The sequence below is a fragment of the Coffea arabica genome, chromosome 3e (genome assembly GCF_036785885.1).
Source record: "Coffea arabica cultivar ET-39 chromosome 3e, Coffea Arabica ET-39 HiFi, whole genome shotgun sequence".
NCBI classification, from domain to species: domain Eukaryota; kingdom Viridiplantae; phylum Streptophyta; class Magnoliopsida; order Gentianales; family Rubiaceae; genus Coffea; species Coffea arabica.
Genome location: NC_092315.1, coordinates 45,228,592 through 45,371,327, shown reverse-complemented (window position 1 = coordinate 45,371,327; position 142,736 = coordinate 45,228,592). Strand labels below are relative to the sequence as shown.

The window sequence follows — 142,736 nt, the reverse complement described above, 5'->3', positions numbered from 1 at the left end:
AAGTCAAGACCCCTTTACTTTGTAGTGATGATTAATAACAGCAAAATGAAAGGTGTTAAGAAGGCTTCTGATTGTTATTTGTGCTTTGAGGCAGCATGCTTTCTGTTTGGATACTTAAGGTTATAGGAACATCTGGTACTTCAGAGGGAAAAAAGAGTTTCTCATTCTCTGAGTTATGGTCATGCTGGTATAAGAAATTGTGCGAAAAGCGAGTAAGAGCATGTATTTGAAGTAGTTAATGTTAAAGTCCTTAGATACTAAATTAGTTTTATTTTGCAAAAATAGTTGATCTAGTGGTAAGGAAGTCAATAGACTTGACATGACGGCTGCTACACCTGGCGGAAGATTTTGTTTTGATTCATGTCTATAACAGTATGAAGCATCAACACTGAAGCTTATGTTTCTCTAACATGAGCACTGAAGCTTACCTTATGAATTTGAAGTTACAGATACCATTAAGTTGGTGAATCACAATACTAGTGGCTGTTTCTTAAACTGCTGGGAAATTCAAGTGCTGAATGCATTATATTTTTTTGACAACCATACAACTAATTCTTGAAAAATGTTACTTTACAAGTTTGTGCTTTTGTTGGAATTAATAATAGGTATTCTTAAACATTTAAAGTTGATTTAATCGTAGAGACAGTTGTATATAATATCCAAAAAAATTATAAACCATGTTAACCTGCAAATTGGAAAAGAAAATCTTATAGTAAAACTTCTTGTCAAGTTATTCAATTGCAGGACATTTAACTTTCTTAATATTTGACATCTTCATTCCTAGGATGCTTCGAATTTTAAAGAAAAATCGACAATGTTGGAGCAGTTATACGAACAAGGTCTTTAAAATTCTGAATTCCTGTTAACGCCACCTTTTTAAATCATCAACTTGACACTCATAACTTGTTCCCAGAAAATCATTAGTTGAATAACTATGCCAAATTTATTATTTGCTTGTTTCCTGTCCAATCTTCTGAAAATCATTCTGGCACCATTGGAAAAGCTGTTTATGAACTTGGGTTGGGATGGGCATTCATTTGCAGTAGATAAGGGGTCTCTAGATTGTCATCTTTGAACTCATCCTCAATCAAGATTAACCATAGCCCAAAGAGCAAATAAAGTGATGATATAAGCTTATAAAGCTGTGGATTCCATAACTTGTGCAATTTTAGGTTGAACATTGGCTTTTCATTGCTGAAACCACTTTCAGGCAAATTCATCATTTTAAATGGGTATACTTTTTGGCATGTTAAATTGATTAATGTCTGACATATTTCACTTAAAGGGCTTATTTGCATTATCGGAACTTGAGTGATAAGGATCATCAATAGACATTAATCTAAGATGTTGATGACTGATGGTATTTTAAGGCCTAAATTGGTAAAGTGAGCTTCAAGTTGATACATGTGAGGATGTTTGTTTTGACATCGTACATTTGCTTGTTTGGAATGCTGAGTAGATCTAAACTGTCAAACTTTGGCCTTAAGATGATTATTTTTGTATGTTGTATAACTTCATGAAGTAAACATACTAACCATCTCTTATAGACTTCGGTCTTCTAATCATAGGGTGTTTGGTAAATTTTTTATTTTAGTTCAAGAAAAAAGGAAAATGGAAGATTAGAATCTTCAGATTAAGACATCATACTGGCAAGCCATTTCAGTCATTGAAATATTTTCCTTTTCTCCTAATGTTACAGGAAAGACAATTAGATTTTATGGAAGCTATGAAACTTGAAATTGAGCGGCTCCGTTTAAATCTTTCTGCAGCTCAGAGGGATAGAGCCTTATTAGCAGTTGGAGTGGATCCTGCAAGCATAAATCCTAATCTATTGCTTGAGGATTCTTATACTGGAAGATTATGCAGGGTGGTGCATACACTTGCGTTACTTGGGCATACGTCTCTTGAAGACAGAATTACTGCTGCCATTGGTCTTGAGATGATGGATAATGGTGTTGTAGACTTCTGGAACATAACGGGGATTGGTGAGAGCTGTTTGGGTGGCATGTGTCAGGTTCGGGCAGAAAGTGAATCATCTGCACAAGCATCCACCACCTCAACTTCTTCTAAAGGTTCTCAATCTTTCTTTGTGTGTTCTGAATGTGAAAGAAAGGTTTGTAAAGTTTGTTGTGCTGGGAAAGGCGCTCTCCTGCTTTCAAGCTATAACTCGCGGGATGCCTCAAATCCTGGTAGTGCAAGTACACAGGGGGGATCAAGTCATGGAAGCATAAGTGATTCATCTTCAAACCGTTCAGTGTCACTAGATGGGATTATTTGTAAACTCTGCTGCCATGATATAGTGCTCGATGCATTGATTGTGGACTATGTTAGGGTCTTGATTAGCCAGCGAAGAGGATCACGTGCTGATGATGCAGCACATAAAGCCCTGGACCATATTGTGGGATTTTCTGCTGTGGATTGTGTTCCTCAAAGTAGTCAACATACAACAAAGGTTTTGAGACAGTTGACAAATGCAGAAGAATCACTTTCTGAGTTTCCTTATGCCAGCTTTCTCCACCCGGTAGGATTTTGGACCTTCTCCAGTTTTATTTACTCATATATGGATATACGCTTAATAGATGTATGCTTTTTCTGTATGCTCATGCTGATTCAGTTTTTGTGTCCTTTGCCTTTCCATCTCACTTCACTTTGGGATTACAAGACTACTTGGCAATTATGGTGACAGAAAGTGAATTTGTTTGTTTTTGTTTGTCTGATTGTAATATGTCCTATGTCCATCCTGCTGTTCAACCTTTTAAAATGATTTCCCAATCTACAGATCTGTGGATCCCATACTGAATGTTGTAAAACATGGTTGTTGGGAGGTAACTCGTATGGGCAGTTAAACGCAAGGAAAACGGAAACTTGCTTGGAAGAACTGCAGGATGCATCCCAAAAATGATCCTTGTAAAGATTTGGGACGTTAGAAATTCTGGGTAACCTTGGGATCAGTGTATATTGAAAAGCTTAAGTTCTAGAATATAGCTGGAAAATCTAGTTGACCAAGACAATAAACCTATAGTAAAGACAGTTTTCTGGACGACTGTTTCAATAACTGCTCCTGCATTACTAAATTTATCCCCTAAGACTGTTTGACTTCTGCTGAGAAAAGCAGTAGAAACTATAAACTACAACCGAGCAGCAGATATCATGCTGGAGCTCAGATGTTGTGACGTTTATGATACTTCAGATTAGGAAATTAGCCTGCTGTTCTAGTAATTTCAACATTATGCAATTTCAACACATGTATGACACTTGAGATGTTCCTGATCATTTTCATCAATAGGTTGAGCTCAGAGTGTAGTTAGAGATGGTCAAAACCAACTTTTTCTTTAGGAAAATAACCTCTTCCACCTAAAAAACCAAATTCTGCTTTTAAAATAATCTTACTTCATATTTGCATTCTCAGATAGACATACAAAAAACTGTTTTTCTTTCTACTCTGTAGGATATGAATATTTTGCCCTCGTAAAAGAGCAATGCTTCATAGTGATTTTTTTCCACAACTTTATCTGCACACAAATAGATATCATTTTTTTTTTTTGGGAGGGTACAAGTGGGAGGTCTTGAACCCAGGATATCCTATTTACAATCCCTTCTCCCTTGCCACTCAACCCAGCCCTCCCCCCCACTCAAATATATATCTAATATATGTTTATATTATATAGATGCTCTACCCTTTCTTTCATTCCTTGAATTCTCTAATGCCCACCGGTTTCACTCTCATTTGCAGTCCCCGTTTCTTTTCTGTCACTTGAGAAATTGATTAATTTGGCAATATGAAACTCCATTAACAGTTATGTTTGTTGCAAATGTTTTTACTTTTTTGTTCTCTACTGAGATTTTATGTCTCACATCTTGCTTGGTGGGGTTTACCTGGATCTGTTAAAATGTTTTGAGTAGCTGTAAGGACATGACCACTAGAAAGGATGTGCTATACCATATAAACCAGACAGTGGCATCTGGCTGGCAATATCAAGCGCCAGGTGATGCAGGACTGCTTTTGGGGTACCTCAAATTGAAAATTTCTTGCTAGTGAATTTTGGGAAATATGGTGTTATTTAACTGAAAAGGTTGGGTACAGGTTGCCCTTTGGTTACGCATTACTAGCTTAAGGGGCATGGAATGTCCAAAAATTGGTCTCGTTTCTAACTACAGAATTAACATGGAAGACAGATAAGATCCACAGATAATGCTTGAGATTTGAGCAGAGATTTAAAACCGATACTAGTTATTTTAAGGTGCTTAGCAAATTGGTTCCGCTCCTATGCTAATCTATTAGTGACCATGATATGACCAGCCAAAGAAATAATTAATATGCAGAAATGCTGCAAATAACCAAAACATTGATTCCTCCCGAAATGTGTTTTCCAAGTGACAAAATTTGTATTTTTTGAAGTGCACCTGACAGTAATTGTTTGCGACTTTTGATATTATGCATGTTATACTATTGAACCTTTTTGCTTGGCTGCATCTCAATTCAAACCGATTGACTTCTTTACGAAATTGTCTGTTGGTTATTATGTATTGAAGGTGGAAACAGCAGTAGGTTCGGCGCCTTTCTTGTCATTACTGGCACCACTGGATGCTGGTTCGCCTCATTCATACTGGAGAGCTCCGCCAAGTGCTTCATCTGTTGACTTTGTCATTGTCCTTAGCAATCTTTCTGATGTTTCGGCTGTGATCCTTCTAGTTAGTCCATGTGGCTATTCAATGTCTGATGCTCCTATTGTAAGTCTTCTCTGTGCAGCTTATTGTTCTATAATTGATGCAACTGCAGGCTATCCAATTATCTGCACAGATGATAATGTACGAAAAGGATGCTTAGTAGTGATGCCATACAGCTGGAGCTGGCTTATGTGCAATTCTGTAGAGGATTTGCGATTAGGTATAGTTAGGGACATATAATCAACTGGATTCTGGGAAAGGGATGGGGGATAACTTGCTTATAGGTTCTTTGTTAGAACAAAAATCGAAACGCGTGTATAGCTCAATTACTTGTGCTGATTTCTTTCAGTAGATACTAATAAAACCAAAAAAAAAATTGTCCTTAAGACTTGATGTAGTGTTCTATAATTTTATACTTCTGTCTAACACTGTACACTTGTGGATGAGAGAAGCTCCAAGGATTTGGAGACATAACTTAGTCGTCAATTTACAAGTGCAAATCTTTCAGAAAGGGCCAAATGTTATTCATTTCTTTTTCTTTTCTTGACTGATTTTGTGATTGTGATCTAGTTGCACAACACACTAATTGATATTCAGTAGTGATTCAAGTGCATCATGTGCAAAACCCCCCTGGTCTGAGGAGCCATTTGCCTGTTTAACAGAAAGGGGAAAAGAGATTTTGGGGACTGATTGATTTTGTATGGAAAAAAAACTGCTCATAAAAGAGGAACAGTAAAGTGTAGGACAGGGAAAAGACAAAGGTCTTAAATGACAGTGAGTTTGTTTGGATAAGAATTTATTTGGATGATTTATTTGATCCAGTTACTGTAGTACTTTTTGTGATGTGATGTATGTGAGATAAAAAGGTGATTGGGAATTGTGTGTATGATGCAAGCAAAACAAAATCTGAAATAAATCTTGCAAATTTTCTTTGTCCAAACAAACCCAGTATCTCCATTAAACTTTTAGTGGTGGTAGGAAGTCGAACATTTTCAGTTAATATTATATGCTTAATTTAGATCTTCCTTTATTTTGTTAAAGATGTTGAAGCCAAATTATGTGGAAGAAAATTCTTCAAAAGTTCTGAAGTTTGTTGGGTCTCTTTAATAATCTTCACTGTTCCAAAATTTTTGTAACATTGAAATGGTTCTCTTCATTAAGATTAGTTCATGGATTGAGGACTTTGTCATATGATGGTTATTTAAGAAAAGTTCTGATCGACTTTGATCCAATGTCGTACGCGTTTACTTGACTTTTATCTGCTGTGAACCTTTTACACGCATGTAAAGAACAGTCAGTTATATTGATGAACTCCTCCATATGAAATTCCTTTGATTTTATGTTACTCTTCAGTCTTTGGTAATATCTCACTACCAATTCCACGTGATTCACAACTCAGTCAATCAGCTTCTTTTACTGCTTATACAGGTCCAAATATGGGCAAGCAATAAGATCAACAAGGAAGAAAGATCATGTGTGGGTAAATGGGATGTGCACACTCTGATTAAGTCTTCTTCTGAACTTTGTGGACCAGAAAAATCTCAAGAGGAGAAAGTGCCCAGACATGTAAAATTTGTCTTCAGGAACCCTGTTCGATGCCGCATCATTTGGATAACTCTACGCCTTCAGAGAATGGGTTCAAGTTCTGTTAGTTTGGAGAAAGATTTTAATCTGTTATCTTTCGATGAAAACCCCTTTTCTGAACCTAGCAGACGTGCCTCTTTTGGTGGACTGGCTGAAAGTGATCCATGCCTTCACGCTAAAAGAGTTCTAGTAGTTGGAATCCCTACAAAAAAAGAAACTGAGGTATCATCTGGAGGTTTGGACCAAACAAGTGTACGAAATTGGTTGGACAAACCCCCAGCATTGAATAGATTCAAGGTGCATACACTGCCTGATTTTTAAAAAGAAAATATGAAATTTTACATGCAAGCGTAATCTTAAATTCCTATTTCGATTTCAGGTTCCTGTTGAGGCTGAGAGGTTAACTGATAATGATCTTGTTTTAGAGCAATATTTATCCCCAGCTTCACTTACATTGGCTGGTTTTCGATTGGATGGTTTTAGTGCAATAAAACCTTGGGTCACACATTCACCCTCATCGGATGTAAATATGTTGGATATGTCGTCGAACATTTTGGACGATAGATTGATATCCGCTGCTGTATTGTACATTCAAGTATCTGCTCTCCAGGTATGACCAAGAAATAAGTTATTGAGCTGCTATTTTTGGTGCTTTATTTGCACTGGATAGTTTTTTTTTTTTTTGGGGGGGGGGGGGGGGGGGCAGGGATTGTGGTTTTCCTGGTATTCCTCCTATTCTGGTATTAGTTTTGAATCATTCCTTCAAAGCATTGGAACTACATTACTGTATTTTTGGCTTACATAGGATCAGACATCAGCAGGGGTGCAGAACCACAAGTTTTGTAAGCTAAATTTGATAGCAAAAAATTTGCTGGTATTTTAAATCAATAAAGTTGTAACACTTGTTGGGGAATCAAGCTATACTAGCTATCTCTACAGGGTTGATTATGATATCAACTTCTTAGGCAGTTGCCAGTTTTAGTTTCATTCTGTCCTCCAAGAATATGGCATATCCAAGGCTTGTAGAACGTTATCAAGATATGAAATCCATCTCCAGGCAAAAGAAACTCAAATTTAACTACTTATTCAATCTGATGCAAAGCGAATTTGCTCAATCAACATACCAGGAGTCTTTCAGCCTTCTCTGTACAATTAGCCAGTCTGTTGCTTTCAAAGGTTTATATGTTTCCCATGCTGTTATCCAAACCTCTTACCAGTTTTATATTGGAAATTCAGGTTACTAACCATGTTAAGCACCTGTACTCCTTGATGAAGTTACTGTTTTATTTTATTAGTAAAATCTAAAGGCCATGCCATTTCCTTAATCATTAAAATAGTGATGAGTGGTTCATACGTTTAGAGGCTATTTATTGATCTAATGCTGTAATTAAGTGCAATCAGAAAGGTTTAATGGGAGATTTAGTTGCTTTGATTTTAATTATTTGGTAACAAATCTCTATGTATCTCCATGCATCTTTTTGTTTCCTTCTTAAAGAGTTTGAGTTTTACAAGTGAACCTAGCTCGTGGTATGGTGGAGAGTCAAGCACGCTAGAAAAGAAAATATAGAGATGCTTGGAGGCGTTGTGTTTCCTCCTGTTGCTGACATAAATGATATGTATTATGCATGAGCAACCTTTATAGTGCATACGAGTTGTAGCTAAGTTTTCTCTACCAGTCTACCTTCAAATGATAAGATGTCGATGAGGAATGGGTCTTCATATATATCTTATTATGGACTCAAGGATTCCAAATTGGACACTTGATTTCGTGAAGCTGCATTGACAGTGGTTTGTTTAGGTCTAGTATTGTCTAGTATTCTGTTGAGTCAGCTGCTACAAGCACCTCTTTGCCGAGAGACAATGCCTCTGTAATTTTTTGCATTTTTTCTTTATTAAATGACTTGTTTTTCCCTGTATTTTGTTTTCTTGGTCAAGCTAATAATGGCTGTTCTTGTAATCTTGTCACTGACTGTTCAACTGAGAGTTTTTTGTCACTTCTGCAGGAACCCCATAATATGGTGACAATTGCAGAGTATCGGCTACCAGAAGTGAAGGCATGGACGCCCATGTACTTTGATTTCCCTAGACAGATAAATACTCGCCGTATTTCATTTCGACTTCTTGGAGATATTGCTGCATATGCTGATGACCCAGCAGAACAGGATGACTCGGAGTATAGAGCTCGGCAACTTGCATCTGGGCTGTCTTTGTCAGGTAGGGTTAAACTTTATTATTATGGTGATCCATATGAACTTGGTAAATGGGCGAGCCTTTCAGCTGTCTAGTTAGGAGAGGACATCAATTCAAATACTCAGAGTTGGTTTTTTGTAGGGTAACAAATTACATAATTCTTTCTTGTATTTTTGGGATCTGTTGTAGCAGTTATTAATTGATTGATGTTTACAGTGTATAAAAGGAGTAACTATATGCCCCTCTTGAAACATCAAGAAAAGCTAGAGGAGGAAAACAGGTTTCCCACAATATATGAAGATGATATTGTTTGTGTACTGTTTTAAGTTTAATGTGGAACCAAGTTGTGAATCTCTCCGTGAGTAAATGTTAAAATTGCATGCTAGTCTCATGTTTCGATTAACACAAGATAAACAGATATTTGTTGTATGGCAACATTACCAACAGACAGCCCAACTCGAGTCTGTTGCAAGGAGAAAAAGAAGAATCATGAAATGTTTTAGAGGAATTCATGGCTCCACGAACTCTCAAGGGCAAGTAACAAACAAACAAACAAACAAAACAGACAGGCTTTTGTTTGGAAATCAGAAATTCAATTGAGCAAAAGAACGTTAATCCACAGAAATAATAGAGACTGAACTAATTGTTATGAAACAATTAAAAGTATGGATGTCCCTTTGTATTCCCAAGAGGATTAATTCTTGATTTATGGATACATTATGTATAGAAGTTACAATTCATAAATCTATTCATGTAGTGGAAGAACCGTTTCATAGGTTTCTTCATATTCTTGTAATAGTGGATGTTTAAGAGGATTGATGTTCCTTTAATCTTGTAGTACCTATATAAAGAGGTACATTGACACCCTTTTAAAGGACTTTTGTATTGGTTGGAATATAAGAAAATCACTCTCCATTCTTCTACTTCTTTCTCCAATATTTCACTTAATATTATAGTAGTTTATTTTATTAGTTTTATAACACGTTATCAGCACGAGTCTCTACTTCTGAGCAAAGGTGAAACACGAGACTCTGTCAAGATTCTGCTAGTGTCAAATCAACTGTTGGTTTTTTTTCGAGCAACTCTTGACTACCTATTGAGGTAAATCTCTAACCCATAAACTTATTTCAATTTCTTATGGTTAACACTTGAATGATCGCAAAATACAAGTGCTTATTGCTGAACAATCACTAAACACAAACATATATTGTTTGACATCTTTGAGGTAATATTTCTCCGTTTAATTCTACTTATTTATCTTTATAATTATTTATTATAAATACTTATATTCTGATGCATTGAGTTTTAGAGATGTTATTATAGAAAATCAATTATGTTTGAGGATTCACTTGTTCTTTGAAATACTTAAAGAAAAAGATTCGACCACCTGAAGATGGTCGTTCTTTAACAAAAATATTTGACCACTAGAAGATGGTCATTATTTCAAAAGCCTGGTATGATAAATTTACCTGTGGCTACAAGAGCATAATTATGCAATTTTCAGAATTACTTCTCAGTTGAAATTGTGTCGAGAAAATTTTACTCATAAGATATATTTAAAATGATATTCTCCACAATTGATTTCTCGAATATGCTCCTGTAGTGGCAATATTGAGAGAAATTTTGAGAATTATTCTGTACTTATTGTATGCTAGTTCTAGTCCATTCCCAGAAGTGAATGTGACTAAATTTCAATTTACTAGTTATGGTTGATGCCATGACTATGATTTTGGTAAATATGTATTTTACCATGACAAGAGAAAAAATTACCACTTGAAGTGGGATAATAATGATGAGGACAAGAAAATAAGAATCCTGAAGATAAATGTCCCGAAGTACATTTGACGAATCAAAATTATAATCGCATCTTCACATGGTCAATTTCTTTAAACACCCTGAAGGTATATGATGCTTGATTTAATTTATGATAGTAATTAATTTTTTTTCCTGAAGAAGAAATGGATGTTAAATATTTGGGATCAAAGGATTATGGTGATGATATTTGTCCCATAAGAATTATGGTGACAATGATATGTGTCTCATTAATAAGTGCTACTACATACACTATATTCCAATGAGAGAGACAAACACAATCAGTGGTAGTGTTTAACTGATTGAAAACTCCAGAAGATCCACTACTATATTTCTCCATGTAGGAGAAAAGTTTATTATAAATAAAGCACTACTTTTTACCATGTCTCGGAAAATTTATTGAATTTATATATCCGTTGAAATGGATATCAAATTGAGACATTAAATGAGACAATAATAGAAATCATGTTTAGAAATCAAGTGAGATAAAGGTTAATTATATCATAATAACCATTCGAGAGAGAAATGGTTATCGATATAGTTGTTTTTATTCTCATTTGATTTATTATTTTCACCTGCAGTAAACCAGAAGTTTACTGATCCCAATGGATATATGATTTGACAAAAGTGAGAATATTTGAGAGCCGACAAATATTTATACATACCCCCTTTATATTATATATGGCTCCAAAAAGAAATTTAGAATTTATGTCGGGTATGAATCACTTTACGATTAAATATCGTAAAATATTTGATGGGTGATCTATTAAATGATTTATTTATTCTGATGAACTACGATTCCCGACATTAAGGGGAGGAAGAAATCAACCGAAAGGAAATCATTTGAAAAATTGAATTTCCTCAATCCTCATACAAAATAATGTGAACTAGAAGTTCAAGAAATTCTTCATTTATAGAAAGTTATATTTATCGACTCCAGAAGAGTCATTAAATCAGTTATTCCTGCAGGAAATACTCTGGTTAAAATTGATGTCCCTGAAGGATATGCACAAGTGCTACAAATAAATTTAAGGCCGGCCTACCTAAACAAAGTATAAATTGATTTCAAATATCTCCGGAGATTAAATAAATGTCATGACAAAATTCAATCTCTTGAAGAGGTTGCTCCTGAAGAGCCAACTCCTGAAGAGAATGAAATCATAAAAAAAAAATTTAATTGGAGCCTAATAAAATGTAGCACTTGATATTATAGAAGTTGATGAGGATTATGAATCTAAATCGATTGATGAATGTCGGTATAGAAATGATTGGCCAAAATGAAAAGATGTGATCCAATCTGAATTAGACTCACTGGTTAAAAGAAAAGTTTTTGGACTTGTAGTCCAAACACCTAAAGATGTAAAGCTAATAGCTTAAGGATTTTCACAAAGGCCTAAATTTAATTATGATGAAACGTATTCACCTGTAGTGGATGCTATCATATTTAGATATCTTGTGAGTTTTGCAGTACATGAAAAACTAGATATGCGTCTAATGGACGTCGTTACTGCATATTTATATGAAAATCTTGAAAATGATATTTATATGAGAATTTCCGAAGAATTCAACATGCCTGAAGCATGCAAATCAAATTCTAAAGATATTTATTCTATTAAATTACAAAGGTCTTTGTATGACCTAAAACAATCTGAACGTATGTGGTATAACCGCCTCAATGAATGTCTGACTAAAGAAGGTTATACCAATGATCCAATATGTCCATATGTTTTTACCAAGAAAAATGGATCAAATTTTGTGATCATTGTTATATATATTGATGATCTAAATTTGATTGGAACTCCTGAAGAGATTCAAAATAATGTTGAATATTTGAAGAAAGATTTTGAGATCAAGAATTTTGGAAAAACAAAATTCTACCTTGATTTACAAATTGAGCATTTAAAAAGTGAAATTTTTGTCCACCAAACTGCATATACCCGAAAGGTATTAAAGCGGTTTTATATGAATAAGACACATATATTAAGTACTCCAATGATCGTCAGATCATTAGATCCTAATAAAGATTCTTTTAGACCGCAAGAGGAAGATGGAGAGATACTTGGTCCTGAAGTACCATATCTCAGTGCAATTGGTGAAGCATATTGAAATGCGACGATTAAAAGATCTCAAATGATGTTTGCTTCAGGGGGAGAAATTAATACACAAGAATAGTGTACTCTTTTTCCTTCACTAGGGTTTTTGTCCCGATGGATTTTTCCCTGGTAAGGTTTTAACGAGGCATATTCTTTATGTAATGGACATCCAAGGGGGAGTGTTATGAAACAATTAAAAGTATGGATGTCCCTTTGTATTCCCAAGAGGATTAATTCTTGATTTATGGATACATTATGTATAGAAGTTACAATCCATAAATCTATTCATTTAGTGGAAGAACCGTTTCATAGGCTTCTTCATATTCTTGTAATAGTGGGTGTTTAATAGGATTGATGTTCCTTTAATCTTGTAGTACCTATATAAAAAGGTACATTGACACCCTTTTAAAGGACTTTTGTATTGGTTGGAATATAAGAAAATCACTCTCCATTCCTCTACTTCTTTCTTAAATATTTCACTTAATATTATAGTAGTTTATTTTATTAGTTTTATAACATTAATAGGTTTTTTTTTTTTTTTTTTTGGGAATGAGACTGAACTAATAGTTGAGTCAAGAATTTCACCGAAAAAGGAAAGCAAGAAAAAAAAAGGGTTTAATCCTGATAGTACTCAAGATAAGTTCAATCAAAGGTAAAAATACACTTATTCTTGAGTCTTATTTTGATATGGGAAAAAATGCAAGGCAAGATATGTCAAATTCCTTCCCACAGTCCAGGATCCAAACAAGGCATTAAAGTCAAACCTCCGAAGGAAAAGGTGAACTCAAGCTCCGTTTAATAATCCAATTCAACACTTGAACTCAATAAATTCAGATTCAACACTTAAACTCAATAAATTCAGATCTTAACATATCCAGACTGTTTGATAATCAAAGATTGAACATCTGAATTAATTAGATGACATTGAATTTCTTAGACAAAACTTACTTCCAAAATTAAGTGATAAATTATTTATTTATTACTTAATGTGATATGCAATCAAATATATTAAATTTAATATTTCGCAATTCAATAACTAAATGAATTCAAACTTCAGATTTCAGACTTCAGTTTTATCAAACGCGCCCTAAATTAGCAAACGAGCCCCAAGAATTAGAGATTTTAAGTTCTAATCCTCCTGTCCCCTCTCTGGAAATTTTTTTTTTTTTTTTTAAAAAGAAGCTATCAAGCCTTTTTTGAATAGATATCTGCAATTCTAAGCCAAACTTCTATCATATTCTTGAAAAAAAAAATTACAAAGATGCCAAAAAAAAAAGTGTTACTTCAATCAACTATTGGTACTACCAAACTTTTGAATAGCCAAAATCATTTTGCCGGACGGGGCACAAGAATCATAAAGAGTCAAGGCTAACTAGGAAGCAGAACACAAAGGCAAATAACTGATTTTGCTGCTTGGGCATCATAACATCTAGCTATCTTGTAATCAGATGCAAAAGCGGACAAAATTTTGCTGTAAACTTCTATGATGTGCAAAGAATATCGAAACTAAGAAGCTCTGCTAAGTACAACACAGCCAACAACGTTCCAATGATGGTATACTTCTAATTCATATACGGGAAAGAAATTTCTAATTCATATACATCCACCAAAAGTTTCCAATTTATTCCAACAGTGGTAACCTCCCTCATGCAATAGACTAAATGCCAAAATCTTTCAAGACTAAGTGAAAAAGACCAGCACAAACAGAATGATAAACAAAACGAGAAGGAACAAAATCATCATAAATTGACCCTTGGCTCCAGCCTTCTTCATTACCATGCCAACCTTTTTCTGCAGAGAAGTGTAACTTCAATTAAACAAGATTCAGACCAAAAGAGAGAGAAAGAGGGGGGAGGAGCAAGGGATATACTTGAGGCCAATAAGTGGAATATCAGCTCTTACATTCAAAGATAGGAATGGTACAAACCAAAGTAAGATGCAGAAGTCATATGATGGCAATACTAACCTGAACAAAATCAAGGCGATTTGATGTTCCCTCCATCTCTGTACCCAAGTCATCTATAATCTTTTCCTGCACACCAACAAAACTGGATTTTAGGAGTGCTGTTTGATTTTCGTAGAAATATTTGACTAAAGAAAATCTTTGGACACAAGATAGGTAACTACACAACAGAGATGCAGCAAATTTCACTCTAATACCAATTCTCCAGAATGGAAATGACAGTTCAAAAAGTGTCAAAAGAAGTACATGTGCAAGAAGTTCTTCATGTATCGTAAGGCCAACACCACCAATTCTTTCTACACTAGCACTGAGCTCATCCAACTCTTCATCTTGTTGCCTGCATAAGCCACACTATTACACAATAGAAATGAATAAAACTCCAAAAATACGACTATAGATTGAATGATCTAGTAGTTGATCAAGTAATCAGGCCATAATTTTGAAATCTTCAACAGTCTAAAAAATTTTATTATTCTTGCAGTTTCACACTTAACAAGAATCATGCTTACTTTCAATTTTTTTTAAAAACTGTTTTCACTAATTATGTAAATCTTCCTTCAATTCTATAATTTAGAAAAAAACATCAAAAAATATGAAATAAATTCAATTAATGGACAAAATAAGTTTCCTTGAAATGCTGACAAGCAATTACTAAGGGTGCATTTGATCAGTCTTAAAACTGAAATCTGAATCCATTAAGTTACTGAATTGTTAAGTACTAAATTTGATACATTTAAGTGTATATTACATTAAGTGATAAATGAATAGCTTATTACTTATTCTTAGAGCTCAGCCTATTGTTTTACCAAAAAATCAAAGTAATAGATGCTTAATGGGGAATAACCTTCTAACGAAGTTGCCAAGTTATTTTTCATATTCTTGTTGAGAGAGAAAGAATTAAAGATGTTAACCAAAATCACATTCAAATGTTGTGAAACCAAAACTTTAAATCCTGGGAAAACTAACCAGAAAAATTCTATATATTCACAAACAATCATTTGTATTGTAATTGTTGTTTGGTCAGGCATATTCATCACTTGAGGAAAGAAACAGGAACACAAACAGATCATGTTCAAGACAAGGAAAAAAAAAAGAATATAGCAAAAGAAAATAAATCAAACAGAATAAGCTGGGAAGAGGTTGATAATGAAACAAAAGACCATACTTTATGAGAAGTAGCTGTCTGTCTGATTCTGAGGATATGAGATCATCATTAGCTTGTGTAACATACTGGTTGGATCTGTCCGTCTGTTGCGAATTTGGCATTCTCATGAGTTCCCTACGCATTCCATTTACATTTGAAGAGCTTAAGCCATTAGACTCCTTCCCAGCTACTATTGCCTTCTTCATATTGCCAACCTAATTACCCAACACATAAGTCTGTTAACCTCAAGTGTCTGATAAATCCAAAGCAAATCCATCCAGTATATAAGTTATTCATTGGGTAGTATGTATTATGCCTAAACAGAAGAAGAAGATTCCTGTACAGTAACACAAGGAATAACAAGTTGCAATTATAGCAGCTATGGAACAACTTATAAACAAATACCTGACTTCGAGCATTGCTTGTCCATCTTCTTCTTTTCTCAAGCTCTGGTTCATTGATACCATACCATGAAGGATCTCTTGCTGCTACGGAAATTGTTTTATCCAATTCATCCACCTTCCTATCACAAAAACAGATCTTCAGTATTTATGAAAGATACATGTGTACCTTTATGCAACCCAAAACCTTCAGAGAAAATCTGGGGAAATAAACTGGCATTTAAAAAAAAATCACACCATGACAAGAGGAAGTTACAAAATTTAACATTTATATAAGTTGTTGAATTCACAAAAAACCATGTAGTATAAGATGAAAGGAGTCATTAAGCATTACGAAATGCATCTTTCTGAGTTTCAAAGCAAAATCGTAACCATGCTACTTTCATGGACAATTACGAAGATATGTGATTGATTGTCATTTTAGGCACATCAAAAAAAAGAAAAGGAGAAATCCTAATTCAATGATTACAAACTGCAATGCATACCTGCCACTGAATGCTCTCACAACCAGCAAGAAGTTCCTTGGTCAGATTTAGTTGCTCTCCACTATCTGGAGCAAGACGCTCCCATTTGTGAAAGCTAGATAGCAACTTGTCAATCTGGCCAAGAAAGTAATTCACAAGTTAAATATCACATACAAGAAAATTTCAATGCATGACCACACAAACAGAACGCTCAACAAAAATTTTTTTCCAAGGGAGGTGGCTGAGATCCAAGAGCATTTGAAGATAAGACATCATCAACAATTAGTAGGACATGAAGTGATAGCTCTAATTGCAGCAAGTGAAGAATTAACTATCTTTGTGCTTCTTCAGACGTATACAAAAACCAAGTACATGTCTGTCCGCGTCTGCATGTATCCACCCAAGCAAATGTACTTATGTCAGCACAAATGACATCAAGGCATGGACAAGTGGGAAAGAGTAAGGTTTAGAAGTGTGGGTTAAAAGCAAATCAATTTTTGGTCTTGGTTCTTGAAATCCTTAAAACATCCTGTATGGGAGTATCAAAATCTCTGTGGCAACTCTGCATCTTATTTACCTAACATACTTCAGATCATACAAAAGGTAAAAAGTGGAAAATGCTAAAAGAGGTAGAAGTTACAGTTCGAATTCAGGAGAGAAATATCTAAAAGTTAAGAGACCCCTTGAACAAAAGGTCATGTTATTCTTCTATCCTGATTTTCAATGCCATGGAATACCTACATATACAAATGACCTCCAAAAGGATTAAAAACAAGTACATTTTCTAACACTTTTATTGAATAAGTAGGAATTTTTCACTTTTAACTCAAGAAGCCACTTTCTCTGTCTTTTACTTCCCAGGCACTTTTAATTTTGGATATTACGACCAACACAAGTAGCCCATCATGCATACCCAGTCAAACATGCCCACGAAGCACAAACATGATCTCACAAATATGCTACTATTGTTAGATCTTTAGCAGCCACGGAAAACCCTAAACAAATCCAAACCCAATTTGAGCAGATTCAACAAGAAAGTTTCAAAGATGACGTTCTACATTGGGGCCTCCCAAATTATCCTAGCAATAAAGCCAAATTACCATATCCAGCATCTTGGCCTGCAGTCTTCTAAAACATAATCATTCCAGATTTCAGGCAATCCCCATAGAACTTAATTAAGCAATAACCATGTCACTGTAATTAATCGTAATCATCCAAATATCTACAAAAAGAGAAGCATAAATGCCTCATTCTGCTTGATCTACATTGATAAGAGAAATATTAGAACAAAGTAATGGTAATTATCAGAATCATAAAGCAAAAACAATCATGGACTTTATATTAAAAAAAAAAAACAATTTTGACAGCATAATTAACTAAACACTGATCTGAAAACGAAATATTAATTTTTGCAAGAAGAAATAAACTTACAGAATCTTGGATCTCTTCCATAACAATGTAGAAAGGGTCCTGAGCTGAAGATGACATTCCTTTTTCTTTTACTATTTCTACCCAAAAATTCAATCTTTACTCCGTATAAACTGTATTCAAGAAATCAACAAAAACCCATTTCAGATTTCAACTTTGAAGACCTGAATTCCTCAAAATCACACAGTAGACACCTCCCATCACACACAGTCACATACCTGGAAGTTCTATCTAATATTACTATCATTAGAAAAGTAATATTATAAACATTAAAGAGCTAACCTGAAAATTAAGGAAGAATTCTTCTTAGAAGAAATTGACAACAGACGGAAGACCAAAACTTACAGATTTGTTCCTTCACCAACAACTTGATGGGGGCCGTATTCGTTATACAAACGTTTTTTAATGTGGATTATTTTATTTCCCTTCCCTTTAATCATATTTGTATCATTTTCTGATAACAGTTAAAGACTGGGCTTTTTCATACGTTCAATCAAACTCAAATGAGTTGGGCTTTTATATCTATCTGGGCCCTTGTGGTGAAAGCATAAATAGGGCTCTAACTCTTCTGCTTTTGTCCAGTTTTAGAGAGAATAGAAATTTTCTTGATTAGCAAATTGGAATAGTTTGAAAAATGGGCAATTCCATGCATAAAACTTTTTTGTCGGTGCTGATCTGGCCAATTTGATTATTGAACTCATTTGGTAATTCCAATTAAGAACCTTTGCGGTGATAACATTAATTCTAACAATTGATTTAACTCCTCATTGACTAATAAAACAGGAGTATTATAGAAATATCATATACGAGATTGTAATAAAACAAGTGAATCGTATAAAAAATCACCATATAAAAATTTAAAATCCTGTAAAAAAAAAAGATGAAATTTAAGAAAGTTTAATCATGTGATTTTTTACACGATTTACTTGATTTATTACAATCTTGTGAATGATATTCCTAAAATAACCCTATTTAGTTGGACAATTAGAAGTCATATTGATTCAAGTCATCATGCCACCACAAGATCCTTAATTAGACCACACAATAAGTTTAGGCATGAAATTAGCTACAAATAGAAGTTTAGAACTAAATTGACCAGTGAAAAAGTTTAGAAAGCGAAATTGGTCATTTGCCCTTTAAAGGTTCGCCATATTTTCATTTTCCCGCTTAAAACGTCGACGTTTTGCTGAAGCAACTAAGTTGCTTGCGTGGCATCATCTCCACCGTCCACTGAACACTGCTTCATCCTAGCCGTGAAATGGCTGGAAATGGAACTTGCGAGTCCCCGTTCCCTTACCTCCAAACTAATAATCCTTCCCTTCTTCTTCTTCTTCCGATCTTCGTCGTACGTACTCCTCCGGGCCAGACTATACCCCCGTTCCCTGGCATTTTCCTCTAACATCTCAAGAAGCTCAAGTCGTCGGAAAATCTTCCTGATCCGTTTGTGTATTCCGATTGAGAGTTGATTAAACGAGATGGAAAGCCGAGCTGAGTAGAGAGAATCATGTTGTCCAGACTCTCACTGAAGAAGTGTGCCACTAGTGGCTCCGGCAGCGGCGGCTTTTCCAAATATATTTTTCAGAACAACTCCACTCTAACGTCTCCCCGAAGGTAACTCATTTTTCGTATTTCAATCTGCTTTCATTGGTTTTTTTTTTTTGGCTGCAATTTTCTTGCTGAGGGTTGAAGTTAATTTTTTTCTCTTGGTTTTCGTTTAGTTTGACATATGCTTATTTATTTTTATTTTTTTGGTGAATTTTATTTGATCTTTTTTGTGTGTGTTTTTTATGTGTTTATTTATGATGTAGTAGTATTGCAGTGGCTGCTTAAGATACAATATGATGAAGAATCTAATATTGTAGAAAGTAGTTCTTTTTGCCTTTTTTTGTTCTTTTTTTTTGAACAAATTTACAAAATTCAGTTAAGCTCCCTCATTAACCATACATAATAGGTTGCAAAACTTCTCTTCCTGTATAAAAGAAGAAGCTATATAGTGATAATCCAGTGCTCCACCATCGTGGCTGTTGAATTCTGTTTAACTTTCATTAAGCAAGTGCATTCATTGACATGAAATTCGAACTCCAATTTAACTTCAAGTAGTTTTAGCCAGGCACTACTGTGCGAGGTTTTGTGTGACGAGAAGTAGTCAAGTGAGGAGAACACAAATTGGATTGTTTGGGGAAGAAATTATGCAACATAAACAGCAAAAATAAATCTCTTTAGAAAAAACTGTATTGTATTTATTATTGCTGAATTAGGAATTACATTTGTTGATATGTTCTCTATGTCTTTCAAGTTAAGTTTCGATTAAAATTTTAACATGTTCTCCAGGTTTATAGCTGCACAAATAGTTTTACTCTTAGCTTTGTTGCTCTGAGACATATATGCATGCTAGTGCATATAAACAAACCTTAAATCTATGCAATGCATATGACCCAAAGTTAAAGAAGCTTGTAGCTTTGAGGTAGTATAGCATTTGCTCATAAAGAAATGAGGATGGACAAATTTCTGTACATAGCCATGTGGCCAGGTACATATAGGCACGATAGCAACAGTATGTATACTTTGTCGGAATGTAATCAAAATGTCCCATCATCTTCCTTTGCAGGAAATGTCGGAACTCTATTCTTTGCTTTGTCTGTGTTAGCTGAATCTTCTTATTTCCTTCTACTCCAATTGTTGTCAACTCCTTGCCTTGTTTCTCTTTTCCTGAATTGGTTGAACCTGATGTTGATGTTTGTTTTTGTGCAGGGGATTGTTTCTTTATGACTTCCTAGTCCAAAATATTTCTAGTTCTCCATGTTTTCCTGAAGCTACTTCATTTTCTCACTTTCACCATCATTACACAAGCGCACACCGAGGAGATTCCTGGCTAGAAAAACCTTTTCCTGAATCTAAACCTTCTATGAAGAAAAGCTCATTATTAAGTAATAGATTGCTGGCTTTGCAGTCACATGATATCTCTTCAAAATCCATACAAGTTAGACACATCAGTAATCCTTCGATTGAGCTGAAGACAGATAAAGATGGTGTCAGGTTTAATTTTGGTAGTCCGGCAGTCAATGGTGGGTCACAAAGAAAAGCAAAGAAGGCAGGCAAGAAGGTTAAAATGTCCAAAAAAGCAAAACTTAATGAGCTTAAGTTCTACAGGTTGAAGGCAAAAAAGAAAATGAATTCTCCAAACCCAGAAGTTAGGATAAGATATAAACTTGAAAAGGTTGGTGAGATTTTGATTTATACTTCTCTATGCCGTGCCTGTCTTTGCAATTGTTTTACCATTCTTTTAGGGCTATTTCAGTCAAACCTGTTCTTTTCTTTTCACAATTGTTGCCTTTCCATTTTAATCTTTATTGCGTTCAAAGGAGTGGGGATACATACAGAGATGTTGCCAATTATATGTATCAATGGTACCAGGAAAAAGATCTTACATTATTTATTTTCTCAAATTGTTCACCAAGTTTTTGTGGTTTTCTTCTTCTTCTTTTTTCCCCCCTTAAACTTCTCATTGATAGAATTTTAACATTTTAAACATGATAAAGACTTAAGTCCTTGGTGCACAAAGTTAGCTAACAAAGTCTCACTTAGTATTGTGTTTTTTGAAAATGAAAAGGAAAAGAAAATCTCCATGATAAATGGATTGTAGGCATTGATTGTGCCATTGAAGCTTCTTGATCAACTAAATGAGCAGAATTATGGACTCAAATGGTTAAATAGCCAATTCCATCTTTTGGTTTGTAATGTCTTAGTTCTTTTTTTCCCCTTTTTTATTAAGTAAACCTACGCTAAACCCTCACCTCTACCCTGACACATGCACATGAAAAATATCCTTTGGGAGTGCACTTGGTGGAGGATTTTATTTATTTGGTGGGGGGATTTTTATCTGGTTTGGTACTTATGGTAAGTTTCATTGAAAAACTCCAGGCGAAAAGAAAGGAAGCTTGGCTGATTGAGAAATTGAGGAAATATGAGGTATCTAAAGTTCCTGTGGAAGCATATGATCCTGAAATTTTAACTGAAGAAGAGAGGTTTTACCTGAAGCGTACTGGTGAGAAAAAGAAAAACTATGTTCCAGTTGGGAGACGAGGTGTATTTGGAGGTGTTGTTCTTAATATGCATCTCCATTGGAAGAAGCACGAGACGGTTAAGGTCATTTGCAAACCTTGCAAGCCTGGACAGGTTCACGAATATGCTGCAGAGCTAGCTCGATTAAGTAAGGGAACTGTTATTGACATTAAACCTAACAACATTATAATCTTCTATCGTGGGAAGAATTATGTTCAACCAGTTGTTATGTCACCTCCAGATACACTCTCTAAAGCTAAGGTAATCCCTACTTCTTTAATCTACATCTGATAATTTTTTTTTTAAAAATGTTGGAAATCAAGGGAACACAGAGGGTTACTCTTCCCCTTTTCTTTTTCTTCTTACATGTTCCTTCCTTTTTCTTCAACCTCTAAATTATCTTCTTCCATTTCCTATCTACTTCTCCAAAGTTTTTTTTCTGCCTTGCCCAAATTTTTTTGCCTTGTTATTCATCCGTTCCTTGCTCTCCTTTCTTCTCTCTTCTTTCCCCATTCCAATTGCTTTCTACCATTTTCTTTTGGGGGACTGGGTCTGAGGATAGAAGAATGCAAGGAAATTGTATATGTTACTTATACCATTTTCTTAGGACTGGGTTCAGGAGAGTGTAATTATGAAAATAGGGGCCTAACTTGAAGTCTTGAATGCTGAATTGAAGAATCAAGCTAATTGGTTCCTCTATTTGTGTCCTCATGCGGCCTACTTTTAGGTTGAAGGATTTATTGGAGCATCAATCTAATTGGGTTCCGCTGATTGTGTTTCTCATAGTGCTTACCTGTCCTTCAGTTGGTGATCATTTGGTTTTTGCTCAAACCCTAGCACATCAGTTGCCACCTCCTACTCCCTTAGGAACTTAAGTTTAGGATGTTTCTTGACATGTATTGATTTTAACATGGTGACTCGTGGTAGATTAGACAGAACGGGATCCACATTGGTACCCCATTGGAGCTTTTTGCAAATTAAATTTGGGGTTTACCTAAGAACAGGCATGGAAATATTCTTTGCAACTTGCTTCTGTTTTGATATATTGTGTTGCATGAGTTGAGTGGACTAGTAGAATGTTTAACATGTTACTTGGCACTTACAACAGTGCCTATAATTATAATCTTGTTTTTTGCTTTGCTTTGAGGTGTGGCAATAGATGTTTGTTTATACATTTTATTATCTGGTGTTGCAGGACTATTAAAAGGTGATCCTATTGTAACTTGCTGGGCATTTCCTTTGGCAGTTTTTCTTTTTCTGATTCATAGCTGCTTCTTAAACATTCTTTCCTTGAAAGGAGATGATATTTGTTGATTTCCTTCAAATCAGCTATGTATAACTTTATGTTAGATGAAAATTTTGGGTTTTACAATGAGCTTAATTTTTCAAATCAGCCTCTTGATTTCTTTGCTGCAGGCCTTAGAAAAGTATAGATATGAGCAATCCCTGGAGCACACAAGTCAGTTTATCGAGAAATTGGAAAAAGAGCTTGAAGATTATCTTGAACACCTTGTTCATTACAAAAAAGAAAAGGAGAATATGCCTCCGAGTACAACTATTGATACTTGATTGTTTGCTGCAATATTTTCCTGTAAGAAAACAAATATTGCTTGGCCCCCTAAATTACTTATCCACGTGATCCACATTTATCTCAATTTTCTCTTTCTCTGGGATTATGTTTTGGATTTGCTGATTGGAAATGATGACTCATGTATTTTTTGTGGTAGAGGTGTCAATCTTTTTAACTCTTCTTTGCTGCTACAAGTGATTCTACTTCTACCCGAAACATCCACTCCCCTATAAAGTCCCCATGTCCAAAAAGATCCCCTGCCTGTCTAGCATTTCCTTGACTCTTATAATGACAGATTTCCCTAAACAATTTCCAATGTTGGGTGAAAAGATAGCCCAAAGAAGCCAAATGGTACCAATTGCTCTAATAATTGCAGCATAAAAAACAAAAAGAAGAAAAGGAAGAGAGATGATAGCAAGAGAAGATTGAGTAGTGTACAAACTGTAGCATATAAATCCCAGTGAATGGGTCTTCTTGGACCATTCTGCTGGTTCTTCATCTACCGCTGAAATTATGATGACTTTGGGGTGCACTGGAATGATCTGAAGAAGTTGGTCTTTTACCTTCATTTTCATTCGATTCACAGTGATGGGATATTATCACCTACCAAGCTTGTTGAGAGAGCCCACCAAAATGGCGTAAGATTTCTCCAAATTCAATTTTTGTCTATCCTAGTAATTCTTGTATGTTAAATTTGGGAATTTGTGAAAAGCCATTTTGTAATGAAAATTGTTCTGTTTGTGTTTTGAAGAATCTGATATTGGAATTGTTTTTAATTTATGATTGTGCTCAGAGGATCGTGTTTTGCTCTATAAAAAGTTGAAGTCTTTACATATTTAACAAGAAAAAAGACTACTGCCTTTCTTTTGTTTGGTCTTTTTTAGTGTATGCAGGTGGTTCATAAGGATATTTTAATCTGAGAGAAAACAGGGAGAGTTTACTTTGATAACCAGTTTCTGATTCTGGAATCCATCAACGGGGGAAAACTGTTTGGAAAGTTGTCATAACACTCTTGAGAAGCATACTGCACAGCTTAGATTTTGTGAAATTTCAGTGGTTTACATCTGGACCATTAGCACTGTCCACTAGAGATGTCTGTTTGGAAACCGTCCCCTGTGCTCGTTTCTTCTAGAATCATGTTTTTCAATGTTTGCAATTCATCATCACCGATAATATGTGTTATTTACCTTGATGGACTTATATGCCATGAATACTTTTTCCCCCCTCTTATGGAATTTATAGTTCAATTCTTTATAAGATCTTCGCTCCATTGTTGTTCTTCTAATATTATTAGCATGACATGTGCTACTAATCTATGCTTTTTTAAAGTGTATTATGTGGTTAGACTACTACAACTTATTAGTATGTATATCCTGAACAGTTGAAAGTAATTGTGTTGACAAATCATGATACAATGTCTGGTATACCTGAAGCCCAGGAAGCAGCTTTCAGATATGGGATCAAGATTGTTCCAGGAGTTGAAGTTAGCGCAGTTTTCTGTCCAAGGTAAAGTTGTCTCTTTGGCTTAACCATATCTAGCATTAACAAAACAGTAGCTAAAACACATGTTTTAGGGGTCTGGTAGTTCTTCTATTAACTTTACTGGCTGTCTTGTGCCACAGTTTCATTGATTGTTAATGGATTGCTGATATATTTATTTCCTGCTTGCACGTTTTATTTTCTTTCTGATATTCAACATAAATAAACAGTGGAGAGATGGGATCAGAAGAACCAGTTCGTATTCTTGCACACTATAGTGTGTGGGGACCAATAAGGATAGACGAATTAGTGAAGCTGATACTTGCATAAGGAATGGACGTTTCCTAAGTGCAAAGTAAGTTGGTCAATATGACTTCTGTATAGATTGATTGAGAGTTCTTGTTGCAGTTCTGGCACATCCCTGGGCGCTAAAATCCCCGGTTGCCGTGATCAGAAGGCTAACAAAAGCAGGCTTGCATGGAATAGACTCTTGCAGAAGTGATGGAAAACTGGCAGGTACTTCATTCATACTCTGTTGCCTTCATTTACTTTCTTTTTCATCTATTGGATTTCCAAACTTATTGCTCACATCTGCAACTTCTTCAAAGAAAATTTTCATTTTCGAGTACAAGAATACAATGTATTCACTTCCATCATCTTTTGGGGCATGTGGGCTTTGTAATGATATCTTGTATCACCTTTTCTTGATAAAATAGTGCAGCGATTGTGCTGATGCATATGGTCTTGTGAAGCTTGGAGGATCAGATTACCGTGGGAGAGGTGGACAGCATGAATCTGATGTGGGGAGTGTGAGGCTTCCCATGTCATCGGTGCATGAGTTTCTTAAGGTCGCCATACCAATTTGGTTCAAAGGCTACTGTAGATAATCTTGGAAAAATGTCAAAGATCCCAATGATGCAAATTTACATTTTATAATCATGTTTAGCTGCAATCACGCAATGTATTGACAATCTGCACGTAATGTATTGACAAGTTTAGCCACAATCACGCAATGTATTGACAAATCTGCACGGAAATGCGCCCTCTCTCTCTCTCTCAAAAATCTGGGAGGGAGAATGTTGAGCTCAAATTTGGAATACTAAAACTAATGTGCTAATTGCCTTTATAATTTGTTTGGATAGTTTATGGGTTTTTCTAATTGTTCCTTGTAAGTTGTAACACACCTGGAATTTACCTAAGTTATTATGTGTGTGTGTGTGTGTATATATATTTTAATTATTATCTTTTCTTGCATTTATATATTTTTTCTATTTAATCTTATTTATCTTTTTTTTTTGTATTTATATACTTTCTCTAATAAATCTTTCATTTCAAATCTGATGCTTGAAATATATATTAACATGTATCTAATGGGCACTTAGAAGACAGTTTCATAGTTTATTATTGAGTAAATTTTTTATACACTGACAGTGTATACATTAGCGGGTCTAGATGAACGCAACATATACAAAATTTGGTGTTTAAATTCAAATTCAAATGATATAGCATTCATTAAATCCCGTTAGTTTATACTCTGATAATGTAGAAGAAAGATTAATCATTTATTATTTGCATAATTTTATTTGTTTATATCATAAATATATTTTTTAATCATATTTTTATTTCATATATATCACATAAAAAAGTGTTATAGTATTTTTTTTAAAAAAACTTATCCTAAATAATCCCTTTTTCCAAACACAAATGAATCAGAACAACATGCAACGTTAGCCATCAATCTAGGATTGTCTATGTTGAAGTACATATATTCAGTCTAAAACAATCCCCAACTCTCAAATGAGTGGGCGTGCCATCCAGATCCAGCAACCTTGTAACACATGAAAACTTTGAAGCTGACTGCGCTAAACATCCCGAATCAATCCAAGAATCAATCAGAACTCACTTCCAAAGAATACTCCGCTGATCTCTCTATCTTTCTTCTTCCCCTTTTCCTGCAAATCCTCATGCGCATTTGACCAAGTGGTGTATTACAATTTTTTAAAGATAAATCTCTGATCCACATCGTCCAAATAGATGCCTTCAGTGTAATAGTTTTCTAGACAGTTTTTTGTTATTAAAAGAAACTGTAGACGTTTGGATTAATTGCATAAGACTTCCTGCACCAGAGTAATGGAGAAACCGATCCAACCTTAGTAGGAGAAAGGTCATAAAATGTAGGAGAAAACCCCAGCAAGTGTACGAGAATGAGCCACTTCTGTTCTGAGCCCTCCAAACGCTCCATCACAGAGAACTGCACTAACAGAAGGACCTTAATTTGATATGTACATATGAAAAAAAAAAAAAAAATTGTGCACTGAAACAAGATATCATGAAAAAAACAACGTTGGGAAAGCCATATCTTAAAAGGGTCCGACAGTGCTCAATGCCGGATTAGTCAGGATAAGTCAGGGCCAATACGGTCACCGGACACCAAGAGGTTTATATGGAACTCTTGATGCTCCTGACAATTATTATGTCGTTGTGGTTTAAAAGGTCAGTAGGCTCACAATCTACAGGGGAAACCATTGATGCCAGTTGATATGGATTTTGGTCTTGCAAGAAAAAAGGCCATAATTGCCCTGCTGGAGCAAGGGTAAGTCTCATCCAAGAATGATGTTTGTGTTGACACATGTATTATCAAAGAACTTTAGTCGATTTTATAAGGTCAGTAGGCTCACAATTATTAAGAAACATGGTGCTTTGGCATCTAGTTCTATCTACAGTAGATGAATTCTGGAAGCAAAACGAATCCTGCAAGAAATTAAACAAAGCTTATAGGTAAACAAAATCCATAAATTATGCTTTTAATATTATGACCGTGTGGTTGTTTGAATTATTTGACATGCTTATTCACTTATATATATATATTTGTAGGGAAATGGCGGAATTGAAGAAATAAGGAGAGGGAATAGGAGGTTTAAATCCAAAACTTTTAAATTCTGGAGTCTCAGAATCAACCTTTAGACCAAGACTTTCTTGCCATTATTTGACATTCTCTTAATCTTTGTTAACGGGAAACTTAGGCAAGGGTTAATTGATTTGTGGAAGGCAACAATGGGAGTAGAGCTCAAGATGGTGGGGAAAATAGGGGCAAGTGGGCTTCTCCATTTCAGCCATTCCAAGTCTAGAGATGATCATCAGAGTCCATGGTCCAATTATCAGAAGCACTACATATTTAAGTGTTTTCCTTTTTGTTGATCAATTAATTGTTGTTGTAATATTGCTATTGCAATTAATTTAATTTATTTTTTTTAATTAAACCATTTCTTTATGTATCTGTTATAGTCTGGGGTCACCTAAATGCCCTGTGCAATTATATATTGAAATTTATTTATTTATCTCTTTATTTATTTCTAAGCTGTTGATTTTGATTTTATAGAATTTAACTATGCACCTTTGTTTTAGGTTAATTTGAACAAAACCATGCCATAGTGTCTATATATATATATATATATATATATTAAAAAAAAGCCATGGTAAAAAGGTAATGTTAAATTTGAATTTTCTTCCAAAAAGGTATGGGTAAAAATATAATTCAGAAATGCTGCTTAAATGATAAATTTGATTTTTTGGTTTATGTGTTTCTTGATGAGAATATTCTTTTCTCTCCATTAAGTTGGATTTACAAATTTTTGGTCAAGCAAAAATGTATCTGGACACCTTTTTGTATGAGATGCAAGAAAACAATTTCGATTTTAGAGTCTTCTCATATTCATGCAGAAAGGGACTCTATATAAATGTGTGGATGTGGTCGTTTGACTTTAATCGAATAACATGCTTTCCTTGGTGTGGAAAAATGAGAATTAAATTAAATATTAAGGACTAAAGTGCAACCCAAAAATTTAATTTAAGTTTTTGGTTCATGTGCAAAAGCTTTTGCTCATCACGTCTAGGAACTGGCCATTAATTTCTTTTTCATCCTCAACAATTTTATTTTAGCAATTCGGCCTCTTTAATTTAACATTATTGTGACATTGTGAATGTAAATAATATGCTACGGTAGGATGATAGTACTTGATTGTCTTGGGATAATCAAATAATTTTTGACTATGAAATCTTCTTGTGGAAAAAAGTTTATTCTTTGCGATTAGAGTAAGATAAAAGGTCAACATTTTTGAAAAGTGAAAGGCATAATGGTAGGAGGATATGACAAGAACATTCTAACTAATTTGCTTGGATTTCCCACAAGGGAAAATCGTCAATTTAGTCCTTAAACTTTTTTTTTCCGTCAATTTAGTCCCTATACATTATTTATAGCCAATTTAATCCCTAAACTTATATTTCGATTCCAATCAAGGAGCTTAGCGGCGGCGCCACCGCATAATTTCCATCGGCTTCCAAATCTAGGAACCCAAAAGGGGTATTTTAGGGACTTCCATATTTTTCATATTTCTCTTTGACTTTCATCTTATGATACTACTACTGCTGTGGAAGAAGTGGTGCTACCGGAGGAGGAGGAGGAGCCAAGAGGAACACTACTACTGCTGCTGCTGCTACTACCAGTACTACTAGGAGTAGTGGAGGTATTGGAGGAAGTGGAAAGGAGACCGGTGCTGTTGAAGCCAATGTAGTAGGCCGAGGAGTCATCCGGCTTGAAGAGGCCGTAGTTCCTCTCGGAGGTTGGGCTGGACTTCATGTTCTCGTTGAAAAGGGCGAAGACATAGATGTTCAAGTCGGCGTTGGGCCTCATGGGCGTCCCCTTCTTCCCGCACACCAGCTTGTTGATGAGGTTGCCGTTGTACTTCTTGGCATTCTCCGGAGTGGCTCCGGCCTCGTCGGTGTCCCCCTTGGAGGGCCAGCCGGTCTCGAAAATACCCTTTTGAAGAACGCAGCTTGCATGTAAATTTTTTTTTTTTTTTAAGTAATTTGTTAAATAGCCTGCCTGAAACCCGCTTGCGGGTTTCCTGAGTGAATAGACGAAAATACCCTTTTGAAGAACGCAGCTTGCATGTAAATTTTTTTTTTTTAAGTAATTTGTTAAATAGCCTGCCTGAAACCCGCTTGCGGGTTTCCCCCTTATGTAAAATGACTAAAAGCTGCGTTTCTGTTCTATTTATATCAAACACATACTCTCAAACCCTCACCTGAAGGGTGAGGATGAGAGGGGAGGTTTGCTGGGCATCCTAGGGCCCTCCGATGGGCATGTGCAACTCAACGCAGCTTGCATGTAAAAAAAAATTTTTTTTTTTAAGTAATTTGTTAAATAGCCTGAAACCCGCTTGCGGGTTTCCAATAGCGGAATCCTGAAGGAATTCAACTTTGCAAAGCATTCGTAGTTGGTGCGCCCATAATCTAAGCCGGCCCTTCTTCGCTGAGCACCAGACAAATTGTATGTGGTGCGTAATGATGAGTAAGGCTTTGGATATACTATATATTAGAACTATACATTATACAATGCCAAAGCAGCTATGGCACGCACCCCATTGATCTTCTTCCCAGCACTTTAACAAGCTTTTGAAGGAGATAACTCTGCATAATTCATCCCGATGATGAGGAGGCAAAGATGGAAATTCTTTAATTTTTTTACAAAGTTTCGAGGAAACTGGGGTTTATTATAATTGTTTACACTGGAATAAATACAGTAGGGGTGGCGGGATCGACGATCCCGGAGTTGGGCTGGAAAAGGACGAACTCCAGAGGGACCTGCTTGGGGTTGGCCTTGTAGGCGAAGTAGGGGTAGGCATTGATGAGGAAAGGGGAGCCGGTCTTGAGATGGAAGTTGAGGATGGCAGTCAAGCAGGGGGTGAGGTCCGGGTGGAACCTGCAGGCGAAGGGGAGGTAGGAGGTCTGGAGGACGGCGAGGGAGTGGGCAGTGGTGATGGAGACCTTGTCCTGGAGGTTGAGGGAGCAGAGGACGGAGTAGACGCTCTGCATAGCCCGGAGTAGACGCTCTGATGTGATAGAGGAGAGGGAGGTGTTGTTGAAGGTGAAGACCATATAGAAATAAGATGAAAGTCAAAGGGAAATATGAAAAATATGGAAGTCCCTAAAATACCCCTTCTGGGTTCCTAGATCTGGAAGCCGATGGAAATTATGAGGTGGCGCCGCCGCTAAGTTCCTTGATTGGAATCGAAATATAAGTTTAGGGATTAAATTGGCTATAAATAATGTATAGGGACTAAATTGACGGAAAAAAAAAGTTTAGGGACTAAATTGGCGATTTTCCCTTCCCACAATGACAAAAGATCTTTCTTTTTCACTAACATACCCTTTTAAATCAATAAATATGCCTTAAGCACTACTAATTTATCAAATTTGTCCTCTATTTAGTATTATAATGACTGAATAATGACCATGGTTAATTTTCACCACATCCCCAACTTGGTAGTCTACTGCCTATGCTGCTTGGGAAAAAAAAATTCAAGTACAAGTTTGAGTGAGTAACTTTTCTTAGTATCATTTATGTTCTTATCTAAGAAGAGAAGCATGGTAATTACTACGGAAATCTTGATGTTGAGGTGATGGCTCCGTTTGGATGATGTCGGAAATAAATAAAATCTTGAAGTCGGGAATAAATAATTTGGCATAAGCGACAGTTATTCCGTGATATTTCAAGTGTACCTCGAGAAAATTTTTTTAAATGAATAATATATTTGCTTAAAATTTTCCTTTTCTATCGAAAATAAAAAAAAAAGAAAATCCTATATTATGTGTGATACGGTTTAATCGACAGAAACAAATTAATGAATAACCTACTTTCTTGATTTTAGAGATTCTCATATTCTGTTTGAGTTTATGGCTTAAAAATATCGTAATTTTTAGAATCGCTTTTTATAGGTGGACTCAAATAATTAACGTCTTAAAATGATTCTACAATTATTTTCAGGTCGAAAAGATTATATAACATTTCTAGCTCCCAATTTGCAATTTTAAGATCTTTACCACTTTGGTAACGAACCACAATCCTTAATTGAGAGGATCTTTTCAACCGGCCCCACATGTTGAACTAGGCCCCTTACAACGTTGTCGTTTCACGTCACTCAATAGCCGATATTTCCCGAAAAGTCAAAAACAACGTGGAAAAAGAACAAAAATCCCAAAGAAACCTCAGAAAAGAAAAAGATAAGCAGAACAAGAAAGGAAGAAAAAGGAAGAAAGAAGAGGAGAGGCAGAATTCACAGCAATGGCTTCCTTTTTAATCAACAAGCCCTTGACTTCTCTCTGCAATTCCAAGTCTGAATTTTGCCCAGAAAATCCTTTGCCCCAACGGGGTCGTTTTGGGGTCAATTCTGTGAGCTTCAAGAACGTTAATTCCAGTAGTATTTCCAGCAAAAAGTTCTACAAAGAGAAGGCTTCTTTTTCTTCTGTAACCTGCCAAGCAGTTTCCATTGAACAGCAGCCTGTAACAGAGGTTGAAGGGCTTAACATAGCTGAAGATGTCACCCAGGTTGGTTTCCATCATTTCCCCTGGATTTTATCTGTTGAATTTTCATCTGGGCTCCTTTTTTTTTTTATAAATTTATTTATTTTTATTTGTTCAAAAAAATGAAAAGAAAAGCATTTTTATGTGTTATAACGGTATGTATACTTTTCCCTGGATTCTTTTGAGTTGAATTTCCATCTGGGCTGTGATGGAAAGATGCAGAAATCATCATTGGTGATCGGATTTTTTGTTCTATTTAGAAAGCTTTATTTTTTGTTTAGTATTATTTGAAAATTGGATGTTTTATCTTATACGCGTCTCTATCATATGCCCCTGGATTGTTCTAGTTGAATGCTCATCTGTAATGTTGTTTTATTCTTCTTACCTTTTACCATTCCATTTAGTTGTCATCTTATCCGTGTCATTCTCCTGTTGTTACAACTGCTAACGAGTTGAAGAATTTTGATAAAATTGGATTTTATTCAGTTTTTAAGACGTAGTAATGTGCTTTCAAGTTCACTTCAAATTGGGTCCAATCTTAGGTTTGCCCTATATTTACACCAATATTGAAAAATTGGATGCCTTGTTGCGTATCTCTCCAAACTTGGTTTCTCATTGGAAAGTTGTTGCGCATTAATTTTCTTTGCTTCCATCTTCAATCGAATGGTAGTTGTTTATTTTTTGTGAAATATGTCTTTAGCAATATCATTTTATGACATTGTTATGATTAGAAGGGTTTGTCTCTCTGTACCTGATATTTTGCTTCACAATCTTACCTCAAGTTTTGGTGGATTGCAGTCTTGGGTGGTTTTTTTTGTCAAAAGCATGCTGCAAGTTGTAGTCTTTATTTGAAATTCATTCAAATTTCAGTTGATTATAATCTGGCTTTCTTTATATTCTCTTACATTTTGTTTAGCAAAATGTCTGATTTTGGAAGTCTTCGGAAGGCACCAAATTGTGAATCTTGGTGGCATTTAGTGATATGAACTTGGCAGGAGTAAATCATTATTTATGTTCTAACTGTTTGTCAATATTAACTAGAAGAACCGTTAATACTGTGGTTACAGTCTTGGTGTTTGGGGTGGGTTGATTATGGCATATAATGATAAATTCGTAGTTGATATCTATTTATACCAAGTGAAAGAAAAATTATCCTCCTTTCCCCTCTTCTGTAGTTTCCTGTTCCTGCTCTTTCTTGCAGGAATCTATGTGATCTTATGGTCAGAATTTGGATAATGTGAAAAATTTGGTGATTTCATCTTTCTTTGAGAACAATGTCATCCCTATTTCCTGCTTTAGTGTCCTTTCCATTGCTTCTAACTCCTGCGTTGCATATCTTACTACAGCAGTTGTCAGCTTTTTCTAGTAACTTTAGTATAATTTATTTATGTATCTCTTATCATTAGGAAAAGAAAAAAGAATATTATGAGCAGCCTTAAAGTGTCATCTGATGCCCTATTACTTCTTTTCTTTTGTCTTGCAGCTAATTGGGAAGACACCCATGGTGTACTTGAATAATATTGTAAAGGGCTCTGTAGCACACATAGCCGCAAAGCTTGAAATTATGGAGCCATGTTGTAGTGTCAAGGATAGGTAAGTGGACTTGTGGTCAAACAATCAGAAATAATGTGTTTCAGGAGTTTGCCTTGTTTTTCCAAATTAGGCCTCCCTATATTGCAGGTTCCTCGCCAGTATTAATAGCTTCTGTCTTGCAATCCTTGACCACAATTTAATCTGTAATTACAAATTATTACACCTTGGCATTAGAATCATTCCATGATGGGCCTGTTATCAGAGTCATTTAAAAAATGTTTTAGCAACATTATTTACCGTCAAGGTAAGTTTCCATTTATATGGCTATGCAAATATGTAATATTAGAAGATTTCAGCAATCACTCCTTGCATCCAACTGCCAAGTAGTAAGCTAACTAATAAATCTAATTATGTACTAGTTTCTTTCTGGAAACTGAGGAAAATGTAGTGGATAATTCTGAACTAATAACCCAGTTAACCTGAAATGCTGTTATACAGGACAAAGTGTTATACATCTTCTTTCAACCTAAGTGGAACATGTAGTGGATAAATCTGAACTTGGTAACCCAGTTATCCTGAAATACTGTTATACAAGACAAAGCGTTGTTCATCTTCTTTTGACCTAAAGTAACTCTGATATTGATATTGAACTATGATTCATGGTGGTCATTCTAAAACAGCAGCAATTTGGTTCTTACAGGAAGATGCCCTCTAATAGGACTTCTCTGATTAGTAGGAAATTCCAGAGATTATCTGTTCCAATGATCTACATTCTGTCTAAATTCCATTAGATAACTTATATATTCTCTTAGCTACTGTCAGTTAAAATAGCAGGGAACAGGATGGAGATTCCAGATAAGTCCTATGTAATTTCTGGTAATACTTGCGGGTTCATAAGGAAACTAATGATACCTTGAGGATTTAGGCAACTCTAGTGGATAGAAGAAATGCTGGACCACTAAGCATGCTGACCTATTTGACTTTTAAGACTAGCATAGAAAATTTTAAGTTGTTCTTAATTAGCTGGATGAACAACGTCTTGGTGCTCCTAGAAACATTTGCTGAGATTAAAATTTCATTGTTTGCAATTTTATCTTAGTTTACAAACTGAATGAATGATAAAGTATGTGGAAAATGTTGCTTTAAACATTATTGAGGATATCCCATTTAGCTGGAAAAAAGATGTGTAAGATGATTTTGTTTTTCCTGATAGACTTCTCTTGTTTTCAGGATAGGGTACAGCATGATAGCTGATGCAGAGCAGAAGGGTGTTATTACGCCGGGGAAGGTGAGATAACATTAAAATCCATCTTTCTGATGGACTACGTGTTAGATGTGTATTTTGACTCTTTTGAAACAAGAATGAATATAGTTGACTTTTTGTAGCTCGGGCTAGGACTGGTATAGTCTTTTTTTTCTTTTTAATGGTGATGGATTTGAAAATTATGGAATTTTTGAAGCACGTTAGTCACTCACAGCAGTTGTAGGATCTCTACATCTTGTTGTTTGCTAGATTCTACACCTTTTAGTACAAGGAGAAAATACTGAACCAGCTATAAAAATTTAGATGCCACTGAATCTTTTGTTACATGAAAAGTTGGTATGTGTTTTTCTCTTTTTTTTCTTTGGGAGGTGAAACATTTGAAGAAATTAAGTATTTTTATACCATCATTGAACATTTTTGGCATTTGAAGTTCTTGTTTTACCAATGGCATTTGGTGGTAATATCACACCTTTGTTATAGGGGATGTTTATCATTCTTGTCCTTTCTTATTGCAGAGTATTTTGGTTGAGGCTACAAGTGGAAATACAGGCATTGGCTTGGCATTTATAGCTGCTTCTAGGGGATATAAGCTTATACTGACAATGCCTTCATCTATGAGTCTTGAAAGGAGGGTTCTACTGAGAGCATTTGGAGCTGAGCTTATCTTAACTGATCCTGCTAAAGGCATGAAAGGAGCTGTTGAAAAAGCTGAAGAAATTCGGAATAAAACTCCTAATTCCTATATACTTCAACAATTTGATAACCCTGCAAATCCAAAGGTAATTGTCCACAATTCGCTCAGTTGTAGTTCGTTCTATCAGACATGCTTTATCTATTGCTCTCTACGAAGTACGTTATCTCAGTCGGCTATAGCCCTAGTCTTTGGACTTATAATTGAAATTAAAATCCATTTTGTTATGAGGCACCTTGAAACAGCCACCTTCCCATTCTTAAAGAAAACAAAAGATATAATGTGTTGCAGACACGTGCAGCTGGATAGTATCAGAGGGGTCTTCTTTTGTGTGTTTTGAGGCATCATATTTCTGATAAAAGTTTGATTATGCGTCTTATCTTCTGCAGATACACTATGATACAACTGGCCCAGAAATTTGGGAAGATACAAGAGGCAAGGTAGATATACTTGTTGCAGGGATTGGTACTGGTGGAACGATCTCCGGTGCTGGTCGGTATCTGAAAGAAAGAAATCCTGGCATTAAGGTAGGCATCTATTCATTTATTCTTTAGTTCTGGGTAAGTGGGTATATTTTAGAAAGTTTGCCTTTTCATCATACACATCCACCTCAGTTAAATCCCCTTTCTTTTTATCATTTAAGTCACCTATTTAATTTATAAAAGCTGTAGCAATTCTCCAAAAATTTTCAAAGTACGCATCTCAGTTTCACGGAATGTTGACCAATATTTTCCTCACAATAGATTTTCTCTCTCTCATTCTCTGTTCTTTTTTTTATTTATTTTTATGTGGAAGTCAGGTTATTGGAGTAGAACCCTTAGAAAGCAACATACTCTCTGGTGGCAAACCTGGTAAGCTAGATGCTAACATCGTATGCTCCTTTTTATTTGAGATTTAATTCTTGTATTTGTTCTAGTGGCTGCAATTTGAAAGTGCAGGCCCTCACAAAATTCAAGGCATTGGAGCAGGTTTTATCCCAAGAAATTTAGATGAAGAAGTGATGGATGAAGTTATTGCGGTATAACCCCAGATTTCTCATAATGCTTTACTCATCTTCTAGATTTCTCATAATGGCTTACCAGAATGTTACTTTTATTTTGTTTAATCTGTATTAGACCTTTTGTTGATTAGTTAATGTTGAAATCTATCTCAAAGGAGGATTGATCTCCATTGCAAAATATCGACTATCAGAGTATCCGAGTGTGAGTGATTTAGATTCTATTAGAAAAGTTTGGAAAGGTCTGCTAATGAGTTTAGCTTCATGGAGGATGAAACCCAACAATTAGGGCAACAGGATGATAGCACATGATTTTCAAACTTTTCCATGTACCTGTGTAACATGGCTCTTACTAGCTAAATTTCTGCCATGTAGAAAAAAGTGAAAATACTGCTTTTGTCCTTTTCTTTTTTGGTTACAATGGAAGCATTTATCTGGTGAAAAGGAAATTTGAGACGGGCAAGTCTATGTGGTTTTTTCAGCTAAGAACTAATTGCTTTCAGATTTATGTGTGAGCACTTAAACAATGGGATAATGCAAAACTGATTTATAGAGCTTTGCAAGTTGAAACTCTTGATGTTTGATACCATGTTCTATTCAATACAAGACGGCCTACCAGTCTTTAACTGTTTAGTCTAGTTGATATTTGGATTTCTTCCTGAAACTTATTTTCATTTTCAATTCGTAATTTTCCAATCTTTATTGGAGTTTCAGAAGGTAATAGCTGAAAAAGAGGATAACAAAATTATTTGCGCTCCCAGATTTGGATGCAATACTTTTTATTATGCATAAGTTGCCCTTGGATGGGCTTTCTTCTGAAAGCTTTTATTGGGGAATTGATGCTGGCTCTTTCCGATTTTAATCTCATAGTTTCCTTTTTGTGATGTCCAAACTTGAGGCACATTTGAAAAAAGTCAGAAGATATTGTTTTAGAAAATTGAAAATGTTATAGAAAAGCTAGAGTAGACCCTGCAAGTGATATCATTTGACAAAAGTGTAGTGCGTGCATAACCAATTTGGTACCAGCTCTGGTGTTTGTGTTTAACTGCACTTAGTCTGGAGTGTTTCTTCCATTACCTGGAAAGTAGGGGCACATTCTGTTATTTGCACAAAAAGACTGGAGACATTTAAGATGCACATTTGCAAAATTTAACCACATCATCAACACAAGGGTGAATGTGAAACAAAATGAACTTCCAAAACCCTCCCTTCAAAGCTCGTTTAAAGTTTTAAAACAGTGTTGTATGTCTAATTGTGGAATTGATGGAGGATATTTCTTTGGAGATTATGTTATGCACTTGGCTTTGCAGTTAACTGTGGCAACTGTATTCATGAAATTATGGTGTGACCATTTTGCTTATTCCCTTGTTCTATTGGTGGTGTTTCCTGTTTAAGGGCTTGAGTTCATCTCCCATCAAACGATAATATGTGCTGGACTCTTATTTTTAGGTTCATTGTTTGTGAAATATCTTGTTTTCCATTTATGTGGTCTCCTAAGTCTCTTTATACTGATGAGTGTAGCTTTTTCTGCCATCCATGACTTTTTTATGCTAGTGAACCACCATTCTCTTTTATCACGTACTTTTTCTCTTGCACTTTGATACGTAGTTCATCTGGTTTGACCATCTTCTTCATGGTTCCATATTTTTATTTGGTTCCTTATTGCTATTCACTTTATTGTTTCCACCAGATAGATAGTGCTGAAGCCATTGAAACAGCAAAGCAAGTAGCTCTTCAAGAAGGCTTGTTGGTAAGTGAATTTGAACTAGATTTATGAACATTTCTCATAAATTTTAGATGCAGAAAAATGTTTAATTTTACTTGTGACTTCATGATGAAGTTAAAGATGAATAATGAAATTAAAAAAAAGCTAGCCAACCTGCTCAACTGCCCAATGATGTGCCTTGTGTCCTAGAACTAGGTTTGCTACTAGCTGGTTCAATTCCTTTTGGCTAGCCTTTTCCTTCCCCTCGATCAATGTCTAAAAGAAATTAAATTAACAAAGCTAGGCAACCTGCTTTAACTGCCCATGCAATGAACTTGTGCAGCATCTCGGCTATCCAAATTTGATGCAGAACCATTGATATTCAGATGATGTTAGGAGTGAACTTCAGATGAATATTTAGCCAAAGAAGAAACTTATCTTTTTGCTTTTACTTTACTCAAAGTACTTGATGCCTATCTATGTTGTATTTTCTACATTACTTTTTAGTGATTTGTTCTCCCTTTTTGACATAGCTAACTGATCATTTTTCCTGTAACATGCCTGTATCCTGGTCTCTCACTTGTTCAAGTATTTGCATCATTGTTATTCTGAATATTCTCCTTCCACCAGGTTGGTATTTCTTCTGGGGCAGCAACTGCTGCTGCCCTCCAAGTTGGGAAGAGACCTGAGAATGAGGGAAAGCTTATTGCGGTATGTTTTACTGTAGCTGGCGTTTTGTTGATATCTGATTGGAATCTTGATAAATGCAGAGTCTGAAACATTCTATTAGACATTCAAGTAGCCTGTCTGGTGAAGCTTGTCTTTATTGGTAATTATCAAAAATAAATTCTCAATCACAGTGTGGGACATTGGTTATATGGGTTCATCCAATAGTTATAGCTAAAGTGAACTCGTTCAGATTTATAAAAGAAAAAGATAACAACTTTAGATTTGAATCCATCACTAGGTGAACAATGGATCTATTTTAGAGTCATCATGCTAAATCTGTAGATGGCTAATGGCTAAGTTACATTGGTGACAGAACTAAGTCTTCACTTCTGATCTCAACAAGCATTCTCTACTATTACTACTTCGTTAATATAATTATATGTTCTGGTATTGGCATCCAATTGGCTTTGTAGATTGATAGAAACTATATGTGTTCCATGGTTGACATTAGATGAACCATGGCTCGGGTAACCTCTGCTGCAGCCTCCAGTCTTAAATTGGCTGATTCACCCTCCTCATAAATGCCTGTGGAGTCGATAGATTATGTGATTAACATGGGAAACCGGTTGAATAATATCTTCACTTCAGCAGTTTGATTTAATTATGTGATGGTTGTATACCTGTAGGTTGTGTTCCCAAGCTTTGGAGAGCGATACTTGTCGACTGCCCTTTTCCAGTCAATTCGGGAAGAGTGTGAGAAGATGCAACCTGAGACGTGAAAGGTCACCCTCTCTCAAGCTGCTTAACTTTTGGTAATAAACAGTGGGTGGAGTTTCCTTTGTCCATCTTTGTTTTGTTTTCCAGACTATTGAGCTGGTATGCCCTCTAGATAGATTACCAGTGAATTTTTCGTATCATAATCTTTTGTGAAGACCTAAAATGCTAGTTATGAACAGAGGGTTTTTCCGAATTTTTGGCCTTTTTTTTAATGAAAATGTTTAAGATTCCTTTGGTCCTTAATTACAATCTATGGTATACTAACTTCTATCAACTTTCAAGCTTTTTCCCCCTCTAATTGGTGATCAATCATAAAATCAGGGGAAAATCTAGAATATTTGACTGTGTAAGTTGAAACATGTATGACGGATAGGGAGAATGTTGAAAGGACATTCAATTTGGGATGGAGGGAGAATGTATTACTGAATTTAGATTCTGATTTTTTTTCTTTTGTGCGTTGGAATTTAAGAGGCTGATATTCGAGAAATAAATGCTGTTCTGGGAGTGCATTGACTTTTGAAATGCTGGCAACGAAAATGAGTGCAACTGTACTGATCCCTTGAAGATAATTAGCCATAGTGTTTAGACCAAACAAGCATAAAGGAACCTCTCCTTTTTGCATGGCTACTTGCACAGCATATATGTAAGATTGACCATAGTCTTGGAGGTTTTACTTCAAGAATTTTGAAGCGGAGATCACTTGTCTACATGGGGAGGGGATGAGTTAGATGGTACAGAGATGGGAAATGTGAGTGAGAGGTTTTAATTTTGAGACCTCCCACAATCTACATTTTCTTTGTTGCTTCTAATTTCTCCTCAAGAGTTTGGGCTCAAAAGATGGTCCACCGTTAAGAGAACGTTGAAAATGAATATGTAGGGTTTTTGATGGTGGAAGATATTTATCAATTGGATCCTTACTTTTTTTTTTTAAATTTTTTCTTCAATCGTACCAAAAAAAAAAAAAAAATCATCTAGCACTACTATTTGGGTAAATTCTATAATAATTACAACAGCAAAATATAGCAAATTGGACTTTCGGACACAACATAGGGCTCATGTCAAGTAACTATAATTGCTTGGTATTCCCTCCTCCATTAGTGCAACCGAAAGAAAAGTGGCTTTGTTTTTTTTTTTTTTTTTTTGTCGAAACGTTAGCTTTATAGATATAACCGATAATTACAGTATTTGGACAAAGATCCAAGCAAAAGGACATAAGTCCTACAGAAACATTGGTGCCTAACACCTAAAATTGGGATTCACCCATTGTTCATCTACAAAGATGTTTAGAGCATACATGCTCAACTTGATACTTCCCACAAACCCTGAATTAACAAAAGAGAAGGAACATGTTTGAAACAGATTACTTATGTACTGGATATCATCTATTAGAGTAGCCATCAGATGGTTGCTGGTCCTAGTGTTTTTTATGCACTCTACCAACTCCCTATTTTCCAGCTCCACTTTAATGTTCCTCCATCCTTGGCTGATCGCGTTCAGTAGTGCAAGTCTCACCGCACCAGCTTGGTCTTGCATTGGTGGCTTTGAATGTAGGAGAATTATGAACTGCTGAGAAAGAAAGTGAAATTAGTAAAATCTAGGCCAACTTTATGCCATCACAAAAAGCCGTCTAATACGAGAAATACGCCATGCATTCTTTATCATTTCCCCTTTCTCCCATCAAAGAAGAGAAGTCGAACAGAAAACGCATCTCGTGAAAAGCTAAAGAAGTCACCAAGTTCTATGGAGATCCATGCAATTTTTCTACTCTTTGTACCTATCGTTCATGTAATGTGGACATTTGTTCTCACATTTGTCTCAATCCAACGTTGCATGAGGAATATATGTGCTTAGAGATTTGTCCCACGTTGTATAGTAATTCAAAAGTCAAGATTGGAAGGTTAAAAGAACTATTTAGCTTAGTATTTTGTACTAATGAGCCTAAAGGTCAGTACTGTGCAGGTAATATTCCACTATGTATGAGACGTGTTCTGCTGAAAGTCACAAAGCTAGCTGTTAAACTAATTATTTTGTACACTTCTTTTGTTTCTTTAGAACAATCAATATTATATATTTATGTTCTAGACTTGAAGAAGTTTTTAACATCATAGAGGACTAGGGTTGTTTGAAATATATAGTTTATGGACGTGGTTTCTTTTTGAATTCAACCCCTGTATATAGTTATAATATAAGCTAACTCAATTAATGAAAACACGAAGAATAGAATAAGGTAAATGATGTTAGCGCTTCTGATAGTATTTCTAACGCTCCATTTCATCTTTTACTTTTAAAGGGAGGATGGAACGTTACAAGCTTTTTTGGTGTGCTAGTATATTCTCTGCCTAAAATAACTACAAAAACGTGAAATTAATGGGGTACTAGAAAGAGGAAGAGAAAGAGAAAATTAAGTTATTATAGGGGTACTTGTTGCCACATGTCATTTTCCAAAATAGATATTAATCCAATTGATCAAGATGAATTCAAAAAATAAATTAAAGAATTGTTATATATTTTAAGTGCAATTAGAGAAAACTGTGAAATCAATTTTCAACCCATGAACTTGCTAAACAAGTCATATTGATGTAACGATGCACTAAAAAGGTTGTCACAATTAGGTACTATTTTTTAGGTCTACTTTAGGTTACATGCTGTTAATTAATCAGAGATGAGAGGCTTTTCGGACTCCAGTTGTTTTAAACTATTGACAATGAGGGATGCTTTTTCCTTTTCTTCTTGGAATCTTTACCTTTTAATTAGGACTTAGATTAAAACTGTGAAAATTTTTGAACCCACATAATTTAAACAAATAAATAATTCAAGGCACCAGAAATTTTGTGGAAAAAAATAGAAAAGGTCAAAGCAACAAATAAAATAGATGCAAACAAATATACTTTTTATTTAGCCAAAACCTCACCTCTCAATATAAAACTAGCAAGTTAGGCAGCAGAAGTGTTACTGCAACTTTCAAACCACCTTGGACTAAATCCAACTATGACAAAACCAAATACTAATTAACTAACTCCAAGGTTATGATCACATGGCAAGCCACCTATTCCTAGCACTAATTTTTTCCACATAAATAAACAAAATAATTAAAATATTGAAGATTACTTTAAAGAATATTCCAACAATTAGTATTATGCAGTTAATAAATTAGTGTACATTGCCGATTAAAAATAAAAAGAAATTAGTATACATTCCAAAAAAATTGGTACGTGAATACAATATTTTCAATAGTTTAAACAATTTGATGCTTCAAAAGTATTAGCATGTGAACACCATATTTTAATTCAATTGTTTAAACAATTTGATGCATGCATAACAGGCACCCTAACCTAGGTCTTATAAGATAGTTTCCAGTCAATACGTTTCATAATAAACATTAATCGAACTGCAATAGTTTGGCACTTGTGTGAATATTTTGACTTTATTATTATACCTATGAAGTTGAGGCTCTTTTTATACATGCCAAAATCGTTGGCTCATTTCATGGCTCTGACTATTTTTACCATTGAGCATTATCTGAAATCTTAACCATTTCTAGCCCTATATCATTCTCATTTTTGATGTTTTTCTCTTTTTGGTTGCAGCTTTATTTTGGTCAGATTAACAATGTTTTTATTTTCCCCAAAAAATTTGTTCGGATATCTCACTAGATTTTTGTTAATCTAGGTAGTCTTTTTTTTTTTTTTTTTTTTTCTGACGGTGTGGGTGTCTGGGTCAATTCTTACGGGACCCGACTAATCCCACTCCGACCCGAGAGGAGAGGCCCCATCCCCCCGGACACGTTAATCACGGGACTCGAACCCTTGCGGGTGGCTGGACAACGGCCTTAAGAAAGCTACTGTGACCAAACGAGCTACCCTGTGAAGGGCATTAATCTAGGCATTCTCCTAGTTGGTTTTTCTACTTTTCTCCCTCTATAACTCTTCGTGCCACAATTTTTCAACACATGGGGGGAAATCACGAGCATTACCAACAACATATAGTATTCTAGAATAGTGGAGTCCAAGCATGAAAAGCATCAGCAGTCATTCTTGAGGATATACTAGTATTCTAAATTAAAAAAACCAACATTGGAATGGACTAAGCCATTGATTATGTGCAAGAAACCATGTGCTTAGCCTAACAAATAATTAAAGTACTCTTACCATAGTACTTCTTTATAGTTGTTTTTTTTTTTACTATCTATGCTCTTTGAACCACCCACTGTTGAATTGTAATTTGGCCCTTATGACATGTTGAGAGTCTAATACCTTTAGGGTATAACATATGTTTCAATTTTAGAGAGTTTTTAAGGCACAAAATTGCCAAGCTAATCAAAACAACATAGAATAATTCGTGGTTGTGGAAGGTTTTTTCTCTTTAGATTAATAACGTTTGTAACGTTATTATTTTTAGCTTGTGAATATAGTAGTACCACATACGTACTTAGGGTGAGTTTATTTCCAAAATAACCTTCTTTTAGAAAGAATATTCCCAGTGTGATGCTCTTTCACAAATTATTATCTTTTTAATCTCTTTTATGCCACATAAACTTCCCTCTTATATGTTGTGAGACCTCATATCAACAAACCTCCCCCTTTTTTTAAAGGATAATTTCACAAACCTCCCCTAAGATTTGTGACAATTACATGTAGCCCCGTTCATCTCTAAAAAAAATTCTGCATACCTTTCTTGAATAGTAGTTTTGGGTTTTGTTTGGCTGATGTTAGGGAAAAAAAATCATATTAATGACTCAAATTTCCCTTAAGGAGTGTTTATATTTAAATCAAATTATTCAATGAATGTATTCTTGTTTTTCTCCTAGTCTTAAATAGTCTTGCCTCAAGCCTAAATCATTTCCTCTATATTCCTTTGGCCAAAGTTACAATTGTATATTTGTGTTTGCAATTGTTTATTAAACTTTGGGCGGAGAAAAAATGAGAACAAATGGAAGGAATGAGAGATGAGTCAATTAAAAAGCATGATTAACACTAGAATTTGTGAGACATAGAGATTTGGATTATGGAAAGGATAATAAAACTTGAATGGGAAAAAAGGGGATTGAAACTGTAGGAAAGAAGTAGAATGGGTGTGATATCGTACTTGGTGATGGACAAGATTCTTGGTGATACGTTTTTCAAGTTCGATAGGCATTTTATTATTTTTCCCCTTTTTCAAAAAATTGTTCCCAGAATTTTTTGTAAAGTTTGGGAAGATTATTATACTCATTTTGTTAGTTCTTAAAAAAGCACAGTAAGTATAATATTTGAATATAGAGGTGACCAATGTGAAATTATTAGAAATCTTGAAAGAGGTTTTGGAATTGTCCTTTGCTGTAATACTATTCACTTTTTTCTTCCTCATGGTTACTGATTTCCACATTCGCGCCCGAAATGCAAACGCAAAAGGCAAAATTCAAGGATGAAAAATAGAAAAATGAAGGCAATAAACATGGGAAAAGACTGTAGATTTGATTGATGCTGAAATATTATAAAATTGTTGTAGCATTTCTTTTTGATTTTCTATAAGTAAAGCTTTTTTCCAAAAAAAAGTTAGCAGGGGAATCATGGGATTTATGAAGAAAAGAGTGGATGGAGGAATCAAAATTCAAGATCTCTAATTCTTGGGAGTAACAGGATAATATTATTTCTAAAAAGCTAACATCGAATCCTATTGGTTTCGATATAAAGGTACATGGATGATTGAAGAGTTTAAAATATAAAATACTTCTTAATTATAATATCTTATCGTTAATTATAAATGTGGAATCATATGTTTGTTGCCTTTCTTTTTTTTTTTTATGCTTTGGATTTGGTCTGTTGGTGTTTGAATTTTGAGTATGAGGTGAGTAATATTACCACAATGAGAAGGTTTTTCTAGGTGAGGTCTTCCTGCATTTAAAATGAGAGCTTACATGGCATAAAAAAGATTAAAATGGTAGTAATTTACAAAAGAGCCTTACACTGGGAATATTTTTTCCAAAGAAGGTTACTTCGGAAATAAATCAAAAGAAAAGTAGAATAGCTGATTTTTGCTTCTCGCTTGGACTGACAGCAACTCATGACGTAGTGGTCTGGTTAGCCTTCCATCAGAATGCCATTTTGGTTGGAAAAGCCGCCGACACCCCCCACCCCCCCCCCCCCCCCCCTCTCTCTCACACTTCCCTTGGGAAGGGAATGATTTTTAATCAAGAAAAAAAAGAGTGTGGGATAGGCCTAATTGTACACGATTTTTAGACCCAACTGAACCAAATTATTTATTATTTATATCTGCACTGGAAGTTCGTTTGGAACATATGAACACGACTGAATTTCCTCAACAAGACTTTCATGATTGAATATTCTAAGAAAATAAATTAATCTAATTAATTAGAATTGTGTTCATGAAATTTGCATGAAACATAATACAAGCCATCAAAGATTTAAAAAAACGGTCACATATACTTGACTAATCTTAAAATTGTAAATACAAACAAGATTCTTTTGATAAAGGGTAAATTATACTTTACTCCATGTGATTTAGTATTTTTTACATAACCTCCTATGGTTTCAAAAGTTATACATAATCCTCTTATGATTTGGATTAAAGTGTCAAGGTGACTGAAATGATTATTCGTAATGGAGTCACCTAAAATATCAAAAATACCCTTATATAAAGTTGAAAATTATTTATTAACCAAGGGAGGTTATGTGTATATTTTGAAAATCATAAAGGGGTTATAAGGTAAAGTATTAAATCATAAGGGGGTTATATGGTAAAACATAAAATTATACGGGGTTAGTGTGTCATGTATTTATAAGGGTAATTTAGATATTTTTAAAGGTTTAATTACAAATGATCATTTTTGCCACTTTGACACTTTAATTCAATCCATCCATGAGGGGGTTATGTAAACCTTTTGAAAATACAGGAGGTTATATAGAAAAATACTCAACCATAGGGAGATAAAGTGTAATTTGCTCTTTGATGTCTTCATCATCTAGAACCTTGTATTATGCTGTTAGAAAATATCTAGACTACACCACCGTCCTAGCTAATGTTGGCTGTGCTGGATGGATCTAAAATAAGGATAAATGCTGGAGATAAACTGAAAGTTGAATTCCAATAGACCAAAAAAGAAAGATGAAGGCACGAATGCACATGGAATTGAATACATATTGCAAAGATGCCCACAGACATGTTCTTTAGTAAGCTGGACCATACTATATATTATATTTGATAGATGACATACCATTTCATAAGAGTATGGTACACTTTATTTCCCTATTGGTGAATAGGCAGCCCAACTTAGTTTTTTTTTTTCATGAGAAAATTGAATGGCAGGTTCTCCATATATTTAATGTTACACCTAAGATGCCAGTCTTTTTTTAACATTTGGTAGTAAGATACACATTATATATCTCTATAAATAGGCCTTGTCTCTGTTGTCTCCTCTGCATGATCAAATTGGAGCTGAGGTTTTCTTGCAATGGCATCAAAGGAGTCATCTGAAGCCCTTCTTTCTCCTCCCTCCATTCCCACAGCAAGGTAATTACTCCTTGTAACAAATATACAAATCTTTAATGCATGATTCTTATGTATATGAAATAAGCTTGGGTCAAATCTCCTGTGTTTGATGGATTTTATGTAAGCTAATTTTGCATGAAATGTGATTGCAGGTGGTGGTCTAAGGATACAGTTGCCATTGTTACCGGAGCGAATAAGGGTATTGGTTTTGCCCTAGTAAAGAAGTTGGCTGAGCTTAGACTAACCGTAGTTCTAACAGCCAGAGATAATGCAAGGGGGCAAGAAGCAGTTGAATCACTCAAAAGACTTGGACATCATGTTCATTTCTTTTGCCTTGATGTATCAGACCCTTTGTCTATCAAACAGTTTGCATCTTGGATTAAAGAGAAGTTTGCAGCAGTAGACATTCTGGTGAGCTACTATACTATATATGGGACATACATACATACATCTAATTTATTGTCAAAAGTTTTTTTTTTTTTTTGCATGCTTAACTCTAAGATAAGCCAACGATGTAAAATTTTTTAAAAGCTTGAAACTAAAGGCAAAAATTATATAACTGAGAATATTATTTCTCAGTAATTGATGGTTAAATTCCTAAATTTTCAAAGTTTGTTGGCACTCCTTCTTAACCTTCCATGGTCATACACAAATTTCATCTAACACTAATAATTAAAGAGGTGGAAGCTAGCATATTATTCATTAGATGTAGTCTTTGAATAGTATAACTTAGATAGTAAGGCAATTAGCAATTCCGTGTATTACATAACACGTGTGGTCATATACTTAGTATTTTATACTATACACAGGGATTTGTAGGTTGACTGTACAGTGGATGGATACAAGCAGGAAAATGACCTAAAAGTTTGCATCATTTTCTGTTGTCAACAAATGCACATTTTGTAAGTTTTTGAACCAACGTCAATGTACAATACACAGATGTCCCAATTGCAGCCTGTTTGGGAAATTGAGTTGTCAATTTCATTAGCAGGCTGCAATTAATGATAGTTGTCAGTTCCAAAAGCAGCAAAGCACTCAGACTGTATGTGGCATAAATATATACATACATACACATACACATATACACACACATTTGAGTGAACGTCTCCATATACACAACATTGTTGATCAGACAAATATTAATGGCACTTTATTTTTTTATGATAGTATTTTTTACTATCATTTTTATTCATTAGATTATATAATAAAAGAGATAGTTAGAGTGCTATTATAAAAAAGTAAAGTATGATTAACGTTTTCAAATTGATTAATATATTCTTCAATTTTTCTGATTTTTTGGTACTTCAATTACAATACGATATAAGTATCATAATCAGACCACGTAACGGTACCGGAATTGTTTGGATAGGAGTTTATTTGGATAATTTATTTGAGATAATTACTGTAGCACTTTTTGTTATGTGATGTATGTGAAATAAAAAGGTGATTGGGAAGATAAAAAGGTGATTGGAATTTGTGAAGTAAATTTTTTTTATTTCAAATCTTTCTAATCCAATCACACCCAAAAAAATTCTGAGAAACAAAGGTCTAATAGTTTTCACAGTTAGGGTCTATAATTAGCCCCAGGACAAACAAAAATTAGGTCTGCTTAACTAGTTTCTCGAGATCCGTAAGTGTTGATTTATTTTATTTTATTTTTTGATAAAGATAAGTTAATTAAGAAAGGAAAGTGACAAAAAAAATCCATCTCCTCCTCCTCCTTTTCTTCCTCCTCTTCTTCCTCTTCTTGTTCTTCTTCTTCCTCATCTTTTTTGTTTTTTTTAGCAAGCAGACCATAATAGTTCATCTGTATACTTCTTAAGAATAAAACTAAACCAGGAAGATAGATAAGATCATGTTACAAGTCATGCATAAGGAAATGTTAGAAGGTATATAATGTCAGCTAATCCAAATACATAATGCTATTTGTAATTTTTGGGTCAACAGCAGAGAATTGCTATACACTTATATATAAACAGTGGTTCAAGTGTTCAAGGTCAATAAATGAGACTTTTCTTGTGACACATTCATAAGAGTATAAATCTGTCTGAGATAGTAAAATTGTCCAAAATCAAGTCAACATATACATTGAATAATTAAGATCAAAATTGACTTTCCAGTAGGTTCTTGAAATAAATTGCCCTACTCAGCAATGGTCTTCGGTAATGGAGTAATATAGGCAATTTTATCTGAAAAAATAATCCAATTTTGGTCGCCCCACAATCCCTTTCGCTACAATCCTTCCAAAATTCTAAGAAATATAAGTTGATTGTTAGTTATAAGTACTAGTTTATACTGACAATGAGTTGATTTTTTTTTTTTTTTTGTGTTCCTCTAGGTAAATAATGCAGCTGTATCCTTCAATGATATTCATGAAAACTCAGTTGAACACGCAGAGACAGTGATGAGAACCAATTTTTATGGGCCAAAACTGCTGACTGAGGCTCTCTTGCCCATGTTTCGTTCCTCGGCTTCTTTTGGTCGAATTATAAACATTAGCTCAAGACTTGGACTATTAAATGTAAGTCTACAATATATTTTTCTTCTCACTTCCAAAGAACTGCTTAAAATATCCAATATTTTTTTTTATTTTCAAGTACTCCATCATGTGTAAAAGTTTTTTGCCAAACACAAAAGTATCAAATATTATTTGATATTTTAGCATCACACACAAGCTAGATTTGATATTTCTTTTTCATTTTCTAGACTATTTTGATATTCTTTTGGATGAATAGGGTTGTTTGAGGGTAATTTGTTCGTAATTAACTAATTCTATATCAACCCTTTTTCATGCAGAAGCTAAAAAACCCTAAATTACGCGACATACTTATGGATGGAGAAAAATTATCTGAGAATCAAATTCAAGAAATGGTTGAATTATTTCTTCAAAATGTGAAGAATGGGACATGGCAAAACCAAGGATGGCCAGAATTATGGACAGATTACGCAGTATCAAAACTTGCTCTAAATGCATATTCAGTAGTATTAGCAAAGCGTCTCAAAGGCCATGGCATAAGCGTTAATTGTTATTGTCCTGGTTTTACTCGAACTTCCATGACTGGAGGAAAGGGAAAATATACAGCAGATGATGTTGCAGAAGTTGCAGCAAAATTGGCTTTGCTCCCACCTCAAGTCCTACCAACGGGGAAATTTTACACAGTCAGTAATTCTGGTGGTATTTATTCCAGGCTGTAGAATATATATGTATGCATGACTTTTTCTTTTTCTTTTACTATAAGCAATATCAAGAAAACTCATTCAAATCCTACGAGTATCACAGTCTAATAGAATAGCTTGTAATTAATCAGTATGTGCACATTTGATCCTAATTACTTATCAGGTTAGAATAAATTAGTGTACAATGTATTCAGGTATTTTGTTCTACAATTATAAGACTGAAGATATTATCTAGTCCTTTACACACATATATGTATGTATGTATATACGCATGTATGTATGTTGTAACCTATCTAATTTCTTGTAAATTTGCTCATCCTTTTCTGTATATGCCAGTTTATGATGTGCAATAGTAACCTTGAGGACCATTATACACAAGAAATGGGATAGGGTTTCCAATCTAGCTGGATTAATCAACAGTGCGGAAATGCCTCAGCATAAGCAAAAAGGAAAAAAAGATGTTAGTCAGCCCAAGCATACTAATCCATCCCTTTTTGAGGTGACAAATTGGCATATATATTCTAGATACTTAACTCAGGTGCTTACATTAAGCTGAAATACACTTCAACATGGAAGCCACTATATCATCTATCTATATCCATCTTTCTTTATCTGAACTCCTTTTAGAAGCATTATAAGCTTTGGCCAATTTTGGTGCAACAATTTCTGTGATAGTAATTCATAACTTAGGCTATGAAATGTTCAATATTAAAAATTTATGGTGCAAAGTGAGCTTATTAAAAAGGTTTGGGGTGTAAAATGAAGTTTTTTTTTGTGTGTTTTTATTTTTGATCGATTAGTAAACAAAAAGAAGCTGGTTTTCTAATCAGTAGTGATTAACAATGATTTTCTCTTAATCGATTAAGAGCACGGGAGAAAACAAAAAAAAATTGCACGTTGGGTCTTTGAAACATTTCAGATCATTTTAATAATAAAAAGTTTGGTCTGTTCTACCGAGAAGGTCTACGGTTGAGATCGTGCTAAGCAGGCCTATGTCACGCTTGACCGATCGACGGGGCGGGGATGGGGCACTATTTGCGCCTACATTACGAAGGACGATAAAAACCCTTAGTTTGGGGAGAATATACCGTATATCAAATACTCATGGTAGTTCAGGAAGCATGGCGCCGTAAAGCATAATGCATTCTTCCTCAATATCAAGCTCAGCAACTACAGTGATAATGGTTCCGTTCATGGGATACTTTCAACTGATATGATATGAGGATACCACAACCAAGTTGGGATCCAAGGTGTGCTAGCAATACTTGGGAAGTCAGGTTATAAAGCGACTAGTCTTTCTTATTTGAAGGCAAGCAAGAGAACAAAAGGGTTTTAGGCAACTCAGTCTACCCGTGAGTTTTCTAGATATACCGGGATCGTTGTTGAGCTCCCCCTTTCGGCAGAGATTCACGAAGAAGTCTTGCGCTATTTTTTTTTTTTGTCACAATGATAATAGTTTTATAACCTATTCTAACCTAACCTAGGAGGAGAGGGAGCCGACAACATTCCGTTGGAGGAAACCACTTAAAAATGACAATTACAATTAAGTGACAAATATATTATGAAAGATAAAGGTTGAACCTTGATTTCCCACTTCCACCCAGACTTTAAAGTGTCTTGGTGATACCAACACTCAAGAGGCTGTTGGCAAGTCTTGCGCTATTTACCTCGGAGAAAGCAGTCAAGCTGCATGCACTCAACAACAACAAGAGGCCAGTCACTGAACACCACGCCAATCCCGATTCAAGTACAAGTCTCCTTCGATGTGAACAGACGCTTTCTTATCTTACTACAATATTTCGAGTTACCTCTTGACCTCATTTGAGGATTGTACCACGAGGGCCGAAAGACGATTAATCAAAGTTTATGATGGGCTAGAGTCATAGGTTTGGCTCACGAATGATTGATTGAATGAGGATGGCTTGGGGAGGCATCCAAATGGACAAGTGAAGAAAAGGAAGGGTTCCCAACCCTTCCGATTGAAGCGATTTGCTACGGGGGGATATTCCCTGGTCAAAGGCATTAAGACATGCCGATTTTTTGAATACCGTAGAATAGGAGTAGGACAAGGATACCAAACCTTTTGATCGGTATTAGCCTTCTCTTAAGAAATTTTGAATTTGACGAAGGGGTGAAATTGCTTTAAATCGGCCCCAAAGCAAGCTTTCGCCTCAGCGCACACTCTTATCGCTGGGAGAAAAATGAAGATAATACAAGCAGCTGCTAAAAGAAAGGGGTCGGCTCCATACTAGTATAACATGGGTGTTTTTCTTCAGGTCCCAGGGCTTCCAAGCAGCCTTGTTGGAGATTGAATTTGAAGAAATAAGCACCATACCAGGAGGCGAGACTAGTAGAGTGAAGCCCTCGCTCGCACCCAGTAAAACTAGGAATTCGAAACCTGTTCAGTAAGGGGCGAAGCTATTGATTAGCATACAAAAGAAAAAATGATATGAACCACATACATCTGCAAGACATCTCCTATGCTCTTAATCGAACTACTAGGGGTGAAACTAGGAGGCCAACTATTTAGATTCTAATCTTAGTAAAGGTAAGAAGGAATGTATTGAGCTGCTCGAAAGCCGTTGCACTAACGTGTCAGGAACGTTCAACTGATTGACTGTGGCTGGTCAATTATACTTTGGGCGCTCAAATCAGCTGTATATCTGATTTGCCGTAATGCTAAAACTATGGCGAATGCATCCATCTAAATCCAATGAACCAGACCTTGTTCATGCTGCAGAACGAAGAAACTACTTCGGGCAAGTATGCAAGAAGAGCAACCTGAAGTGAGCTACTAGAGTACCTAGGAATTTCTACTTTGGGGGCGAGCTTATTTAATTAATGTGGTCATGTAATAGAATTCAACGGGAAGATCTCAAGGTAAATTTATAAGATCTTCCTTGCTTGGAGCTATTTATTCACCTCACTTTCCATTTAATTTCCCACAAATTACACACTGCCATTACATGAAATGCACCAAAACCAAAGCAAGCCACTCCTGAAAGGAATAAATGACTTCCAAATATCTTAGGCAAATCCAAAGAAGGTTTTCCTATACGTTCATCGCTTGGGGAGGCTTCCGATCGAAGCGATAACCACGTTGTGTTGTTACTCTTTAGAGGAAGGTACAAGCTAAGCTTGCTTAGCAATCCCGCTTTGAACAAAACTTCGATAGGAGAGAGGTGTAATTACTGCGAGATGTGAAGCGATCGTACTAAACGAAACGACTTTCCTCGCCCTAAGGCAAGAATATGATAAAAGCTTAGTCCAGCGCACGAATCTGGGAATTGCTCAATAGGGGGAAAGGGATATTTTAGTATACATCAATGGGCCCGGTCAGCCTAAGCTCAACTCGTTCAGCCCGAGAAAAAATCCCATGAGCCCGACCTTTGAGTGAGCAAGTTTGAGTTTGAACTTAAAAATTAGACCCGAGTTAAATATGAGCCGAGTTCGGATCTCATTAGGCTCAAACCCGATATAAGCCCAACCCTTAAATTACCTATATATATAATGAAATATATATATAATATTTATATTTTGATATTATATATAATTATGTATCCAAATATATTATTATTAAATACTAAATATATACAAATTGCAAAATACAAAATACATTTGAAGACTTCTCTACTACCTTTCTTGAGAGTCAATATTGGTAATGCATAACTGAAATTTTAACTTTTCTTATTGGTCGAGTAAATTTTTGTATTGGCATAATATTGGTTGATTTCTTTTTGATCTAGAAACACAAATCATCAAGCATGTTTGGATTCAAGTCACAAAGCTATGAAGATATTCCATCCTTTAAAGATGTATTGGCTTATGACCACGTGTTTTATTACTATTTTTCATGTACTTTGAACGAATTAGATATACATATTGTTAAAAAATTCTTGATTTATATACTTTTTAAGAACTATTATATAATATCCCAATTAGAAGCCATTACAAGGCTGTAGTGTCGGTGGTTAGTCATGGAATCCACGTAAGCAATTGTATAGATAGTGATCGACATATAGTAGTGACCGCCATATATAGTAGTGACCGATAATTGCTTTGTATAAATAAGGGAATTAGAGAAAGGCCTGATAGTTGATTCTTGATGTAACTACTTCTTATCCTCTCAATAAAAATTCTCTCTCTTCTCACCCAATTTCTTCTTCTTTCCCTTTTCTCTTTCTTCAACCCTTCACCGAGTCATTACAAGGTGGTATCAGAGCTACCTTTCCTCGGCCTGATCTGAGGTAGGTAGTTCCACCACGGCGGAAGGAACCAGATTGAAAGGTCTAGAGGAACAGCTCAAAAGGCAGGACATCAGAACCCAAGGAATAATGGACAGCTGGACAGCAGCAGAAAAGCAATTGAGGGACGTGATGGCGGCTGATCGTCAACATTTGGAAGATAAAATCGAATCTTCCAACAATGAATTGAAGAACTTAATTGCAGCTCTATCCAATCAATTTGGACCTGCGATGAGGACGGTTCATGGTGATAGAGGAATTTTGTTGACACCTACAGGGTATTCGGACAGGCAAAATCACTTGGGGCGTACCAAAGAAAATTCCGGAGGAAATAGGTAGTTCTTGCAATTGGCCGTTCCAAGGATGGAATTCCCAGTCTTTGATGGAGGAAACCCGAGGGAACGGATCCAAAAAAGTCAAAAATATTTTCATACATTCCATATTCCTGACTCTCAGAAGATGGATATGGTGGAGATATTCTTGGAAGGAAAAACAGATATTTGGTATCAAGGGTTCAAAATAAGCAGGGGAGTGGTCAATTGGGAAAATTTTACTGTAGAACTCATTAAAAGGTTTGGGAATGTGAAGCAATTGGATCCTGTGGAAGAGTTTAGCAAGCTGCAACAAACTTCCACCGTCCAAGCATATCAGGAGAAGTTTGAGGAATTGATGGCTGAAGTGGCAATTGTGGCACCATCCCTTCCAGAATCTTTTTACATTTCCTATTTTCTTAGTGGGTTGAACGATGAGATTAGGTCGATAGTGAAGATGCATGACATAGGCTCTTTGAGTGAAGTCTTTAAAAAAGCTAAACTCCAAGAATCTGCCAATGAGGCTTACGCCAAGAAATATAGGCCCAGTAGCAAAATTGCTACTTTCCCATCAACGAGCAGTGGGGGAGGGAATTTCAAGGGCGGTGGAGCCTCTACTCTATCGGGTGACCCAAACAGGAAATTGAAACCATTTACTTTTAAAAAAATCACACCAGCAGAGATTCAACATAGGAGGGCAAAAGGGTTATGTTTCAGATGTGGCGAGAAGTGCACTCCTAATCATAAATGTGGGAATAAGGAGGTGCATATGCTAGTTGTGGATGAGGTTGTGGAGGATTTACCCGGTGCAGTAGAAGAGGAAATGATTGAGGAAGAGATTGAATACCAAGGAAGGAAAATTGAAAATCATGTCGAACTCACCCTATACTCCATTTCTGGAATTATGGTGCAGAACACCATCAAGGTGCGAGGAGACTGGTTGGGCAGTAGGTTACAATCCTGGTAGATGGGGGCAGCTCCCATAGTTTTATTAAGGCTTCAGTAGCCTTTCAGCACCCTGAGTTGATCAAGAAAATTAAGCCTTTTAGGGTGAAGGTAGCTAATGAAGATAGTTTATTGTGTAATAATCAGATACCACAATTGCAATGGGAAATGCAGGGCCATAAATTCTCACATGATTTCCACATACTGGATATAGAGCCTTATGATATGATCATTGGGTTGATTGGATAACAGCATACAACCCTCTTACTTTTGATTTCAAGAAATTACAATTAGTCTTTGACAAGGAACAGGAGTTGGTCATCCTGCAAGGAGATTCATAAACGGCTGATGTGAAATTGCATAAGAGGAACAAATCATCCAGGATCCATAACAGGCATAGGAGGCAACTCCTTGAGCCACGTACCTTCCTACTGAGTACTGGCAGTGAGGCAGCTGACAATTATCAGGTAATTCCTGAGGCCATTACTACTCTCTTGACTCAATTTGATGATGTGTTTGAAGAACCCCACTCCTTACCTCCCTCCAGAGAATTTGATCATCAGATCACACTAATCCCTGATTCTAAACCCTTTAAACTAGCCCCCTATGGATATCCCCACATGCAAAAATCTGAGATAGAAAAACAAACAACCTCCATGTTAGAATCTGGGATTATTAGAGCCAGCCACAGCCCTTACGCTTCCCCAGTGCTATTAGTTCGGAAAAAAGATGGCACTTGGAGATTATGTATTGACTATAGACAGCTCAACAACATTACAGTGAAAGACAAGTTTCCTATACCTATTATAGATGACCTCTTGAATGAATTGTTTGGAGCCAAATTTTTTACAAAAATTGATCTTCGCGCCGGATATCACCAAATACGAATGAAACTAGAAGACATTCCTAAAACCGCTTTTCGTACTCACCAAGGGCATTATGAATTCTTGGTAATGCCCTTTGGGCTTACCAATGATCCAGCCACCTTTCAAGCCTTCATGAACTCCATTTTTGCTCCCTATCTCAGAAAATTCATATTAGTCTTTTTTGACGACATACTCGTATATAGTCCTGATCTCCAATCCCACCTTGAACACCTTAGAACAGCCTTAGAAATCTTAAGAACCCATCAACTTGATGCTAAATTCTGCAAATGCTCATTCGGTTGTATTCAAGTAGAGTATCTTGGCCACATAGTTACTGCTGATGGTGTCATAGCTGACTCTGCCAAAACTCAATGTATGAGAGAATGGCCCATACCACAAGACATCAAAGCATTGAGGGGATTTCTCGGCTTGATGGGGTATTATCGGAGGTTTGTTAGAGGGTATGGTGAAATTGCAAAACCTCTAACGGATCTCCTAAAGAAGGACGGCTTTTGCTGGAATGATGAGGCAGCAGTAGCATTTGAAAAGCTGAAACTGGCCATGTGCTTTGTTCTAGTACTGGCTCTACCTGATTTCTTCAAACCTTTTGTGTTAGAGACAGATGCTAGCACTAAAGCCATAGGGGCAGTCCTCCTGCGGCTTTCTATATATGAGAAGGAGCTATTATCTTTAATCACTGCAGTGACAAAATGGAGGCATTATTTGCTGGGGTCTCATTTTGTTATCAAAACCGACCATGAGAGCCTCAAATACCTGTTGGAACAGGAGATTTCCACCCTTTTGCAGCAAAAATGGCTCACCAAGCTATTAGGAATGGATTATGAGATACAATTCAAGAGGGGCAAAGAGAATGTGGTAGTTGATGCCCTCTCTAGGAGAATTTCTGAGGGAGATCCTCTGGTTAAGGGGAAGGAAAATGTTGCTGCTGTATCGGCCTTGTCAGCGGTCAAACCAGCGTGGCTATCTGAAGTCTCTGGTTCATATACGGGGGATAACAAGGCTACTTCCTTGTTGATGGATCTGGCTACGAAAGCAGTGGATATACCTGAGTATTCTTATAAGGATGGCATTATCAAATATAAAGGAAGGATATATGTTGGAGAAAGCAATGGATTAAGAGCAAAGCTGCTGGAATACATGCATGTGTCTAGGCCTGCAGGCGACTCGAGCTGCTCGCGAGTAGCTCGAGTCAAAGCTCGGCTCGAGCTCGTGTTGACCGAGCTCGAGCCGAGCTCGAGCCGTTCGTGAAGACAAACGAGGCGAGCTCGAGCCTTCGTTTCTTTGGCTCGATAGCTCGACGAGCCGCTCGTTAGGCTCGAGTCAGTGTGAAATTACAAATATACCCCTGAATCAATTAAAATTTACAATTTCCTCTATTAGGTTAGGTTACCCAATTTTCTTTCTTCACTTCCTTGGATCAATCTTCTTCCTCTGGCTCCGCCGACCGACTGTCCCACTGCCAAACTCCTAATTCGTACTTCCGCTACCGCCATCTCTGCTAGCTCCACCTCCACCACTTCCGCTAGCTCCTCAGCAACCTCCAAGTTTTCTCTGCTGACTGTCCTCAGTCCTAACTCTGTCGCAAGTGCAGCTCCAATGAGCGGGGGCACTCGGGTCCCTTACCTGAGAATCGAAAACACCAGATTCATCCCAGTATGCACGGAGCCAGAAAGGCAACCCTCTTGAAACCATGGGAAGTCCCAAACTCCCAATTCCCCGTTACTGCCATATCTGCTTCTACTAGCTCCATCTCCAGTTTCTCCACCGCTTCCACCAGCTCCACATAGGCAACCCAACCAGCTTTTCGGAACCCAACCACTTCAACGAGGCTGACTGACGAGCCCAACCAGCTTCTCAGTGAATTCCTATCTCCGGATTTTTTCTAAGCTTTTCCAGCGAGCAAGTGCGCAACCCACCGAGCTTTTGTGCTTTGAGCGTGCAATGCGCAGATTGGTAAGCTCTTTTTCCCTGATACGTGCAATTTCTCACTTGCTTATTGTAAAATATGTATTCATATTTGTTGTGTTAATGTTCTTGTGCTCATTCTAATTCTTGTTGTTTCAAATGCATGGCTTCCAATCTATGCTTAAATTCATGCTGCAGTACTATAGATAAATTGCGTATATTTTCATCTCTGAGCTACACTCATTTAATTTTCTCCCCTTTTCCTATTCTCGTCTTCATTCTTCTTTTTACTTTTTCTGGAATGGAGGAGGCCATGGATCTACTCTTGTTGCTTTCCTTCTTGTGGTGCTAAAACTGCCTAAACAAGAAAATAACCAGGGAGCAATTTGAGTTTAATTCGGCAGTTTTGGTCTGCTCATGATATATGTCATATGGAGATTTGAGAAAGTGAAGAACGATTTTCAAATGGACTATGTTTTCTAATTTTGTACTGTCATGATTTGCCGATTTTAGATGTAAAGTTGAACTCAGTTGTTGCTGGCCATATAAGAATATTCAATGCTGTCAGTCCATTTTCTTTGCCATACATATTGAAACCCTGGAAATGGAGTTAAGTTAATTGAACACTATTATTGTTGTATGTCTGCAGGTGATAACTCTTTGATATTAGTTAACTTGTTATTTTTTACATTGAAAATTCATGACCAAACAATGCAATTTTTCTTGTAACTCTATAAATATAATATTCTGTGCCAAAGATTTGATTGGTACATATTTTCTTTATATGTAATTTTCTCTGCTTTGAACGTTCATGGGATGTCAGGGACCTGACTGATTTGGTTGTTTCAGTGTCCTTATTAGGATTTCTCTTTTTTGAGTTTTTAAACATGTCAAATCTTAAGTGATATGCGTGTATTTCACCTAGCCCTGATATAAGGCAACTTCTTGTCTTGTATGTTTTACAATTTAACCTGTATTCACTGCTTATTTTCTGGAATTCTATTGTACATCTCTGTGCTTTTGAAGAGGGAAAACTTTAGGTGCAGCACAACTTCTGTTGGTGTTCAATCTCAGCTGAGTACTCTTGCACAGATCATTAAAACTATTGATCCAAAGCTACACCAACATCTTGGTATTGGCTGCTAACCCTGTTCTCTTCTAGATATTGTTGTAGGATTCAGAGCCTTAGCTTTGTGGTTCTTGCATCTACATGCAGTGTGTAAGAGTTTTCTATGCTAGGCAGATCATTGGCGAGGGATCAGTGGACTTTAAATGGATAGTGGTTATTTAAGTTCCAAGTGGACTAAATATTTAAAGACTCCAATATTTAAATCCATCAGAGCTTAGGGTACAAGATTTACTTTCTGAATATGTTCTGGCCCATATGTTAACTTCATTACTAAAAAGGAAAGCCTCAATTAGAATAAATAAAAGAGATTTCAGAAGTGTGTAAAACTTGTTAACAGTTAAAAAATTCTACAGCAAACTGCATTTAAGATGTTTATGCCAGATCTTCAGTTTCTTTTCTTCTTTTCTAAAGGTTTATACATGCCAGATCTTCAGTTACTGAAGTGGCAAGCCTTGATTGTACCTGAGCAATGGCAATGCTGCGAACTACTAGAACAGAGTTTTGGGATATTCCACATAGTTAATTATCTGTCTCTATCACTTACCCTCACCCCCAAGCTTGTACTTACTATTTCATACTCCTATTCTGTACAAAACAGTGAGGACAAAAAAGAATGTGTTATTCTTTTTGTTCAATCTCATAATTAAATCTCTTTGCTTATTTTTCATTTGCTATCTTCTTTTGATGGATCCACTGTTCCTATTGGTCTTGATGACTTCTCTTAGATGTGTGTCACCCCAAATTAAAGTAAAAAAGAAGATGGACTTTCTTGAAAATAATTACTGCTACTAACTTGTTTCCTAGTAATAGTAATCTGTTTTGGGACTAAAGAATGTTGCTTATGGCTTTTTTTTTTTTTTTCCTTTTGGTATAGTTAAAAGAAATTGAGAATATAAAATGGATACGTCCAACCAAGAGCAATCTTCACCAATTATTAGATCAGTTGGTGATTCCGCTAGTCCAGTGAATATCATTGACAAGGGTATTGCTGTTAACATTGACGAAGAGCTGGAATTCTCTCTTGGTGATGAAGAATTAGGGAGTGAAGATGAAGCATTAGAAGGTGATACACATGCAACCACTCAAACAATTGTAGAAGAAGCTGCTGCGGATGATGGCTTAGATGCTTTTCGAAAAAAAAAGAGGCAGAAAAAATCAGTAGCATGGGATGACTTTAAAGATGTTGAAGTTGGCCATCAAAAAACTCTCATGTCTGAGTGTATTCATTGCCATGCAAAGTTCAAGAAGACGAAAACTAGTACAACTTCAAGTTTGCTAAGGCATAGGAAGTCATGTGCTATCCGATTGCAAAAACTAAAAAAAGCAACACAACAAACAAAGATCAATTTCCCATCTGCTGATTCTGCCGAAGCTTCTCAAACCTACCTTCACTCCGGGACGTTTGATATGGCAGCCATGAGAGAGGCTACTGCTGAATGGGTGCTTATGCATGAGCATCCATTTTCAATTGTGGAGGAAGAAGGCTTCAATTTGATGCAAAAAAGAGGGATGCCCGAATGGCAAAGAATCAATCGGACTATGAACAAAAATGATTGCACATCAGTTTATGAAAGAGAGAAGACAAAATTGAAGAATCAATTAAAGAAAGTCAAGAAAATCAGCTTGACTACAGATCTTTGGAAGTCCAAGAACCAAAAAAATGAGTATATGGTCGTAACCGGGCATTGGATTGATAGCAACTGGAGATTACAGAAACGGGTTCTCAACTTTGTGCACGTCCCTCCTCCACGTCGGGGCATCCAAATTGCGGATGCTATTTTCAAATGTTTAACGGATTGGGGAATTGAGAGTAAGATTTATACAATCTCAGTCGATAATGCCTCAAATAATGACAGTGCACTAAGATGTTTGAAGGACACTTTCTCCAGAAACAAGTGTCTATTAGCAAAAGGAAAGTTATTTCATGTGAGATGTTGTGCTCATATACTGAATTTGATGGTTCAAGACGGACTTAGTCGGATCAAGGAAATAGTTGACACAATCAGGGACAGTGTGGAGTTTATCAATAAGACAGATGGAAGACGCTTGCAATTTGCTGAAATTGTACGCCAGCTGCAGTTGCCAGAAAAAATGCTAATTTATGACTGCAAAACAAGGTGGAATTCTACTTATGAGATGCTGACTTGTGCACTGAAATTTCAAGATGTTTTTCCAAGATACAGAGATAGAGAGCCAAATTATGATTTTTGTCCAACCACAGAAGATTGGGAAAAGGTTTCAAAAGTGTGCGATATTTTAAAAGCTTTTTGGACAGCAACTCATGTGATATCTGGTAGTGATTATCCGACAGCAAATTTATATCTAAATGAAGTTTGTCGGATAAAAGTGCTACTAGATAGTAAGGTTGATGATGAAGATGATTTTGTCCGGTCAATGGTGCAAAAGATGAAGCTGAAATTTGATAAGTACTGGGGAGAATGTAACTTATTAATGTCTATAGCAGCTATTTTGGATCCCAGATGCAAGATGAGGGTCATAAACTATTGCTTTCCATTACTTTATCTTCCACATGAAGTGCAAAGCAATATAGGCAAGGTTCGACAAGCCTTGTATGACCTATATGATGAATATGTGGAGATACATGTTTCAGGCCAAAGTGGATCATCTTCTCAACTACTAATCGGCAGTGATCACCCAACCAAGAGCAGTAGTAGTGCATCTTCATCAGTGTCCCATGTTTCGGGTATGAGTGAATTTCTGACCCATATTGCTACCGTTGAGAGTGTTCAACCCGTCAAGAATGAGTTAGATACCTACTTTGAAGATGGTCTCCTCACAGCTGCAGATGATTCAACGATAGACATCGTGAATTTGGATGCCTTGAAGTGGTGGAAAGACACGACAAAATACAAGATTCTTCCCAAGATGGCTGCTGATATTTTAGCCATTCCAATAAGCACTGTAGCTTCAGAAGCTACATTTAGTGCTGGAACCAGAGTAATCGACTCTTACCGTGCTTCCTTGGCTCCAGAAACTGTAGAAATGTTAATGTGTGCTGGAGATTGGTGTCGTAAGCTACACGGGGTGAAGAAAAAGGAAAAGGTAACAAAAAAAAATTATCACACATAATATTTAAATTCGGCCTTACTATTTCTTAATTTCTTTTATTTTATTTTTTTGTTTTTCCAGAAATTGAAGGATAGACAAGAGATTGTGTTGCCTATTTCTTGACTTCGGAGATGTTTGAGGTAATTTACCTTTAATTTTCTATTTAGAGTTTTGTCCAATTCTAACTCATGGTATTAAGATCACAGAGGTTAGTGCAGAATTGCAGATGGTTATAGAACGCTGGTGGAGTGCAATCATATATGCGATGGTTATGTGTTGTGTTGAGTTTGTTCCAGTAGGAAATTAAGGCAGTAGGGGATATCTTGCGCCTAATGCAAGGAGCAATATATTGTTTTCTATTTCTGTTTTTTGTCTTTTTTTTATCAGCTTGTGCAATTGCATGGGAAATTGGTGCCCTTTCGATTACATGGAAGAAACTTTGCTATTCTATTGATCTGTTTTACCATTCTTGCGCAATGCAGCAGGCTAACAATGACTACGATCATGTAGATGAACAAACATCTTATGATGTAGGCACCCTTGTGCTCCTGTTAACTTATGGTTTCTTTAAGGATTCGAAGATTTGATATTCTTTTCATATAGATGAATAATGTCAATAATGATAGTTGCGTGATTTGCTTGTACTAATAAGTTGATTTCTTTCACATGTTTATGAAATTTAATGATGCAAATGGTTTATATCATCTTGGAAATTGTTATACTTTTTGCATCTCACATTTGATCTTCTTTTGTCATGTATTTCATTTGCGTCATCTATAACTCATTGGGTATGAGTTTTCTGTTATTAGTATATCTCCATTTAGTTATCACGCATGAGTTCTCTGTGTATTGCTGGTTATCACGCATTTCATTTCTTTGATTGATGGTTTCATTCTTATTTGGCATTTGCATTTTTGCCAAATCGTTTTTCTTATGATTCTTTTAACCTTTAGGAATTTTCTGGAGTTGGAGTTGGTGGACTAATTCTCGCTTCATGTCATGCCTTGGTTCTTGTGGACAACAAGCTGCTTTTAATTTGTATTAGTGGATATTTGTGGAAATTTGGATAATTTGTATTAGTGGGCATCTGGATATTTTTGGATGATTTGTATTAGTGGATATTTGGACATTTATGATTGTATTAGTGCATAATTTGTAGGCCTCAAGATCAAGAATATGTGAAAAATTGTTATTATCATGCTAAATTTTGTCAAAAATATGCGGACAAAATTGCTGTTTTCTTGCTTAAATTTCTAGAAATTTTCGAGCTATTTTTGAGTTCGAACTCGAGCTCCTAACGAGCTAGAAATCGAGCTGATTTCGAGCTATTCGTGAGCCAGAAAATCAAGCGGAACTCGAGCTATTCGCGAGCCAGAATTCGAGCTAGGCTCGCGAGCTATAAACGAGTCGATCTCGAGTTTTCTTTTTCCTACATCGAGCCGAGCTCGAGCTTTATTTTTCGAGCTCGACGAGCTCGAGCTCGAACTCGAGCTCGCGTATAAATAAGTGTAGCTCGACTCGATAAATTCAAAACTCGATTCGACTCGGCTCGTTTGCACCCCTACATGTGTCCATGGTAGGTGGTCATTCTGGTATGTTGGGGACTTATCAAAGAATGAAGGATTTCTTTTACTGGCCTGGTCTAAAAAAGTCAGTAGAAGCATTTGTACAAGAATGTGATACTTGCAAGAGGAACAAAAATGAGCACTGCAAGCCCCCTGGATTGCTACAGCCCCTACCAATTCCAGAGCAAGCTTGGCAAGATGTGTCAATGGATTTTATAGAAGGATTGCCAAAATCCTTAGGGTCGGATGTGATCTTGGTAGTAGTGGATAGGTTCACTAAGTACAGCCATTTTCTGCCCTTAACTGCTCACTATACTGCCAAAAGTGTGGCCCAACTATATTTTGATCAAATCCACATATTACATGGACTCCCTAGGAGCTTGGTGACTGACAGAGATAAGGTTTTTACCAGTATTTTTTGGTAGGAGCTGTTTATGAAATTTGGGACTAGGCTAAATCTCTCTACGGCCTATCATCCAGAATCTGACGGACAGACAGAGAGAGTGAACCGTTGCCTTGAGACCTACTTAAGATGCATGTATTTCTATCAACCTCACAAGTGGAAGCAGTTCTTAGCAGCTGCTGAGTGGTGGTTTAATACCAACTATCACACCTCACTGAAGATGACTCCCTTCCAGGCCCTGTACGGGTACTCTCCACCTTAATTGGCCATTTGACCTGGTACGTTAGTAGTGGCTGCTGTTGATGATTGGTGTAAAGAAAGACGACAGTTAAACATTGTGCTTAGAGAGAATTTACTTAAAGCACAAAACCGGATCAAACAATTGGCTGATAGAGACAGGACTGATAGGAGTTTTGAGATCGGGGACTATGTTTACCTTAAACTACAACCTTATAGGCAGAGCTCGGCTGCTATAAGGAAGAATTTCAAACTTATCGCTAAGTACTATGGACCCTATGAGGTCCTACAAAAAGTGGGGACTGTAGCCTACAAACTAAAATTGCCAGAGAACTCTTTGATTCATCCAGTATTTCATGTTTCCATGTTAAAGAAGTCCACTAAAGGAGCTGCAGTAGAGGGCCAGCTACCTCAAGTGATAGATGAAAGTGCTGGGAAGGTGTTACCCTTAGCTATTCTCGATCAGAGGGTGGTTAACAAGAGAGGACGTTCCGCAAAACAAGTACTGGTGCATTGGGATGGGATGACAGTAGAGGATTCTACCTGGGAAGATTGGGTCACTTTCGATACTCAATTTCCAGAATTTGTTAAGGCTAATCCTAGAGACTAGCATTGTTTTAGGAGAGGGCAGTTGTAATATCCCAATTAGAAGCCATTACAAGTCTGTTGTGTCGGTGGTTAGTCATGGAATCCACTTAAGCAATTGTATAGATAGTGACCGACATATAGTAGTGACCGACAATTGCTTTGTATAAATAAAGGAATTAGAGAAAGGCCTGACAGTTGATTCTTGATGTAACTACTTCTTATCCTCTCAATAAAAATTCTCTCTCTTCTCACCCAATTTCTTCTTCTTTCCCTTTTATCTTTCTTCAACCCTCCACCGAGTCATTACATATTATTTGCTCATGTTTAGTTTTAATGTTGTAGTCCTTTAAATGTTAAATTAGTTTTACAACTCAATAGTTATAGTAATTATATTAAAAAAATTGAGGAGCAATAAGTGAGTTTGAACTAATCTCGAATAAGGCTCAAAATTTGAATAATTTGTGAGTTTAGTATGATAATCACATTTATTAATCCGAAACTCATAGTTTAAAACTCAAAAGTGTTACAAATTAAATAAATTAAGTCTAAATTTATGAAAGGTGGGGCTCATATGACCCGATTGACGGGCCTAGCAATCCGTACCTGCATCTCAAATCACAATCTCCTGCTCAGTGCTCGCTCACCAGTCTCCTTTACTAACACTTGCGTAACCCCAACCGCGACTTCCACCGATACCACTACAAGTACGTCTTATTTCCCAATTCCCTGGAGGCCACCAGCTCAATTTCACACCAAGCATCAATTCCCAGAAAGAAAAGGGAAAAGATTTTGAACGTGATTTTTCTGTAATGGCGGCGGCTTCAGCTTCCTCGACGAGCCTTTTCATCTCAAAAACCTCTCCCTCGTCGAACCTCTCATGGAAGAACCAGCTTCCGCTTCCCTCCGCCTTCGCCACTATCTCCCTCCGTGGCCGCGGCAGCAACCACCGCCACTCCCCCAGGCTCGTGGTTTTCGCTATGGACGCCAAACCTACCGTCCTGGTTGCGGAAAAGCTCGGCGAAGCTGGAATCAATCTCTTGAAGGACTTCGCCAACGTCGACTGCTCCTATAATTTGAGTCCGGAAGAGCTTTGCAACAAGATCTCGCATTGCGATGCGTTGATTGTTCGCAGTGGAACCAAGGTCACTCGTGACGTTTTTGAGTCCTCCGCTGGAAGGCTTAAGGTCGTCGGACGAGCTGGCGTGGGGATTGATAACGTGGACCTGGCCGCCGCCACCGAGCATGGATGCCTTGTCGTTAATGCTCCAACCGCTAACACTGTCGCCGCGGCAGAGCATGGGATCGCGCTGCTAACTGCCATGGCTCGTAACGTTGCTCAAGCCGATGCCTCCGTCAAAGCTGGTTAGCGTCTATCAATGCTTGCTTTTATCAGTATAAATGTTTTCTACAAATTTTGCTCGTTGGATCTTGTTCGAATAGTTAGTATGGTCTCTGCTGAATAACATTTTCCTTCGTGAAGCTCTAATTTTGATTGCATGCAAGCCGTTTGTGCTGATAGCGTGGAATTTTATCAGATCTGATTGCTTTATGCCATGAAATATTATTCTAATAAGAGGAAAGTAATGGAAAAGCAATCGGATGGTGCAACAGCAGTCTAGTGAAAGATTTTTACTGAATTTTGAAAGTTTACGTCTATCACTAGTTTCCGCAATAAGGTAAACGCTATTAATGTAAGGGTCGAGTAAAATCTTGGAAAAGTGGAGAAGCAACAAAATTTGCTTTCTGAAAAGTGACGGTCTTTGTAATTTCGCATCGCAGAAGGGCAGATTACAAGTGCAATAGTTCTTTGTTGCCTTTCTATAAGTTTTTGCTTAGTATAACTAGGAGATCATATTGTTACTACAACACTGAGGCAATAACATCTTATCATACCAAATTTGTTGTTTCCTGTTGCTCTGTCCGTCTGCCATCGATAACTACTTTTCTCTCGTTAGGCAACTCTTCTGGCAATAGTCACCTCCTCTGATTCAGTAATACATAATGTTCTTAGCACAAAAAGAATACAAACCATTATGATTTCCCAGATTTTACGTTATAAGAGGAGTTCCTTGCCTTTGTTCTCTTTTTCTGTCAATATCTACAACTATCTTCTATGTTAAGTGCAGTGTCAAACTAAAACCTTTATAAATGCCCTTTGACCTCTAGAAACTAGAAAGTCTGATGAAAACGAAAAGCATGTTTTTTCAACATTTTCCTTTGCTTATTATTATTATTTTTTTACCCTGATTTCTTATGATTGTTTTTTCTAGTAGATTTTTCCACCCCAGATCTGAAATGATGTTTGGACTGGTATCATTCATGAGTAGCATATTTTATCTACTCTTTTAAATACACTTGCATGGCTGATCTTCTTGTTGTTCTACATAGAACTGTAGTTTATGGTTGTTTAGTCATTGAATTAAGTTTGGAATGATACCTTGGTGAGAAACTGTTGTTTTGAATTCAGGATATATCGACTGTTATTAGCCTAGAGATTCATGCTGAATAGGTACTCATATGGTCTTTTTGTAAAGCGCATGTAAGATCTTAATTAATTAGAATTTAATATATGTAGGGAAATGGCAGAGGAACAAATATGTCGGTGTGTCACTTGTTGGCAAGACACTTGCTGTAATGGGGTTTGGAAAGGTCGGGTCTGAAGTTGCTAGGCGAGCAAAGGGACTCGGCATGCATGTTATTGCTCATGATCCATATGCCGCAGCAGATCGTGCCCGTGCTATGGGAGTTGATCTTGTGAGCTTTGATGAAGCCATCGCAACCGCAGATTTCATTTCACTGCATATGCCCCTTACTCCTGCCACTTCTAAGATTCTTAATGATGAAAATTTTGCAAAGATGAAGAAAGGGGTGCGGATTGTAAATGTTGCTCGTGGAGGAGTAATTGATGATGATGCACTAGTGAAAGCGCTGGATACGGGCATAGTGGCTCAGGTTCTTGCTTTTGATCTTTGACATTCAAATCAGTTGATAATGTGCAAGAAAATTATTCATATTTGTGCATGTATTGTATTTCAGGCAGCTCTTGATGTTTTCACTGAGGAGCCACCTTCAAAAGACAGCAAGTTAGTGCAACATGAGAATGTAACTGTGACTCCACATCTAGGTGCCAGCACTATGGAAGCTCAGGTATGCTTGATTATGTAAAACCAGATCTTGCTTTTCGTTGTCCTTAAACATACTGGTTAAAGTTCTTAAATATGATTTGCAGGAAGGAGTGGCCATTGAAATAGCTGAAGCTGTTGTTGGAGCATTGAAAGGGGAGCTTGCTGCTACTGCTGTTAATGCACCCATGGTTCCTGCTGAGGTATCACATGAGGATACTTATTTACTTGTATTATCTTTAGTTTTTCAATACTAAGTTTATTTAGAGACTCGTATTCTCGTACCTTCAATGGAGTATCATTTAGTTCTGCACATCATCAGAGATTTGTCTTCCCTCTTTCTCTTCTTAGTCTTTGATGAAATCTAGCCTCTTTGGATATTGGGCTACTTTGCACCCAAAAGTTTCGTTTTTAGGGTTTCCCGCTTGGCTTTGGTTTCTGAAACCACTTAAGCGAGCTGCTCTTTGTCCACTCATTTTGTCCCTGTTTGCTAAGAAATGGACCAGCTACTCATCCTGATACAACTCTGGTATGGGATTTGAACTTGAGGGAAACGTGCTGTCAATTTAGGAATTTTTACATTCTTAATATGAGGGTTTCAATTTGCATGAAGTTCTTATCATGCTTCTTCTTTCTTCTGTGTTTGTCCCTTGTGTCCCTTGACTAATTCAAGGTGATCAATATGTTGCGCTAGAAATTACCCCTTCTACAAATTCTGTGCAGTGAGCTGTTTCTCTAGTGACCAGCTCTCTCTTTCAATTTTAATTATAGCTTCATTCATAGATCTCTCTCCCGCTCCTTTTTTCTACCTTACTTTTCCTTTTTCCCTATAATTTAAGTACTAAATGGAAACAATTAGATTGATCTTATTTGATTACCTGCCTGCAGGTCTTAACGGAGCTGAAGCCGTTTGTTGTACTAGCTGAAAAACTTGGAAGACTGGCTGTCCAATTAGTAGCAGGAGGACGTGGGGTGAAAAATGTGAAAGTCACTTATGCATCGTCAAGAGCCCCTGATGATCTTGACACAAGGGTACTCCGTGCCATGATTACAAAGGGTCTAATTGAGCCTATTTCCAGTGTCTTTGTGAACTTGGTAAATGCAGATTTTACAGCTAAACAGAGAGGACTTCGTATAACTGAAGAACGAATTCTTCTGGATGGTTCACCTGAAAATCCGCTTGAGTTCATCCAGGTTCAAATCGCAAATGTAGAGTCGAAATTTGCTAGTGCCATTTCTGAGTCGGGGGAAATCAAAATGGAGGGACGGGTTAAAGATGGAATCCCGCATTTGACGAAGGTTGGATCTTTTGAAGTGGATGTCAGCTTGGAAGGCAATATCATTCTGTGCAGGCAGGTTGATCAACCAGGACTGATTGGAAAGGTTGGGAGCATTTTGGGTGAGGAAAATGTGAACGTTAGTTTTATGAGTGTTGGAAGAGTTGCTCAAAGGAAGCATGCTGTAATGGCAATCGGAGTAGATGAACAACCCTGCAAGGAATCATTAAAGAGGATTGGAGAAATCCCAGCAATTGAGGAGTTTGTTTACCTTAAGTTATAGTTAAGTTTTTAGCCCCACTGATTTTGACTGTCATTTCCACTGGCAAGGCGACAACTCGGATTTAGATTTGAGATTGTGTGATATGCATTGAGTTGCTGTTGTCACCTGACAAATTTTGAAATGCTGCTGTCTGTTAGTTAATTTTCATTCCTGTCAATTAGCAATTCTTTCAACTCTGCTTTCTTACAGTAAAAAGCTGAATTTTTCTGGTATATTTCAACCTATATTTTGCTAGTTAGAACCAGTTAGTATTGCAGGAAAGTTAGTGTAAACAGAAACTTGAAAATGGACAACTTCTCTAGGTTCCGTTTGTTTCGGGTGAAAATATTATCTTTTCCAGGAAAATATTTTCCTAATTTTCCGTGTTTGGTTGCACAAAAGTTATTGAAAATATTTTACTGTGTAAAAGATTTTTACTCATCTTATGGAAAACAACTTTCCATCCAAACTTACTGAAATTGTTTTCCGAAATGCATGCATCCCGTCTGATAAAGGTATCTGTCAAACTTTCAAAACTTGTAGTATGTTCAAAATCAAAAAAATACCTCACCCTACTCACCCTATGCCAGTAATTAATTATGTATAATAGGGATATTCTTTTCTAGAGAAACTTTCAGCAGTGAGAGTGTAAGATATATGTCACAATAAGCATTGCGTGTGATTGATATTTGACAATAAATGGCCAGCAATTTGTTTATTGCTTAAGGAGAAATTTTTTTCCATATACACATTTCTCCAAGATTTTTTTAAAGTTAAACAATGAGATAAATTTTTTTATTTTGCATGGGAAGAAGTATGTGGTTATAATGTGTAGAAAGTAAAGATAGAGGTAAAAGTGAAAATATTTCAAAAGTTAAACAAACACCAGAACATGAAGTAAGAAAATATTTTCAATAGGTTAACCAAACACCTGAAAATGATGAAAGGGAAATTATTTTTCTAGAAAATTACTTCCATAGAAAATATTTTTCCAAGAAAAACATTTTACTTCCAACCAAACGGACCCCTAATGATAAAAGTCATCTGGAACTAGGCTAAAAAGAATAAAATAAAAAATCCTAAAATTATCTACTCATAAAAATCACTATCCTAAAATTAAACGTCTTCACTCGAGGAGATAAAGAATCAAATCTTAGACCTCCCATCATTCCTTGAAGGAGGGACATGACTGACTGAACTCAATAATGTAAACTTTCTTTTTTCCTATACTTGCCTTTGGTTAAAAATCAAGAAAAAAGTGATTTCTAGTCTATTTCTTCACTACTCCTACAAAGCTTAACGGAGTTGAGTTGTTTGGAAGAAATCATTTTGGGTATGTTTGGTTCCCTATGGAATTGAGGTTTAGAATTGGAATTGGGGCTCCAATTCCAAATCTGTTGTTTGGATACTGTTTCACTCAAAGAATTAGAATTGAATCTGAATTCTATAGGGTCCAATTCTATGATTTGAATTCTTTATTGGACCAAAAGAATTCTAATTCCAATTTCACAACTTAACCCTGCGAAATGGGTCTACATGCGGATCTTGTGGGTAAAAAATTAAAACCGGGTCAACTATGTAAGCAGCCCTCTCTCCCGAACTAATTAGTCACTTTTCCTCAACCGCAACTGCTTCTGCTCTGCGTCATCGCCTTCACCTCCACCCTAACATTTTGCCTCTTCCACCACCGTCTCCGGCATCGCTTTTTGCTTCTCCAGCCATAGGGCTGCAAACGAATCGAGCGGCTCGAGTCGAGCTCGAGTCGAGTTCAGAATATTAAGCTCGTCGCGAGCTTGAGTATATCTACATATATTTTTTTATTTTTATTTTTATTTAATAATAAAATTACGTATATTATATATATATATATATATATTTTTATTTTCATAGTAAAATTACGTATATATCCTTAATATTTTATTATTTATTAAAAAAAATATTATTTTATTTATTTTTTTAAAAATAAAATAATTATTTTTTATTTTTTTCGAGCTCGAACTCGAGTTCGAGCTCGAGCTTGAAAATTGCCGGCTCATCGAGCTCGAACTCGAGCTCGAGTTTGGTAAAATTTAGTCGAGACTCGACTCGATTAGCTCAAAACTCGACTCGACTCGGCTCGTTTGCAGCCTATCCAGCCATCCCTCTACCCTTCGCCGCTCCTGCCACGCATCTACCCATCACCTCACCAATCGCAAGACTGCTGGAGCGAAAGTGAATTCCCCTAAAAGGCCTTTCCTTTCATTATCGGAAGTTCTTTCTTCGCACCCTCCTTCTCGCATTCTCACCACTGGACTTCAGTCCTCTGTCGATGGAACTACTGACCTGACTAAACTTCAATCAACGAACCATCAGCTCCTGCCACGCATCTACCCATCACCTCACCAATCGCAAGACTGCTCCGAGTGCTCTCTACTTACCCCTGCTTAATTTTCTTGAACTGGGTTCTTCAGTCCGGAAGGTAACAACTAAAAGCTCTCCTTTGCCTTCGATTTTTAACTTTGCAGCATTGAATATTGAATTCTGAATTTCTTTGACTGGCAAAATCTTTGTACAAGAGAGTGATTTGATGTCTTTCTTCAAGAGAGTTTGGTTAATTAATAGGCTCTAGTGCTTAATTACAAACCATTGGTTGTGAAATGATTTTCCGGATATGAACCCCATATGAAAAATGATTTTCAGGGGATTTTTTTAAAGTTATTAAATATTTTAATCGATTTGGACATAAAAATTTTGGGTGTGAAATGATAGAATTAGAATGAAATCTGGAGGAATTTGGGATCTCAAAGCCATGCTCCTAAGATTGATACGTACCAGGTTGTTGCCTAAAGAAGGAAACTTAGGTCCAAGAGGATTGTTACTGATATCTAGCTCTTCAAGCTGTGATAGGCCTTTCAGATCTGGAATACTTCCATTTAACAGATTATCAGCCAAAACAAGACTTTTCAGATTCTTGAATGTGGCAATCTCTGGGGGGATGCCACCCTGAATGAAGTTGGAACTAATGTTTAGCACCTCTAGAGAATCAAGCCTATCAACCTTGGCAGGCAATGGTCCCCATATTCCCAGGGATACTAATGACAACTTTTTCAGATTGGAAAGCTTAGTTATGACTGTAAAGAATGAATCAATTGAAAATCCCTGGGACAGAGTTCTCTGCGGTATGGAAAAGTTTGCAGCAGATGGTTATACCACAAAGTTCAGTTTATCTTTACTGCAAAAATTAATATAATAATCACTTTAAAAAATTAAGTGGGTTATTTTGTAAAAAAAAAAAAAAAGTAGACCAAAGATATCTAAATTTGAGCAGCGGAATAATCTTTGAGCAAACGAATTAGAGCTTGAATTAACACTTGAAGTGACACTTTGAGCGACTTAGCATGACTATGCCCCAACTTTCAGGCTGCTTCTGTTCTTGACAGATTTTACCTGCGAGACACTAAGCAGATCAACTCTGCAAATGATTTAACATAGAATGTTATGGCTTCTATGCTTCTAGGAGGTAACAGAAGACAAAGCTCTTCCTTCTCTTTAAACAGGAAATAATCAAACAGAAGAAACTTTAATGTACTATCTATATAGATTACTGTTGGATTTGATTCACATGGATTGATAATAGAATCAACAATGATTAGAGCATCTTACACCATCTAGATGACATGCACAAAATATTCTAAATTGCCGCATTGGTCAAGGCATCACCATGAACCTTCCACTTCTTAAACTCAGTAGAGGCTAACATAAATGAACTCGCATTCCGATGGCCTCCACCACCGAATTCCTGCATGTGATTCTATGATGTATTAACTCTTAACTCTAGCTATGCATTTTCATAACTGAACAGGAGAAGTGCTATGAGTTGTGAAGATATTAAGAACCTGTGAGATTTGTGTTGTATCCTCATTCTCAATGCTTCTTAAGCTTATTTTCAGCAGTCGATCATTTTCATATGTTGTACTAATGTCTGTTTCTGAAGAACATGTCACATGATGATGTTGGAGTTTTCATTTAGGTTGCGATTGGCTGTTTGATATCCTACTCTGATGTAGGTTGCATTCTAAAATTCTCTTACTTGACTCCTGAGACCTCTTCTCCCCAAACCTGCGGCTGATATCTTGCCATATCTGTTGGCACTGAATGAGTTTTTCTTCATTTAACATATGTATGAATTTTTCAGGTGCATATTTGCCTTTCATTTTTAGTTCTATAATGCAGTAGCTATTAAATATGTTTTTAAGAACATGACATTGTGATGTTTTTCTGGTGCATATCTGCCTCAGATATGGCATCTGAAGCTAAACTTGCTTAGCTCCTATTATTTATGATGGTCGAGTGAGATATTATGTTCTGCCATGTCTGCTGGTCTTGTTTTTGTTATTACGCTTTGATTGGTACAATGGAATTACACTTGCATTTTTTAGGAACATTGTCTTCTGATGACTACTAGTTGTAGCTGTGTAGTTGAGCTGCATATATATATATATATATATATATGCCCTTTTGAATTTGATGCTTGTGTAAGTTCAACATCAGAAGAACTAGAACAGTAGAACCAAGGTCCATAGTTGCGAAGTGCGTTTGAAAATGTGAACAGGTATAGCTAAAAGTAAGATAATATATTCCCTTTGGCATGACAGAAAGAGCCTCAACTTTCCATTGATAGCTAAAGGATCAAGATTCAAAGTGAAAGTAATGGAAAAGATGATTATGTCTAATTGAGAAAAGAAATCTACATCAAAAAGTGAAAAGAGAGAAGATTAAAGAATGCGGTAATTGCTACCAATTGGTAGGTAATGCATCCATAACAAATGCAGTAATTAAGCAAGCAAACTAACAAAAGAAATATAAGAAAGACACACATAGTGCTGCTTTTATAGAAGTTCTCTGAAGCTCTAATATACATGGATTCCTATAGGAGTAGAGGGATATTTAACCTGTCCTCTGTTGCTGCAGAAACAACATCTAGAAATATCATGACACAGTCAGTTCCTGATAGTTCTGAGAACAACATCAGTTTCGATACTGGACGGTTGAATTCCAAATTCTGTTACACTTTTTATTCCAAATCCATGTTACGAACCAAAGCACATTGTATTGATTAGACATCAAATACCCAAATTCAATTATCCTTTCCTTGCGATGCATAAGATCTTTTGATTCGTTATAAATTCGCGCTTCCTCCCTTTATCCACTCATCACCAACACCCTTCACAAACACATGCATGTATTGAAGCAGAACAACAGTTCTAAATCCCATCTGAACACTAAATACAAAAATCTGCATCAATCAGGATAAACTTTTCTTTTATTCTCATCCACCATTTCTCGTTAAATCACGCTTCCCTCACTTTCTCACTTCACCTATGCTGACTTTTTCTACCTTCCCTCAAAAGAAGAAGGGGGAAGCGATCATGTTGAGCACTACAAAATTCAAAGTAAACCAAAATAACCTCTTTGAAACCTAATCCTAAAAAAACTACCCAACTTTTAAATCCAACTATTTTTCTCTTTGATGAGTCTTTTAGAAGTGAATTTATCTAAGTTGAAAGTATGACTGATGAGTCTTTTAGACTCATCAGTCATACTTTCAACTTAGATAAATTCCACCACCCCTACATCTCACTTCCATATTAATGCCATTTGCATAGTAAAGAAGTGAGATGTAGGGGTGGTGGAATTTATCTAAGTTGAAGTATGACTGATGAGTCTTTTAGACTCATCAGTCATACTTTCAACTTAGATAAATTCACTTCTAAAAGACTCATCAAAGAGAAAAATAGTTGGATTTAAAAGTTGGGTAGTTTTTTTAGGATTAGGTTTCAAAGAGGTTATTTTGGTTTACTTTGAATTTTGTAGTGCTCAACATGATCGCTTCCCCCTTCTTCTTTTGAGGGAAGGTAGAAAAAGTCAGCATAGGTGAAGTGAGAAAGTGAGGGAAGCGTGATTTAACGAGAAATGGTGGATGAGAATAAAAGAAAAGTTTATCCTGATTGATGCAGATTTTTGTATTTAGTGTTCAGATGGGATTTAGAACTGTTGTTCTGCTTCAATACATGCATGTGTTTGTGAAGGGTGTTGGTGATGAGTGGATAAAGGGAGGAAGCGCGAATTTATAACGAATCAAAAGATCTTATGCATCGCAAGGAAAGGATAATTGAATTTGGGTATTTGATGTCTAATCAATACAATGTGCTTTGGTTCGTAACATGGATTTGGAATAAAAAGTGTAACAGAATTTGGAATTCAACCGTCCAGTATCGAAACTGATGTTGTTCTCAGAACTATCAGGAACTGACTGTGTCATGATATTTCTAGATGTTGTTTCTGCAGCAACAGAGGACAGGTTAAATATCCCTCTACTCCTATAGGAATCCATGTATATTAGAGCTTCAGAGAACTTCTATAAAAGCAGCACTATGTGTGTCTTTCTTATATTTCTTTTGTTAGTTTGCTTGCTTAATTACTGCATTTGTTATGGATGCATTACCTACCAATTGGTAGCAATTACCGAACCCAAAATGTATGCATCTGTGTTGAGATCAGCCCTATGTGCCGCTTGTGTGAGGTATTCGTGAAGTGTCTATGGCTTGCATGGATCTTGATGAAATTTGCTTAAAGTATTTTTTACTTTTCATTGTCCAAATGTTTCCTCCTACTCTTCATTTCATTCCTTGTGCTGTATGATTTTGTCTGACTGAGTCACTGACTCAATAAATTTCTTTTTACATAGCAGTTTTGAAGAAGCAGAAGAGCTTGAGATTGCTTGTAAGATGGCTGGTTTTTCAGCATTTAATAGCCTCGCACCCAAGACCAAGAACCTGGTTGTTGCTGGTGGCTTGACAGCTTTTGTTTTTGGGGTGTACTACTATACCATGCGAGCTGTTGGAGGTACTGATGAGCTGCAGGTAGCCATTGATAAATTTGAAGCAGAAAAACGCAAGACTGAGACACAAGAAGGCTTCGCACCAAAGGCCTAATGTAATATTTGTTGTGCATATAATAACGTGACTTGGATGGAATGTGGAATACAAACTGTTTTTGTAATTGTTCTTGCCTATCAAGCTTTGTTCAAGAACAGTTCGATACAAAGACCTACATAATTTTTCATTATTGAGCTTCTTGCATGTAGTTATCTTGTGGAAGTGCAATTTTGTTGAAGTATCCACGCAACGTACTTTCTCTGGAACCAGCGAATGTCATGGTCTAAGGGTCTGTGTGTGTTTATTTGTTTAGGACACAGTAGTGATGATTTGGGACCTGAAGCTTTGGTGGACTTTGGATCATACGATTACAACAAACTCATGTTACACAGGAGAATTGGCTGCAAAAGGAACCATGAGTTCTCTTTGACATTTTTACCACATTTATAATAGCCAGGACGTTAATGGAAAGACTGATGATTTTGTGTTTTTGACCATCAAATTGTTGGTGAGGCGTACCTATTATGAGCATACAAATCAAATGCAAATAAACAGCAGTCGACAATAATGATATCAAGTTTATGAATGGTAAAATACAATTTGCCAATATTTCAGCTAGCCATATTGAGATTTTCTAGAACTACCAGGAAGATGCTGCATTGTGATCTCTTTCTAGCTGGTGTTTGTGAAGCAACAGAGGAACTAGTGTCTCAAATTATCAAGGTGCATCTTCACATTTTCCGGTCAACTGAAGTTATCTCTCACAGGCAACACGGCAATTAGTATTAATACCTAACAAACTGAATTCAAGTACTTGAATTAACAAATTTATTTGATTCTCCATTGATAACCACGAGATGTCTTGAAAATATGTGCTTACTTTAATGTTCTTTGTATGGTAAGTCCCTCCGGTCACTTGCTGCTTAGGTCATTTGTGACCATGGTTCAAAGACTCGGTTGAGATCGAGACGAGTCTCGAGTTGTTACCGGAGCGGGGCTTTTTGATTTGATATCGGAACGAGATGACTTTGAGATAATGAATCGCTGAGAACTCGGCCGAGATGTCTCCGAAACGGATAGAAACGGTCAAGTCGCTCCGAGTCATCCCGAATCAACTCGAATTTTTATTATTTTTGCTAATTTTTTAAATTATTTTTGTTTATCATATTTTTTACAATTTTTAGAATATTAAATATTTCAAAAATTTGCGTCTCGCCGAGACCGTGACCAATATGCCAACACTGATGTGGAACGGTCCGGATCGCGACCACGACTTTGAACCATGTCTGGGACTCAACATACTGTACCGTTTGCCAATGGATATTGAACTTAAAAATGGATTTTTCTATATGAATGTTGAGCTTAATCCTGTGCGTTATAAAACCATAGTATAATTTTACATGCTGGTGCTGTTATTTTTGCGGTATGGCCATGGTTTCTTTTCCTTGGCATCTTCTTCGGTATCTACTTTCTAATCAAATAAATGTTTTCTTCAGTTTGCAGTTTTAGTTGTCAAGCAAATGGAGGCCTTGCACCCAATTCCTAGAACTGGTAGTTGCGACCTATCTCTGGGCCTTTAGGCTTTAACTTGTTCACATTTTACAGAATGACTCATGCTCATAGTCATGCTCCACCACCCGTACAGGGCGGGAGAGTATCATGCTAGAAACAAGTTCTCAAAGTTTTGTATTGCCTGAGATGCTCGGAATTGCTAATCCGGAGTCTGGTATACCAAAATTACCCTTGATTCTGGTGCACCAGATTTGAGAAGGCATGTTCATTTTCTATGCATAAATCTTGAATTATAAAATTTAAAAATTTTGTATTATCTACTATTGAACAAAACAATGTCGTCGGATAGGATAAACTTCAAAGATTGCCTCATCATACAATGGCATAAATCAATATGCTGAAAATGCTCTATCAGAATGGGTTAGAGTTGTTTATCAGCGTATACAGCTGAATTCTAAGGTTTTGCATCTATTCACTGAATGAAAGAGCAGTTTTCAGTCTATCGACAAGCGAAGGCAATGTCTTGACACTGTCCTGGACTGACTGATCAACACATGATTCTAAATCCTTCATGCCATCGCCCCTGCTTCGTTGGAGCTTGGCTGTCTCAAATTTGTCTTGGCAGACCATCAAAGCCCTATTCAGGCGTTCCTGAATCAAGTAAAAAGATGTTTAGATCTTCCAATCTCAAAGCCATAAAAAGGAACCAAGACTTCGCAATATGACTTCTACCACACGTCAGGGAAAGGCATGCATTCACTATGCGATAAAAGAAACAAAACTAAAGAGAAACTCTGAAACTTTAAGCTCTGAAGAAATTCACACGTAACTCAACAAAGATACAACACCAAACAAAAACCAGAAACAAAACTCGGCAAATAGCATAACTTCTGCAGACATGAGAGGTAATTCATCACACTGTGCAGGCAAGGCTGAAACTTCTTTCTTGTGGAAGCTGCACAGGCATGGACGTAAAGGAAACACAAGGAATCACTCCTTCCCACTTAAAGAAACAACAGTTGACACTAACAATAATAGGTTTATGTGAACCAACATCAGAATAATTTGTCTGACTATGTCAGCAATTTTGATCCCAAATGATAAGCAATTTGCAGCAAAATCAGAAAACATGCAACAAACATCTTGTTCTTCCAATAGACTAATTTCTGCCTGTGTTTCTTCACATTTACAAATTGAAATTCTGCACCTACATCTCTATGTTTCCCTCAAATCTTATGAATCTGCACCTCAAGTGTAAAATGTATCCATATATAAGCTAGTCTTCAGAATCTGCAGTCAGAAATGACGAAATACTAAACATCCACCTGTATCATTGAGCTTTACAAAACTTAACGGGAAAAGAGAAATTATGGATGCATGTTTCTTCCAATCACATTATACACTTGACATTACAAGAAAAGTTCAGAGTACGATGACCAACTGAAGGCAAAATGAAAAAAAGAAAAACAGAAATCAGCAGATTGCATAATTCCCTCAGATTAGAAAGCTGTTTCATCAAGCAGCATTCAGACAAGGCTGAAACACTTATATTTGGTTCAATCATTGGGAGCTGCCATAAGCAAGGATACACAAGGAACAGAAAAGTGAAAACTTTCTATCAAGCAAGCAACAATATAAACTACCATAACAAGTTATACCACCTATACTGAACTAACTTGTCTTGAATATATGTGCAATTGCTTCTGGTAGCAACCACTAAACACCTATAAGTCTAGATTTAAAAAGGCAAAACATTAAGAACAGATAAGATAAAACGTTGTGCTCTCCCTATTCACTTTTTGTTTGGCAAAAAGTTCTTCCACGTAGAAAAGAGAAACAGAGCTCAAATCCATATATCTCTATCTGCTTGTAATTCAACTTTGACATGTTTAAATTCCTTGTTGAGAGGAAAAAGATAACATACATCTGGCAACTGACAAGGATAAAACAAGAACTTTCCCATAGTACGGTGTGTTTATAACTTAACTGGAAGAGTATGCTAAGATCAATGCATCTCTCGACCACAGAATAAAATGTCAAGTACAAATATTGCCCAACTTGTAAGATCATCAACGAGGCAAGATACAGAAAAATGAATACCGCAACTCCCTCAGACTCAGAAGCTATATCAACAAACTCTATTCAGGCAAGGCTGAAACTTTTATCTTTGATTCAATCATTGGGAGCAATATGGGCAGGAAACTACAGATTAATGTCCTCCTCTTACATGAGTAACATTGACACAGCTTACAATTTTATGTTGGCTATCCAAACAAAAGTAAGTTAGCAGCTGTGTCAGGTGACAGTAACTGAAGCCATACCTGCACATACAACTGCAGCAGGCAAGACTACATAAACAAGTTTTGTTCAACCTATAAGCATTTTTTTCCCCTGGTAACGTATATCTTTTGAAGCACAAAAAGAAAAATAGAACTCAGAGTATTGCATAACTCCCTCAGATTTAAAAGGATTTCATCAAATTGTGTTCAGACAAGGCTGAAACTTTTACAAGGGGTCCGATCATTGGGAGCTGCCATAATCATGAAGGCAAATAAGGCAAAAAAAAGGGCATATCACAAGCCCTTCTTACACAATATATGGCTCATGCTCACCATAAGAAGCTTATATTAACCAGTATTCAAATAAACTGTCTCAACATATCACAGGTTAACTAACGAACAAGACAACTGAGACAGATAAATGTGAAAAAAAAAATCAGCAGATTGCATAACTCCCTCAGGTTTAGCAGTAATTTCATCAAACTGGATTCAGACAAGGCTGAAACTCTTTTCTTTGGTTCAATCATTGGGAGCTCCACTGGCATGAATGCAATGCGGGGGGGAGGGGGAGGAGTGACCTGATGACTTTCTCCACAACGTCACAATTAAACAATCAAACCAACATTCGAAGAAGGATAACCTCACCCATTTTGCCATTCAAAGCCCACAGGAAAAACAAATAGACTAAGAAATACTTAATCAACATCCAACGTCAACTATCTGCACAAGTATATTCACAAATTCTACCGGAAATCATATAGTAAAATATCTTACAACAGACACCAAGGATTCAAGAATCTACAATCCACACTCAAAACTCTGCAACCAAAAAGGCCCAAACCAAGAAAAGTAATCATAAAAAGTAACCTGAAACTTGGCCATCTCAGATTCAACGAGATTCTGGGCTTGAAGAACAGGGACGCTACAATGCTCCACACAGTTACTTATCTCCTCATTCTTTCTTCTTCTGTCAAAACACTCATATGCACACTTGAAATAAGCTTGCTGCCTCACCAAAACCAAAAAAAAAAAAGCAAAAAAAAAAACATCGTTTCAATTAATCAATTGTCTCAAATATTTGAAGAAAAAATGAACCCAAAAAAAATTGTGCAGAAGAAGACCTGAAGGGTGAAATTAACATGGTCTTGGACAGGTGAGAGTTGGGATTGAGCAGCTGTATTGACTTCATTCAATTTTTGCCTCAATCTATCGCTTACTATTCGTTCTTCTGCGGCTGCTATGGCATCCATCGTTTTTGGTGGGTTGCGGTTCTGATTAGGGTTTTAGGTGGGTTTTCAGGGTTTTATGGTGCTTTGTCCCTTTTTTTTTTCCTTTTTTTGGGGAGAATAACAAGTAAAGAAGGAAGAAGGAAATAAATGCATGTTTAGTCCTCAAAGTTTGGGGTTTAGATTAAATTTGTTCTCAATATTTCAACCAAAACGAATAGAGTCATTAAAGTAATTACCTTATAGTATATATTTAACATTTTTAGAGTTCTTCAATTCTTTATTATTAAATTCTATGAAAACATTACATAGAATTAATGAAAAAAGTCACAAAAAAAATTTGATTATAGCAATAAGAAAAATAATTATCTTCATTTGATGAAAAATTATTACCTTACACATATTTTACATTTTTATAGTTTTTCAAATTTTAGTTTTTTGTATAATTATTTTTATAACTTTTATAGAATTTTCTGTATTTTTTTTGGTCATAGAAGTAGATGTTTTTAAGATATTAAGAACCAACTTAGCCAATTAATATACTTAAAGGACTATATTTGTTTAAATGAAAAATTAGGGATAAATTTGGTCAAAATTATGTACTTTGAAGACTACATTTGTTTTGATTAAAATACTGGATACCAATTCAATCCAACCCTCAAACTTGGTTTAAAACAAAAGCTATTTTCATTTTTAATTGGATGAGGAGTTTTTCTCCCGAGAAAATACCAGTTATCATCCCAAAACTTTGGTCCATGGACATATTTCGCTCTCAAACTTTTTGGCATAATATATTTAGTATTTGAACTATTATTTTTTGACAAATTTTATCCTCAAATGGGAAATTAATCAATTTGGATGGAAAAATGCCAACTTTATCCCAAAATTTTGGGCCATGAACACATTTCATAGTCAAATTATGTGTTTCAGCTTTATCCCAAAATTTTGGGTCATGAACACATTTCGTAGTCAAATTATGTGTTTCAGCTATGATGTTGATTCTATCTGTTATTGGTAGCAACCTGCATGCAGTTGTTTGAGGACGAAATATGTCCATGGCCCAAAATTTGAGAATGAAAACTGGCATATTCCCATTAATTTTCTGTCTGAGAATGAAACTGGCAAAAAAATTCATAGTTCAAATGCCAATTGTGTTATGCCAAAATGTTCAAGGACAAAATGTATCCATGACCATAAGTTTGGAGATGACAACTGGCATTTTCCCTTTATTTTCCCTTGGGCAGGGATGAGGAAGATGCACGAAGGCATCGAAGCATGATTAAAGATTTTACAGGAACAGATTTTGGGTACTTTTTAATCCTAGAAGGTGGATACTTTTTAATCCTAGAAGGTACAAAGTTCAAATTTTGCGCAACGTGTGTCCAATTGTGCATTAGACTGAATAGTGTGGAACAACCAACTTCACACTTTTTTCTGGAAAAACTATCATTACATATATTTTATTTTTTGGACATTTCACCTACAAAAATCCTAGGCCATCTCCATTCAAATCATCACTTCCCATCAAAGGGCAATCATTGGCATCATGACCAAAGTGGCCACAGCAAGAAAATGAACATCGTCTTCTCTTGCTGTAAAAGTCTAGTCCATCTCTGGATCTTCTCTCTTTCAGTTTTATCATAGATTCATAAGCAGAACTTTGAGCCACACAGTCAGAATCTTCAACTTCTGGGAGAATAAGCGAGTCGGAAGGGCTGTCACAAGGGATTTCTTTAGTACCACTCGATGGTCCCGGTAATTCCTTGATCCGTGCCAAAATAAAATCAACTTGCTCACAAGCAGCATCAAGGCGTTCGTCTGTCTCAATTGATTCTGCAATAAGTGTTGAAATCAACGACTGAAACAAATGGAGCTTTCCCGGATGGTCCCCTGATGAGGAAGAAGGGGCCTTTGAAGATGCTGATAGGACTTCACGCCATCGCAGGGGCAAATACTGATCAGGAATATGAAAACAGTTGTTTGTTGACAGAACACGGAGAACATGTCTGCATAGGATGCCTGTGAACTCGAAATGGTGGCAGCTACAGCTAATGAACTCATCATGGGGAGCCCATAAAACCTTGCACCCTCCATCCATTTCGGTATGGTGTCTGACAATGAAGTAACTCTCATCTACCATAAGGGATGCATATTGTGGTGCTAAGACAAGTTCCTCTTGTAGTTTGTTGAAGGCATATGGTGTGAGTATATTGGCAGCATGCAACTCAATTGGGGAACCTGTTATAAGCAAACCTTTCTGCACCTTCTGCTGCATCTTTTGTTTTCCACCTGGTTGATCTTTAGCATCTACAACTGCTCCAACCTAGACCAAGTAGTAGAACGAATCATATACAGGTAACTGTCAAACATCAAACATCAGTTGCAAGTGACTGACCTGCTCCACAAAATTGTCAACTGCAGATTGTGCACTGAGAAATCGTTGGATATAGGAATTTATCGACTCTGAATGTATTGTATTTGTCATCCCTGCAAAGAAGTAAGTTCTCAAGTATGGCAGTGCCCAGAACATACGCAAGGCATACAAACTGACTGCGTGCTTATTTCCATGGAGTCCATAACTGTCCATCATTTGTCTCCATCCTACTTCAAATTCATCAACTGAATGCAAATTATAAAGCCGAAGGAACTCAGATTTCCACTTGTCATACTGTGATGCAAGTAAGGTGGAGAACCAGTCAGAAAACTTTGAGATGATATGCCAGATGCAGAATGCATGCTTGGTCCTTGGCATTTCAGCGGCCAGCGCTTCTTTAAGCCACATGTTTTGGTCAGTCAAAATGGTCCCCGGAGCTTTACCATTCATGAAGCTCAAAAATGTCTGCCACACACCAAAAACAGCAATTCTTTTGTAGTGGAAGAAAGAAGTTTATCAGAAAAACCAACGTTTTAAACAGATGTAAATATGGCAATAGACCTATAACCCAGTATAGCAAATCAACTGAATTTTACTCCCAGTTGCCACCTTAGGGGCAGGATCAACTTGGTGCCATCATATCAAAAGGAATATTTGATATTTACCATTTCACAGCAAGGGCAAGACTAATCTGCAAGTGTACACATACATGCATGGAAAAGGGAATGGAAAGGGAGCTGCTCACGTTCGTCATGATTCACTTTTAACAGAGCACAGATTTGGTGAGATATTTGTGTCCCTCTTAGTAAATGCAGTGTGGTCAGCTTTGAGTTTACTATTAAAGAAATTTTGGATGTTGAAGAGACGATGATACTCATCAATAAGTGAATACGCTAACCAAATCCGAGGTAGATGACTGAAATTGTATCCATCTCCGACAAATTTTTCAGGATCAAAAGTTTAGGTCGTATCAGTACTGGTCTCGGCAAACTTCATTTCAAGAAGCCTTATCACATCAATCTTTTTTTTGCGTACAGTATTAACTCCCCAAGGCACATGGAGATCCAACCTCCAAGACAAATGGCACTGATGACAAGCAGACTAGGTACAGTAAAGTGTTTAACTAAAACTCATTATAAAGCTAAAGACAACCCAAAAGCAAGAAGAAAAATGCACAATAACTGAGCATTGCTGTACTTACCTTCAAAGCCCATGAGAAAGATTGCATGTTTTCATCTCGAAGAAGTGCACAACCAAACAAGCAAGTCTTTCCATGATTGTCCACTCCAATCCAGATCCCAAGAAGCATATCATAAGCATCCAAGCGGTGAGTCGTGTCAAATACTAAGACATCTCCAAAAGCATCATACAACCTAATACATGAAGCATATGACCATGCAATGTTCTCTAACCTGTTGCTAGCATCTATCTTAAAGTTATATTTGAAGTTTGGATCTTTGTCTTTCTTCTCCTTGCATAACTTGAGAAGGTCAATGGGGTCATTGTCATGATCCACATTTCTGATGGATTGCAGCAAGTTCCTCACATCAATCTCAGTGAATGGAAGACAACCAATTTTAACACCCTTTTCTAACTCCATTAACCGTAGCATTTGTCTGACTGACATCCCAGCTTTAGCAAACATGCAAATACGACTTTTATCATCAGCAGATATCATGCAGTAGGCTGGTAGCAGCTGCACCTCATTTGATTTCAAGAGTTCATGGTTGTGGACATTGTTAAAACCAGTTATACGCCATTCAGGGACATCAAAGTCCATTCTTTTAACTATCCTCATATAAGCTTGACATCCACAGCGGGATGATTTTCGATTCCTTTGTAATTTTCCATCCTCAGAGGGTTTTAACTGAGGAAACCCACCCCGATGGCAGGCAAAATCCCTTCTTGTAACTCCCCTTCCCACACCATCTTTTCCACGGGTGCGATGACGCCTGATAGAGAAGCCATATTGCTTTGCAAAACTACAATAAAATTCATAGGCAGCATCTTGTGAGACAAACCGCTGGCCAATGAATGGGACAAGGTTCACGGATGTTTGGCGTGACAAAATAGTATCCTCAGGCATCTCCTCAATGGCACCAACATCATCTTGAGAAGAGTCGGTGCCATTTTCAGAATTCTCTTTCACAATGCTTACAATATCAGGCATCTTTTAGAAGAAAATAAGACCTTAGATATTGTAATGACATGCTAAGTTTTTAAACAATAAAGATGGGCACACCCAGCCAAAATAACAGCCACTATCAAGAAGCACCATTTTCACCGATATCATTTAAGACCATAAAGGAACCTGGGAGAAAAGGAAAAAGGAAATTATCATGCAACTCTGAGCAATCAACCTGCACACTGATAGGCTAAATCTAGGGAACTATAATAAGATTACAAATTCATGCAGCTTAAAATTCCAGCAGTAGAAAAGTAGCCAACAATGCCAAAACAATATTCTCCAAATTGGGGAAACAAAAAAGTTCACGCAGCATGTACATTTTTGCTACAACGAAGTTTAAAACAAAAGGTGGCCTTCAATGCCTCAAAAGGATATGAACCAATTGACCAACTGCTCGTATTATAGCTGTGTCAGATATAGTCAGAATCTTTCTTACTGGTGTAACAAATCTGAGCTTGAGATGAGGTCCACATCAAGCACCACAGATATGTGATACTGAGTTCCGATACTTTCTTAAAGAATAGATTATGAAGATAACATTTCTGAAAAACTCCTGAAGAATATGGGGCAATTAACAATCATGTTTAATTACCTAGAAACAAAGAAAACTTAAAGATAAACGGGTGGGGATGACCAACAACTCAAAAGTGTGGCACTTCCGTTTCCAGGAAATACTGCAAGTTGTTGGAATGAGTGATCATGCCACGTGGTCACAAAATTATTCAGTGAGAGAATTCTGTGCCATACACTACATCCACCTGAGAAGTAAACATTTGCACTCCTATGGGCTTTTAGCATAAATTACATTCCTACCCTTTTTTTGCGCTCCTATAGGCTTGTAAAATTATCCTATAATTTTTTTTTTTTGCTACTACATTCCATGATTGGATTTCAACTACTATGTTTCTTATCCGCAATATGCTGATCATGATTAAAACCCAATGACCTCCTGCAACTAGGCAAAAAACATCGTAATTACATCATAGGAAACAACAACATTCCAACCATCAACATCCACCATTTCACCAATCAACAAAACAATAATACAACCTAACACAATCAGTGAAAAGGGCATGCAAAGACGCTTAATGCATAAAAATGACCTAATTTTGCGTTACTTAACTTCAAGGGCAGTTATACTGGATTTTAGTACAAAATGCTCACCTTCAGGGCGTACATTTAGCTTCACATTTTGCACAAAAATAATTACAAATGTCCTTCAAAACAGACAGCCTAAAACTACACCATCTTCATCTATTAGACATCCAAAAAAACGCCCTTTTCATAGAATTTTCCAGTTACATTGAGTATAACATTAATAAACTGGTGGATCACCAACTAAATGACATTGTCAAATTCCAAAATTGCGCCAATCTTTAGGAAGCAGGATAGAAGATATTGGACAATGATCTTACAGAAACAGAGAAAAATTAAAATATAAACCTGAAAATAGCAAGGAAACGAAGAAGCTAACCAAAGAACAAACTTTAATTGAACTTACCTAAGATTTATAGTTTTCCACAATTGCCTCGGATTTGGTAGTGCTGAAGCGCTCGAGGTGGTTGGGAGTCCACGGAGGATACGGTGAAGGAAAGGTTGAACAATTGCAATTTGAGGTTTTTGACGGTGGTGGGTAGCAGCGGAGCGCGGCGGTTGAAAGGTAGTGCTGGGTCTGTAATGTAAATACCGAAAAGGGGTCGTACGAAGAAAGGGAAAATCACATAACTAGTCCCTTTTCTTTATGCTTTGTGCGTTTTTAGTCCTTCGTATATGAAATGAATTGTTTTGGTCCCTCAAAATTTGAAAAAAGTTGCGTTCTAGTCCAAGCTCTATTTGTGGTTTGTTAAGCATAACTACAAACGATTCGAACATATTTTTTCTTGTTATGAAACAACTAAAAGGTGGATGTCCCTTTGTATTCCCAAGAGAATTAATTCATGATTTATGACTATATTATGTATAGAAGTTACAATCCATAAATCTATTCATATAGTGGAGAAACCGTTTCATAAGTTTCTTCACATTCTTGTAATAGTGGGTGTTTAATAGGATTGATGTACCTTTAATCTTGTAGTACCTATATATGGAGGTACATTAACACCCTTTGTGAGGACCTTTTGTATTAGTTGGAATAATAAGAATATCATTCTCTATTTCTCTACTTCTTTCTCTAATATCTCAATTCCTATTATAGTAGCTTATTTTATTAGTTTTACAACACGTTATCAGCACGAGTCTCTACTTTTGAGCAAAAGGTGAAAACGGAAGCTCTACCTTGAACAAAAGTGAAACAGGAGATTTTGCCAAAATTCTGCCTGCATTTCTTCAAGTAGCTTCTAAGGTAAATTTCTGACCCACAAACTTATTTCAATTTCTTATGGTTAATATTTGAATTATCGCAAAATACAAGTACCTACTATTGAGCAACCACTAAACACAAACATATATTGTTTGATATCTTTGAGGTAATATTTCTCCTTTTAATTCTACTTATTTATCTTTATAATTATTTATTATAAATACTTATATTCTGATGCATTGAGTTTTAGAGATGTTATTATAGAAAATCAATTATGTTTGAGGATTCACTTGTCCTTTGAAATACTTAAAGAAAAAGATTCGACCACCTGAAGATAGTCGTTCTTTAACGAAAATATTTGGCCACTAGAAGATGGTCATTATTTCAAAATCTGATATGATAAATTTACTTATGGTTGCAAGTACATAATTCTGCTATGTTTAGAATTATTTCTTAGTTGAAAATAATATTCTCTACATATTTCTCAAATATGCTATTGTAGTAGCAATATTGAGAGAAAATTTGAGAAGTATTTTGTACTTATTGCATACTAGTTCTAGTCCATTCCCAGAAGTGAATGCGACTAAATTTCAATTTATTAGTTATGGTTGCTGCCATGACTATGATTTTAGTAAATATATATTTTATCATGACAAGAGAAAAAGTTACCACTTGAAGTGGAATAATAATGATAAGGACAAGAAAATAAGGTCCTGAAGATAAATATCCCGAAGTACATTTGACGAATCAAAATTATAATAGCATTTTCACATGGCCAATTTCTTTAAACGCCCTGAAGGTGTATGATGATTGATTTAATTTATGATAGTAATTGACTTTTCTTCCTGAAGAAGAATTGGATGTTAAATATTTGGGATCAAAGGATTATGGTGATGATATTTGTCCCATAAGAATTATGGTGATAATGATATGTGTCTCATTAATAAGTGCTACTATATACATTATTTTCCAACAAAAGAGACAAACACAATTAGTGGTAGTGCTTAAGTAATTGAAAGCTCCGGAAGAGCCACTGCTACATTTCTCCTTGTAGGAGAAAAGTTTATCATAAATAAAGCACTACTTTTTACTATGTCTCGAAAGAATTATTGAATTTGAATATCCGTCGAAATGGATTTCAAATTGAGACATTAAATGAGACAATAATATAGATTATGTTTAGAAATCAAGTGAGATAAATGTTAATTATATCATAATAATCATTCGAGAGAGAAATGGTTATCGATATAGTTGTTTTCATTCTCATTTTGATTTATAATCATCAATTGCAGTAAACCAGAAGTTTACTGATCCCAATGTATATGTAATTTGACAAAAGTGAGAAAATTTGAGAGCCGACAAATATTTATACATATCCCCTTTATATTATATATGGCTCTAAAAGAAATTTTAAATTTATGTTGGGTATGAATCACCTTTCACGATTAAATATCGTAAAATATTGATGGATGATCTATTGAATGATTTATTTATTCTAATGAACTACGATTCCCGACATTAGGGGGAGGAAAAAATCAACCGAAAGAAAATCACCTGAAAAATTGAATTTCCTCGATCCTCATACAAAATAATGTGAACTAGAAGTTCAAGAAATTATTCATTTGTAGAAAACTACAAATCAATTGTCAGATATATTTATCGACTCCAGAAGAGTCATTAAATTAACTATTTCTGCAGGAAATATTCTGGTTAAAATTAATGTCCCTGAAGGACATGCACAAGTGCTACAAATAAATTTAAGGTCGGCCTACCTAAATAAGGTATAAATTGATTTCAAATATCTCCGAAGATTAAATAAATGTCATGACAAAATTCAACGTCTTGAAGAGGTCGCTCCTGAAGAGCTAACTCCTGAAGAGAATGAAATCATAGAAAATTTAATTGGAACCTAATGAAATGTAGCACTTGATATTATAAAAATTGATGAGAATCATGAATCTAGATCGGTTGATGAATGTCGGTATAGAAATGATTGGGCAAAGTGAAAAGATACGATCCAATCTGAATTGGAACCACTGGTTAAAAGAAAAGTTTTTGGACCTATAGTCCAAACACTTGAAGGTGTAAAACCAGTAGAAGATAAATGGGTATTTGTGAGAAAAAGAAATGAGAAAAATAAAATTGTGAGGTATAAGGCAAGACTTGGACCTCAAGAATTTTCACAAAGTGGATGCTATCATATTTAGATATCTTGTGAGTTTTGCAATACATGAAAAATTAGATATGCGTCTAATGGACGTCGCTACTGCATATTTATATGGAAATCTTGAAAATGATATTTATATGAGAATCCCCAAAGGATTCAACATGCCTGAAGCATGCAAATCAAATCCTAAAGATATTTGTTCTATTAAATTATAAAGGTCTTTGTATGAATTCAAACAATCTAGACATATGTGGTATAACCGTTTCAATGAATGTTTAGCTAAAGAAGGTTATACAAATGATCCAATATGTTCATGTATTTTTATCAAGAAAAATGGATCAAATTTTGTGACCATTGTTATATATATTGATGATCTAAATCTGATTGGAACTCCTGAAGAGATTCAAAATAATGCTGAATATTTGAAGAAGGATTTTGAGATCAAGAATTTTGGAAAAACAAAATTCTACCTCGGTTTACAAATTGAGTATTTGAAAAGTAAAATTTTTGTCCACCAAATTGCTTATACTCGAAAGGTATTAAAGCGGTTTTATATGGATAAGGCACATGCATTAAGTACTTCAATGGTCGTCAGATCATTAGATCCTAATAAGGATCTTTTTTAGATCGCAAGAGAAAGATGAAGAGATACTTGGTCCTGAAGTACCATATCTTAGTGCAATTGGTGAAAAATATTAGAATGCGACGATTAAAAGATCTCAAATGATGTTTGCATCAGGGGGAGAAATTAATACACGGGAATAGTGTACTCTTTTTCCTTCACTAGGATTTTTGTCCCGATGGGTTTTTCCCTAATAAGGTTTTAACGAGGCATATTCTTTGTAATGGACATCCAAGGGGGAGTGTTATGAAACAACTAAAAGGTGGATGTCCCTTTGTATTCCCAAGAGAATTAATTCATGATTTATGGCTATATTATGTATAGAAGTTACAATCCATAAATCTATTCATGTAGTGGAGAAACCGTTTCATAAGTTTCTTCACATTCTTGTAATAGTGGGTGTTTAATAGGATTGATGTACTTTTAATCTTGTAGTATCTATATATGGAGGTACATTGACACCCTTTGTGAGGACCTTTTGTATTAGTTGGAATAATAAGAATATCATTCTCCATTTCTCTAGTTCTTTCTCTAATACCTCAATTCCTATTATAGTAGCTTATTTTATTAGTTTTACAACATTTCTTGCTTTTTTTTCCTTGTCAACTTATGATTTTTGGCCCTCTACAATGTAAGCTGCATATGAGAGCTTTTCATTAGAGAATTAGGTTGAATATGGAATAAAACTACAATTTAACATTTTAAACTGTTAGGGACTAAACACTTCAAAACAAAAGAGAGGAACTAAAAAACAACATGGTTCTCCCATTTCCTTAATTATCATTTATGTTTTCATACATCCCAAATTATTTTTCATGGCCTAAAAAGAGGAGGAAAAAAAACATCTGTATTTTGCCCTTAAAATGGAAAAAAAAAAAGAAACTAAAGTAATACTTCAACATAAAAGACTTAAATGATTGAATTTGAAATTTCAAAAGACACTAATAAGATTTGAGTTTAAATTAAGAGCATTTTCTTAGGTGGTCAAACGTCAAAACTTTTGAACTATGGACAAACCTTACCTTAACAAATAAAATAAGATGCGAAGAACTTATAAAGATTATTTGTTTGATTAGAGAAAAAATTATGTAGCAAAGTAAATGAAAGAAAGTGAATTAAAGAAAAGAGACATTCACTTTCTAATGCATGTTTTTTTGACAAGAAGAAAAAATTTGAGAGGAAAGAGATACAGTAACCCTCAATAAATAATAGCCTTTATTAAATAAGTAATTTTTTCAATCCCAATTTGGGCTAACGAGTTAAATTAATAATTTTAACAAAATAATAAGATAATAAATTTTTTTGAAAACCCTACATAACCTTTGGTCCCATTCATATCATAATTCAATAATCCACTAAACTTATATATCATAGTTTCCTCAACTATGAATCTATTGTTGTTTCTTTTTTCCTTAAGATATGAGTCTAAAATGACATCAGTTATGTACGTACATTGAAGACATCAATAGAATTAAATTATAATTGAAAATAAAAAAGATATGAATTGGTTTGTGTTCCTCAGACTTTTAGCCTCCTTTTATCAATAAAATAATTCACATTTTTATAAATTAAAATAAAACTTTAGTTGAGTACACTTGATAAATTAATAAATTAGGAAAATGTTTATTTGCACTCTATCTTTTGTTAATTTACACTCCCAACATTTATTTTATTATATAGTCTAATAAATGAAAACTATATAACTAAAATGATTGTGGGAGTGTGAATAACAAAATTAGAGTACGAATAATATTTCCCATAAATTATTAATTTATCGATTAATTAATACCTCTTTAAATTAATAGAATTTGTGTGATCCCAAGGCTATTAATTTATAGAGATTTTACTATAATAAGCGATAGTTATTAAGAATGTTGTGTGCAACTAACTTTTTTTCCTCCAAAGTTACAAAAAAGGTGCAAGAAAATTTTGTAACTTTCCTACAAAACAAAGTACTTTGTTTGCTTTGTTTGCGTGCAAAGAGGGAGGAAAAAAAAACTTATTCTCCGTCACTTTCCTTCACCATTACACACGAACAGACACTACTTTAAGGAAGGAATATTAAAGCTTCAAATTGAGGTAGATTTCGATTAAGGGTTAATTCGAATAAATCCTCGTGAAAAATACTCTTTTTCTCACCTTATTCTCCTTAAGGTTGAATTGCACCAATCTACCCAACATTACAATATTTTCAACTAGGTGCAATCGGGTCGAACAATTCAATTTGTGAAAAGTTCGATCATGTGTACCTCATATAGTTCTGTAAAGTGACCAGATTATCCCCATGAAAATGAAAATTAATAATTGACATGGCTAAAAAAATATATATATAAAAGAAGTGAACTATTACAGTCTAAGCAGAAGTTGTCTGATAGGAATTTTCTTTTATTACACTCACTAAGTTTCAATCCAATATATTATGTATTTTTCATAAACTAAATAATACCAATTATTTTCTTACTGTTCTAATATTATTTTTTTTTTATTAATTTCTTTCTCCACAACAACTCAACAATTGTACTTGGGGTAACTAATTGATTGTAATATTAATTTTCTACTTTCGTCTTTTTGTTTTCATATTATTAACATAAAGGACAACCCTAAACTAGAGGAAGATTTAAACCTTGTTTAGATTGCTTGTTTCCGTCGGAAAATATTATCGTTTTCCGTAATCACATTTCCCTATCACCTTTTTCCCTCACATATATCAAATCACTACAGTAATTTTTTCATAAAAAATGACGGAAAATGCAATCCAAACACAACTTAAATGATCAAAATTTTAGGAAGTAAAGGACAAAAGACCACTTAAGCTTGTCGGCCGAACCTTACTATTTATCCCGCTAAAGTTTGAAGACTAATGCATTGATTTTTCATTTATTAGGCTCTAGAAGATTATTTTACTTTATCAAATTACTGTAGAAGAACAGATGGCAACAACAATATCCACGGCCAGGAGTCCGGCAGTACTAAAACTTTTGTATAGAAGGAGAAAGCTCAAGGAGAAAGAGGCAAGCCCTATAATTAGAGTTGTAAATCGAAACAAGCAACTTGGCACTCGGCTTGAATTCGATTCGAGCCAACCTCACTCAAACTTGTTTATTTAGGTATCAATCCAAATCAGAACATGATTTTAAATTTGAAAATATTAATAAACTATTCACGATTTTCACGTTATTCGCATGGATATGGTCAGAAATATATATGATAAGTAAATTTTATAAAAATATACTTATAGTTTTCCTTCTTTAACTCCACTTCTATTCCTTCTTTTATATTGCTTATCTTCTAAAATAGCAAGCATATAATACAGACTTAAAGTCATCTATTACTTAATTAAAATATTAGTAGTGCTTGTATTTAATCAATGAAAAAAGATTGAATGTTCACTGATTAGCAGACAAATTGACAGCTTATTATAACTTGTAAGTTTATAAGATTGTGCAACTTTTGTTTTCAAATTTTGGAAATACAGACTAATAACTATAAGTCACCGAACGAGCTTTGATTGTATGTACTTGAATTCGATATTTTGACAAGTCAAATCAAATTTTCTGTGAGTCAAACTTAAATAATTTGTAATTTTGTATGAATTACTTGTAAAATGTCATAGCAAATATGCAATTATTATGCATTGAACCATAAGAATAATAATAAAATGTCACACCTTTATTATAAAAATATACAAACAATTAAGAATAAATTACAATTTGCAGTGTCAATGTCACACTGTTCAAGGATGGTCGTCCTGTCCCAGGTCGCAGCCTTATTATCAAATTCAACAAAGTTCACACAAATTTAAGCGAAGTACACAGCAAGACTATGGAAGCCATACATATGATATACTTGAAAGGGTTAATTCCACTTTATCGCCTCAAACTTTGGACAATTACCCACTTCAGTTCCTAAACTTCAAAATGGAACACTTAAGTCCCTAAACTTATAAAATAGGACACTTAAATCTCTAAATCCTTATAAAATGGGACACTTCGACCACCAACGGCATTCAGGATTTGTTAACGATTTTCCTTAAGTGGGAGGTATTTATAAGTTTAGGGACTTAAGTGCCCCATTTTGAAGTTTAGGGACTGAAGTGGGTAATCGTCCAAAGTTTGGGGGGACAAAGTGGAATTAACCCTACTTGAAAAGGCAACCCAAGAACGCCCCAAGAATTTTCTGACCAACCAAGGCTGCTGTAAAGATGCATATCCACCATTTTTATTCTTGCCCTGGCACATTTGCCAAGAACAGAACCGTCAGTATCTGATTGTCCATTGCCTAATTTACCTTGGCATGTGTAACCACCACAAAATCTGCACTCTTCATTACTTCTGCAAAATTTTACTTCACAAGAGCCTCTAAAGGCTTGTTGTATCTTAGGCTTGAGCAAACCTCCATCTCCCCTTGGCGATACTTAAACTGCACATTGTACACTATATCAACAAAAGACCACTAGCAAAATATCGTAGTTAAACATTTGATGGCATAATTAATTGCACTAATAACAAAAGTTCAGTCTTGTCAATAAGGCTCCCAGATGTTTTATTTCATAAATTTTTCTCTTCAAACAAAGATGTTGTGCCAATGTAACTCCTTGACCACATATGAAATAAAAAAAAAAATTGTTTCGAACGTTGTTCCTCCTACTAAAAGCAAAAACTGTTGTAAGTTGAAGGGGCAAAAGTAGAAGAATGTTATAATTAAGAAGACGAAAATGGGGGCTTTCGCTAGGGCTACAAAAAATGCACGTAAATTTTCGGTGCTAAATTAAAAATATCTAGTAAATTGGAGTGCCAAAACTAAATGAGAAGAAAGTTTTGAAGGGTTAATGGAAAGGTATTTTGTAATGGAGACTTCTTTTGAAATTTCTTAAAGGCTTCAAGCTGGTAATTGAATTTGAAAAAATAATTTTTAAAAAATATGGTGGTAGGTGTATATATATATATATATCCTATCAAACAAGACTTTGATATGTAGAATGCCAAAATGCTGTCAATATGCTCTCAAGTTGTGAAACATATAGGTCAAAAGAGTAACGTTCAGTACTTTAACGCTATTAAAACACTCTTCTAAATAGTGGGGAGATAGGATGTAGGGGGAGAGGGGAAGAAGAGTACTAACAAATTGAATTGATGAAAAGAGCCAACAGGAAAATGAAGGTAAGCTGCTTCATGACTTCTTGTTAATCACTGCAAATGGAAATGCGAGAATGGTTTTGGAAACAATTTTCGCTGAATTTATAGGAAAACAAATTTTTATCTTAGGATTTGTTTTGTAGGCAATGAATTTATACCATGCACTTTTATTAGTCCATGCGGCCTGCGGTTAAGACTTAAGATCCAGCATTCAGCCCAACAGAACAAGTCTAAAAAGTTGCCTTTTTGCCATTTATTTATTTGTTTTTGGAAAGGATGGTACTCGTTATTCTTCAGCTACGGGGAATCAAAGAATTGACGTTTGTCAGGTTTGGTCCTTTAATTGTTTCTGAAAGTTCATGGTCAAGATTTGACAAAAAAATATATATAGGATTCATAGTTTATCTTGTACCTCGTTTTTCACATTATGTATGAGACTCATAAAATTTTATTCTATAGTCATACGTTGTTAAAAGTGAGTTACATTGTGTATATTTTACTAAAACCACTCTGAACGGTTTTCCTGATAATCGTTCGGGCCTTGTTCGTCCTTAAATGGATTGGATAGGTACCAATTCCTTTTTTTTTTTTCTTTAATCCTTCAATAACACCACCATCCCCCCTCCCCCGCCCCCCCAAAAAAAACCAAAAAAGAAATGGGAGCCAGCAAACAATAATATATTCAGAGGTATTGCAATCACCGGCACTAAAAAAAAATTTGTTTTTTCTACCCATAGTAAACCCAATATAGAGGTAAAAAGTTAAATTTTACAAAGATAGTTTACAAATGTAATTAGTTCAGAAAATGTACGTCCATATTTGAAAATTGATGAAGAGATTTCAACTTTTAGAAACACAAAGCAACACCACTTAATATTCCTTCAGTTAATTATTTTGAAATTAAACCGTTTTGGCTGAATTTTGTAGCAATGGATTTAATCCATTTTAGTGGAATCGACTTACAGCCTTCATGATGTCAATACATAAGACAAGACTAAAAGTTACCCTTTACTATTTATTAATTTACTTGGTGTAGAATAAATACAAGTCCGCTAGGTATTCTGCAGCAATTGGGATTCAAAGAAATGGGGTTTGCCAATTTTGTGACTCGATTATATCACTTTTGCTTATTTCTTTTTCCCCAACAGGACCTGAAGAAGCTGATATTTGTCAACAATAAGCATTCTTAGCAATTTTTTTTTTTTTCCTCGTACCCATAGTGTTGAGTTGCTAAAAAGGTTTTGGTATATGTTAATCATACTCCACATTTTTTAAAAGTGGACTGGTATTAAAAAAGTGAGCTGGCTTAATGATAATGTAGATGATGAGTTCTTCTTAGCTATAATCACCAGAGATAATAGACAGCAGAAAGAATTCTTTTGGAATTGTACTTTTACTTTAATTTGTAGAAGCTCCAATAGAACTAGACCAATTTTACACGTGAAGTGGGAAGTAGATTTTCCCTTGTGGCTTGCAAGAGAGACACATAGTCTTGATTAGAAGTGTCACTATGGGTGACTTGGGTGGATTGAAATAAGTAATGAGTATAATTGAGTCAATTCATTTATATTTATTTAATTAGGAGTGTATACGAGTCGAGTTTAAATTCGAGCAGTGCTATACTTGAATTCGACTCAAACACTATTGACACTTTACTTAAACTCGATCAAGCTCGGAAATAGAGAACTGAACTTAACTTGTTGAAACGGTAAAAAAACTCAAACTTGACTCGATATGGCTCAAGTCAAGATCAAGCCATATCAGCTCAAGTACTCGATGATGCTTCAAGCATAGAACCTTGATCAGACCCATTTTTGAGCCATTAAGCTCGAAACTTGGAGAATGAAATTGAATTGTGTCTACAAATTCTATTACCCTTTTGCCATTAAAGAATTTTATTAGGTACGCAAATCAACTTGTAAATTATCTGAAGGCATAAACCCTTAGTGGTAATGGCATATTTAAAAATATATCTTATTTAAGTACTTGATGAGTAGCTCGTCAAGTTCGACTAGTATATATCTGGGCTTGAAATTCGACTTGCTTCCCAATCAAGCAGCTCGAGCTCGAGTTCAAACTTGGTCAACCCGAGTTCAAGCCAAGCGATTGATCGAATTGTTTGCGAGTAGCTCGATTCACAATCAACCTTACATTTAATTAGATGGATACAACTGGATAAGTCAAAAAATGAGTCGGATAACTCAATTACCATTTACAATCCATTTATTTTATCTTTTTACAAATTCATTTATAAACTAAATTACCAATTTATAACCTTCTCTGCACTCATCACTAAATATCCAACAAGACTAATTAACATTTTTTCAACTCATGCAAATGTTGCAAAATTGCATACTATTTAATAATTAAATGATAATAACACAAAAATTTGAATTAAATAATATGTAATTAGTAGATGGCACAAATTTCATTTAAGAAAATAAAACAGAAATGAGGGTCTCCAAAAATCAGTCATGGTCTCTGTAAATGGTGCCACAAAATGAATCAAGTACCATTCCAAAGAAAAAAAAATATAACATCAAGTACAAGTTAATGATTCAAATTTAAATCTTGTTAAAGTGTCCAATTGTTTCCCAGAAAAAGGACAAAGAAAAATGAAAATCCACAAGGCTAATTTCTCTAAACAAAGAATTCCTTTGTTGAATCACGCAATATGTCACCAACATCAAAAAAGGAGAGGAATATATACTGAGTAGAAGATAGATAGATCAGAGGATGTTACGAGAAGCACCAATTGGAGCTAACAAGAATTTGGAGGACTTCTTCTTTCATTCTTTTAGTCAAACCTTTCATCTTGCTGAAACATTCACTGACTTTAGCAAAGAAAGGAATTCATTAATTTCAGGAGAGAGTGATTGGTGGAAGAGATAGGGTGATGGGGGAGGGAAACAAGAAGTGGCAGAAAAGAGGAAGCCGGGAGAGGACTTACTGGTGAAGGCGGAGGAGAAGACAGTGGTGGGGAGGCAGGGAGCTCATCAGAGGAGGAGTGACAATAGGTGGCCATAAAATGGATATAATTGATCAATCCATTTAAATTTAAATTTAGAAATCTAAAAATATCCATGCCCCCTTATTTGTGGGTGTGTACGGGTAGATTTTAGTTAAAAAGATTTCTTTGACGCCTCTAGCCTTGATGGAGCAGTTGCTTCCTTTTGTGAATATGTGTGGAGGCATGTTTATATCAATAGAAATACAAATGACATTTTGGCAAAAAAAATTAAAGAGATTAACATTGCAACTTGAATTGTAAAGAGGTAATTAACAAGTGTACAAGTTCGGCTAAATCATAGCGAAATAAAAATACTTAAATACATAAAACTTTTCCTATATTTAGTATTCAAAGTAAATGAATGGCAAATACAATGAATTTATGGTGAGTAAGGTACAAAGAAAATGGATTAAAAGGAACCTTCCTTCCTTCACCAAGGTAATCTTATTGCAGCTAATAAATTACAGCGTTGATACAGTACTACTATATGCTTTGCTATGTTTTGACAAGGTATTTATAATATAAAATTGTTTTCTTATACAGTAAAAATATGGGAAAAAAAATTTATGTGAAGGTGCTTTAAATTATTATCAATCTAAAGTAGAACTTGACCTTTTAAAGCGCCCACAAGAACCCACAACTTGTTTATTGGCATCAATTGGTCTAGTAAAAAAAGTCTATTCCTTGATTTGAAGAAGGTAGACTTTACTAACCAGGCCAAGGCTGCTGCTATAGTGGTGGTTCTTGAAGATGATGCATATTGCATTCTTTGTCAGTCTGCTTTGGAAACCATTAAACATCTACGTTTTACTTGTCCATGTTCTTCTGAAGGTTTGTTGGAAACAGGTTCTGGCCTGGAAGTTGATTCCTAAAAGACTTCCTTCCTTGTCTATTAGAGTTCGTTTAGATTGCTATTTTCTAGAGTTTTTACAAAATAAATATACGGTAACGATTTAATGTACGTGAAGTAAAAAGATTATTGAAAAATATGTTCATAAAAATTTTTAGAAGAAAAATTACAATCCAAATAAGGCCTTAAATTTCTGTGGTAATTTAAGCATGGTTTTCAGCAGTTGTTTGTTGGATTATGTCTAGAGGGCTTTCCTTGGCAGCTTCTGTTGATTGTTCTTGGAACGTCAGAAATTAAGGGCATTTCCAGGAAATAAGGATGAGATTCTTTGATAGGTGGTTCACATTGATCATGCAAGTATGTAGTTCACATTGATGTGTGGGTGATGGGCAATAAGAAAGGGATTCTTTGGGTAATTGCACCATACAATTGATGGATTAAATTGGGCGAATTTGAAATTGCATAGATAAGATTGATTATATGAACAAGTTTCGATAAGGAAATAACTGTGTTAGATCTTGGGGACTTTTTGAACTCTTTTTTATCTCTATCCATTAAAGTTCAAAAGAAAGAAAGAAAAAAGAAAAGAAAAGAAAAAGCAATCTCCCTAAGAAGGAGAACAAATATTTGATAATCACCTACATTTAACTCTATGCTACAATTATTCATCATCTATTTTAATTTTTCATTCAAAATGAAGCTATACAGCAATAAATCAACATAAACAGATAGTTCTGCTGCACTTGAAACTCAATCTTGGCTTATATTTTATATTATGGTACTACTACTAGTACATTATAGGCACCAAAATGAACCTATGCAGACTAGATTTCATGCACTCATCGCACAATCAGGGAATATACCCTAAAGGGATGGAAGTAAAACAAGAAAGCACCAAGATTGCAGGAAATTCAGAGATGAAACCCTGACAGAATAGTTGGCTACTTGTCTACCTATACAGTATTAAGTAAACTATCCCCCCTAATTGCAGGCATATAAGTTGCTTTCTCCTACAGTTTCAGGCATTCCATCCAGTAAACAATCGATTGGAGGTATAGTTAAGGTCTCCTGAATCCCATATGCATTCCAGCAGAATGGATCATCTACCAATATACCTTCGAACGGAAGCAGCTCAACTTCAGACATTGTTATATTTGTGCAGGCCACTGTATCACTGCAGGCAAAGTGAATTGGAGGGCTTCTCACATCATAAGTACCCTTTATGTTCCTAAACGATACGTCCGATAGGTAAACGGCTGAAGTCTGATTTCGACACGCCTTTGACAGGCAGTAGTATTGGTCTATGATTATGCAGTTTCTAACATTGTCCATTTGGATGTCCTCAAAGTATATGCCTGTTACAGATCCTGCACCTCCCTGCCATGTCTTTATCCTGACTCCGTTATCTGAGTCCTTTATGATGGCATTCCGGACTGTTATGTTCGAAACACATGCCCGGGAATTGTGCACTCCTAGGCTCCCAATGCTGCAAAATCGAAAACGAGGTTAGTGTTACATTTCTGAAAGAAGTATACAAATTTTGTCGAGCTAGTACAGAAAGGACAAAGAAAGCTGTTCTGTTTCAGATGTGCCGTGAACTACAGACTTCCTGTACTGTGAACAGAATTTCCAAGAAAAATGTTTGCTTATGATTTCTATCACTGATCAACATTTTGGATACAATGAATATGCTTGGTTATTATGTACAGAGATAAATTAGTGCACTTTTAGGCAGAGCTAGGACCCTAAATCAGGAGGTGCGACGTGTAACTCTCATGTTTGATGTGATAATACTGTTTGATAGATATCTTTGTCACATGTACCAGTAAATCTAATTTTGTGATTTTAATCTTGCAATAACATCATTCTACTTATTTGAGTTAGGAGCATAAAAAATTTAGAAAAAAAATTTTAAAAAAGCATTTCTTATTTGTCTTAAACACACGTTTTCCAACAAATTTTTTCATCTCACATACTTCACAAAAAAAGGCAAATTATAATTTACCCTCTATGGTTTAGTGTTTTATTACGTAACCCTCTATGGTTTCAAAAACTATATATGACCCCCTCAGGGTTTCAAAAACTATACATGACCCTCTATGGTTTAGTGTTTTATTACATAACCCTCTATGGTTTCAAAAACTATACATGACCCCCTCATGGTTTGAATTAAAGTATCAAAGTGACGGAATTTGCGATCCATAACGGAGTCAACTAAAATGTCAAAAATACCCCTATGTAAAATCAAAAATTATTTATTAACCAAAAGGGGGTTATGTATATATATTGAAAACCATAAGGGGTTATATGGTAAAATACTAAAGTATAAGGGAGTTATATAGTAAAGTACTAAAGTAAGTGTTATATGATAAAATATAAAACCATACGAGGTTAAAGTGTCATGCATATTATACTTATATATTTTGGTCACATAAGTCATTTTAACTTTTAAACCATGGTAATTTCGATATTTTCATAGGGTCTGTTACGGATGATCATTTTCATCATTTTGACACTTTAATCCAAACTATGAGGGCGTTATATATAGTTTTTAAAATTAGAGGAGGATTATGTGAAAATTAGCTATACCATAGGGGTAAAGTGTATTTTGCCCCAAAAAAAATGCTATAGCAAAGAAAAGTTTTCAAATAATATTCAATTCAAATGGATCAATCATTTATATAACTTGATGTGGGTCCAAGAGTCTAACAAAAGATAACCATTATGATATCTTAATAGTCAAGGGGGAAATGGAACTACTAAATGTAATTGCACAAAATTTAGAGGAGCCAAATATAATGTAATTCAGAAACTTCTCAAATTTTCTAAGGCTATTTTGTGATTTTACCAAAGTTGAGAGGGGGCAATTTCCCACCCTCAACTGTATGTGGCTTTTAGGCATTGATCATTTATGGAAGAACATATAACAAAATTAGGTATCTGTTCTGCTACAATTTTAGGCATTCCTTTCACTCTAGAGAGGAATGGAAATTCCACGCTCCAATATAACCAATTGCATAACATCATGTCAGTGAATAGCATCCCAATCTGGTCCAGTCCCGTGAATCAATTTAGGCAATTCAGTTTCAGGTCTGCTGTCTGTTATGACAGTAAAAGATGCAGGTTCTTGGAAAAAATGAAATTTCATTGGACTAGGCTAAACTCTGCATCTGGCTTGGACATCTAGTATTTCCTTCCCTTCACTCCTATATAAAAATAACCACCCAACTTTTGCAATCCAGAATTAAAATAAAACGTTGTGGATTCACTCTCAGACAAGAGTAGATGCAGGCAGGACAAGCTAAAACATGCTGAAGTCAAGCAATTCGGCTTGTCATTTATTCAATTTCAGTTGTATATAGAGTAAAAAGGTAAGGCAGGGCACACACCTGATCCCATGGCTAGGTCCACAAGTGACAGATTCTATATCGACATTTGAACAACCAGGACCAATCGATATGCAATCATCGCCTACAAGACGAGTGAATACATGAATCAGTGCAGATTCAGATTGACTGGAAGGTTATTAAACATGAAGAAAATCCAATGATTCAAGGGCATTTGAACTACCATTTGCGATTACTGAGTTGTATATTCCAACAGATTTAGTGTTCTCGACGTGAATTCCATCCGTATTCGGGCTAAGCTTAGGGGAAGAGATCGACACTGTATCGATGATCACACCTTCACATCCATCAAACTTTACATGAAACTTTGGACTATTTTGGATTCGCAAATTTGTCACCATCAAATTGGAGCTCATAAAGAACCGTATAAGCTGCAGCAAGGCAGATTGAATTTAAGTTCAGTACCACTTCAGAATTTCACTATATTGAATGCAGCTCATTAAATTGGATGTTTGGTTGAATTTACTCACAGCTGGGCTGTCACATGGTCCAGGCAATGTTGAGCCATGAGGTCCCTGAAAATGGGCATTCCATAGCATTTATTAGCCTTTGATCAATATTGAGTAATTGGAATAGGCACTTGTATTACTTTCAGAAGTACACACCAGAAAACTAATATTAGTACTGCAGAATGAATGTCCAGATTTCCAGTTAAGCTCCGTTAATGGCTTGAAAATGAATGCAGAAAAAAGTAGGCCACTGAGGAAAACTAAAACTAAGTACCATGTGAGGTTTGCAAGGTAGTGACCACCATTTTTCACCATTGCCTTCAATAGTACCAGTTCCAGTCAGTGTCATGTCATTTAGTCGATAAAATACAAGCCATTGCTGAGGGCTGTCACCTTTTGGCCAGCAATCAGGTCCATCAGGCGCCATTAGGACCCCATCAACCTTGAAAAAAGTTAAGTAATATGTTAAGTAATACACTTTAAATTATCCTAAAATTGTCCAGTATAACAACTTACAAAGTAATAACCATAAAACAACGACAATTTCGAATATAGCATTAGATAAAACAACTTAAACATTACTTATTCCTTCCCTAGAACAAGCATTTGATAAATTCTCAACTGTACTCCATTTCTAAAAGTTTTAAGAAAACAAGAACAAAAACAGATGAGGGATAAATTTTGCTGTCTTACTTGAAAGACAAGACCAGGTTTGCAAGGTCCTGAAAAAATTGTTGAAGTGATCAAGAAAACATAGTTTTCAGGAACCAAAAGAACACTTGATTCTGCTTGACAAGCTTCCTTCCAAGCATCTCTAAATGCAGCAGTGTCATCAGTTGAACCATCACCAACTGCCCCGAAATCCATGACATTGAAAGTGCATCCTGTGGTAGAATTTCCAGGATCAGGAGACACAGGACTGCTGGAATTTCCAGGGTCATCACTATATGGAGGATTGCTCGGGTCTGAAGAAATAGGAGGAGGATAATCAGGGTTATCGGAGCCAGGGTCACCAGGACTAGGTGCATAGACAGGGGAACCAGCATTTCCATTATTGCTCTTATGCTTCTTATGACTGTGAATATGATGCCTTCCTTCCACATCGCTTGAATTCTGAAGCAGGAAAATTGCAATGATCCCTATAAACAAAATCCATTTACGAGAATCCATTTCCTGTGATGAACTAAGGAAGTGTTCTATGTGTAACAATGCTTCAAAATTAGACCAACATTTGAATAGTTCGACCAATGTGGAGGAATTTCTTTTTCCAACTGTGGAGAAATTAGTGTGAAAATTCAAGTGAATGAAAGAGGAAGAACTGAGGCAGACAATAGGTGGGAAAGAAGAAGCAGAAGATGTCTAATGGCAAGAATCATGTGAAGTAGGGGCTACAAATTTATACCCAAATGTACCTCACTTGGAGAATGTCTAACATGCAACGTACAGACACGTGTTGTCTTTAGGCTGATCCAAATATCACTGTCAACTATTACAAGAGTATACTCCTCTTCAATAAACATCAAGCCATGGGCAGGTATGGCTTCTGTGGCAATCTTGGCAGAGGGATCTCCTTGTTTCTTAGTGCATTTCTTTCTCTAAGACCTGATTTTCATGGTTATTCTTTGTTTTCAGATGACAAAGAAATCTCTCCATGGTATGACAGAAAAAGTACCTATGCATTTACATGTAACGCCTCATATTTGAGTTGACCTAATAACTTTTTACGGATAGTTTAAATTTGTGAGTTATTATGTTAGACCAAAGTTGTGTGTTACAGAAAAATCAACTGTATGATTTATATGCAATGCATTTTTTTCAGATTGCTTTAGGGTCCAAAATTACGAGATTGTTGATCCAAATATACAGTTCCATTACCGTCTCCTACCTTAGAAACCATACAAGTCGCCAATGCAGGAATGATTGAAGGTTTTAGTGAACATAGTTCTTCATCATATTGTAATTGACTTTGCTACTTCTCTGGATGGTCTTGTGATCTGTTTTGAGGTTGTAGTGTTCTTAAAAAAGGTGCCAACATCGACAGCCACTAGTTTCAGATCAAACTAAAACTTTAAAAACAGTCTGCTTTTTGCTTGAAAGTGGATGCAGCAAAACTATAAAACTAGTCATTATATTTTTAACATTTGTTAGGTCTGTAGCCTAGCCTATAATAAATTGCATACAAATACAACCAGGCTTTTTGTTATCAGGAGTTTCCAGATTATTAAGAATGTGAACGAAAAAAGCATTTCTTGGTTCCCTGTGGATGTTGCCTTTCCTTTGTCCCTTACCACAAACTGGACCAAAAGAAAATCTTAAATTCCTTCAGCTCCGCTGCCAAGAAATTGTATTTTGTACTATTCACTGTCTTGGACATGGTTAACCAGCCCTTTTGACCACATTTTCACTTGAAGGACAATTTAGGTCCTCCTGACTTAGAAACAAATTTTATCTCTATTGTTTGTTCAGTGAACTAGGCAATTTCCTTAAGCTGATTTGAGCCAAACCAAAAAAAAAAAAAAATTTAAAATTCTAATTTCAAGACTTTATGAAAGCGCTATATATGTGGCCTCAATTCATTGCTTTGAAGACAAATCATGAATCAATATGAAATTCATTTATTTGGGTCATAGATTATTTATAGTTGGAATTTCAATCAATGTGAAGCCTAAAGTTTTTGTACTCCAATTTTAAAAAGTGAAGGGTGGGGGGGGGGGGGGGGGGGGCAGCCACACATGTGTGATTGTGAATGAAGATAAGCAATAAAGAGAGAATTAATTTGGAGGATGAGGAATAAGAAAAAAAAAAAGATTCAAAAACAAAAGACAGATTGATTCTAGTGAATGTGGTTTGATGTAAAAGGAAAGTTGGTCTCGTGAACCTTTGTTGTTTGGTAGCATCTTGTGGTCATGGAAGTCGGAACTGTGTAGTACATGCAGACAACAGATTAAGCCTTTCACGGGTGCATGTGTCGATCCATAATAGTGCCCTAAAGCAATTATACAGTCCTGTGAACCCAAGAGGTACTACTTGCAAATAATTTCATAAAACTAACATAATCAGTCCATAATCAGATCTACGATAACTCCCTAAAATAACAATCATAGTTGTCGTGATTTGTGAACCCCCAAGATACTACATCAACAATGTCATTAGATTAAATGTATAATAATTAGTTAATAATAAACATCCCCAGAAAAAGAGGTTAATTAAAAACACAAAACTATGCATAACTTCGCTTCTCACCTAAGCCATGTTGGTAGGTATAATTGAACCCTAAGCTAAACATGTTACTTATAAACAACTTTTTTTTTTTTTTTTTCCAGTGTAAGCGGGAGGACTCGAATCCGAAACCTCTTACTTACACTCCCTACCCCTGTACCACCCAACCCAACCCTTCCCAAAAACAACTTATAAACAACTTAGTATAAGATAACCATGCATTTCAAATAACAAATTTTTTTTTGGGTTTTTGTTTTGTTTTTTATTGTTTTGGGTTGGGGGAGGGGGGGGGGGGGAGCAACTGTTCAAGACTGTGTCTAGTTTTGCAACACAGAAGTAGGAGTAAACCCACAGTTGAGAAATGACATTTGCCCTGTGTATTAGTAATATAAGATCCATAGAAGTTACCATATATTAGGAACTGAATATCTAACCGTTTGGGCTGTATTTTTTAAGAGTTTTTTTTTTTTTTTGCGGAAAATAGCTATAGTGCTTTAATAAGGTGTGATATATGTGAAATAAAAAGGTAGCAAGAGAATATTTTTTATTATTCAAAAAAAGAACATTAAAAAAGCTCAAAAAGAGAATATTTTTTAATAAGGTACGACATATGTGAAATATTTTTTTATTATTAAAAAAAGAGAATATTTTTAAAAAGCTCAAAAAAGTTTCGACAAAAAATAACAATCTAAATAGGACATTAACATTTCCTCTTGCTTGGTTTAGCCATTACAAATTGAACTTAAATGTTCTTAAACTTTTTAAACTGTCTATCTAAATAGATATACTTAAGTTGGTAAACTTTTCCAAATCTGTTGGCTGAGCATCAAATTGTGTATCATCATATTGTTTAAGATATAATACCAGCTTAACATCATACCGCTTTCTATTTAACTATTAGTAAACAAGATCTAGGTAGTTGAACAAATTTGCATGTTGGAACTTGAATTTGTGTCAGAACAGATGAATAAGTATATAGATTTGTTCATTGCATCTTATAAATTTGATGAAATCTGTAGGCTGAGAGCAAGATTTTGAAGGGCTACTATTGCGAGGAGAGAACACCGTAAAATAGAGTTTCTGCCTAATATAATCCCTTTTGATGGGCAAGATTGTACTGCTGCCACGTAAAAGAAATGAAAAGGAAAATACTACCACGACTATTGTTTGTTTCACCATTGGGGCTTTGGTCCAGTGATCACTGCCAAGTCTTGGTGGTGCGGGAGATTCACAAAAATTGTCACAATATATGACGGTTTTCAGTGGTTATTTTCTATGGAGTTTCTACTCACATCGAGTCCCTTTTTCCTCTCCCTAAATTAGGCTAGATTAGGTTATAGAAATCCTACCGTGCGACAAAAAAAAAAAGACTATTATTTGTTTCAATAATATTCAATCCTTAATTGGAAACTGAAAATATTATTAACATATATATATATATCTTCTCACCTATTTTTGTTCTCACATGTAATGCTCAACAAACTGCATCTAGCACACATATCTAGTATGAAGTATGAAAATATAAAAAAAAAAATTAACAGAATTCTAAGTTAATTAAGGGTCGTTTTCATAAATGTCATGCTGTCTATCGGCCAAAAAATGTAGTGATGTATGCAAAGGTTGTCCTAATTTGTCACGGGAAATGTAGCGGCTCGTTCTTAAGGCCCACTGATGGCAATTTTCTGTTTTTATCAGGAGTTATTGAATTCGTAGCTACTTTTTTTTTTTTTTTTTTTGAATTGAAGAAGAGGTTTCTACAATTAAAATAGATCTAAACTCTCAACTGAGTAGTTTTCTATGGAAGAAGGCTGCTTTGATTATACTTATTTTCACATATGAGTATATCAATTGTATCTAGGAAAGGATCGATTAGGTGGTACAGAGACAGAGAGTAAAAGTGAGACGTTCCGGATTCAAAACCTCCACTTATATCTTACAAAAAAAAAACAAAAGTACATCAGTTTTAGCCCTAATTTGTCACGGGAAATGCAGCGGCTCGTTCTTAAGGTCCACTCATGACAATTTTCTGTTTTTGTGGGGATTGAGGAATTCTTGAATTCGTTGCTCTTTTTTTTTTTTTTTTGAATTAAAGAAAAGATTTCTCCAATTAAAATAGGTCTAGACTCTCAAGTGAGTTGTTTTCTAGGGAACAAGGCTACGTTGATTATACTTATTTTTTGTCTCTGAAGATTCAGTGTCAACCTGTCTTCTTCAGGTGGTCCTTAAGAGCTGCAATTTTCCATTTTTCTTAGTATAAGCTTTTCATTGTTGCTTCATTTTTGTTAATCCAGCCTTCTTCTTAATTCCCTTTTGGAAATTAAGTCCAAATAAGTTTTCACGAGGAGCACTTTCAACTTTTTAGGCAGCCTTTGCATGACAAGAATTTACTTCATTATCAAATTAAGAGACGCTCGTGAAGTGACAAATTATTGTATTGGAATAAGCTCTAAGACAACTCACCTGTAGGTTAAAGCCACGTGCTTGCATGATTGTGGTTTTCATTATTTTATTTTCAAGAACATACAATGGACTTCATTACTTTTCAGCAAATATTTACAGATGTGCCCCCATCAAATGGAAATTCTTTTGATCATATGCATCCTTTTTTAAGAAAGACAAAACACAAAAATTTCACATTCATCATGAAAAGGCATATATGGAGTATGTTATCAGAGAGCATCAGCACCGAAGAGACAATTTGGACACATTATCAAGGTGGCTGCTTCTCCTCTGGCTCTTGTCACTTGACTATCAAATTGTACAACTGCAGAGTGCATATTATGGTTGATGCCTGTGTTTTGAAACTCGGACCGGGTTGTGACTCGGTCGAGATTAGGGATCAATGGGATCGACTAGAGGTTGATTCATCTAAAAATTGAATGATGTCATTGTGATGTCATAAATGTATTTAATTTTAGAAATTAATATACTATATAAAATTTCTAAAAATGTATTAATATGTTTGATGTTTTTAAGATATATTACAAGAAAATACAAATAAAGTAATATAATCAAGTAGGACTCTATACAATTTAAGGCGCATTCAACAAGTTTAGAATTAAATTGGTGTGCTTATTTGAAAAGTAGTACTAGAATTTAGGACTGTAGCTGTAAATTACAAAATGTTTCTAGATGTATTAACAATTTTCTAACACTCTAGGGAGCACAATAGAATAAATAAATTATTAGGGCATTTAAAGCTATTAAATAATGAAACCTAAATCTTGTGTTTTCTTATTTCTCTACAACTCTAAGGTTCTGTTTGATAAAACTGAATATGAATTCTGAAATCTAAATATTGAAATAGTTAATTTGCTGAATTTTAAGAAAGATGAAAATGATAAAATTATGACAGAGTAGAAAAAATGTGAGTATGGAGAAACTATGACAGTCAATAAATAGCTAGGGAGAAAAGAGAAGTATAAAATCGTTAGATAGAGAATATTAGATTATTTAATTAGATAAGGATTTTGAATGTAATTAACAAATAAAGGTAGATTTGGTAGATAATATAAGGTGATTGAAATAAATCTGTTGATTTTGATCAGAATTAAGCATTCAGTTACAATTCTTGTATTGAAAATAATACACACAAGTTTAGCACTATTTAACAAGTTCAGCAAATCAATTTTTATTTATCAAATATCCAAAACTTCTGAATATCTGAAAAGGTTTAGCACTTTTTCATGTTATCAAAATAAACCCTAAGTCGTCAATAAATTTCTCTCAATAGAATCACAATCGTGCAGACTCTCATACACATCCCCTGCAAAGGTAAGAAATCTTATCCCTCTTATTTAATGTCTTCCTCTCCCTCTCTTCTCTCTCTCTCTCTCTCTCTCTCTCTCTCTCATGGTGGTGTTGTGAGATGGAGGCCAAAGTGACAAACTCACACCATGGCTGGTGTTTGGTTGTATGATAGAGGATGAGACAAGTGAAAAGGGGAAAAAAATCAGCACAAAAGGAGGAGGAAAGAACAATCTGGATGGTTTGTTTCTTGTGATTAACAAAGTCAAAAGTGAAGCTTCGTTTAGACTAGTAAAGGGTTATTGGGATGGCCGGAGTCGGATCCATCTAAGAATCATGACAACATCATTATGATGTCATAAATATATTTAATTTTAGAAATAAATATACTTTGTAAAATTTCTAAAAACGTATTAATATGTTTGATGATTCTAAGATATATTACAAGAAAATACAAATAATATAATATAATCAAGTAGCACTCTATATAATTTAATGCGTATTCAACAAGTTTATAATTAAATTGGTGGGCTTATTTGAAAATTAGTACTAGAATTTAAGACTGTAGTTGTAAATTACAAAATATTTCTAGGTGTATTAACTAACACTCTAGGGGACAAAATAGAAGATTAAAAATTATTAGGGCTTTCAAAGCTACTATCAAATAATGAAACCTAAATCTTGTGTTTTCTTATTTCTCTTGCAAGTCCAAGTCCTCAGTAAGTTTCTCTCAACAGAATCACACATATCCCTTTCAAAGGTATGGAATCTTCTCTCTCTCATTTAATGTCTTCCTCTCCTCTTCTTTCTCTCTCCCTTTCTCTCTCTTCTAATTGATTTTAAGGATTTAGCTGGCATGCTGGTGTTGTGAGATGGAGGCCATGGTGACGAACTCACACCATGGCTGGTGTTTGGTTATATGATAGAGGATGAGATCAAGTGACAAGGGAAAAAAAAATCAGCACAAAAGGAGGAAAGAACAAAAATCTGGGTGGTTTGCTTCTTGTGACTAACACAGTCAAAAGTGAAGCTTCGTTTGGACCAGTAAATGGTTCGTTGGAGCTGTGTTTTTTCCCCTTAATGTAAGTAGAAGTATTCGATCTCCATCCTCCAATCATTCAAACTCATCCCTCTACCATTCGATTGTCAAAGAAAAAGAAGGAAAGGGTAAAAAAAAAAGAAAAAGAAAAATAAGAGTCAAAGAAGCAAAAAATGGGGAAACTTGACACCAAAGCCAATGTTGTTCTTATTTCATATTATTTTAACATGATGTTGGAATTTATCCTAGTGTTTGTCTCATGTCCAATAGTCAAAATATTCAAATGATCTTTTGTATCAGAAAGGCAGGAGCTAGGAATGTGATGACATTTAAAGAGTGCATGTAAAATAAACTAATTCCATGATGTTTAAGTGAGTAATTTAAGACTTTTAGTCCTTTTAAATTTTGTAAAATGTTATATATAAAGTTTGATGAGACTTACGGTGTTATAATTTTTGTCATCTTTTGAAGTTCTTATTTTGCTCTTACAAGAAAATATACAATGGTCAGACCTTATTTTTTTTTAAAAAAGATTATATTCTTTAAGGATTAATATTAGAAATTATAAATAATGTTAGTTACCATCAATACATACTGGTGGAACCAGAATTTCAACTTCGGGACTGGGCTAGGGGGTGTGGGGGGGGGGGGTGGGATCATAGGACGATAACATGTTATGACCTCGTGTCACTATATGGGGCGTTCATTAATTAAAAAAAAATCAGAGATCTTTATAACAGACTCACAATAAAATTATGATACTATATATACTCCCTCCGTCCCATTGAAAGTGTCATGCTTTCTATTTGGGTTTGTCCCAAAATATTTGTCACTTACCAAAAATGGTTGTAAACTTTATCAATAATTTCCATACTTACCCCTGTCTCACCTGACTAAAAAGCAGGTGTTATTATGGCCAAAAAGTCTTCCGTCAAGACTTGCAACTTTTCCAGTTTAGTTGATGGTTTTGCACGCACCAACCAACGTGAAATGATTGCTGTCCGTGGCTTCACACTCTACTTCAAATTAGAATAAGCCACATGCCAATCAATAAACATATGGACCCCACTATCACATTTTGACCATCCATTCTGCAGCTTTTGTGTTTAAACGAAGGGTAACATGGAAAACACGGATGAATTTTTCAAAAATTGAGCACTGTTGATAATAAGTTGGAGTCCCGAAAAGTGACAAACTTTTCGGGACGGAGGGAGTATATGTGTGTGTGTGTGTGTTATATTTGAAGTGTATCGAGTACCCTATTTTTTGCTCTAGCAACTCAATCCTCAAGCACTGCTTTATCTTTAACCCAATTTTCAGCTATCCTAAATTTATATGTACTATTTAAATTTCTTTTCCAAGACTGATTATAATTTTTTATTTGTTAATGAAGAAATACTAAATTGAAATATTTTATGTCCAGCATAAAGATTAAAGTCAAATACATTAAATTAGTTACTGTAAGATATAGCTCAAAATCTAAAATGATAGCTATTAAATATCTTTAAGAATTTTTACTCATAAATTAATTATACTAGAAAGCAAAGCACGTAATTAATAAACTAAAAATTATCAATTTTGGGGTGGAAAAACCTAAATAGTAGTGCAAAATAAAGATTCTCAAACATTTGGGGAGGCGGCTACCGCTCTCTGCCCCTCTTTGTTCCGCTACTGATCCTATATAACTACCAAAAAACTGTACATCTATATATTTATATTTTTATAAACTTCTTAACAAATTAGTTTTTAAAATGTAAAACTAACTCTTATTAAATTAAAATCAACAAATAATTATAATATTACAAATTAGTCTTTTACACACTGACAATGTATACACTATTACCATTGAATGTATGATAACTAATCTGATTTTGAATTTGAAACTAAACTTTACATGTGTGTCATCCATTTAATAGTGATATTGTATACATTATCAGTGTATATAAGGTTAATCCCAATTTTATTGTATGCACATACATAAAGTGTAACTTCATCACTATTCATACGTAAAATCTATTATATCTAATACTTTTATCCCTCGTGGAACTAGTGGGTGGAAGAGAGGTACTTCTTTTACTTAGTTTAGGGGTGTAAACAAATACATATTCAAACTTGTTTGATTATTTTAACGAATTTAAAAGTTTATTCAAGTTTAGCTTGTTTATTTGCGAACCGAATTTGAATGAGCATTTTATCGAGTTTGAATATTATTGAACATAAAACACTGTTTAAATTTGGATTGAATAGTTGGTGAATCGAACTGGAATGAGTTCTTACCAAACCGAATTCAATTCGAATATTGAGTAGTTTGATTTATTTTTCAATTCAGTCCTAACATAGTTATAAGATCAACAATGAAAGTTAGACATTTTGTTGCAATTGATGCTCAAAATAACATATGTTTCGAGTAACTGCTCTTGTTACATATCTCAATTTCAGATCAATTCTTTGTTTTATTTTGCCTAGACATAATCTATGCCCTTAGCAGTAGTTTGTATATAATTTGAGATCAAGCTACAATATTTACCAATTTTAGTGGTTTTATGCCTAAGATGACTTGATTTATTGACTAAAATTGAGACCCAAAACCTTGAGGTTTCAAGGGGAGGGATGGCTTGATGGTTCTTAACAAATTATTTTTTAAAATGTAAAACTAACTCCTATTAATTAAAAATCTACAAAAAAAATTATAATTTTATGGATTAATCTTCTATACACTAATAGTGCATACACTATTATCGTTGGATGTATGATAACTAATCTGATTTTGAATTTGAAACTAAATTTTACATGTGTGTCATTCATCTCATGATGATATTATATACATTATCAGTGTATATAAAGTTAATCCCAATTTTATTGTATGCACATACATAAAATGTAACTTCATCACTATTCTTATGTAAAATCTATATCAAGTACTTCTATCTCTTGCAGAGCTAGTGGGCAGAAGAGAGGCACTTCCTTTACTTAGTTTAGGGGTGTTAACAAACACCCTAGTGTTCAAACTTATTTGATTTTCTTAATGCGTTTGAAAATTTGTTCAAACTTGACTTGTTTATATGCGAACTGAATTTGAATGAGCATTTTATCGAATTTAAATGTCATCGAACATAGAACACTGTTCAAATTTGGGATGAATAGTTGTGAACCAAATTCCAATGAACTCTTACCAAGCCGAATTCGATTTGAGTATCGAGTAGTTTGGTTCATTTCTCAATTCTAATTTAGTTATAAGATCAACAATGAGAGTTAGCCATTTTGTTGCAATTGACGCTCAAAATAATAAATGTTTCGAGTAACTGCTCTTGTTACATATCTTAGTTTCATATCAATTCTTTGTTTTATTTTGCCTAGGCATAATCTATGCCCTTAGCACTAGTTTGTACATAATTTGAGATCAAGCTACCATATTTACCAGTTTTAATGGTTTCATTGTATCCTTATTATTACCGTTAGGCCAAAGATGACTTGATTTATTGACTAAAATTGAGACCCCAAAACTTTGAGATTTTGAATTAAATCTCTTCTAACTACTTAAATCTCACTCATCCCTTGCTAAAAAGAAAAGAAAGCAAGAAAAGATTTGACTAACAGGTGCCAATGGGTACCCCTTAAGAAGGGCTTCAGGTGTGCTTTCATATAATAAATTGGGTATAATTTAAATGTATTCACGATTACCTACTAGACACCTATTAGAAAATTTTGAATTATTATTATTTTTTTGTTTAAGCTTATTTTTTTTAACCTGTCATCTCACCTCAATTCTTTCCCAATTTCCACCCACAACTACCAAGGTCCAAGACTTAAATCCTGGCTCTAGCGGTAAAATCCAATGGGCCTTGGTCGCTGATGGTGCCGTCAGTTTCTCATTTCCTTCTCCCTATTTCAGGCCCAACATTTGCTAAACCAAAATCATATATATGAACAAGCCAGTGCCCACCATTATTATTTGCCAAATCCTTGCCAAAATTGTTTTTCAGTAAATATAATCTTTTACCTTGCATGTTCATAGCTAAAAATTTCCTTAACAAAATTACTGAATTGTTTTCTAAATATTGATCAATTACTCAAAATAACTTCTTGGTGTCAAATATGATTTCAGTGCGGAAAATATTTCATCTACAAGAAAACATAGATTGCAAGAGAAAATCATGTTGTGCCAATTACCCAAACAAATGTATTATTTAAAAATGCTTTTGTTTTAATGCTGGTTTGATGATTTTTTCCCTCAACTTATTGAAAATTGTACATGCTACGCTGACACATGTTGTCAAACATAGGGAAAAAGTGATTAAACTATAAACTTTGTGAAGCAGATATTTTATCGTACACTCAATACATCGGATGTACTACGTTGCTATGTACAGGGAGATGGATGGGTTGGATGGTACAGGAGGATAGAATATAAGTAAAAGATTTTGGATTCGAAATATCCCATTTACACTAAAAAAAAGAATGAAAATCATTGTGAAACAAGAATTAGGCGCTGCTGTTGTTGTACCTCTTTCAAAATAGAATGCACACTTGCCTATACGATTATATTCATGCATGAGTTGGTGTATACGAAAAAACTTTACAAGTACGTGTAACAAGTTATTGAAGTATTCACAAAATTATGCATACGAAAACTTTAGACTGTACTTGCACCCAGTCCCTGATATACAAATATCCTCGATCTGGAAATTGTCTACTGCCTTAACATATTGAGTAGTGCAATGATTTAAATGAGTTTGCAACTAGAACGTCTTCTTTCCTAAATTGGAAGTTTTAACTAGTAAATTCCAGACCCAAATCTCATGGCCTAGATGATCAACAACATTATTGCCTCAATTGTTTACCTATAAGTGTTACCTCAAGATCCTCGAGTCATTAGACACTAGGATCTAGATAATTGTCTCCACCCTTAACATACTAAGCAGTGCATTGATTTTCATGAGTTTGTAGCTTGTTCCTAAAACGGGAACCCTTAATGATATGCCAGGAACCAAATCTCATGGCCTCATTGTTTAGCACTTTTATGGGTGTTATGTTAGAATATTTATGTGGCCTACACGACCACATATAATATTATTAAGATAACTCCCGTTAATTCTCGTTAATTAGAAGGATAAATAACCATATGAATAAATACGAATAACCAATTATAAAACTCTAATGAGAATAGATGACTGGAGGAAGTAGGGAGTCTCATATTCATTGTATGTGGGCATATTATATGATATTTACAGTAATTTTAAACTGTATCTTATCATTATGGTTAACAAATAAAGTACGATAAGAATATTAGAGTTTATTATTATCCTATGATGGGAGGAATTGTGACTCTATAAATGTTCTAGGGCTCCTGGTCCCTCTCACCACGCTGACATACGTTATTTTTATCCATCACTAAAATAACACAAAAGAGAGTTAGGTGAGGGAAGGCTAGATAGCATAAAACTATAGTTTACAACCTTGGAGATTGAAAGGTTTGGTGATATAGAGCTGTGGAATTCTTCTCCAAAATGTCTTCAATGTCACAGGATATGCCAATTTAGAATTTATCTCTTAATTATAATTTGCAAATCATACTAAAGATCCTGCTTTTTATGTCTAACATGTGGTATCAGAGCTTGGGTTGAAGTTTATGATTTGTAAATTATTAGGTCACATTTAATTTTGATTTATTTTTGTTGACAAAGTTTAAGACAAAATTCTTAAAGTTCAAGAATCTGGTTCATTATTTCTGTACCACATATGCATATGACGGCCTTGACTGTTTAAAAAAAAAAAATTTCAAGCAGTGGAGGAACTCAATTTTTGATAAAATTTGCATGACGTATCTGTGCTATTGAATATGTTTTCCGCTAATTGTTATGGTCGGGTGATAGTTAGATGTCTTTAATCATATGTATATGCCTATTATGAATCTTGTTATTGATTGTCCCGATGTCAACTATGCAATTGCTCATATGCATATTACTCCAAGTGGCTAGTTGCATGGACCAAAGGCTGGATTAATGATCATATTATCGGACCTTTTGAATGGACATCTGTAAGAACACAACAATGGAATGAACAATCATTTTCGGACCAATTAATTGACTATTCTAGTCAGTTTGGAACATGTACCAACTTGTATTGTTAGTTGGCTTTGGATGGCGGAATTGACAATGTCTGAATAGAAGTTTTTGCTTCCTTGGTTATGAGAATCAATTAACTTTGTTTATTCTACCGTATCTGGTCCTTAGGAAAGTATTCAATATTATTATTAGAAGCTTAATTGTTATCTTAATAACATCTAAGCTGTATGTAACCGCAAGAAATTAAGGAGAGCTAGATGTATGCTCGATTACAGTTCCCAAAACTTCTACTGATGATTCTTAATGTAACCATATTATGTGCGTCTTGATGATTCTTAATGTAACCATATTATGTGCGTCTTGATTACTCCTATGGCATAAAAGGTTTTGTGTGTTGAAATACAACTTGAATGCGTAAATTGTACTTGAATTGAAACACCATTTATGAGCAATTATGTATGGCTAATAAATATGCTCTTATTGCAATAACCTTAGAATTGATGCTTGAATTATGATGGTTGATGGCATAATTGATTGTATACTACTTTAATAGTTGCAGTAGTTTATGCCATGGTGAACCATTTTTGAAACCCAAATTATTTAGTGCATATATACTCCTTGTCTTCATTGTATCCGTCAACGACAATTGATATTTTGGGAAGAAAGTTTTATATTAATATTAAGAATTACAATTATGTCATGAAAAGCTCAAATTTTAAGAGAGCATATATAAATGCATATTTGGGCAATGTAAGATAAAAGTATTCTTAATAATGGTTCATGGATATTCAAGTTACCATATATTAAACTAATATAGTTATATTCTTGGGCAGCCTGAGGTTAAATAACCTAGATAAACATGATAGTGATGATTAATTAGCTGTCACCAAAGTGACCTAATTATGATAAAGTTTATTAAATGGCTATTTATATTCATGTGAAATCATGGTTATAGAATTATAATTTGCCCAAAGGTATTATATTTCTATATTCATGAAGTAGTTGTTATATTACCCAAAGGTGTATAACTTCTCTGATGCAAGTGAATAATTGTCACTTGTAAAATTGCCCAATTTATATAATATTTCTGTTTTAATTTGATTTTATAAGTGAATAATAGTTTCTCACTTATGGAGTGAATCACTGGCGTGTCGTTATTCAACCCAAAGGTAGGATACGATGATGCAATGGATTACTCACCTAATGTTCAATTATTTAGTAAATCTATTATACAAGTTGGTTTGCTAGACATTAAATTAGGAAATTTTCTATGCCCAAAGGATAGGACTATTTCTTTAATTTATTGTTTAGCATATGAGTTTAGATTTACTATTTTACAGTAAGACAAAATAGCATCCTTACACCTTATGCTAGTTTTCTTGTTTTTAACTTGCATTATATTCCAATAATTTGTAATTATTCTCTTATACTGGCCATATTATTCTGTTCTCACACGTGAGTGTGAATCTCACTTTAATGTGTATGTGCTAATATAATGGTTGGGTACAAGTAGTTAGAGCAATTAATATTATTAATATGCTCATTAAATGTTGTATTCACATTGAGATGTATGGTTATTACCCTTAAAGTGATTAAAGTCAAAATTTCCATAAAGGTGGTTGTGGAATTATAGTATAATTTTGACTAAACACCCTTGAAACACCTTTTGTTTTGACTCTGAAAATAGTGTAAATTAATTCTTGAATTTAAGGTGCAAGCTGCTGATTTATTTATGGCAAATCCCCTGATTGATTGTTTTTTTGATAATTTCTTGAGCGTTTCGTTTTAAATTCTCTTTTGAAACTTTGAACTATTCAAAAATCTTTTATAATACACATTGAAGAATATGGTTATTACTCAAACTTAACCATGTGTATGTGAAAAGAATAAGAGTAGTTTAAATTTGAGAGACGGGACATTTAAAGTTAATATTATGTCTCATAAATGTGGAATTACAAATAGAGACAATAATGTTTTCATAAAGGATGAAAAAATATATAAAAATAAATATATGTTGTCCTTATCTAGTCAAGAAAACATTGAAAGATTTGTCTTTGTGATTGAAAATTATTTTGAAAGAATTTAATGGAATCCCTCATTTTATGACTATGAATGACACTAGATGAATTGTCTTACGTCACACAATTCATATTGTCGATGCCTTTACGAATATACAAGTGGAGTATTTTTACCCATAATAGAAATTCTTTTCAAAATATATTTTGTCGCAATTTAGAATACGCTTATTTTAAAATTAATAACTATTGAATACAATTTTAATATTGATTATTCAATAGGAGTTTTAAAATAATAAATTTATATTTCTAGAATTTCAAATGATGTATGAAATCGAACAAGCTTCGTTTGTTTTATGTAACAATATTGGCATTAAGTATTGTAAGGATCGAAAATAACCTAAGAGGAGAGGTGAATTAGGTGGTTTAAAAACTGGCCAAGATATGAGTCACTTTTTGAGAACTAGCCCTCTTTTTCTAAAGGACCATACAATGGAGCAATTGATGAGAAAGCACAAGTGCTTGCGAGTAGAAGAGATAAACAATTTATATTGCATGACTGTAAGTAAAAGGATATAATAGCAAACCAAGTTTCAAACTCCACTTGAGTTCGAAAATCACTTTATATAGCAAGTTTCTTCAAATTGATCAACTTACAACCAATCTCTTGTGTACAAAGGAAGGATCACTTCCTCCTCGCCCCAAGCCGCACTTGGTCAAGTAAGAAAGTTTTACTATCACTCGGATAACTCTCACAAGGCTACACTATTGAAGAAATAGAAACACATTTGAAAAGTTTATCAAAAATTACACAACTAAGAATAGAAATCTTCTTTAAAGAGTATTCTCACACTTAAATCACTCAAGATCTGTTGTAGTTTCAATGTGCAAAAGTTCTTTGAAGTGGTTGACTTTTTTCTATTTATAAGAGACCAAACAATTCTTCAATTAATGCTACCAACGAATAGAAGGCAGTTGAAAAGTCAACTAGCCGTTGGTGGTGTCGGACATCCGGTAGGCTAGTTTTCTGCGTTCGAACGCAGGCAGTGAGTTCAAGAAGTTTTCTTGAAATATTTAGGACATCCGGTACCTCCAGAATATGCGTCCGAAAGTATGATGTAAAATTGAAAATTCTTCTTCAATTCTTTCGGACGTCCGGTGCCTCCAATGTTTTGCATTCCAAGTGTCGCAACGTTTGTCGGACGTCCGGTACTTAGGTTTTGTACGTCCGATCGAGGTCAGTGAGCATAGAGGACTTGGCTTATCATCTTCGGACGTCCGAGGGTGGGTTTTTATGCGTCCGAAGATACTCAATGGTTGTCGGACGGCCGATACAGTGTTTTTGTGCGTTCGATATCTATTTCAGCATATGTTAGCCTTTGAACCTGTTTTGCTCTAATTCTGAAAAGGTCTAATCAGAGAATATTAGTAACATCCATTTATTTTGTAATTATCAAAAGTTACGGACTGAGATAAACAATCTCCCCCTTTTTGATGATGACAAAATAATGGATGTAGTAAAAAGGTTTTAGGTACAGCTCCCCCTTACTTAATGCATCCAAGGAGTATTCACAACTTCCCCTCAGAATAATGTCCACTCCCCCTTAAAATGACTCCCCCTCACATATACATATCCATCCATATCTGTCCCTTTTTGTCATCATTGAATCAACCAGTAAAATTATCCACATTACCACAATATTATCACCAGGTATTATCAGCAAGATAAAACACAGCAACACCCATCCAAACAGAATTTAGCAAAACAGTAAAACAGAACACAGCAGAATAGCAGCACCATCCATCCAGAACAAGGAAAAATTCCACAGAAGTAACATTCAACATAAAGGATAACTAAATAGTTTTACAGACCAGTAGAGTAGTAAAATCCTTAAAACAGAGCATACCAAATGTCTTTAAGTGTAAAAGATGTAAAAATCTATATGAACTATTATCCTAATCATGAAGTACAGTAGCCTAGTAGTACGTATATGGTAATTTTGGATGATCCAGACCTTCTCCTAACCAGACGAAACTGTTCAGGATCCACTTGATCTTCCTCTTCAGTTTCTTCATTATCTTGTTCAGTTGCCTCTTCAGTAATTGGAGCCTTTCCTTTATCTTTGGGTTGAGAACTGGAAGCATGCGTCTCTGGAGCAGCTTCAGTGCCAAGAGTAGGCTCAGTTTGCTCGGTTCTTGGCTCTTTTTGATAAACATTTTCATTGTCTACAGGAGTGGAAGGCACAAGAAGATTCCTTTTATCAATGAAGGTAGCCTGCTGGTCGGGTGACATGGCCATCATTAGACCATCTTCATTGGGTAGGATATGCTATTTGAGGTCCTCAAGCAAAGAGATGACTTTAGAGTTGGATGAAAAAGATTTGTTGGCTGACTTTCTAGGGTGAATGGTGAAAGGTGAGACATACATGGACTGATCACGAGGGATCCTGGGAGTAACAGGAGTTTCATGAAAGTTCTTTCTCCTAGACTCTGAAACAGTTTCCTTGTAACACCAATGGCCCTAAAAAAATTTCAAATTTTTTCTTTCAAAATATGCCTTTGAGAAAACTGATGATGCACTATCTTTAGGTGAATTCCCAGTGAAGGGAATTTCAAAGTGAGCAAAGATCAGAACCGATTTTGAGTAAAAATTTGCACATCACAAAACCAAAATCAATTCTGATTTTTTCAACAAAACAGTAAAACAGATAAAGCTCCATTTTGTTTGCATCAGTTCTGTGACCATCAGTGGGCACCAACAGATTTGAAATAATGGTAAAAATGATCAAGTTTTGAGAATTGAGATCCTCCAATCTCGCCTCAGCAAGAGTGTTAAAATGAGTGTGAAAGTAAGTCATCAGTTTAGCAAGATGAAAGTGATGGTAAGCAGAAGGAAATTCTTTATATGAGAAAAAATTTGTAATTTTTCCTTTATAACCATCTTCAATTTTGGTTTTCAAGACAGAATTGACAACATCAGGAGTTAATGTGATATCAACAGAGTTGACTCTAGAGATAAACTCTGTATGTGAATTACCCTTCCTAAGATTTGTAAAAAATTAATGAACCATATCAGCGTAAAAGGTATTGGGAATGGTCAGAAGATGAATCCATTTTTGGAATTCAAAGAGTTTAATGACTGATTCGAGATCAAGCTTACGAAATTCGTAAGGAATGATAGACCTCTGAGTGATGAATCCTTTTTGTGAGATCAACTCGAACCTATCTCTGGCCTCGGCATCTATGAACTTTGGCAATGGGGTAGGTTCCTTGGCAGGTTGAGCCTCTGGTTCCTTTGAAGTACGTTTCCTCTTTGCACTTCGTTTAGCAGTTGATCCAGTATCCTGAACACCAGACCTTGTCCTTGGTGACTTTCTGGTAGAGGGTTGAGGAGTTTGCCGATCCTCAACATTTTGTTCTTCGGTTTGATGCTCCTCTATCTGCTCAGGGGATGGATCAACAGTTGAGGCATCCTGTTTCTTCTTTGCAGGTTGCTTTACCTTTCCACCACGAGTTCCAGTTCTCTTTTTGGATGCTCTGGTGGAGGGTTCTACAATTTCAACCTTCTCATCTCTAACTCTAAAAGTGTGTCCGGCACCCGCAGAATCACCTCTAACTTTCACCATGATGTAATGCAGTTGGTTTTTGTGGTAGAGTGTAGCGTAGATGCATATCAGATTGACTAAAAATGCAATATGAACTACAATGGATGTTTGAATCGACCACAAGGAGTGAATTTTGAGAAGTTAGGGTTTCGGGTTTGAATTGGGATTTTTGGGGCAGTTAGGAGTTAGGAGACGTTGTGAGGGATAGTAAACGGGCAATAGGAATGTAATGATATCGGTTGAATCAATTTCTTGGAACTTGATTGGAAGAGAGAGTAATTTGAATTTTGAAATTGAGAGAGAAATGAAGGGTTGCGTCCGAAACTAAGGATATAAATGAATGAACTGAATGAATTAGATGACTTCTTTATAAGACACAACATTTGAGTGTCGGATGGCCAAACGAAATGAAGCGTCCGACACAACCGTCCGAACCAAAACTTTTCTGAAAAAATGATGAAGAACACTGTCGGACGTCCGTTCTAACTCATTGGACGTCCGATAAAGAGTCACAGAAAAATTTTAGAATACTTTTTCTGAGACGCCCAATTTTGTTCTCAGATACACAAATTGATCTAGTAGTAGGGCTTTTGTGAGAATATCAGCAATTTGATCTTTAGAATAAACATATTGAACGCAAATTTCACCCTTATTGACAAGATCGCGAATGAAATGATACTTTATGTCTATGTGTTTAGTCCTAGAATGTTGAATGAGATTTTTTGTCAAATTGATGGCACTAGTGTTATCACAATTCATAGGCACACAATCATACACCAATCCAAAATCATTCAATGTGTTTTTCATCCATAATAATTGAGCACAACAAGCTCCAACGGCAACATATTCCGCTTCAGTTGTAGATAATGAAATAGGATTTTGTTTCTTATTAAACCAGGATACTAAGCAATTTCCAAAAAAGTTACATATACCTGTTGTACTTTTTCTATCAACCCTACAACCACCGAAATCAGTATCAGAGAATCCACACAAAAGAAGTTCATGACACTTAGGTTACCATAACCCAAAATTCAAGGTTCTTTTTAGATATCTAAGAATTTTTTTTATTGCATTTAAATGAGATTCCTTTGGACAAGACTGAAAACGAGCACATAAGCACACAGTAAACATGATATCAGGTCTACTAGCAGTTAAATAAAGTAAACTACCAATCATACCTCTATATTTCTTTTCATCAACTTTTATACCTTCTTCATCCTTGTCAAATTTGGTAGATGTGCACATAGGTGTTCCGACCTGTTTTGAATCATTCATTCCAAATCTTTTGAGCAGCTCCTTGGTATATTTTGTTTGATTGATAAACGTTCCTTCTCGGGTTTGAACCACTTAGAGTCCAAAGAAAAAATCTAATTCTCCCATCATGCTCATTTCAAACTCTTTTTGCATGATATTGAAAAAATTCTTGCACAAACTCTCATTAGTAGCACCAAATATAATATCATCCACATATATTTGCACAATTAAAAGATCACGTGAATTTTGCTTAGTGAAAAGAGTAGTATCCACAATGCCTCTTTTAAAATAATTTTCAATCAAAAAACCACTCAAACGTTCATACCATACTCTTGGAGTTTGTTTTAATCCATACAAAATTTTTGAAAGTTTAAATACATGATTTGGATAAATTTCATTTTCAAAATCAGGAGGTTGATCAACATATACTTCTTATCTATAAATCCATTTAAGAAAACACTTTTAACATCCATTTGAAATAATTTAAAGTTCTTGAAACACGCAAAGGTAAAAAATATTCTAATTGATTCCAGTCTAACTACGGGTACAAATGATTCATCAAAATCAATGATAGGGTGTTAATTGTTGGTTATTTTATTGCTAATTTTCCCCTTTATCCTTGCCAAATATTGTTTTAATTATTAATATTTACTTATATTTGGTATTGGACTCAATTTCAGGGAATAGAGCAGAAAACTACAAAAAAGGAGGTACTTTTTGGAGAATATGGAGACTTCTAAATACTCCACAGACTTGGCCCACATTGCTAAGAAGGACCGGATTTCCATTTACCTTTTTGCTGACTAGGAGTCCTACCAAGAGTAAACATGATACAAGGAATGGCGCAGGACCTTCTTTGGAGCATTTGGACTCTCAATTTTGGTGGGACCAGCGAGATAAGAAGCCTTAGTCATTAGGAACGTACAGAGGCTTAAAATCAAGAAGCAATTCGGATGGGCCCCACCTTGTGGAAGAGTTTCCTTCTTGGACTTTAACTCTCAATTCGTGCGGGGACCACGAAAAAGGCGGAAAGCATTAGACTTTCTTTTGGCTTTAAAAAGGGAGAAACGTGCAGAAGGTGGGGGATGGAATAGTTTTTTAGTTTAGGTTTTTAGCATAGTTTTAGTTTTCTTTTCTTAGCTCTTTCGCATGGTTGTTCTCCATTAATGGAGAACTAACCTCTTATTTCTAGTCAAGGGACAACTGAAGACTTGGTTCAACAATTATTGTGAGATCGAATTTATTTTAATTGTTTCCTCCATTTATTGGTATTCATATGTTTCCTGCTTTTAATTGTTATAGCTTTTGTGTATGATTGGTTAGTGCGCAATAATTAATTATTCACATAGGCTGTTTTGCTATATAGGGGTAATTGAATCCGTAATTGTTCGTTATCTCTATCCCAGTAGCAACTGGCATAATTGGATTTGTGTCAGGGGAATATTTGATCTGGCTTAAATAAACCCTCGTAGCGTGTTTGTTAGTTAGGATTGGGCCTTTCTAATTATTAATGCAACCTAGAAATTGAATCCTACGGTCGTACCTAGGGTTGTTTTTGGGTTAGAGAAATAGCTAACGGTCGTACCTTAGCTATCGATAAATTAAGGAAGGGTTGGTTGTTTAGCGCGTGCGAGACAACTAGAACCAATCTATTAGTAAAGGTTGGAATTATTTTTGCATCGATGATCAGTGCATGAACCATTTCTGAAGTGTACCCTTGGATAGAGTTTCTCTTAATTATTTCTTTTATTTATTTTCTGCATTTAATTTATTTAGTTAGCATTTAATCCAAAAATCCCCCCATACTTTGAACTCTAGAAGAAACGAATTATCCCCAGTCCCTGTGGATTCGACCCTACTCACCGCTATATACAAAATCTGTATTTTTCTCGAGTAGGTATTTATTATTGTACAGGTTCGGCACCTGTCAATTTTTGGCGCCGTTGCCGGGGACTGGTGCCAGATTAATTTGTTTCTTTTCGAGTTCACCTTGTTTTTATTTCTTAATTTTTTTATTTATTTTTCTCTTATTTTTTTTTATTATAGTTTATGGCTTCTAACACTCCGTATTTTGGTGATAGACTGGATTTTGTTTCCGGGGAAGGCGATGAGACTAGTTTTTTTGCTAAGTTTGCATATTCAGAGGCAGTAAACTCTATTAGAGAAAGAATGGCTGCTGCAACCTGTGAAATTTGTTATGCCAGGGATCATTCGACCGGTATGTGCCCCGAATATCAGGATAATCTGAGTGTCCCACTCAATAATTATGGAGATTTTTCACCATGGTCTCAAACGTGGTATAACCCTAATCCAAACGGGTATGATCAAGGATGGTGGGATAACTCCAGTTATAATTATACAACAGGGCCACTAGATTTTCAACAGCTAGAGTCTCAAGAACCGTCATCCATGTCAGGTATGTCTCTTGAAGAAATAGTTGAATCACTAGCTACTAACACATATCTAATTCAACAGGAGACATATCAAATTCAACAGGAGGTACATCAACTTCAACAGGAGACACAAAAGATGAGTGAAGAGATGAAAGAAGGAAGGCGTGAATGGGCATCTAAAATAAGCAAATTGATTTCTCCAGTTTATGAAGAATTGCCCTCACCGACTATTATCGACCATGAGCAAGATGAGAGTGCAATTATTCTGACAAATGACATGGTACTGCAAGAGTCTCAAGATGAAGAATCTAAAGATGCAGATGAAAAGAAAGTTGAAGCACAAGAATTGAGACCCCAACATCGAATGGTTCAAGTGAATGAATCCAGTGAACAATCTCCAAATGCGGTGACATCTCCTCCATTCCTTAATGAATATTTTCCTGACTCTTATTTTTTAATTCCTGTTAGTGAGATTGATTTTATTATACCAGAAAATTTTGAGTTTCATGACAGGAACAATTTAAGAGTCACGATGGCAAAATATCTCAAACCAGCAAGTGCTTGTGATGGAGGAGTGAATGAAGATTTAAGATCATCACTTGTTTGTTTGGTGCCATTTACTAGTCCATGGAAGCCCGTAGCTCGTGTGCCCAAGAATTACTCTATTTACGAGGGCTATCAGGATTACATAGAAGATGAAGCACTGAAACGAGCCACAAGATTTTATCCTCCATGAATACACATGAAAATGTCTAGCCAAAGACATTAAAGAAGGGCGCTACTTGGGAGGCAACCCAAGACTATTTGTTTTAGTTTTCGTGCATTTTTTAAGTTTTAGTTAAGTGTTAGTGTCAATTAATGGTTTGATGTTTGGTGGCAGGGAATTAGCGGTTAGGCGTGCCCACGCCAGGTGGTCATGCCTGAAGAAAAGGAATTTTCGCTCAGGTTCTGCGAACTCCATAGTAGTTAGACGTGCCCACGCCAGATGGTCACGCCTGACGGAGGAAATTTTCGATCAGGTTCTGCGGGCTCTATGGCAGTTAGGCGTGCTCACGCCTAGGCCAGAGGCTCCTTATTCTAAAAAAAAAAAAAAGAGAAAAAATTTTTTTTTTTTTTTTTACAAAAGCAATTTCAATTTTTGGAGAATTTCGGTAAGACTAGTTAAAAAAAAAAAAAACATTTTATTTTCTTTTTCTTCTTTTCTTCTTTCTTTTCTTTTCTTTCTTTCTTTCTTCTTTTTCTTTCTTTCTTCTTCCCCGCTGCTTTCCCTTTCCCCCTGTCCTTTTCTACTTCAGCCGCAGCCTCCATGCTCCATGCCATCAGATCGCACGCCATCAGCTCGCGGCCAAGCCGCGTCTCTCCTCCACTCTCACCTTCCAGGAGCGCCGCCCCCTCAGCTTAGCTCGCCGCACCCCACCCACGGCCTGCTCCATCACCGTGCGCCTCCTCCAGCTTCGTCCGCCGCACGCCGCGGCTCCCTTCCCCATCACGCGCAGCTCCTCCTGAGCTCGCGCGCCTCCACCGCCACCAGGAGCTCGCTGCGCCTCTCTTCACTGACCAGCTGCGCCTCACCACCAGCTCTTCAGCCCTTCACCTGCGCGAGAAGCCGCCGCCTCGGCTCGCCACTCCGCCGCTGCCATCGCGACAGCCCACGAGCCCCGCCGATTTCTCCCTCTCTCTGCCGCACGTCACCTCAACCCCAGCTCATCCGCCTCACGTGCACCTCCTCCGTCGCGCCCCAGCTTCAACCCGCGCCGCCCTCCAGCCAGCTCCACCTCTGCACCTCCAAGCTCCACCGCCAGTCCACACAGCGCAAGCCACCTGTCAAATTTCTTTGACAGGTGGAGGTATTGAATTCTTCCCCAAATTAGTTTCACTCTCTGAAAGTTGTGGTTGAATTTCTTGATGGATAGACGAAGGTGATAATTTGGGCATTTTCTAGGGTAAATTTTGAACAGAGTTGGGTTTAATTGCTGACATAGTGGGGATATTTTCTGCTATTATTTGAATTTTTGGCCGGTTGATTAATTTTTCCCTGTGACTCACCAGTGGTACTGGTTGATTAATTTTAAAGTTTAAGTTCTTGCGGTTGTGTTACTGCCATTGAATTTAATTCTTTCCTGTCTGTGCACCAGTGGTACTGGTTGCAGTGTTGCTTTCCAGTTCTTAATCCTCTGTGCTGGACTGCCTATTCGATTCTTGAGTTTTGGTGCCTGAACTGTCTCTCGATTCTTACCATTAGTTGCTGGAATTGCTGGTTTCTTGGGTCATTTGCTAATTTTGGTGGGTTTAACTGGGTATTTAACTGTCCAATTGGAGACAGTTGTTGAGATTTTGGGTGGGTTTGTGTCCAATTGCTGAAATTTGTTGCGTTGTTTAGTCACTCGCACTGCTCCTAGTTGGTTCGAGTAAAACTGGTTGGACGTCCCTAGCCCGTGGAGTTTAACTGTTACATTGTTTGGGGTGATTTTCTGGTATTGATCGAATTGTTGGGCATTATTTGGGGGTTTTGGCTGCTTGAGACCTCTATTGCACCTTTAGTTGAGTAATTTTCTGGATTGGTTTGTTGAATTAGTATTGCCATTGGTTGACTCTAAGTACCTTGTTTGGGGAGTATTCAGTTTTGTGATTTCAATTGCTAAGCTCATTGGAGCACTTGCCGAGATTTTGAGTTGCATGATTTCTGCATTGACTAATATTCGGACCACCATTGCTTATTGTTTGTAATAGCTGCTTTGTTGAGATTTTCGCCTAGTCCTTAGGTGCCTGAAGTTTCCATTTTCTTGATTGGGGTGGCCGTTTATGTTGCTTCATTATCTGAGGGATGCACCAGTGGTACTGGTTGGGGTATTATAACTACATTTGTTGCCACTTGGTTCTAGTTGGTGGGCTACTTGATCGAAAACTGCCAAACATTTTGATTTAGTTGTAGTCCAAAATTTGAACTACTATTGCTGGTTTTGACGGTTTCTTGGCTCATTTGCTAATTTCGGTTGGTTGAGTTGTGTAATTTCTTATCCAATTGGAGCCATTTGGACAGATTTTGGGTGGACAAGTTTTGTCGCTCTCTGTTGATCTTTGGGAGGCATTTCTGACCGTATTCTACGTATTCAAATTGGTTGAATTCACTGCTTTGTCGAGGTTATTTTTGGTATCACTTGAGTTCTACTTTGTTGATTTCTGTCTTGCGTCCCTTGAAGTGCCTTTGGTTGGGTATTTTCTTCATTTGTTTGATTGAATTGGAAGGCTACTGTGCCACTTCCATTGCTTATTGCTGTTGGTGGCGTCTAATTGACTTGCTGGGAGTATTTTACCTATTGATTTCAATTGCTAAATCTTTAGAGCATTTGTTGCGAGTTTGGACTACATTGTTCCTGCATTTGACCCAACTGGGGCCACCAATGAGTATTGATTGAAATTGCTGTATTGTTGGGACTACATTGAAAAGTGGCCTCTCCCACCGATGGCCGCTGATGCCCAGTGGATGAGCGAGTAATGCATATCGCCAACCAGGTGGCTCCAATCCCTAAGAACCTGGCCGCGTATTTCCACCTAAACCGCCCCTATTTTGATGACTTCAGGGAAGTACCGTTGCCCCTCTCCTTCCTTCTGCTTTTACATTATCACATTGAGGGCAATGTGTCATTTAGGTGTGGGGGGGAGATCAGTTGGGATGCTAGTATTTTTTTTGTTTGTAGTTTCTAGGGGCTTGTCCTTTATTTTTAGTTAGTTTTTGCCTATCTTTCATTTATTTTATTTTCTTTTTCTTTCTAGTGGTCAGTTCTTATTTGAATACCAAGTTTGATGTTGGATTGTTGTTTCTAATTCTGCTATTGCCAAGTTTATTGATAAAAAGGTATTGAGTTAAGGTGGTTGAGTTCAGGAACATCTTTTTGGTGAATATCAATAATTACTTGACTTTTCTAATTTTTAGTTAACTTTTCTAGGTATAGGGAATGATTATTGGTATTTTTCTTGTGAATTGGTCCAATTATTAATTCTAGTTCTTCATGTTTGGAAATTTGAGGCTGGCTTCTGTTATTCATGTGTTGTTTTTAGATATTGTGTTATTTGGTTATAAATAAGAGTTGACAGTACTCCGCTAGTAGTTACTACTGAGTAACCGGGGATTTTCACCTAAAAGTGTTGATTCTCGCGTCAAAAAGTAGTAATTGCTATGAGTACGTGGTCACGTGGCGATAGAAGCTGTGTAACCGGGCTCCTTCATCTGGCCAATGTTGGAGTTCGCGTCAAAAAGCTCAAATGGCTAGCGACTAAGTCTTTTGTTACAAAAAAAAAAAAAAAAAAAAAAATTAAAAAAAGGGAAGGTTGTGTTAGTGTGTAATAAAAGTCAGCTTGCCGAATTATGGACTTAATGTTGAGATTTTGGTTAATAGTTGGACCATTTACTGATAAATGTGAGCAACCATTCCTTTTTCTTAGATTAGTTTGCTTTAAATTGGAGGAGTTGGTGGTTGAGAAACTAACCGGAGTGGTTTTTCTTGGATCTTAACTGTGATGCTTGATATATGTTTTTCTGGGTATCTTGGCAATATGATAGTTAGAGCAATAGCCATAGTCAAATTTTGGTGTTCAATTGCTGTTCTTATGCTTGAGGACAAGCATGATTTAGGTGTGGGGGGAATTGATAGGGTGTTAATTGTTGGTTATTTTATTGCTAATTTTCCCCTTTATCCTTGCCAAATATTGTTTTAATTATTAATATTTACTTATATTTGGTATTGGACTCAATTTCAGGGAATAGAGCAGAAAACTACAAAAAAGGAGGTACTTTTTGGAGAATATGGAGACTTCTAAATACTCCACAGACTTGGCCCACATTGCTAAGAAGGACCGGATTTCCATTTACCTTTTTGCTGACTAGGAGTCCTACCAAGAGTAAACATGATACAAGGAATGGCGCAGGACCTTCTTTGGAGCATTTGGACTCTCAATTTTGGTGGGACCAGCGAGATAAGAAGCCTTAGTCATTAGGAACGTACAGAGGCTTAAAATCAAGAAGCAATTCGGATGGGCCCCACCTTGTGGAAGAGTTTCCTTCTTGGACTTTAACTCTCAATTCGTGCGGGGACCACGAAAAAGGCGGAAAGCATTAGACTTTCTTTTGGCTTTAAAAAAGGAGAAACGTGCAGAAGGTGGGGGATGGAATAGTTTTTTAGTTTAGGTTTTTAGCATAGTTTTAGTTTTCTTTTCTTAGCTCTTTCGCATGGTTGTTCTCCATTAATGGAGAACTAACCTCTTATTTCTAGTCAAGGGACAACTGAAGACTTGGTTCAACAATTATTGTGAGATCGAATTTATTTTAATTGTTTCCTCCATTTATTGGTATTCATATGTTTCCTGCTTTTAATTGTTATAGCTTTTGTGTATGATTGGTTAGTGCGCAATAATTAATTATTCACATAGGCTGTTTTGCTATATAGGGGTAATTGAATCCGTAATTGTTCGTTATCTCTATCCCAGTAGCAACTGGCATAATTGGATTTGTGTCAGGGGAATATTTGATCTGGCTTAAATAAACCCTCGTAGCGTGTTTGTTAGTTAGGATTGGGCCTTTCTAATTATTAATGCAACCTAGAAATTGAATCCTACGGTCGTACCTAGGGTTGTTTTTGGGTTAGAGAAATAGCTAACGGTCGTACCTTAGCTATCGATAAATTAAGGAAGGGTTGGTTGTTTAGCGCGTGCGAGACAACTAGAACCAATCTATTAGTAAAGGTTGGAATTATTTTTGCATCGATGATCAGTGCATGAACCATTTCTGAAGTGTACCCTTGGCTAGAGTTTCTCTTAATTATTTCTTTTATTTATTTTCTGCATTTAATTTATTTAGTTAGCATTTAATCCAAAAATCCCCCCATACTTTGAACTCTAGAAGAAACGAATTATCCCCAGTCCCTGTGGATTCGACCCTACTCACCGCTATATACAAAATCTGTATTTTTCTCGAGTAGGTATTTATTATTGTACAGGTTCGGCACCTGTCAATCAATTCCTTCTTCTTGAGTATATCCCTTGACTACAAGTCTGGCCTTATTTCTTACTACCTCACCTTTGTCATTCATTTTGTTTCTAAATACTCATTTTGTGCCAATGATAGGATGATCTTGTGGTCTAACAACTGATGTCCACACTTATTCCTTTCAAATTGATTTAACTCCTCTTTTATAGCTAAAATTCAGTTCTCATCTTTCAATGCATCAATAATATTTTTGGGTTCAAAGTGTGAAAATAATGCAAAATTATCCATCAGTTGTTTAGAGGAGAAACGAGTTCTGACCTTCTTGAATGGATCACCAATGATGAGCTCCTTAAGGTGATTTTGAACAAATTTTCAACCTCTTGAAAGATCGTTAGGTGTACTAGTGTCTCTGTCATTGTCTTCTCTTGCTGGACTGTCTTGAGTTTTATTTTCCTTTGAATCATTTTCTGGTGAAGCAATGCCTTGGTCAGTGATGTGAGTTTCTTTAGTTCTTCTTGAATACTTGCATCATCATCTTCACCACTACTTATGGAAATGTCACCATTAGATTCATCAAAAGTGATATGTATAGTTTTCTCTATAACCAAAGTCCTTCGATTATAGACTCTAAATCCTCTCTTATTCTCATAGTATCCCAAGAAAATTTTCTCATTAGATTTTTATCAAACTTTCCAAAATGTTTCTTGATGTTTAAAATGAAGCATTTGCAACCAAAGATTTTAAAGTATCAACAATAGGCTTTTTATCAAATATCAGCTGATAGGAGGTTTTGTTCAAGATTGGTCTTAAAATAACTCTATTCATGGTATAGCAAGCTGTATTTATAGTTTCAGCCCAAAAATATTTTGGTAAATTACACTCACTTAGCATGGTTCTAGTAGTCTCTTGAAGAGTTCTATTTTTTCTTTCAACAACCCCATTTTGTTGGAGAACTCTTGCAATCGAAAATTCATGTGTAATACCATTGTTGTTGCAAAATTCTGGAAAGCCACAAAAATGAAATTCTGAGCCATTGTCACTTCTGATTTTGATGATTTTTAATCCAATCAGATTCTGAACTTTTGCAAATAGTGAAACAAAATTTTTGAAAGCATCATCTTTGTGTGCAAGAAACATCATCTAAGTGTATCTAGAGTAATCATCAATAACAACAAAGTAAAATCTTTTGCCACCTAAGTTGATAGTTTGTGTAGGACCAAATAAATTAAGATGTAAAAGTTCTAGAGGCTTTGTAGTAGAAACACATTTCTTGGGTTTAAAAGACACTTTGACTTATTTTTCAAATTGGCAAGCATCACAAATTCTGTCCTTTTCAAATTTGATCTTTAGCAGCCCTCTAACAAGTTTCTTTTTGAAAATTTCTTTTAGCAGATCAATATTGAAATGACAAAGCCTTCTATGCCACAACCAGGTGTCTTCATTTGCTACTTCGAGACAACTAAGACTAAAAGAATCAACTTTTTCAAGGATAACTATATAGATGTCATTAACTCTTTTTCATTTGAAAACAGTGTTGAATTTTGAGTCAAGAACAAGAATAAAACAAACAGATTTCTATCACACAATTGACTAACACTTAATAAGTTATAGTTCAAATTATCAACTAAAAGAATATTGTGAACAAAGGTTTGACCATTCTTACCAACATCACCAATTCCAACAGTTTTGGCTTTGTTATCATCTCCAAATGTTATTTTTCGCTTTCTTTTGGCTTGAGTTTGATGAACTGTGATGGATCACCAGTCATATGTCTTGAGCATCCACTATCTATGAACCACTTTGATTCCTTGACAATATTCACCAGATTCACCTACACAAAAGTCCACAAGATAATATTTGGTACGCTTTACTTTTTGGATCTTTGAGAGTTAGCATAATGTCTAACCATCTACATGCATCTCATGTCATTTCTCATATTTTTTTAACATAACAATTGCTTTTTATGTGGCCAAATTGACAACAGAAACTGCACATAGTCAACGAATTATTCAAATGAACAGGTTTAATAAATTTGATTTGTCTTTTCTTATAGATAGTAAACTCATTTGCACTATGATTCAACCTTTTCTGATGAGTACCAAAATGAGGTTTTGTATCATTATTTTGAAAACAGTTTTGTTTCTTATATTAAAGTATCTGACTAAGATCATCCATTCTTTTTTTCAAGCTACTTTGTTCATTTTTGAGCATGTCACAAAAGTTTGTCTTTTTATCAAGTTCAGCATGCAAATCATTTTCAGGTTTTCATTTTCATTTCTCAGATATTTATTTTGTCAAAAAAGGTTTGCATTGTCTTGAATCAGAAAGTTAATTTTCTATTTTAATTCATTGTTTCTAACATAAGATTTTTTCAAACTGTTATGCATTCTTTCCATAAAAGAGTTAACATCATGATCAGATTCGTTATCATTATCAGTTTGAGACTTATAGGTAGTTACCTCTTCATCATCAATGGCCATGAAAACCATTTGGACAGACTCCTCTTCTTTTTCGACTTCACCTTCTGAATTACAGTCATTCCAAGTGATCTGAAAATTGTTAATTTTTGGTTTTCGTTCAACCTTGCTTTCCTTCCTTTTTTTTATTGGACAATCATTTACGTAGTGTCCAAGTTGGCCGTATTCAAAGCACTTATCAGTTTGCTTTTTGTTGATCTCTAGCTTCCCTTTGTTTCTCGAGTTGTTGAATTGATTTGGGAATGAATTGCTGGGTCCACCTTTTCTGAATCTCCTCTTGTTGAGTATTCTTTTGAAGCTTTCTGTGATGAGTGCAATATCACTGTCATCACCTTCCATGTCATCTCCATCTAAGGAGGCTGAATCATCTTCATCTTGTGAGACTTTTAGAGCAATACTCTTTCTCGCCTTTGTATCTTCTTCCTTCTGCACTTTGGACATGAGTTTCAACTCATAAGAAATTAGAGAATTAATAAAAAATTCAATGAGTAAGGTATTTTGATACTTATTTTCCTCAATAGCAGTCACTTTACTCTCCCAATCCTTGGATAAAGCATTCAAAATTTTTTTATTTTTCTCACCTAGAGAGTAATCCTTTTCAAGTACTTCTAAGTTCTTAATAAGATCATTGAATTTACAATATATCTTATCAATGTTTTCATAAGATTCCATCTTAAAAGATTCATACTTAGTGACCAGAATGGACTTCTTTTGTTCTCTCACATTCTCACTTCCTTCATGAATTTCTCTGAGTTTATCCCAAATCTCTTTTGCAGATCTACAGCCTTTCACTCTAATAGACTCATTTGAATCTAAAGCACTGTATAATACATTCATAGTTTTGGTATTTAAAGTAAGATGAGTTCTATCATTACCAGTCAACTCACTCCTTATTTTTGGTCTCGGCCTATGAATAACTTCATCAATAATAGAGGCATCATATGAATCTTCATTGACAATAAACCACAACTTAATATCAATAGATTGTAAGAAAATAATCATCCTCTCCTTCCAATTCACATAATTTGATCCATTGAACATTGGGGGGCTAGTGACGGATTGTCCTTAAAAAAATATGGCATTGTTGGTTGTCATTTTTACTCTAAAACCGATTGAGCTTAATTTCTAGGGGACCAAACTCTGATAACAATTGTAAGGATCGAAAACAATCTAAGAGAGGGGGTGAATTAGGTGGTTTAAAAATTGGCCAAGATATGAGTCACTTTTTGAGAACTAGCCCTCTTTTTCTAAAGAACCACACAATGAAACAATTGATGAGAAATTACAAGTGCTTGGGAGTAGAAGAGATAAATAATTTATATTGCAAGACTATAAGTAAAAGGATAGAATAGCAAACCAAGTTTCAAACTCCACTTGAGTTTGAAAATCACTTTATATAGCAAGTTTTTCTTCAAATTGATCAACTTACAACCAATCTCTTGTGTACAAAAGAATGATCACTTTCTCCTCGCCCCAAACCGTACTTGGTCAAGTAAGGAAGTTTTACTATCACTCGGATAACCCTCACAAGGTTACACTATTGCAGAAATAAAAACACACTTGAAAAGCTTATCGAAAATTACATAACTAAGAGTACAAATCTTCTTTAAAGAGTATTCTCACACTTGAATCACTCAAAATCTGATGTAGTCTCAATGTGCAAAAGTTCTTTGAAGTGGTTGACTTTTTTCTATTTATAAGAGACCAAAAAATTCTTCAATTAATGCTACCAACGAATAGAAAGCAGCTGAAGAGTCAACTAGCCGTTGGTGGTATCGGACGTCCGGTAGGCTAGTTTTCTGCGTCCGAACGCAGGCAGTAAGATCAAGAAGTTTTCTTGAAATATTTAGGACGTCCGGTACCTCCAGAATATGCGTCTGAAGGTATGATGTAAAACTGAGAATTCTTCTTCAATTCATTCAGACATCCGGTGCCTCCAATGTTTTGCGTCCGAAGTGTCACAACATTTGTCGAATGTCCGGTATTCAGGTTTTGTACGTCCGATCGAGGTCAGTGAGCATAGAGAAGTTGGCTTATCATCTTCGGACGTCCGAGGGTGGGTTCTTTATGCGTCCGAAGATACTCAATGGTTGTCGGACGGCCGATGCAGTCTTTTTGTGCGTCCGACATCTATTTCAGCATATGTTAGCCTTTGAACCTGTTTTACTCCAATTCCGAAAATGTCTAATAGAGAATATTAGTAACATTTATTTGTTTTGTAATCATCAAAAGTTACGGACTGAGATAAACAAGTATGTTATTCATGTAAACTTGTTAAGTTTGCCATAAAAGATTGAAATTTGTCTCCATAAATGTATTTTGATAAAATACAAGACTAAATGATTTTAAATTTTATCATGGCATATATTTAGACTACATTACAGAAAGTTAACTAGTCAGATTGTTATGGATGGCCAAAGGAGTTTACTCTATTAATAGTCATAATACGAAATTTTGTGAATTATGTTTTGCCAAGTTGAAATGGTTAAAGATATTTACTTATCTTATTTTGATAACCATTCAAATTTAATGTCTTTGTTCTTGTATTTTAAATGTTGCACAAGAGATGAAGATATAAATGTATAAAAGGTAGAAAATAAAACTATAATGTCCTGCGTGCATAATTCTTGATAAATAGCATTGATAAAGAATATACAATGCTTAATTGACAAATTTTGAGTTACATATTTCAGCTTAAATGGGGATATATTATCAACACTTAAAGAAGCTGAATCAATAACATATAGATGTTTTAGCTTATGTGGGAATGTATAATCAATTCCTAAAGAAGCTAAATGCACTAAAAAAATGATTATTTTCATGGACTATGCTGTCATTTGTTGCAAAAGTGTTTTATATTAGAAATACTTGATTTTGAGAAAATAGAATGAGTGATTTGATTCAAATAATGGAGTTGAAATGTAAGGTGAATCATGCACGTTGCCATTATGTTATAGAGATTAATTGTCTTTCAAGAGAAATTTCAAGTTTCAGTAATTGTCTATATGTGACTATAGTTGATAAATCACATAAAGAATATTCTATTATAAACCCACTAATCAAATTATTAAGGAAATAGTGGGAGTCAAGAAATTCTCAATTCTAGTAAACTTTCTAATAACTATGTTTATAAATTCAAGAGTTTATGTGTAGGCTTAAATGTTATATAGTTATTTTCACAACTACATTTAAGTTTGGTGCTACAATGGACGATGTTGTTTAACACTACCGGTAATGTATGGTCTATCAGGATTATTAAGATATATTGGTGGTGTTAAATGATATAATGATATACTTATTGGTGACTTATTCAACTTAAAAGAGTACAAATGCAGTAAACCTCTTATAATGTTAATTAGAGTTTTTGCTGATATTGGTTGTGGCACTTGTAGTTCATTATGTTTGGAGCTACGTTAAAATAGATGTGATTTATATATCTCTATAACGTGTGCCTACCTTATATTTGTCTAAAAGAGAATGTGGCCTATTGATTACAAGTGATAGAGAATTTTTATCTAAACCAAATTGATATCCCATTAATGATTTATTTTTCTAATATATTCTTCATATTGTTTTAAGAAGAATGATATTAGTAAATCATTATACATTAAGATTAGTGGGAATAACGTGTATTTGGTTTGTATATAGATAAAAGTTTCTTCCATGTTTTGGGTAATAAGCAATTCTTATCTAAAACTATTAAGTGAAGGATATATGTAATACCTTTCATGTATTTGGTATTAATAGAGATAGAAAATGAATGTTTTGAAATATCTCATCTAGCCTTCACTAAAGAGTCTTTTTTAAGAATTTAAGATTGAAATATTGTTTATTATATTTTGAAATAATTGCAAGTTATATGGATGCTATAATACTATAATTAGGTACTCGTTGTTTATCCTATATTTTGTCAATTTTGTACTATTGGTCATTCAACTTTGACACTTTTATTAAGGTATATAAGGAAAAGTGGGAGTTGAATCGAGTAAATTGACATAAAGTTAGAATATTAATCATGAAATAGTTGTAACTACTTGAGTTCGTTAGATTTGAGTTATGATCATTAATGTTACAACTTAAGGATGCCGGCTAATTTGTTGTTACGATCATATGACTCATAAAGAACTCATTAGCTTATTGTATAGTTGCTATTATATTTCTAACTATTTGTGGATAATTAAGTCCATTATGTTTTGTTGAGACTTTCCACTATTGTATCTTTACAGAATAGTAAGTGCTTTAATGGATTTAAGCACATTAAAGTGAATCATGTATTACATTGTTCTATAAAATATGTCAAATTTAAGGTGTCCATTTGAGCATATCCATTAATGAAATATTGGTGCCAAAAGATTTTGCGGACATATAAGTTCAATGGAGTTTTGCTATTATTGATGTTTGGACATATAAGTGTAAAATATTAAATCCTGTTGTTTGTGCACATTGTCATGACAATTATGCACAGGATTAATATTTGGACCATTAAATGGACATCAAAGTTGTTGCCCATTTCTTCCTCATTAGGTTTATCTACATTAAGTTGTTAGAATTGTGATACATGGAAGGAAATATATTCAAATTGATATATGGCCGCCATGATTCAGTCTAATAACGGTGTAGGATAAACATAATTAAATGTTGTGGCCACTCTACCTTACTTATTTGATTCTGTACGGTTATTATTTATGTGGCCATTTGTCCAAGTGGGAGAATGTTAGAATATTTATGTGGCCTACGTGACCACATATAATATTATATATTAAGATAAATTCCGTTAATTAAAAGGATAAATAACCATATGAATAACCAATTATAGAACTCTAATGAGAATAGATAACTAGAGCAAGTAGGGAGTCCCATATTCATTGTATGTGGACATATTATATGATATTTATTGTGGTACTTTATCTGATAATTACAGTAATTTTAAACTGTATCTTATCGTTATGGTTAACAAATAAAGTACGATAGGAACATTAGAATTTATCATTATCCCATGATGGGAGGGATTGTGACTCTATAAATGTTCTAGGGCTCCTGGTACCTCTCACTACTTTGACATACATTATTTTTACCAATCACTAAAATAACATAAAAGAGAGTTAAGCGAGGGAAGGTTGGATAGCATAAAGCTATGGTTTACAACCTTGGAGATTGAAAGGTTTGGTGATACAGAGTTATGGAATTCTTCTCCAAAATGTCTTCAATGTCACAAGGTATGCCAATTTAGAATTTATCTCTTAATTATAATTTACAAATCATACTAAAGATCCTGCCCTTTATATCTAACATGTTACACTCCCCCGAGATCCACAACTCAGTGCAATGGGCAGAGATGGCGTGCTGAGTTACTGATCCTTATCCTCCTATTTGTATAACTATTTATTCTGCACTATTGGTGGATAATAAATTGTAGACCAGTTCTAATTTCTTGACCAAAATGAGGAAAACTTCATTCTTCCTAAGGCTATGTTTACAAATGGATCCCGGGCCTCTTCAATTGTCAGTCATTAGTAGACAAAATAATATAGTACACGATAACACAAATATATATAGACGATAAGACAGTAAAGCGTGAAATTACAAGAAATAGTAGTTACGAACCAACCTGATCCGCGTACATCTATATGTAACATGTAATCCACAATAGGCACCTTCCCTATTATCCCAATTGCCATATGGCTTTGCATTATGGATTTTTCTCCTTTTCCCTCTACTTTCTTCTCCTATTATTGCTTATCAGCACTCCATCCATAGCCAAAACATCTTTCCGCCCCAAACATGGTTCGCCGTTGCGGGTCGCAGTAGTGGTTATTTCACATCCGTCACAGCATATTGGTTAGATATCAAATGATACACATACTATAGCATACAAAAATTTTCAAAAATTTTGGAAAAAAATACTAAAAATAGAAAATATCCTAAAGGGCACAATTTGAAAAAAAATATCCGAATCGACTCCAGTTGTTTAATTTATTTAGCCGATTCCATGTATTACGGATTTGAATTGATTAGTATCAACCGAATCAAAGTGAGTC

At 35.4% G+C, this 142,736-nt stretch overlaps 12 protein-coding genes, 3 long non-coding RNA genes and 1 pseudogene across 18 annotated transcripts in view; 11 read left to right on the top strand and 5 right to left on the bottom strand.

The window, feature by feature from the left end:
• LOC140038299 (probable phosphoinositide phosphatase SAC9) overlaps positions 1-8,759 on the top strand; it is a 10,015-nt gene extending 1,256 nt beyond the window's left edge. Inside the window, exons 3-7 of the mRNA XM_072083534.1 lie at positions 1,700-2,521; positions 4,534-4,731; positions 6,097-6,549; positions 6,632-6,862; positions 8,256-8,759. Of these exons, the coding sequence (XP_071939635.1) occupies positions 1,700-2,521; positions 4,534-4,731; positions 6,097-6,549; positions 6,632-6,862; positions 8,256-8,537 (1,986 nt within the window). The 3' untranslated portion in view covers positions 8,538-8,759. The remainder of the gene's footprint in view (positions 1-1,699; positions 2,522-4,533; positions 4,732-6,096; positions 6,550-6,631; positions 6,863-8,255) is intronic.
• Positions 8,760-13,886: 5,127 nt separating this feature from the next.
• LOC113736918 (syntaxin-61) lies at positions 13,887-18,346 on the bottom strand. Of its 2 annotated transcripts, none has more exons than XM_027264127.2 (8): positions 18,093-18,346; positions 17,751-17,860; positions 16,341-16,454; positions 15,860-15,973; positions 15,476-15,669; positions 14,557-14,647; positions 14,314-14,379; positions 13,887-14,138 (listed from the first exon to the last, which is right to left on the bottom strand). In XM_027264127.2, exons 2-8 carry the CDS (start codon positions 17,805-17,807, stop codon positions 14,028-14,030), a joined length of 747 nt encoding a protein of 248 aa, XP_027119928.1. In that variant the 5' UTR covers positions 17,808-17,860; positions 18,093-18,346; the 3' UTR covers positions 13,887-14,027. The 2 variants fall into 2 exon arrangements, with proteins under 2 accessions (XP_027119928.1, XP_027119926.1); XM_027264125.2 differs by having other exon boundaries at positions 18,030-18,345.
• Positions 18,347-19,022: 676 nt separating this feature from the next.
• LOC140004108 (uncharacterized CRM domain-containing protein At3g25440, chloroplastic-like) lies at positions 19,023-23,464 on the top strand. Its single transcript, XM_072083533.1, has 4 exons — positions 19,023-19,358; positions 20,499-20,964; positions 21,669-22,070; positions 23,226-23,464. The coding sequence occupies exons 1-4, from the start codon at positions 19,252-19,254 to the stop codon at positions 23,376-23,378; spliced, it is 1,128 nt and encodes a 375-aa protein (XP_071939634.1). The 5' UTR covers positions 19,023-19,251; the 3' UTR covers positions 23,379-23,464.
• A 241-nt stretch (positions 23,465-23,705) lies between these two features.
• LOC140038561 (uncharacterized) lies at positions 23,706-25,217 on the top strand (annotated as a pseudogene).
• A 6-nt stretch (positions 25,218-25,223) lies between these two features.
• On the top strand, positions 25,224-25,987 carry LOC140038298 (uncharacterized). The gene is made up of 2 exons (XR_011842128.1): positions 25,224-25,374; positions 25,575-25,987. It is a non-coding gene; the product is annotated as an uncharacterized lncRNA (long non-coding RNA).
• Positions 25,988-31,883: 5,896 nt separating this feature from the next.
• LOC113736909 (cysteine synthase, chloroplastic/chromoplastic) lies at positions 31,884-40,100 on the top strand. 2 transcript variants are annotated; one of them, XM_027264114.1, is made up of 10 exons: positions 31,884-32,245; positions 33,705-33,814; positions 34,985-35,042; positions 35,534-35,797; positions 36,099-36,236; positions 36,509-36,560; positions 36,678-36,727; positions 38,397-38,456; positions 39,042-39,122; positions 39,767-40,100. In XM_027264114.1, exons 1-10 carry the CDS (start codon positions 31,982-31,984, stop codon positions 39,857-39,859), a joined length of 1,170 nt encoding a protein of 389 aa, XP_027119915.1. In that variant the 5' UTR covers positions 31,884-31,981; the 3' UTR covers positions 39,860-40,100. The 2 variants fall into 2 exon arrangements, with proteins under 2 accessions (XP_027119915.1, XP_027119914.1); XM_027264113.2 differs by having other exon boundaries at positions 31,885-32,245; positions 36,648-36,727.
• Positions 40,101-47,255: 7,155 nt separating this feature from the next.
• Positions 47,256-50,768, top strand: LOC113737695 (salutaridine reductase-like). The gene is made up of 4 exons (XM_027264882.2): positions 47,256-47,366; positions 47,498-47,756; positions 49,684-49,866; positions 50,142-50,768. Exons 1-4 carry the CDS (start codon positions 47,308-47,310, stop codon positions 50,538-50,540), a joined length of 900 nt encoding a protein of 299 aa, XP_027120683.1. The 5' UTR covers positions 47,256-47,307; the 3' UTR covers positions 50,541-50,768.
• Positions 50,769-60,840: 10,072 nt separating this feature from the next.
• LOC113737694 (zinc finger BED domain-containing protein RICESLEEPER 2-like) lies at positions 60,841-62,992 on the top strand. Its single transcript, XM_072083944.1, has 2 exons — positions 60,841-62,901; positions 62,966-62,992. Exons 1-2 carry the CDS (start codon positions 60,841-60,843, stop codon positions 62,990-62,992), a joined length of 2,088 nt encoding a protein of 695 aa, XP_071940045.1.
• A 13-nt stretch (positions 62,993-63,005) lies between these two features.
• Positions 63,006-64,210, top strand: LOC140038296 (uncharacterized). Its single transcript, XR_011842127.1, has 2 exons — positions 63,006-63,152; positions 63,966-64,210. It is a non-coding gene; the product is annotated as an uncharacterized lncRNA (long non-coding RNA).
• A 375-nt stretch (positions 64,211-64,585) lies between these two features.
• Positions 64,586-65,827, top strand: LOC140038560 (uncharacterized). Its single transcript, XM_072083942.1, has 2 exons — positions 64,586-64,988; positions 65,271-65,827. Exons 1-2 carry the CDS (start codon positions 64,586-64,588, stop codon positions 65,825-65,827), a joined length of 960 nt encoding a protein of 319 aa, XP_071940043.1.
• Positions 65,828-66,522: 695 nt separating this feature from the next.
• Positions 66,523-70,699, top strand: LOC113736907 (D-3-phosphoglycerate dehydrogenase 1, chloroplastic-like). Its single transcript, XM_027264110.2, has 5 exons — positions 66,523-67,167; positions 68,381-68,757; positions 68,842-68,952; positions 69,035-69,130; positions 69,816-70,699. Exons 1-5 carry the CDS (start codon positions 66,615-66,617, stop codon positions 70,485-70,487), a joined length of 1,809 nt encoding a protein of 602 aa, XP_027119911.1. The 5' UTR covers positions 66,523-66,614; the 3' UTR covers positions 70,488-70,699.
• Positions 70,700-72,631: 1,932 nt separating this feature from the next.
• Positions 72,632-77,587, top strand: LOC113736908 (uncharacterized). Of its 2 annotated transcripts, none has more exons than XM_027264111.2 (2): positions 72,632-72,924; positions 77,194-77,587. In XM_027264111.2, the coding sequence occupies exon 2, from the start codon at positions 77,234-77,236 to the stop codon at positions 77,438-77,440; it is 207 nt and encodes a 68-aa protein (XP_027119912.1). In that variant the 5' UTR covers positions 72,632-72,924; positions 77,194-77,233; the 3' UTR covers positions 77,441-77,587. The 2 variants fall into 2 exon arrangements, with proteins under 2 accessions (XP_027119912.1, XP_027119913.1); XM_027264112.2 differs by having other exon boundaries at positions 72,636-72,924; positions 77,197-77,587.
• A 1,598-nt stretch (positions 77,588-79,185) lies between these two features.
• On the bottom strand, positions 79,186-82,512 carry LOC113737083 (uncharacterized). The gene is made up of 3 exons (XM_027264333.2): positions 82,296-82,512; positions 82,042-82,179; positions 79,186-79,546 (listed from the first exon to the last, which is right to left on the bottom strand). The coding sequence occupies exons 1-3, from the start codon at positions 82,422-82,424 to the stop codon at positions 79,364-79,366; spliced, it is 450 nt and encodes a 149-aa protein (XP_027120134.1). The 5' UTR covers positions 82,425-82,512; the 3' UTR covers positions 79,186-79,363.
• Positions 82,513-83,765: 1,253 nt separating this feature from the next.
• LOC113736906 (protein FAR1-RELATED SEQUENCE 11-like) lies at positions 83,766-88,612 on the bottom strand. The gene is made up of 4 exons (XM_027264109.2): positions 88,464-88,612; positions 85,976-87,085; positions 84,796-85,239; positions 83,766-84,723 (listed from the first exon to the last, which is right to left on the bottom strand). Exons 2-4 carry the CDS (start codon positions 86,942-86,944, stop codon positions 83,881-83,883), a joined length of 2,256 nt encoding a protein of 751 aa, XP_027119910.1. The 5' UTR covers positions 86,945-87,085; positions 88,464-88,612; the 3' UTR covers positions 83,766-83,880.
• An 11,100-nt stretch (positions 88,613-99,712) lies between these two features.
• On the bottom strand, positions 99,713-100,201 carry LOC140038744 (uncharacterized). Its single transcript, XR_011842318.1, has 2 exons — positions 100,136-100,201; positions 99,713-100,019 (listed from the first exon to the last, which is right to left on the bottom strand). It is a non-coding gene; the product is annotated as an uncharacterized lncRNA (long non-coding RNA).
• Positions 100,202-101,783: 1,582 nt separating this feature from the next.
• Positions 101,784-106,263, bottom strand: LOC113736905 (polygalacturonase At1g48100-like). The gene is made up of 6 exons (XM_027264108.2): positions 105,595-106,263; positions 105,176-105,343; positions 104,923-104,967; positions 104,616-104,823; positions 104,435-104,516; positions 101,784-102,531 (listed from the first exon to the last, which is right to left on the bottom strand). The coding sequence occupies exons 1-6, from the start codon at positions 106,069-106,071 to the stop codon at positions 102,027-102,029; spliced, it is 1,485 nt and encodes a 494-aa protein (XP_027119909.1). The 5' UTR covers positions 106,072-106,263; the 3' UTR covers positions 101,784-102,026.
• Between the last annotated feature and the right edge of the window lie 36,473 nt (positions 106,264-142,736).

Coding starts and splice junctions, on each gene's coding strand:
- LOC113737694 (XM_072083944.1), top strand. CDS start 60,841: ATGGATACGTCCAACCAAGAGCAATCTTCACCAATTATTAGATCAGTT. Junction 62,902..62,965: donor CATTTAGTGCTGGAACCAGA/GTAATCGACTCT, acceptor TGTGTGCTGGAG/ATTGGTGTCGTAAGCTACAC.
- LOC113737083 (XM_027264333.2), bottom strand. CDS start 82,424: ATGGATGCCATAGCAGCCGCAGAAGAACGAATAGTAAGCGATAGATTG. Junction 82,180..82,295: donor ATGTTAATTTCACCCTTCAG/GTCTTCTTCTGC, acceptor TTGGTGAGGCAG/CAAGCTTATTTCAAGTGTGC. Junction 79,547..82,041: donor CTGAGATGGCCAAGTTTCAG/GTTACTTTTTAT, acceptor TACTTGATTCAG/GAACGCCTGAATAGGGCTTT.
- LOC113736907 (XM_027264110.2), top strand. CDS start 66,615: ATGGCGGCGGCTTCAGCTTCCTCGACGAGCCTTTTCATCTCAAAAACC. Junction 67,168..68,380: donor CGATGCCTCCGTCAAAGCTG/GTTAGCGTCTAT, acceptor TAATATATGTAG/GGAAATGGCAGAGGAACAAA. Junction 69,131..69,815: donor CACCCATGGTTCCTGCTGAG/GTATCACATGAG, acceptor ACCTGCCTGCAG/GTCTTAACGGAGCTGAAGCC.
- LOC140038560 (XM_072083942.1), top strand. CDS start 64,586: ATGGTAGGTGGTCATTCTGGTATGTTGGGGACTTATCAAAGAATGAAG. Junction 64,989..65,270: donor CAGAGATAAGGTTTTTACCA/GTATTTTTTGGT, acceptor GTACGTTAGTAG/TGGCTGCTGTTGATGATTGG.
- LOC113736918 (XM_027264127.2), bottom strand. CDS start 17,807: ATGTCATCTTCAGCTCAGGACCCTTTCTACATTGTTATGGAAGAGATC. Junction 14,648..15,475: donor AGACAGCTACTTCTCATAAA/GTATGGTCTTTT, acceptor TGGCTTATGCAG/GCAACAAGATGAAGAGTTGG. Junction 14,139..14,313: donor ATCGCCTTGATTTTGTTCAG/GTTAGTATTGCC, acceptor ACTTCTCTGCAG/AAAAAGGTTGGCATGGTAAT.
- LOC113736905 (XM_027264108.2), bottom strand. CDS start 106,071: ATGGATTCTCGTAAATGGATTTTGTTTATAGGGATCATTGCAATTTTC. Junction 105,344..105,594: donor AACCTGGTCTTGTCTTTCAA/GTAAGACAGCAA, acceptor ACTTTTTTCAAG/GTTGATGGGGTCCTAATGGC. Junction 104,824..104,922: donor GACCATGTGACAGCCCAGCT/GTGAGTAAATTC, acceptor GCCTTGCTGCAG/CTTATACGGTTCTTTATGAG.
- LOC140004108 (XM_072083533.1), top strand. CDS start 19,252: ATGTTGTCCAGACTCTCACTGAAGAAGTGTGCCACTAGTGGCTCCGGC. Junction 20,965..21,668: donor TAAGATATAAACTTGAAAAG/GTTGGTGAGATT, acceptor GAAAAACTCCAG/GCGAAAAGAAAGGAAGCTTG. Junction 22,071..23,225: donor ATACACTCTCTAAAGCTAAG/GTAATCCCTACT, acceptor TCTTTGCTGCAG/GCCTTAGAAAAGTATAGATA.
- LOC113736909 (XM_027264113.2), top strand. CDS start 31,982: ATGGCTTCCTTTTTAATCAACAAGCCCTTGACTTCTCTCTGCAATTCC. Junction 35,798..36,098: donor ATAACCCTGCAAATCCAAAG/GTAATTGTCCAC, acceptor TATCTTCTGCAG/ATACACTATGATACAACTGG. Junction 36,237..36,508: donor AAAGAAATCCTGGCATTAAG/GTAGGCATCTAT, acceptor TGTGGAAGTCAG/GTTATTGGAGTAGAACCCTT.
- LOC113736906 (XM_027264109.2), bottom strand. CDS start 86,944: ATGCCTGATATTGTAAGCATTGTGAAAGAGAATTCTGAAAATGGCACC. Junction 85,240..85,975: donor CTTTCTCATGGGCTTTGAAG/GTAAGTACAGCA, acceptor GGTGTGTGGCAG/ACATTTTTGAGCTTCATGAA. Junction 84,724..84,795: donor TTGACAATTTTGTGGAGCAG/GTCAGTCACTTG, acceptor TACTTGGTCTAG/GTTGGAGCAGTTGTAGATGC.
- LOC113737695 (XM_027264882.2), top strand. CDS start 47,308: ATGGCATCAAAGGAGTCATCTGAAGCCCTTCTTTCTCCTCCCTCCATT. Junction 47,757..49,683: donor TTGCAGCAGTAGACATTCTG/GTGAGCTACTAT, acceptor GTGTTCCTCTAG/GTAAATAATGCAGCTGTATC. Junction 49,867..50,141: donor CAAGACTTGGACTATTAAAT/GTAAGTCTACAA, acceptor TTTTTCATGCAG/AAGCTAAAAAACCCTAAATT.
- LOC113736908 (XM_027264111.2), top strand. CDS start 77,234: ATGGCTGGTTTTTCAGCATTTAATAGCCTCGCACCCAAGACCAAGAAC.